The following is a 131,398-nucleotide window of genomic DNA, read 5'->3' on the forward strand; positions in this document are numbered from 1 at the left end:
AATGAGCGATCTAATCCTTAAGCTCCTTGTGGATGTTTGCTTTCGATCGATGTTACTGATAACCTTCAAAGTATGACGGCACTCAGCCACCTTGGTTTGATAGCCATGATTCGGCCGTCACTAATCGTGATCGTTGGGTTGTAGGGCGGAGATCAGACATAAGAAAATATAAACATGTTATGGTCTAACTGATGCGTGTTTTAGTCCTACCAAGTTGATCCATTTTTCTGAACTTCCCATCGTTTTTCTTAATAAGCTGAAGTGAAAGTTCAACATTCCCTGCTTATCTTCTGTATCAAGGTATTATTGAAGACGTATTAGCTGGAATATGACTCAGTGTTTTATCTGTATCTCTGCACCTCAAAACAAACAACATTCACTACCGAACACGCCTTGCACTGATAAAAGTCTGCAGAAAACAGACAAACCACATCGTCTGTGGTTTCCTTTAGTTTATCTAAACACCTATCGACTAGTTTCCGACCACATTAAGGAATTATATCGAGGATTTCTATGTTTACTGGTCATTACAATCTAGAGAAACTGAGATGGGTATCTAAAGAAATGTATGTGTAACTTAGATGCTTAACTCGCTAAAAATGTATGAACGGTATTTCAAGCTCATGATGCAGTCAAAACATTTCTTGAAGATGCACAAGTATATGATTGTACAGTTCAATATTCAACTCACCGAAAATCCTTTCATTGAATTTGGTTTTCCATGTTTTAACAAAAACCATACATTTATCTACGGAAACAATTAGTTCTTTATGTATTTTTTCGAAATACCCGCATTTCTAAGTTTAAGGCAAGCTGTACATTATAACGCACATATGAGCTTATTCTAAATCATCAGCAAACTATACTAGCTCAGGCAGCAAAACTCAGAAAGATCGTAGTTAACTTATCAGTTTTAAGCTTGATTGATGAGATCAATATTTGTAGTACACACGATGCCAAAGATACGATTAATATTTCATTAGAATCAGAGGATAATTATTGTCACCTAATTTGAGTCACGGGTAATAATCAAATGATCATAGAGTCATCCTGGGTAATTCATGCTTTCTATTGTATGTCGAACCCTTTAGCTTGCGTGACAGTCTTCTGGATCATACCTTACCGTGAATATAGTCAAAATGTACTGTTTTTGTTTAAATTCTCCAATAGCGTAAAATTGTCATAACATCTATGTGAATATATTCAAAAATGCCGTCCTCAAATCAGTTTCAAATTTCAACGATTCTTGCTGAATTAGGGTGGAATGAAGCCCACGCCATTCCCGTCGCAAATGAAGAAAACCAAAAGCTCATAACAAAGGTACGCGAACGTTGTTGTTTTTTCGTTCATCGGTGAATATTTATCCAACGATATACTAATTTTTTTGCCTTAAAATGCACTGCAGTGGTTTTGCTGAAATTTGCTTGGGAATTAATTAGAAAAAAACTGCGTGTATGATAAAGGTGATAACAAGACAAAGGAATGCTTGTTACCGATGTAGTGCTAGGACACTATCTAGCTAAACAAAACAAAACTTTTCTCACGACAAATAAAATTTATTCTGCTTTAATTACTTTTTCAACTGAGATGTAGATTTGTTATGAATAAGTGCTCTGCATCACCACTTTACATTAACTGGCATAAGGAAAACAGTAAATTAGGACTATCAGTTATTATACAAAGTAAACAACAAGACTAACAGGATGGAGAAGACTACTTTCATTTCAAGATCTCACATTAGCCTTAAAAAGCTTAGAACCACAGAAAGTAACGCAGCTGAAGGAGGTTTTACACATGTTAGTGAATTTCAGTTGTATGTTCGCATTCTCGCTAAAGTGAGAAACAATGATATAGTATAATTTCGTTTCACTCTCCAAATCTTGTTGTTCACAACCTGAGAGATGGTTATGTTTATATAATTTATGTTAATTAAATTTGAAAATCCTAGTCATCAGTCTTAAAACCCATCATCTTTGATTCTTTGTTAGCTAAGTTACTATGTTTGTAGTCCGTATTCCCTGATATTCTGAATAGTTAAATGCCGTAGTGTACATTATATACCTAAATTCTGCAAATAGGCATTTTGGCATTGTCATATTCTTATATTCTACTGCTCCCTGGGACCCAGTCGACATGCAACCAGTTTAGCAGTCTCTAAATTTTTGTAGATTATATCAAGCACTTTGTTGACGTGTAAAGGATTCTTCAAAAAGCATTTCGGTCTTCTTTATGGTTTGTGTTGTTTACCGCATAGGTTTAGGTAAAACGTTTGAGGGAAAATACAGCATGTAGATTAAAGAGTGCTGAAACAGACAGTTCAGGACAATATCTTCAGTATTATCACAATCGACTTTACGTTTAGTAACGTTATGCAGTATTGGAATGTAAAGTAACATGGTGGCGCCAAAATGGATGACAATTCTAATACTTAAAGGTGCAAATCGTGTATAACAGTGTGATATACCCTTAATTTCTTTTCAAGCTGTAATACAGTTTAAGGGTTATTGCAATGACGAGAAAGAAACAAGTACCATCTTTCCGAAAACCTTTAAAAATTTATGTTGACCCCATTTATCTCTCAAAAACGTTTGTCGTTTTCCCTGAGTCTATATCCGTTGGTTTTAACCATTGCATAATTGTGAGCCTCCTTATCGTGGTAAGGAATTCTGAATCTTTGTCTACTGTCCGAATACTGTCCAAGGCAAAAGTGTTTGTAAGTGACAGCAAGTTAAATATTTCGATATTACTAAATTCATTACATATTTTTTGAGTGAACCATAAAAATGTGGTACATATATAATATAAGTGTAGGTTGTTAAACACTCACAGAATATTTGGGAGAATTAGTCCCTTTAATAAACTTTGATAATGTAATGATAAGCCAAAGGTTATGAGAATTATGTAATATATGTGCGGTTATCACATTTTTTGTGTACTTTGTTTTTCTTTGTTACGACTTACCGCTAATCTGTGTAGTTGACCCTTTAGTTTTCATATGAAAATATCCCAACAAGTATATTACGTGTGATCAGTTTGTTCAAAATGTATTGCGCAAATACATCACATGATTCTAAGTGCCTTCTTCTTCTCATTGCATTATTGAAATCCACAAAAGAGTCGAAATTGCAGAATTTTCGTTATGATAATCAGAGATGATTAAACTTGGCCACTATATGTTTGACAAATAAAGTAAGTATTATAACTTGTGCCCTGTGTCCTCTTAATGTGTAACGTAATGATACCGCCAGTTAGAGAACAGTGAGTTACCGACCGGACCAATGACGCATGAAACCTATACCAGAAGTCTAGAGTCTTTATCGGTCCTGCTTCCCGACTAGCCCAGCCTGTTAAGTCCAGAACACCTTTTCTTAAACTTTACTTCAAACATACTGGGTTTATATACAAACCAAACGGACTACATCGTACCAATAAAATATGAAACAACATTTGTACAAGATTTAGCCAAAAGTGTCTGTGAATGTGGGAGATAGTAATTGATAGACTGGGTATAACTCAAGAATAGTAAATCGTATGATAATAGTTCATATGTCAAAACAAAGCTCATAATAAGAGGGACACAAATATGAATAGTTTAGTTACTTAACAATTATACGATAAAAGTGTACGTATCGTATTGGTTTATAAGTAGATTCCAACAGTTATCATTCATTATTCTCATAGGGATATAACAGCAGGATAATTATAAATATGGGGTGTACAAATATTTAGCTCTACCAAGTTTTAACAGGAATGTTTGCAAACTAATATGACGCTTGTGTGACACCTTCCTTTCATTAATCTAAATGTTTAGGTTTAAAATATTTAAGTCAAACAATCACTCCATTAGCCTTATTATGTCAAATATACATTATCATTTGAAATCTACTGAAATTTATCAATAGTGCTAATTGTCAAAGACTAAAATAAAAAAGGTACTTTCTAGTCCTTAGAGTTTTCATAGGCAATTACAAACACTTACTTTATAATCAAAAATTGATAGCGGCTAGCAGTAGAATCAAGTTTTACACACGTTTCATCCTATTTAAAACTCATCAGCTGGATGTACCTGTATCCTGGAGTGAACATCAACTCCATGCGTCCTGAATCTCACTGCTAGTCACTATCCATTTTTTTTGTACTTATAAAGCTTGTGACTTAATGCATTATCAAGGCAATCCATACAGGATGCACATATGCCATTACCAAGTGAATTTTTAGTTTCTGATAAATGTCTTGGACACTTATATCTTGTTGTTGTGTTGTGTTTTTCTCTTTTTTTTTGAATCACAGCTTGAAGAATTACAAAATCAATTGTTTCAACGAAATAATCAATTAGATATTGAACAATCCAAAGTTAAACAATTAAAAAATCATATGAAAAATGTCCAACAAGAAATAACCTATACGAATACATTATGTAATTTACGTGATAAAGAAATTAATGAAGAATTACATCAAATTAAATTAATTGAACGTGAATATGAACGCTTAATACAAGAGAATAAAAAAATTTCACAAATCAATAATGAGATTATTGAGAAGAAAAGTTTTTTAGAGGTTTGTCTTTTAATTTGTAATAAGTGATTATGTAATTGATGATTTCAATGCATGAGATTACTTAGTACTGAGTATCCATGATCCTTTGATTGGAATAACTATAGATTTTATGTGAATGTGTATATGAATGGTGCGAATTGTCCACCAGTGTGCTTGGTACCTGTGTGGTTGCACCACAAGATTGAGCTGTACTATTCAGGTTGTAGCGTCAAAACCTATACGGTGTCTAGTTTCCCTGCTAAACGGGTTCGAAATGTACTGCTCGGTTTATAAAATGTAAGTCTGGGTGGTGTCTGGCTCTCCTGTTAAACGGGGTTGAGCTGTACTATTTGAGTTGTCACATGAAAGTCTGGATGGTGTCTGGTTCTCCTGAAAACCAATGTAAAATTACTCTGGCCCACAAGGGTATATTATACAATTTATATCCATGATCTTGCTGGTGTAAGTTAAACATTAACATGCTGGCTTAGTGGTTTAAAGGTTAAGCGTTTGCGAGCGAGACTGAAATTCATGGTTTCGAGTCTCAAGTGTGAGGTTGTGGATACACACTGTTAAAGAGTCCTATACTAGGATGAAACGGCCATCCAGTGTTTCCAGGTTTTCCATGGTGGTCTAGATTTAATCAACTCATGCAATCAACTATTAAATTGCTACAATCTTCAGAAAAATCCTTTCTGATAACAATCATCATGTGCCCACTAGTGAGTGACTTCAAAAGGTATTTACTGGAGTTCTAATGAGAAGCCGTAACCAGTGGAGTCCAACCTTATCTGTTGTGAGGTGCTAACTCACTGAAGACAATGGGTAACGGTAGCGTAATGCTGAGGAGTCCCATTCTAGGACGAAGCAGCTGTCTAATGCCTTCACGTTTCCCATGGTAATCGAGCTTTATTCGACTCATAAATTCAACTATTACTAAAATCTCCACAAAACTCCCTATCTGTTAATTAGTTAGTTGATGTTTGCTATTAAAAAACATTAGTAACTTCTGAACTATTGATAAATAGAAAGTTAATGTTAGTTCTTACTTCAATTAATGTAAACTCATGGTAAACATTCTATTCAGCTTATCATTCTCTGAATTTCATCAGTGCAGATTGTGATAGAAATATGATTGATTTTAATTTATGAATGTTTATCAACCACACAAAATTATTGACTAAATTAGTGACACTTTGAAGCAATTCATTAGTGAACAAAGGATAACTAGTCTTAACTGACATCATCTGTACAACAGATTTCTAATCAAACATGTTGATTGATTTCAATAATTGAAATGATTAGTCAGTTGAAGCTAGAGCATCATGGAAAACGTGAAATCACTAGACGCCCGTTTCGTCCCAGTATGGGACTTCTCAGCACTGCACATCCACGATCTTACTGTTAATCAACACAAGATACCTCGGAACGACACTGGAGTCCGTAGCTAAGCAAAGAGTAGATTGATGTCTAAAGCTTAGGGTGCTGGATTCGATTTTTAACGGAATCACCAATACAGATGATGATACATTCAGCTAACCAGTCCTAAACGGGGCGAAGTGCTCATACAGGATTTCTGTACCGGCTAATATCCATCCTTGAAAATAATTTTTAAAGCTTTTCGTTAAAACATGGAATGAGTTCAGATTGACAACAATATCATAATGAGTCAAGGCAACATTGAGCCATTCCCATAATTGAAAAAAAACTTCAACTATGTAAATTGCAGAAGTTTTGACAAACTCAAACTGGTTATGCCTCAACTTTTATGATTTGAATATCCTGTTATCCTTAACTATAACACCATGAGAAGCAGTGAGCTTACCAAAAAATATATTACATAAGGTTTGTTAGCTTTTTTTTACAGAAATGCTTCCAATGAAACTGATATAAGTTAACAAGTAGTGTTCTGGCGTGGCAGCGTTGAATCGACCAGCTGCTGGGCGAACATCGAACTGAGATAGCCCGGTAGGTCGATGGAGCTATGAAGATCAGCTCTTTGCAAACTCGACATTTTCATAGAGAAAGTGACACAGACTGCGAAAAACAAGTAGCACAGCGAGCAGAATCACTGCAAGAATGACTGTTTAAAGCAGGAGATGAATGCAGTGTGTGCTACAGATATAAACAGTGGGCACCACCAATCAAAAGTTGAATGTCTAGCGGCAGAAGGTTGGGAAAATCGAAGTTGAGAGAATGAGAACAGTAAATGATTGGTACGGAAACGAAAAAATAACAAAGTCCTCGCCCCTGTTCTTGTTCACTACAATAGTAACTGTTATATATTTTCCAGTGCAAACTTGTAATTAGCATTTATGACTCAATAAAATATGATTTAAAGATCATATAAAGTGTCTAAATTAAAAACCAGCATTTAAGAAGAGTTAATCCAACCTTGATCATTTTCACTGTATTATTTGAGAGACCTTACATGACAATGTACTTTACCGTTAGATTAATAAGAACAGCTCATCTCATTCTTTACCTATTATAACTTCAAGTTAGTCATAAGTGTATATCTGTTAGGTCTATCGAAGCGTCTTAATCACTTGATGGAGATACGCGCAAAATCAAAGTTCACAAAGCAAACGATTTGTCGTAAATAGCATTTCTTTATTGAACAATATACAAACATTAGTTACATACCTCAACTTATGAGATGTCTGTGGTGTTTACCAGGTCATTATTGTCTGAAATAAAAAGGCTCCGACAGTGTAACATGACAGCTGTTGGTTGTATCTAAACTTGAGAACGGTTTTCTTAATAGACAAAAACCGAACTAAGAGCAAGCAATATGAAAACTATTGCATTTGATGTCCCAGAGTGAAAATCAACTCTGAAATTCAGGGAAATCCAGTTGACGAGTCCCAAATAGGACGAAACGCGCGTCCTGGATTCCGCTGCTAGCCACTATCCATCATTGTTTACAAAATGCTTGTGAATTAAGGCAATATCGATGCAATACGCACAGTATACACATATGCCAATAACAGACTGATCAATTTCAGTTTTAAAAGCTCAATGGGAAGATACAAGCAAAACTATATCAAGTGAATTTAAATAGTCGTATATTATGGGTTTGAATATCTATTTCTATTAAATTTGTTTATCTATTTAGACTTTATTTTATCAAAAAAGGAAAGAATTAGAAAATTCTTCAGTAAATATTGATTCTGATAAAACATCATTAGAAAATCTTATGAAAACGATTGGTGAACATGATGAAGATATGAAAATTATTGAAAAATATATCAAGCAAGATAATACGAAGATTAAAGTAAGTTGAAAGAAAAAAAAGATATACTGACACTAACAACTTCTCATGTAGATATGTTGATTATAGATCCTTAGTTATTTACTTACTTACGCCTGTTACCCTTCGTGGAGGAGCATAGGTCAACCATGAGCATTCTCTACCCAACTCTTTCCTCGGCAAGCATTTCCAGTTTCTAATCATCTTTTTCATGTCTGCTTACAATTACCGACGTAGTGTGTTATTTGTTCTTCCTTTTTTTTCGTTTCCATTCAGGATTCCAAGTTAGTGCTTGTCTCGTGATGCAGTTTGACGATTTTCTCAATGTATGTCTTATCCACTTCAAACGTCTTTTCTTAATTTCGCCTTCAGCTAGAAGTTGGTTTGTTCTCTCTCATAGTAGGTTGTTGCTGATGGTATCCGGCCGATGAATGTTGAGTATCTTGTGTAGACAGCTATTTATAAATACTTGTACCTTCTTGATGGTGGTTGTTGTAGTTCTCCACGTTTCAGCTCCGTATAGTAGAACTGTTCGTATTGATGATTATTACTTTGATATTGGTTGACAGTTGTTTTGAGTACCATATGTTCTTCAATTGTAAGAATAAGCAAGGACCATAGGCATTTGAATTATGTCTTGAACTTAGCCTGTTAACCATATCATTTAAATAAATGTTCACCATGAAATACGAACATCCCAACTTGATGAATAGTTTACACCAATGATCAGTTATATAATCAACAACAACAAAAACTGAGCATTAAGCGGCTAATACATCTACCCAACTCAATTCCTAACGTGTTATTGAACTGTTGATCTTTAGATCTTAAAATATTCAGCAAATTAATTGTATAATTGAGATCATCATTTGAAATTATTACTTACCCACTCATAAATTGGTTGATGTGACTGATCATAGCTACTGATCAATTATACTGTCCTAGTTCGAATTATTCATTTTCAGTGAACAACCACGCTGTCATATGTGATCGAGTCCAGAAACTTTAGGTTTCGTTCAAAATCTTTCCAATAATTGATTCAATATTCAACAGTCGTGGATAGATAAGTATTGGAAGGCACTGAGAGAAAATTAGTTTCTATGGTCTAATTGGTTGAATTACTGATTTGTATCTTCATTTCACATGTAATAACTATAGTTTATAGCCTGATATTTTAACGAGCTATGGTCATTTACTTTTAATAAACTTAGATTGCGATTAGTAGAGTAATTCAGGAGTTTTATTTAATCCTTTTTAAGGTACAACAACTAATGTACCTACATGTATGTTCATTTTCACACTGATATTCCAACCTAGAAACGTATTACATACTATAAATAACCGTAAAGTATAAACCCTTTCGTTTAAAACAATTTTACCCGTTTAATAAATATTAGAAAGAATGAAACAGCATTAAATAATCTTTCGTGGTACTTGGAAACACTTCAGTAATCGATTGAGGACCAAATCCTGGACCTCCACAAATCACTAACATAAACGATTAAAATGCTAAAATTAATAGCAGAATTACATTTTCGAATAAAAATGTACATTATCTTTGAAAAAAAACAATTTAAATTCAACCACTTCCACAACCCGAATAAACACAATAGTTCATATAGGATGAAAATAGTTACCAAGGCGAGCTAAGAAATGTACTTAAAATATTGTGTATTATCACTTTAACTACTCACAAGTAGTGTAATTTTAAATACGCATTTTTTTCCATTTAGATTTTATTTTTGCCATATTTAATTTGGCGCTATTTTTATAATTGGAACTTTTTGTTTATCTAAAATATCTTTCTTCACTTAGGAACTTGATTTAGAATTGGAAAAATTAACAAATAAACGAAATGAATTAAAATCTAAATTAGATACAACTTATACAAATAGATTAGTTGATCAAGTGAAATTTGATAGTTTAAGTAAAGAGATCAAAGAAGCATATGCTCAAAGAGATAGTTTAATAAAACAATGGGAAAATGTAATTAATCAAATGAGACAACGTGATATTCAATTAGATCAGTTTTCTCAGGTATGTTTTCAAGTTTACATTTATTTGTCATTGTAATAAATCCTATGATGTCCAAAGATGAAAACAAACTCTTTGTCATTTTATTCAGAATATATACCTGCGTAGTATTTTACTTGAGGATTACTGACTACTAAATCTTATATTCTAAGTTTTCGGTCTATGATAAGTTTTCTTATTGAACGCTAGATTCGGTTGCTAAGCTCTTCTAGTAACCCTCAGGTTAGATGTACATAGCATTTTGAACACGAGAGAAATGGAGCGAACTATGTAAGAAACTCTTTACTCTAGAGGTTCAGTTATGTACAGAAAATATACGATTTTTATAGTATTTTAGATGTCCTTGGGCTTCCTGAAAATTCCAGAACTCTATTAAACATTACAGCAGTATAGATAATCATCCAATCAGGAGCTCGACATGTGAATTCCAATTTTCTGAATGTTTCTGGCAAAAATTCTCATCTTTAGTGTATTATCTTCGAGGTAGTTCCTAAGGCTTCGTATATTAATCACCCTGATAATTATTATTGAATAACTCTAAACGGTGAATGTATTCAGAAGGCAACATGAAGCATCAACTACAATCTTTTTATTGGACAGCACGGATCATTAAGCCACAAGCATATCAAACAAAATCGAACAGGAATAATAATGTGAAAAAGCGAATAAAGAAGTAAATTAACAATCAAACGAATTGTTAAGATTCAAATACATATCTAATATGAAGTCAAATGTTTCATTGAGCAATTTAGGCACTTAACATTTAAGCTAAAAACAGAAATGTATACGTCAGCTGTAATATTTGATCAAGCACACATATTCATACAGATCTCACAACGACACCACGATGAAACGATCGAAGAAAACTGTGAACAACTGCTACAATACATGTTATAAGTATATGTAAACTTGCGTCACAACATACGTGTACAAATTTCTAGAAATAAAACTACTTACTGAATATTATTAAGTAGTATAAAATAATACAGAAAAAAGCTGAAAGCGAAGCGAATATGGACGGAGAACATTAAACAGACTTAACATTTATTTTATTATGGAATTATTCAAAAATCAATCTATTGCTGCTTATCACTAAATCATTTAAATTTAATTGTTATAATGAATGATTTGTCTAAAGTTGCCGTTGACATAATACAAAAAACAAGTATTTAGTTTAATAAGCAAAGATGGACAGTGGTGCGTGTTTCGTCCTATTTCGGACTCATCAGCTGGATGTGCCTGTATCACAGAGTTGATGTTCACTCCACGACTCGAAGTCAGTACCGTTCGCAGGTACATCCAGCTGATGAGTTCTAAATAGGATGAAATGCGCTTCTTGATTTCTATCCATCTTTGCTTATTACCCGAGGCAGTCATCACATTATGCACATATACTAACAAAAGTCTGTTCGATTGCAGTCCAAAACAACAAATAGGAAGATATAAGCAAACAATAACCAAATTAATTCAGTAAACAGCTTTCATTGACTACATTTTTATTTGTTCTTTTCAGCGCCTTAATCAAATTAAAGTTCAAGTTTATGAACAAAAACAATTAAATAAAGAGAAATTAAATTTTCTTCATTTACAAATAGAAAATAATTCCGATGTTCAACATCATTTAAATGAAATTATTAAGAATATAACACAATGTAAAGAAGATTTACAGAATACAGAAATGAAAAGACAAGATTTTCATAGTGAGGTATTTATTTATGTTTATTATTAAGCATTTTAAATTCTGTGCCAATGTGTAACCAATTCATGAATATGTATGTTTATATAGGTGAGTGGATAATACGATGGTGTTCGAATCGAACAATATTGGGTTCGAATCCTGTAGTATATTTTGACTGTGGTATCCTGGTACATCCAGCTGACGAGTCCTAAATAAGAAGAAATGCGCATCATGAATACCACTGCTAGCCACTACCGATATTTGCATATCAAGCCTTTGAATCGGGGCATTATTGTATCAATATACACAGGATATCCATATGCTAATAAGAGACTGATCATTTAAATCATTGAAGGGAAATTTGGTTTCTGCTCATTTTGTGGTCGTTCATAACTCTAAGTTATTTGAACGTTATCGTTGATATTGTTCCTCTTTTATAAACTGGGGGCGGGGGGTGGTAATTGTTTCGACTTTATAACTAGTTTTGCTGGTAAATGGTATATATCTAGACATATTGAAAACTGTTATTGTTTATAAGTGAAGTAAGCTCGAGAAACTGATTGTTAGTGACATTGTATGTATTGCATTTATCATAATTATTAGGTTTATACACTCAATGTACGGAATATAAACACTATCAAAATCTATAACCATACATGGAATAGGTTTATATGTCACATACAAGTTAGATATCCTTGTGTTTTATTAGTAAAATTCATATACCATACATTAAATAGTTGGGATAGATCCTAAATATCATGTTATTCAGTCATCAGGTCTAGATCAGGACCAAAAAATAGTAAATGAGGATCTATGATATCCTTTAAATCAACATCAAATGTAAGTAACTTCATGAATTTCATACCTCTCTCACTAAGTTTCTGGGATATTAATGAATGCTACTTAATAATTATAAGTAGTATGAGTTATATTCAATCATTTCTAGGTGGCAGTGACTCAAATTCCTAAGTTCATATCTCTTTTTTCGATATCTTTTCTGATTCATCTATCTATAATTTATTGATTTTCCTTCTCTTAGTTCGATTTGCTCTGTCATGCTTCTACCTGATACTCATGATATTTTGAGCGATTATCTTTATTACCGTAACACAAAGGCTTACTTACTTGATCGCATTGTAGAAAGTCGGTCCTTGCTTTGCTAATCCTCGCCTTCGTGTAGTATTTGAGGATCTTGCTTTTTCCTTTGTGTATATTGAGACCTACTGCTGCTTCACTAGTTTTTTCATCTGCATTTGTTAGTGTGTATGGGATAGAGGGGCCAGGTCATCTGTAAAGTACAAATCTTTTAATTGATTCAGAGCTATTCATCGCATTCCGTGCTTCGCTTGAGATGTGGAGGCCTTCATAATCCGTTCAATCACCAGAAGAAAGAGAACGGTGGAAAGTAAGCACCCTTGTCCAACATCGGTCCTCACTTGGAATGCGTCCAAAACATAGAACCTAACATTTTTTAGTCTAGTTTGATATTCTTACTTGAAACAATCGCCTCGTATTTTCCAAATTACTAGTGGTAACACACTCTTTAGACTTTCTTACCACCAACTTACAGTCAACTAGTTGTATAGAATGTAGTACAGATGTTTCTTACATTATTAAATGAACTGAACCATTGATGAGCGATATTCTTAAACGAGTGCGAATACTGTATAGATACAACAACCAGTTTGGTTTACTGATTCCAATCAAATGAATCATTAGAAATGCAATAAAACACTCTTATATTCAAATCTATATTATATTATTATTATTCAAACATATAAACACTGGTACAAGGACGCACCAAATACATATGCGCCACACAAGTCTCTTGATTTGTGTGAAGGCTGGGAAACTGCCCCAGTGATCAGACCGAAGCAGGTAAATTTCATAGGGGGCTACACCCCGAGCCTTTGACCTACAGGTCTAATCCAAAAGGCAATGGAGCAACGTCAGGAGATGAAATTGCATGTTAGTCGGTGACCAATAATTGGTTCATACACCATTTGTTCCTTCAGGATTCTGGAGCTCATATGCACCACTGGTTTTGAATAAGGGTTTTTCAACTCCCCTTAATGAATCCTCTATATCCACCAACTCGGTTAAACCGCCAGACATTTACTTTTCGTCCTCCCACCGATTACCACGACGTGCAATGCTAACCGGTGTTCAGGATGGTTGGAAGAAAGTTAGGGGCGGCCAAACCAAAACGTGGCATCAGTGCTTGAAGACACTAACTTCTGGTCTGAGCCATGTTGGTAGATGCACACTAGTTGGTTGGGGTCCGCGTGACTATCGTAACCAATGGTTGGAGACTCTTGGTGACATGGCTCAGAATCGATCACAATGGCGTCGGTGTATACACTCTCTGTCTTCCCTTAAACTAAGAGATTAAAATAACTTCATATCTTTCTTTCTACGAACCAATTCTTTCTTCTTGTACTATATCTCTATATGCAATCTTTCTCTTATATATTACCACCTTTGACCCAACCACTGCTATGAATCCGGTGTTCATCTTGTTGTGCTGATGCAGTATGGCAACCTGGACCGATGCACACATGTGCCTGGTCCTACGTTGTAGCTGACTGACTGACTGACTGACTGATTGACTGAATAATGCCACGATAAGGTAGCGAGTATGAATTCCCTGGTAGTAGTTGTATGCGCATGGCCTCTTCACCCTCTCCCTTGTATAGGACATTTTTTAAGCAATCTTCATCATTAATGGATGGAATTTCTTTTTCTTTTTATATGAATCGACGAATATTGAATTTGAACAGATTGTTTCTTTCTTTCTTTATTTATTTCTTATATTTAGTTAGAAGCATTAAAACGTACTGTGGATAAAGCTGTAATTGACTTAGAAGCCGCTAGAGCATTGAGTTCACAATTAAAAAAAGAAAAAGAAAAGAAATTACAAAAGTAAGTATGAATGTATAGATTTGCACAAGTAGGTGGCTATCAGGATTCAGTAGCTAGGTGGATAAAGTGATAGTATACATCCAACTGATGAGTTCATAATAAGACGAAACGCTTTTCTTAGATTCCACTGCTAGCCACCATTCATCTTTGCTTAGTTTATTTACAGGAATCATTTGATACAACTAGTTGTAATGAAAAATTTAATACTCAAAAGAATACAGTGAATAATATTCTATGGTTTAAGACTATTGTTAAATGTTTTCAATGGCTAGAATATAATTTATGGACGGCCTTTGAGCAACGCTAAAATGATCTTGGAATGTTCACTTAGTTACTAGGGTTAAATGATAGTTATGGATTAGTATTAGAATTGATGATTAGGGGTTAAGAATTAGATTTAGGGTTGACATTATGAACTGACATCCATTAAAATGTCAAAACACTATTTAACCAAATGAGTGAATGGATTTCGCACCAAAATCCAAGATCTATTATTTTAGGTGGGATTGAATCGTTCATCAATTATAATCTCACCGTCAAATTAGAAACCACTTGTGATGTGTATTACCGATGACTACAGATATAAGTAGTAGTATGTATCATCAATTGAAAGTGAAATGTCTGGAGGTAGAAAGTCAAGACGATTTAAGAAAAGAGAAAAAGAACAGAAATTGATCCATATGGATATGAAGGGACAGTGAAGTCTAAGACGATTGATTGACATTTTACAAGACATTCTGTAATTTTGTACTTGAATGCATTCGATTGTCCTTACTTGTGTTCTTGTTCACTACTCTATATCATCTTGCTCCTCTTAACTTAACTATAAGTGGTCATATTACCATATGCCTAACTTTAGGATTAAGAAGTTGTTGTTTCAACCATTTGTTAGCGATTTTATAAAGATACCGAGCACAAAAAATATTTGGAACATACTCTATCACAATGTATTGTTGAAACACTTCATTGATCATATTATCCAAATGTTTAATACCCAAACATTCTGTTGTGATGTAAAGTGTACAAAAATCTGAAGCTGACACACCGTATGCTACGCACTATTCCCCCCCCCACCCAAACTGACTACTTGAGCGAGAGTACAACAGTGAGTGAAAATGTGTTTTTGGACTACCGAATGAAATACACAAATACTCATTCATATAAATATACCACTATAATCCTTAGGAAATTAACCCATTGACCCTAATGAAATACACTTGACCTATGGGTCACTTCTCATTACCATCAACTGATCTTTTGTTACCTCCGAAAGACTCTTTATATCAGCTTCTCTTATTCAAAACCACTTAATTATATTTCCATAGCTGTAATCTATTACTTAATATTGCATTTATAAAAAGTACTTACTTACTTACACCTGTTACTCCCAATGGAGCATAGATCGCCGACCAACATTCTCCAATCCATTCTATCTTAGGCCTTTCTTTCTATTTCTATCTAATTGTTGTTCATTTATATTTGTTGGGATTTATCAAAAAGCGGTTATCTAGACGAGTGAAATACGGAGCATTAGAAGTCATTGCAAAGACACTTCATTACAATGTAACAATATGATAATATTTGCTTTGGTAAGACAAAGTGTACCCTCTTAATGTTATTTCCGTCACAGTGACTCTGATAGGAATAAAATGAGTAAAGCTCAGTTAATTAAGATTAGTAATCTAGAAGACAATTAAAATAAAAAAAACATGATTACGTAACTAATTAAAAGAAAGAGATGGACAAATTTTCATCATATAGTTGAAGAATATTTATCACCAAGGTAAAGAAAGATTAAAAATCGTCTCTTTTTGAACACCAAAAGCAATAGGTTCAGAAAACTTCAGAAGACTAGGGCTTGACTGTTTATTAACCACTTTGAAAGATTTCAAGATATCGATCTAATGTTCTGTATTCAAAGATTTTTAGTAATTACTTACTCATTCACTTACGTCTGTTACTCCTTATGGACTAAAGGTCATCGACTAACAGTCTCTAACCCACTCTAACTTCTGCCTTCCTTTCCAGTTCTATCCAATTGTTGTTTATTTTTCTCATATTTGTCTCCATTTCTCGGCGTAATATGTTCTTTGACCTTCCTCTTCTCCCCAAACCTTAAGGATTCCAATTAAGAGCTTACTTTGTGACATAGTTGAGTACTTTTCTCAATGTGTGTATCCTATTCACTTTCAGTGTTTCTTCTTGATTTCTTCCTCTTCTGGAATTTGATTTATTCTTCCCTACAGTAGGTTATTATTGATATATTTATTTTTGATTGAGATCATGAACCGATTGATATTAGACTACCACTGAAAACCTGGAAGCACTGGACGGCTGTTTCGTCCTAGTATGATGAACCTAGGGCCTTTGAATCTCGCAAGGGGGCGGTATCGTGGGTGCGCACTGCTGAGGAGTCCCACAATAGGACGAAACGGCCATCCAGTGCTTTCAGGTTCCTGATGGTGGTCTAACATCAATCGATTCTATTATATATATATATATATATCAATGATTCATTTCCATTTGTTTTAATAATAGTCTTGAAAAACTTAAAGAATCTATTGAGAATTCAATGAAACAATTATCTTATGTCACTGAATGTAAATTAACCGTTGAACAATATGCTAATGAAGCTGATAAACAATTATCATTACAAGAATTGAATCATGAATTATATTGTAAACAATTAAATAAATTACGGGATGATAAATTTAAAGTTAATCAGGTAAGATTATGTCATAGATTGAATAAGGAGGGGGGGGGGTTATATTATTCTGGTTTTATAACTATTAGATATCTTCCTTAGTGTATTATCTATCACTAAGTGGGTGACCAAGGTCACGCATGTCAAATGTTTCTTAGTGCAAAATTGAAATCTATCGACTTAGTTGTAATGGGATTACTTGTCTAGGTGATTCGATATTGTGTACACTATGTTGAGATAAGATGATGGTTGGTGGTGGTTGATAGGAAACGTTGGACAGTGGTTTCATGCTATTTGACACTTGTCAACAAGGTGTACTAGTAATGTTGAGGTGCTCGATACTTCTTGACGGATATGATCTGATTTCATCCAGTTTTACAATCAGAGATGTTACCACTGAGCTATCCGGGCTGGATAGGATATGCTTTACAAAAATCATCAGATTACATCATGAGGCAATGTTGAAGGGAAACGGAAAAGTGTAAGGCTGAAGAACACATTGCCTTGAGGATTTGAAGCAGACATGGAAAGGATGAATAGAAACCGGAAACAACTAGAAAGGATTGTCCAGGATAAAGTTGGGTGGCGAATGCTAGTGAATTGTTAATTAACAAAAATACATATATTCACGTTCCCCTTATTATAGGCTTTATTTTGACCTATAGACTATTATGATATGATTTACCTTTCGTGAGTTATGCTTGGTCTATTCATTACACTCTCCCACATTCACAGACACTTTGGGTCAGATCTTTTACAAATGTTGTTTCCTATTTTTTTTGGTCTGTTTGGTTTGTATATAAACCCAGTATGTTTGAAATACATGATTCTCATAATGGAAGTTGTAACTGGCGTTCTGGACTCAACAGGCAAAACTAGGCAGGGAAAAGGATTGGTAAAGACTTTAAACTGCCCAACTATCGACTGCCTCGACGAACGATGTTTCATGGTGTAGGAGTAGGTTGGAAGAAAGCACAAATCCATGAAGGTACTGACAAGTGGACTGAACCATGTTGGTAGGTGTAGACTACCTGTTTGGGATCCCTAAGATGATAGCAACTGATGGTTAGAGACCTTGAATGACACATGGCTCAAAATCGTTTGCAATGGCGCAGGTGATCTCCCAAATTCTAATCATCTGGATTCTTCATGTCCCTTTCTTTTTTCTTTTTCCCCATCCATTTCACTGGATTATACCCATTGAATAACAACTTCAAACCCTAATGTTTGCGATTACTCCTTATACTCTCACTATCTCTATCACTATGGGGTTTGAATCGACGATTGTATCTCTGTGCCATTGTGCCATAGCAACTCGAACTGATATATGTACATACGAAGTTCTATGTTGTTACTGACTTACTGACTGAGTAGTGGTCAGTATCACATATGTCAGCTCCTTCTTAGTGCAGATCGAATCCTATCGACTAATTTACAATGTAGCCACTAGCCTAGGTGATTCGACATTGCGTGTACTATGTTGAGATAAGATGTTGATTGGACGTAGTCAAGTTTTATGCTACTTGGTGCTTGTGAGCAAGGTAACGTCTTTAACTGTAACGCTGGATGAAACAGGATCGAATCTGCCAGGGAGTATCAGTTTCTTCATGGTTATCGATACACTTTGCTGACAAATACCAGGGTTTTCTGTACACTACTTCCAACCCCTATCTTCAAGAGAATTGAAAGTAAAGAAGTCTTGATTATAAATCTAAAGGAAGCAGTAGGTTGAACCAGAGATTATGAGAATATCCATTTGAACTATTTAAGTTTGGTTATATTCAAACTTGTTTCAACCTATCTCTTTACTAGCCATTATTACAAGACAAGAAGCATGTGTAATAAACTTCTTTATTATATTTTTAGTTATTTATAGAAAGATTCTACATCCTAGTAACTAATTATTTTAATTGATGAATTATTAAGTCAATTAAAGCTATACCTACCTGAAAGCTATTTCGTGGATTAATTGAAGTTAGACACTAACATTGTTGTATGCGGGCTCAGTGGTCTAGAGATTAGACTTTCGTACTCCAGACTACAAGTATGTTCGAGTCCTGCATGCAAGATCATGGATGCACACGGCTGAGAAATCCCACATTAGGACGAAATATCCGTCCAATACTTTCAAGTTTCCCATGATAGTCTAACTTCAATTGATTCATCAACTCATCTCCTACATTACTATCATTTCCTTAAAACCCTTCTCTGACTATAATTCATTTCTTTGATGTATATATTGATTTATACTACAATCTAATGCCTTCTTATTAGAAATATGAAGAACTTATTCATGAAGAGAAATTATTAAAACAATCCATATCAGGCAATGAAACAACGAAAAGAAATTTAATGATGAAAATTGAAATGTTAGATGCACAATTATTAAAACAACAAGAAGTTTTATATCGTCAGGTTAGCTACTTTATTTTGATTATAATTTCATTTCTATTGTTTGTATATAAGATCATGTCTAGTGGTTAAGTGCTCACGCGCGAAACCATTAGGTCCTGGGTTCGAATCTCGCAGGAGGGCGAGGTCGTGTATGCGCACTGCTGAGGAGTCCCACAATAGGACGAAACAGCCGTCCAGTGCTTCCAAGTTTTCCATGGTGGTCTAGCTCCGACTGATTCATGATCCTAACCATTGAAATAACTATAATATCCACAAAACCCATCTGACAAAGGTTATGTAAACAATAGACAACTTTTAGTATTATATATATGCCTCCCCCAAATGCTCTGGTACGGCTGAGAGTTGAATGAGTCGTCTCTCTCTCTATCTCTCTCGAAATGCTCTCACATGGCTACATGATACAATCACTGCTAGGGAAGTCCTACACACTGCCTTCTCCTAACAGGGGTGTTATTTACGGAATTGAGAAGAAGAAAAGCGAATGTCCGACGCTTTTATTCGGGTTGATGAACACGGAGAATCCACATAAGAGAGTTAGAAAACAATGATTCCAAACCAATGGTGCACATGAGCTTCAGGATTCTGAAGGTACAAATGGTATGTGAACTAATTATTGGTGACCATCTACTATGTGACTGTATCCCCTTATATTGCTCTACTGCCTTATGGATAATAATTGGTGATCACTCAATATGTTCTCGTCATGATCGATCAAGGAATAAGAAATGGGAAACTTGTTGAAATACTTTGTACTAGGAATTCTATATTGTAGCAAGACTATAATATTGAATAAAGCTAATAATAATGGTAGATCATTATCTTTCGTCAATCAATTGAAGTATCTCTTCTTATAACTTATTTCTCCTATCAATTTTGATGTATTGTTAAGCATTATTGTAATGCTGTTATATAGTTGTTCTTCTTGTATCCAATATCTACGTATAAAAGTATTCATATTTATCAGAAAGGGGGTTTTGCAAAGGTTGTATTGATTTAATAGTTGAATTCATGAGTCCATGTAAGATAAATCACCATGGAAAAAAATGGCAACAATCTCCACAAAACCTCTTTTCTGATACTAATCATCATATGTTCACTATTGAGTGCTTTCAAGAGGTATTTCCTGGAGTTCTAGAGAGAAGTCGTGATCCGTGGAGTCCAACTATGTCTGTTGTGATACAGTAAGTCATTGAAGACAATAGTGGACGGTGGTGCAATACCGTGTATTGGTTGATGCTATACATTAAAATTGTTGGATGCCGGTTCAGTGGTCTAGAGTTTAAGTGTCCGCATGCTAGACCTGGGTTCGGTTCCCGCAAGAGGGATGGTGGCTGCTCTCTACTGAGGAGTATATATTATTTGATACTACTAGCTATTAGTCAGTAGTTCAATTTTTATTCGGTCAGTTCAGTATTCTTGTGTGATAGCTAACAAATTTGAGTATGTGCTATTATGCCTTTATCAATATTCCAGTGCATTCTTCTAATTTCGAACATACTTGTTTTGCCAATCTTATGTACCTCCTCTAAGATGGTGACGGGAATATTTTGTTGAATTTTGCTCAACATGACACTAGGCATGTGGTCTGTTTTAACTTAAAGTATTTTTCATCAATAAGATTTCATCCTAATTCTTAATTTAATTGGGTGTACAAATCAATATATATATGAATGTATTTTTGACTGGGGTCGTTTTCGTGTTTTCAGGTTAGTAAATCCTAACGTGTACAAGTCTTGGTGTTCTTATTTTGCGTCGCGAGAATTTCAGTGGTTCTTGGTTTTACAACTTCTTATTTACTTACGCTTGTTACCTCCAGTGGTGCACAGGCCGCCGAGCAGTATTCTCAAACCCACTCTGTTCTGGGCCTCCCTTTCCAGTTCCATCCAATTGCTGTTCATTCTTCGCATATCTGTATTTCTTTCTTTGGTCTTCCTCTTCTCCTTTGAGTTTGTGGATATCGAGTGAAGGCTTGCCTTTTGACACAGTTGGGTGCTTTCCTCAATATGTGTCTTATTCACTTCCAATGCTTCTTCTTGATTTCCTCCTCCACTGGAATCTAGTTTGTTCTCTCCCACAGTAGGTTGTTGCTAATAGTGTCTGACTAACAGATCCGAAGTATTTTGCGTAGACAACTGTTAATAAACACTTTTATCTACCGGATGATGGCTTTCGTAGTTATAAGAATTTCTTAATAATAGTATACAACTTCATTCGTTTCTCATTATAATATGAAAGAATGATTTAACTGTAGTTTTTTTCTCTCAGCTGAATGGTTTGTTCATGTAAGGTGTATCATGTTTCTTCCTCTTTGCTTAACGATGTTCTATCTTATTGACCAGTTGGTTGGGGGTATATATATCTTAAACTTTTTGGTAGATATAGAGTTTTTCTCAAGTGGAAGCCTTCCTTTCGATAAAATTCTCTCATCTTCGAACAACGAGAAGCATGCTACACTCATATGTTCTTGAGATGGAGGAAAACTTCTACCTGATGTTTGAACTGATGATGTTATTTAAAAGAACAATAAAAGCTTCACAACCAAACCATCCACCCAAAAAAACGAAACTACACCTAAAGCATCTATCTGAGCTATATATCACCTCTACCATCTTGAGAAGATTATTTTATGAGTTGCTGAAAACCCGCTATACTACCGTAGTTAACGAGAACATAAGTAGGGACAACTCGATGTAATTCAACACAAAATTACGGAATATCTTAATGAAATCTGATAATCATACAGTAAATTCCTCATTTGCACAATGTCAATCAATCATCTTAGACTTGATTCTTCTTCGTATCTTTCTTTCTACGAGCTAATTCCTCCTTCCTGTACTATATCCTTATATGCTATCTTTCTTCTATATATTACCACCTCTGAATTAACTACTTTTATGAATCCGGTGTTCATCTTGTTGTGTTAATGAGGTATGGCAACTTAAACCGATGTATTTATGTGCCTGGTCCTACGTTGTAGCTGACTGACTGACTGATTGTTTTTTCATTACCACACCAATCATTCTCTGTTGTTGTTCTCTTTTCTTCGATCTTCTCAACGTTCTATCGCCAGGAATTCTACTTCCAACTGATGATACATTCTACTTATATCTGTCGACATCGGTATAACACATCACACTACTACAATTATATATCAAAATATTTTCGAATACTACTACTTATACTACTTATAATAATGTTAGTAATATCCTTTTTTGTACTTAAAAATAATTTAGGATTTCACCATACAAAGTTTAGAAAGACGTATTGGTAAAATGACCGGTGAACAAAATGTTGAGCAATGTGAATACATGGAAAATAAAATTAATGAATTAACAAAAGAATTAAATGAACGAAACAATACAGTGAATTTATTAACAAATCAGTTAAGAAATCTTAGTGTAAGTTTAATTTTACATTATGATCTTCTATGAGTAACTAATAACTATAGTAGATCAACATCAATCCTTATTTAAACTATTTGATTATATCAATATAGGGTTGCGGGTTTGAATCTCACCCGTATGGTCATGGATGCACACTGCTGAGAGGTCCTGCAATAGGAGGAAACGGCCTTCCAGTGCTTCCAGGTTTTCAATGGTGGTCTAATATCAATCGATTCATGATCTCAATCAATGCAACCCTATACTGATAATTACCATATGCTCACTAATGATTAGCTTTGTGAGGGATTTCTCGGAGTTCTAGTGAGAAATCGTAACCAGTGGAGCTAATTCGTGTCGAGTAGAGACAGGTATCTACCTCAGTACAATGGAAGATGGTCGCACAATTTCGTGGGTTGATTAAGGTAGGACATTGTTAGATGTCGGGCAGTTCAATGTTCTAGAAGTTAAGCGTTCGCGCGCGAGACTGAATGACCTGTGTTTGAATACCGCGAGCGGGATCGTGGATGCGCACTGCTGGGAAGTCTCACAATAAGATGAAACGGCCATCCAGGTCTTACAGGTTTTCAATGGTGGTTTAATATCAATCGATTAATGATCTCAATAAAAAAAATATTTGATTATATGTCACGATATAGCTATCCTTCACATTTCTGAGTATACAGTTTGCTAGCGGTTATCAGTATTAAATTGCGGGAAATACATTGTTAATCCTGAGTAGGAAGTCTCTAAACTCTTGAACATGTTGTGGATATCTTCACCAAGTTGGATATAAACAACATAAGGTTTAACAAAAATGTGAGAGTCTTGAAGTAACTTAAATGTTATTTATCCGTAGCGAAAAAAGATTAAAAGGAAATACATTCAAAGAATACAGAATTTAATATGAACAAATGGCCCCCAAATGTTCTGGTAGGGTCGAAAGTGTGAAGAGTTCGTTCCCCTTTTCTAAATTCTCTCATATGGTCACGTGCATACAACCACTACCATGGAAGTCCTACTCACTACCTTCTCACGGCATTACTGTTGTTTACGAAATTGAGAGGACGAAAAGCGATTGTCCGACGGTTTAACCGGGTTGGTGGTTTGGAGGATCCTTCTGGCTGAGTTAAAAAACCCCGATTCCAAACCAATGGTGTACATGGGCTCCAGGATCCTGAGGGAACAAATGGCGTATGAACTTATTGTTGATCACTGGCTACACTGCACCTCATGACGTTGCTCCACGACCTTTAAGTCGAATGCTTCGGGTGTGGCTCCCTAAAAAAACCACCTGTTTCGATTTGGGTGTCCTGGCAGTATCCCAACTTTCACACAAATCAAGTGACTTGTGTGGTGTATATGTTTTCGGTGCTCCTTTGTACCAATATTTACGTGTTCAAATAACAGTCACAAGAAGAAGGATGAAATTAGGCAATAAACAGTGAAAGATGATATTGATCTTTATGATTTAGGATATAAGAAAGAGTGTATACATTGGGACTATTGTAAGCTATTCTGATTATTACATTGATCATGCCTGTTAGTCTGGATCACCCGACATATTATTAGTACAACTTTCATTATGCTATCTCGACTAGCTAGTGAATGAATGGGTCAGAAAACGATGTAGCACAGAATTTTCGATTATTAGAACATAGGTTCTATGAATAGCGTATTTGGTTACCTTGAATAATAATCAAATAAGTCCTCAGTGAAACAATCATCTCCAATGATACTTGATAACATTGTATACCGTTTCAGTAATCTAGAGGTTAAGCATTCACACACGAGACTGATAGATGCTGGGTTCAAATCTCCCGAGGTGAGATCATAAATGCACACTGCTAAGGAATCCCATACTAGTCAGTCAGTCAGCTACAACGTAGGACCAGGCACATATATGCATCGGTCCAAGTTGCCATACTTCATTAACACAACAAGATGGACACCGAGTTCATACAAGAATGAAGGAAGGATTTGAATCTGCCCAACTTGCTCTCGTGTGCTGTTACGGGTATGAGGGATGACGTCACTTACTGGCTGTCCACATCATGGAGGGATATTTCTTGAGGAACCTGAAAAGAAAGTTGGATTAGTGTTAGTCTTAACGACCTAGGAGCATGACCGCAGAGCCCAAGGGACACCTGCTTGAGGCCGGCCACTCACGGCCTTTTTGTGGGAAGTTTTTAACGTGTTAGCTCTGTCCTTCAAAGGGTCTTACCGCCGAAGGTGGAAATCCGTGAGGTGAAGTGAGGTGTGACATTTTAGTGTCAACCTTTTTCTAACCACACCCTTCCTTATGAGAAGGCAGCATCGCTGCAGATGTTGGTTGTCTGAGGGCAACACCTTACTGCTGTAACACTACTCCACAATCAGCAGTACGACTTCGCCCTCAGACCTTGAGGTGCTGCTTTTAGACTTACCGTTCTTCAATCGACCTGCCTGGCATGGTAGAACCTACAGGGACATATGTTCCAGCCAATATAGTTCGGTTGGATCATCACGATAGACAAGCCCGACCACCACGTCAACGTAGCAGCTACGGTCAGCCATACACTGCTTTTGGTTTTTTTCATGGTTGTCTTACTTCAATTAATTCATAACTTCAACTATTAAATGACATGATAAACCAATGAAGTTCAAAATGTTCACCATACTAAAGTTAACATAGTGTCTTTATTAGTAACAAACTCATTGCAAAGATCTTCACACGTTAGATTCCATCTTTTGATGAATCCCAATTGAAATTCATCAATGACGTATATCCTCATAAACTGACTTTTATGTTTCCTTCTTCTTCTTCTTCTTTTTTTCTTTTTTCTTCTTTCTTTTCTTTTTTCTCTTTTTTTCTCCTCTTTTTTTTCTTTCTAGAGAGAACTACATCGAATTAAACGTGAACATGAATTATTATATAATAAAAATGATTTACTTCATAATCAATTAAATACAAATGAATTAGAAATGGATATTATGTTAAAAGAAAAAGAAAAAGAAATTTGTAATTTACAAAAACTTTTAATAGAAAAAAATCTTAAAAAATTACAAGTGAATAAATTAACAAAAATATATGAACAATATACAAATAAGGTAACGTTTTTTTAAAAAAAAATTTTTTTTTAATAAATTTCTTTTGTTACTACCTAGTTACTTCAATTGATTAGTAGTCATGGCAACTAAGCATAATAAAAGAAACGGTAATGTAGAATCTAAACCACGGTTTGAATGTTGAAGAATAATCGTCCAGGTACGTTAGACACGCGCTTTTGCTCGTCAAAATCAAAACAAGTAATCGGGTAAATAGCGATTCTATAATTCATCATAAATTTAAATGTAAATCGTTACGTAAACAAATATTACCACCCGGCTATTCAATTAATAATTGTTCAATCAATCAAATCTAAATTACAATAAATAAAGGAGTTGATAAAAGATGAGGGAAAATTACCAGTCACAACAAATGAACGTTATTCTATCCTGACTGGATAGAACACATGCACAAAAGGGGGAGCAAATCAATATGGCTACCGCCAAGAACAATTGTCAAGTAAAACAACACAGATACAGTTCGGTCGCGCAATTTCGTGAATTGGTTGATGTTAGACACTAACACCATTGGATGCCGGCTCAGTGGTCTAATGGTTAAGTGCTCAGGCACAAAGCCAGTAGGTCCTGGGTTCGAATCCCGCGGGGTGCGGGATCGTGAATGCGCACTGCTGAGGAGTCCCATACTAGGACGAAACGGCCGTCCAGTGCTTCCAGGTTTCCAACGGTGGTCTAACATCAATTGATTCATGATCTCAACCAGAAACTTAACAATCTCCACAACCCCCATACTGATAAAAAACACAAACTTAGTGAATGCGTAAGAAAAACAAAAACTATAATAAAAAAATACAAGTATTAACAATTCAAATGTAATGAAAAGACAACAATGTACAACTAAGGGGATCAATAGGAACAAAGCACAAGTATATACATGGAGGGATTTTCACCAACACACAAAACATTCAAAATGGATCTTACAGTAATATATTTATAGTGTTTTTATATGAGAAGATTGTAAATATTGACTAACGCTGATTGGTTAAGAATTAGCCAATCAGCGAACAGCATTATAATCGTTCATAGAATGTGCTTTTATTTGATCTATGTACTGCTAATAGGTTTAAATCTTATTTTCCTCTATCTATAGTATTTTGTGAAGTTTAGATAGAATTATTAAGCTTTCTAATGTTAGCATAACTCATTTAGATGATATCTAAATGAACCATGTTTTACACTTACCAACTTGAAGTGGTAGGGGTCTATTCGGCAGAAAGGAGCTTAGGTATATTTTTAAGTTTGTTAGTATATTCATCAGGAATTTGTGATTAATGTCATGAAAAAGTTACCTTTATGAGAGATGTTAGATTGTAGAAGAGATTGGACTTTCCTCTTCTGGATGATTAAGTTTGGGTTTTTATTTGGATCAATCATTGCTTTTGTCGTTGAAAGTACTTTGTATCCTGATTGATGATATCAGATTGCTTTTAACACAATGCAGTACAGAACATGTGTATACAGTGCTTATTTTTGTCGTCTATTTCTATCAGGATGACTAAGATTGGTATATTATAGAGCCACATTACTAGAGGTTCACTAACTGTTATAATTTTCTCATATTATGACCCAGCTATTCCTGTTGCTGAGTATTCTTTGGACAATAATTCATTTGAGAAGTCTTTAAATCACAATATGGTGGAATGGGAAAGAAATTATATTCTAAACAGTAAAGGTAGATGAAAGTAAAAAGCAAAATAGAAGAAACGGCAGTATATTTATAGTTTTTTTAGCATGACAAGGTTCTAGAGTGTTCTCCAAGGGTCAAATAACGGTGATTGAATAAGAAATAGCGAACGAGCAGTGCTTTAGGGACACCTATGATCGAATATTAGTTCCTGCAAATATCCTTTACGCTTACTGGCCATGTTTCACAGCCATAAAGTAGGACGGAACGAACGTATATCTCGTCTACGCCATAAATGATGCAAGTTGGCAAAAGCTAATCAAGCCTTCTGTATCCGTGCTGTCACACTCAGTGAAAGCCCAAAGTAAAAATCAATGATAAGAAGGAAAATCACATATTCAATACTCCATGTGCTGTTGCTATCGGTCTACGCTCAACGATCAATCACACTTTACTTTCCCTACCATACATCAAATACGTAAAATTTAATCACTCCATTACAGATTTCGCTACAGAGGAGGAGTAAATAGACCTACAAATGTTTGTCCTTTACATTCTATCTGATTCTTCCAATTCACAATTCCTTTCAATTTCCATTTCTATTTTCTTCAACTCAGTCTTCTTAGCTTTCTGCTTCTAGGTTTCCCACTTTTTATTGGTGTTACATACTACTCATATCTTTCGACATAAGTAGTATACACCACATTGGTACTTATATATGGTAAACATGATGTTAAATATTTTGCGAAACTATCTCGAACAAATGCCTAATCGATTCATATTGTCAATGCAGAGATAGATATTAACTTAACTAGTACCATACATTGAAGCAACCTGTTAGTAAACAATTCGGTTTTACTCTGTAGAGAGAATCATAAGTTAGTTTAACCTCTGTTGTTTAACTACTACTGATATAGTACTGATTCTTTATTACATTTGTATAAACTCTTTATCTCTTAAACTTGTTACAGTACAATTTCTATGTTTCTTATGGTTATAATCACTATAGAGATATGATTTACAAAAAGCTAATTGTGAGCTAAATTCAATGATTAAAGAACGTACAGAACAAATTAATTTACATCAAATAATGTTAAATAAACAAATTAAAATTAATACAACTGAAAATAGTCAATTAAATATTGAAATACAAGAACGTAAATCAAAAGTCGATAAATTAATTAAACGGTAATTTTGAGTATTTATTATTTTATTACTTTATTAATAATAAGTAGTTCATCGAAAACAACAACAAAAGTAAACGTTTTCATTGTTTAATAGTTGAATTCATGAGTTATTTAAAGCTAGATCACCATGGCAAAGCTGGAAGCACTAGACGGCTGTTTCGTCCTAGTATGTAACTACTCAGTAGTGGGCATCCACGATACCAATCGCGGGATTTGAACCCAGGACTTATCAGTCTCGCGCGCGAACGCTTAATCTGAGTGCACACTGTTGAAGAGTTGTTCCAGGTTTTCAATGGTGAGATGTAAAGATCACTTGTTTGTCTAGGAATATGATAGATTCAAGATCACTCCTTATTCGAGGTTGTTGTACACCACTACGATGAATTCATTTCATAATGTAATACAATGAATCATATATGGTACTCCTATGAAATGTCTGATTGAATTGTGAACATTATTGAATACATCATGAACTAACTTCAGATAAAAAAACTGTTGAAAACCAGGAGGAAATGAACTACTGTTTTACCGTAGTACATGACTTTTCAACAGTGTACACCAACAATTCTAACCAAGGATTGAAATCAGGACTTTCAAGTCTCTTGATCAGAGTTTATTTCTCAAGCTATTGAGTCGCTATCCAACAGTATAGATTACTAACTTTCATCACATCATGATAGTATGATACTAAAGTGAACTGCCGTTTGTTATATACACCTCATGCCAAACGTGGATGAACTTTAGTTCTTCCTGGTTTTCAATGTTATCCAATAACTAAAGTTGTTCCAATGTGTAAAACTGAAAATTTGTTATAACCCAACGAGAATAATGAATGGTAACTGTTGGGATCTATTTATAGACCAATATGATACATGTATTATTACTGTTATAATTGTTAGGTAGCTGAACTATGCATATTCATGCTCTTCATATTATAAGCTTTATTTTGACCTATCGACTATTGTTATACAGTTTACCGTTCTGGATTCATATCCAATCTATTGGTTGCAGTCTCCCACATTCACAGCTACTTTTCGATAGATCTTGTACAACTGTTGTCTTCTATTTTATGGCACGATGTGATGTTTTTGGTTTGTATGTAAACTCACTATGATTGAAGTACACGATTTTATATCGCCGAGGCTTAGATTGATGTTATTGACTCAACAGGCAGGGCTAGGCAGGAAGCAGGATCGATAAGGGCTCTAAACTGTCCGTACAAGTCGTTGGTTTTGTCGATAAATCATTGTTCTCTAATTGGCTCTATCATTAAGGTATATAATAATAGGGCATATGGCCACAAGTTATAACATCATTCAGTCGATTTGATTTGTTATTATAATTCTTCTACCATGTATTACTAATAAATATTAATTAACCATATATTTATGGTATCTATTACTTACTTATTTACTTACTTACACTTGTTACTCCTAATGGAGCATAAGCCGCTGACCAGCATTCTCCAACCCACTCTGTCCTGGACCTTCTTTTCTACTTCCATCCAATTCTTGTTCATTTTTCTCATGGTTATCTCCATTTCCCGGCGTAATGTGCTCTTTGGTCTTCCTCTCCTCCTTTGGCTTAGAGGATTCCATGTGAGGGCTTGTCTTGTGACGCAGTTGGGTGCTTTCCTTAATGTGTGTCCTATCCACTTCCAGCGCTTCTTCCTGATTTCTTCCTCCGCTGGGATCTGGTTTGTTCTCGCCCACAGTAGGTTGTTGTTAATAGTGCCCGGCCAACGGATCCAAAGTATTTTGCGTAGACAACTGTTAATAAACACCTGTATTTTCTGGATGATGACATTCGTAGTTCTCCAGGTTTTTGCCCCATACAGTAGAACTGTCTTGGTATCTATGGTATCAACTAAAGCATTTTATTTACGCCTGTTACCCTTCATTTAGGAGCATTCGACACCGACCAGCATCTTCCATCTAACTCCGTCCTCGATAATCCTTCCCAGTTCTTTCCAGTTAATATTGATCCTTTTGATACCTGCTTTCTATTCCCGATGTAATGTGTTCTTTAGCCTTCCTCATTTCCGTTTACCTTCATAATCCCAAGTTAGTGTTTGCCCTGTGATGCAGTTTGATGATTTCCATAATGCATATCCTATCCACTTCTACCGTCTTTTCTTAATTTACTCTTTAATTGAAAGTTGGTTTGTTCTTTCCCATATCAGGCTATTGTCTATGGTATCTGATCAACGGATGTTGAGTATCTTACGTAAACAATTGTTCATACATACTTGTTCATTCTTGATGATGGTTGTGGTAGTACTTCAAGTTTCAGCTCCATATAGTAGGACTATATTATTAATGATAATACTTACTTTATTCAATACTTTATATCAATTATAAAAAAGATAGAAGCAAACAACACCAAGTGAATTTAAAATTCACCCCTTTTGCACAAACAAGTAGCTATCAAGACTCAATAACTAATTGGATAACTCCATGAAGTTTGTAGAGAACGGTAATAGGTTCTAGTCTGAAAGTGAATATCAACTCTAAGATGCAAATGCATCCAATTGACGAGTCCCAAATAGGTCGAAACGCCTTTTGTCCTGGATTCTACTGCTAACCACTATCTATCTTTGCTTATAATTATTCGATTGAAAGAAATTTAAAATAGCGGAGCTTATCACAATAAGTGTACGTTTAAAGGAATATAGTGAAGAATTTTGGATAGATCTATATGCTTATAAGTCTCAGATTATAACGAATACATTTTCTATATTATTATTGTTATCATTATCTTAAACAGACGTAATTTTGATTATCAGAATGCATTTTGTAGTGATTCTAGTAATTTCAATAGTTGAAATCATGAGTCGATTAAAGCTAGATCACCATCGGATACCTGGAGGCACTGGGTTCGAGTCCCGCGGGGATGAGGGCGGGATATTGGATGAGCACTGCTGAGGAGTCTCATACTAGGACGAAACAGCCGTCCAGTTCTTTCAGGTTTTCCATATTGGTCTAGCTTCAATTGACTCATGATTTCAATTATTGAAATCATTTTGATTTTTCTTTACTCATTATAAAATTCTTAAATACAGTTATGAAATAATCACAGCATTAATGGCACCACCAGAAGGTGAAGAAACAAGAAATCAAGCATATTACATAATAAGAGTAAGTTGATAAGTTTTGTTATGTTTCATTTTGATTAAAGTTGAAAATCTCATCTATTGTCTTGAAATTATTGTTATCATTATGAACTGTAATTGGTTTGATATTCGACCTAAATAAGATTACGTATAGACTGAATACTAGTACTCACTTACTTACACCTGTTACTCCTCATAAAGGAGCATAAGCTGCCCACCAGCATTCTTCATCTAATCCTGTTTTGGGCAATCCTTTCTAGCTCTTTCCAGTTGATATTCATCCTTTTCATATCGGCTTCTGTTTCCCGAAGTAATGTATTCTTTGCCCTTCCTCATTTTCTCTACCCTTCACGATTCCAAGTTACGGCTTGACCTGCGATACAGTTTGATGATTTGCGTAATGTATGTCCTATCCATTTCCGTCGTCTTTTCCTAATTTCTTCTTCAGCTGGAAGTTGGTTTGTTCTCTCCCACAGAAGGCTGTTGCTGATGGTATCCGGCCAATGGATGTTGAGTATCTTGTGTAGACAGCTATTTATAAATACTTGTACCTTCTTGATGGTGGTTGTTGTATTTCTCCAAGTTTCAGCTCCATACAGTAGAACTGTCTTGACGTTAGTATTGAAGATCCTCACTTTGATATTGGTTGAAAGTTGTTTTGAGTTCGATATGTTGTTCAATTGTAGGAATGCGGCCCATGCTTTGCTAATCTTCACCTTTACGTTTGCATTGGATCTTCCTTGTTCACCGATGATGCTTCCCAGGTATGTGAAGCATTCTACATCTTCCAGAGTTCCGCCATCAAGAGTGATTGGACTGCTGTTCCCCGTTTTGAGTTTGAGGACCTTGGTTTTCCCCTTGTGTATGTTGATGCCTATTGATGCAGAGACTGCTGCTACACTTGCTGTCTTTATTTGCATTTATTCGTGTGTAATGGATAGGAGGGATATGTGATCTGCGAAGTCCAAATCGTCTAATTGGTTCTGAGCTGTCCATTGTATTCCGTGTTTTCCCTCAGATCTCGATGTTTGAATATTAGTAGTCTGTGAATATCACCTATTCTTAGTGTCGATGCCTGAGCGAATTGCTGTACAATATACTATTCTTTTGATTTGAAGTTGGAAAACTTGGTATTTTGCCTGCGCCTTCACTTACAAGAACTACATCGTTTGCGAATTCTAATTAGGCAAATGAGTTTCTTGGTAATGCATCAATCTATAAAAAGCTGAACTACAGTACTATCTCTAAAACAGTATTTATGATAAGACTAAACAAATATGTAAAAGAAGAAGCTTACGAACACCGCTTGTGATTACAGTGCTTATGACAGTTCGCTAGAAGCTTTAATTCGATTAGTAGTGTTCGAGTAGAGAACCTGTACAATGTTGATTTGTTTGTTTGGTACACCTTTCAGTGACAGATACAGCCATCAAACCTCTCGTTCAACACAGTCGAATGCTGTCTTGAAGTCAAAGAAAATAAATATGGTCAGAAGTTGAAAAATTTGTCTATGTTTCATAACATGACTAAGAGCTAACCTTCGGTTTGCATATCAAATTTTAGATCTGAGACCACTCTGGGTGTTACGATCGCTAGTTAAGTGTTAGATGTTCACTGAAGGTGATATTTCAGAAACTGTCGATTGATCTGAATTCTCTGTGGTCATCGTAAAAGAAATTTTGTCCTTTTGCATAAACTGGGTCGATCAGTGATCAAGATGAGTTAGATGGGATTACATTCATATCTAAAAGTTTAACTAGTATTTTACTCAGCTTATGTACTGTAGGTGTACCACTAAACTAAAATATTTATGCGGCTAGTCCATCAGGCTTCACCTTTTTCTCTCGCTTAATGATACATACTACTTATATCTGTCGACATCAGTAGTACACACAACAATGCTACTGATAAGTATTAATTTACGCAACTGTTAATATTTAACAGAGTTGTGTAACATTTCAGTTTGTTCTGTCATAAATGATAAACGGAACAGTATTGAAGATGGATATAGATATTTCTTTGTTAGAAACTTCTTAATCGTTAAATTATTCGAATTTTCTTCCAACCGCACCCAACACTAGTCAGCATCGCACGTCAAGGCAGTCGGTAGTTGGGCATACGTAACACGTGCCCCAGCCATCTCAAGTGATGAAGTCTCACTACTTCATCAATTACTTTGCCATCCTTACCTATTACCCGTTTCTTAACAACTGTGTTACTTACTCGAAGGTCCCAGGATATACGAGCAATGTTTCGAAGATACCTATGATCAAATACTAGTAACCTACGGATATCCTCTACTCTTACTGGCCATGTTTCACTGCTATAAAGTGGGACGGAACGAACTGCTGCGCAGTAAACACGTCCTTTGGTTGATAGACGGATATCTCGCCTACGCCATAAATGACGCAAGTCAGTAAAAGCTAGTCGAGCCTTCTGTATCCGTGCTGAGATTTCGTCACACACCAGACCACAAGGGCTGATGAGACTTCCAAGATAATTGAAGCGGTCGACACGCTCAACTAAATCATTCCATATCATTAGTTCGAGTGTCGATGCAACCCAATCCTGAAGTAACATTTTGCATTTCAAGGGAGAGAATCGCATCCCATAGTTTATAGTTTAAAGAATACAATCAAGTTAACAATTTCATTGTAAGATTCTTTTTTTACTTTACATACCATGCATCTTTCTTTTATACTAAGAAAGCTATATATGTCTATTTATTTGCTTTTCTCTTTGTATTTTCTTTATATAGGCTGCACAAGATAAAGAATTATTACAACGTAAAGGTGATACATTAGATAATGAGATACGTATATTAGAACAAGAGATTGTAGCACTTGAAAATACATTAGCCTTAATGAATGGTTGTAATACAGTTTATCGTATGAGTTATTCACAATTACCGAATGATGCAGAAGAGATAAAACAACAAACAGAATTAAATGAACAAATACGTGTATTGAATATTAAATCACGTTATAATCAGTCACGTTTAAAAGAACTACAAGATTTATATAATGTAAGCCAGTTTTCTTATGTAGATAATCTTAAATCCATATCCTTATGTATTCGCTAGGGAAATAGCTTAGAAGCTGCTGCCATCATCATCATCATCATCACCTCTCCCTGTGATCTTTGATGGATCGCATCAAGAAACTGCCAAACTTGTCACTAGGACATTAATGTTTAAGCGTTTAATATTTACATTCATATTCATAGACCGAAGCAGGTGGTTTTCTTAGGGAGCCATTTCCCGAGCCTTTAATCTAAAGGTCTGATCCATAAAGAAGTGGAACAACTCTAGGTGATGCAGTCGAATGGTAGCCGGTGACTAACAATAGGTTCATACACCTTTTGTTCCTTCAGAATCGTGAAGCCTATGTGCACCATTAGTTTGGAATCAGAGTTTTTCAACTCTCTTAGCTGGACCTACTAACACGGCTAAAGCACCGGACATCCATTTTTCGTCCTTTCAATTTTGTAAACAACAATAATGCCACGAGAAGGTAGTGAGTAAGACTTCTCTGACAGGTGTTGTATACGCATGGCCATGTAAGAGCATTTCGTGAAGGAGAGCTGACTCTCTCAACTATCGTTCATACCAGGACAGATAGGGGCTATCTTCACTTTCCTCAAACTGTCATCACTAAATCCTAAAATTATTATGAATTTAGTGTTGACTAAGTACTGAAAGTATTCAAAACATTTTGACCGAAAAAACGATCAACTTACATAGGTATAACACAAGATTATCTGCAATGAACTGATTTACCTTCTAACTTTTATAGCAACAGTGATATTATCATAAAGTTCATGATGATCTAGTTTTCAGTATGATATGATAAACTTTGTTCCAACTGTCTAGTGGATCTTGATCTTCAATGGTTATCCCGATGTTCTTTATCTACCTTTAAGCTTAGTTATTCTTTCGGATCATATTATAAACTTTGTTCCAACTGCCTAATGGTTCTTGATCTTCAATGGTTTTCTAGATGATCTTAATCTACTTTTAAGCTTAGTTATTTTGTTGATCATATTATAACCCATTTGTTTTATTCATTTTAGACAATGCAAGAATCATCAATTCGTTTAGATAATGATATAGAATTATATAAAGATCAAACAAAACGTTTAGAAATAGAAGTAGAACATAGAATGAATGAAATTGAAAAACAAAATATACGTTTAAAACGTGCTTATGAAAGAATGGAAAAAGCTAAACGTCTTGTTAAAAAAGATGATCAAGAGAATATAGGACCAGATATTGAAGTAAGTATATGTATTTATCCTTTTTATACTTTATCAATAATAATCTATTATGTTTGAAGCAGCTGGACGATTTAGACGTCGCAGATGATCTGGCCCTCCTATCGTAATCGCAACAACAAATGCAGGGGTAGACGACCAGTGTAGCAGCAGTCTCAGCAGAAGTAGCTCTCAATATACACAAAGGGAAAAGCAAGATTCTACGATAAAACACAACATGCACCAATCAAATAACACTTGATGGAGAAGATTTGAAAGATGTAAAATGCTTTACATATCTGGGCAGCATATTTGAATCTGATGCAGATGTGAAGGCACGGTTTGGCATAACAAGAACAACACATCTATAATTGAAGAACATCTGGAATTCAAAACAACGGTCTGCCAACCAACACCAAAATCAGAATTTTCAATACAAATGTCAAGACAGTTCTACCGTATGGTGCGGAAATTTAGAGAACTACAAAAGCCATCATCCAGAAGATACAAGTGTTTATTAACAGCTGCCTATGCAAAATACTTCGGATCTGTTGGTCGGACACTAACAGCAACAACTTACTATGGGAGGGAACAAACCAGATCCCAGCGGAGGAAGAAATCAGGAAGAAGCGCTGGAAGTGGATAGGACACACACTGAATAAAGCACAAGGAAAGTCCTCACCTAGAATCCTCTAAGCCAAAGGAGGAGAGGAAGACCAAAGAACATATTACGCCGAGAAATAGAGATAGACATGAGAAAATGAACAAAAATTGGATAGAACTGGAAAGGAAAGCCCAGAACAGAGTGAGTTGGAGAATTCTGGCCGGCGGCCTATACTCCATTGGGAGTAACAGGCGTAAGTAAGTATGTTTGAAGCGACTACAAGTTCAGCTAGTCTACAAATGGAACAAAGATTCTGTGACCAAAGATCAATAAACCAGCTATTTTGATACATCCAAGCCCCGGTTATCTAGAGAGAGAAGTCCAAGTTCGAAATGGGGAAACATATTCCGCAAGCAGTCAATAGCACGAAAGATAACAACAGGCATAAATATGTCCTTGGGAAGCGTTAAAAAATACTATACTAAAAGATACAACGACCTAATAGCGTTTAAGATTCTCTCAAGTGGGAAATATAACATGAAGGTGAAAGTGAGCACTTCTGGCACTCAAAATAAAATTACAAAAATAATTTATTTACCGAGTTCTAGGGATCTAACATCTCGAACATAATCATGTCTAGATTTATTTAATCACTGAATTCATCTATCATCTAATGAAAGTGATACTTCGATTCTGGACAATCAGTTTTAACAATGAATTGTATTCAATCATTAAATCAACTGCCACTAAACTTATAAATTAGTAATATGTCATAATTTAATCACTACATAATCATGCAGATTACCCTCATTCCATCTAACATAACATAATGAGAAAGTAATGGATCTATGCATAACTTTATTATCCTTACTTACTATCATCGTCTACAGTCATGTGTTCATAATCATCATTTCTTTCATCATTAAGTACTGGCATGTATGATGTAAAGTAAGTCTGAACTCTGTAAGCTATCCATTCTAACTACAACATCAATGACTCTTGGACTGAGCTATGTTGATTAGTCCAGACTACTTGATCAAGGTTCACAGGATTATTAAAACCAATGGTTGGAAATGTTGGGAAACATGGCTTAGAATTAGTTAAAATAAAACAGATACATTGATGCTTTTTATTTCATTAGATCTCGAATTTCTACATTACATAATACTTTGCATTTCAGATATTTTTCTGGCCACGAATCATATTATTATTAGTTTTATCTCTTTTGCTACCACGATTGTTACTGCTTCTTACTTACTTACTTACTTACTTACTTACTTACTTACTTACTTACTTACTTACTTACTTACTTACTTACTTACTTACTTACTTACTTACTTACTTACTTACTTACTTACTTACACACTTACTTACTTACTTACTTACTTACTTACTTACTTACTTACTTACTTACTTACTTACTTACTTACTTACTTACTTACTTACTTACTTAATTACGCCTGTTACTCCTAAAGGAGCATAGGCCGCTGACCAGTATTCTCCAACCCACTCTGTCCTGGGCCTTTTTTCTAGTTCCATCCAATTCTTGTCCATTTTTCTCATGTCTATCTCTATTTCTCGGCGTAATGTGTTCTTTGTGATTCCTCTTTTCCTTTGGCCTTGAGGGTTCCATATGAGGGCTTGTCAGTTACTGCTTCTACTCTGGCATTTGTTTTAATAAATTCATCTAATATGATGTAAATGATTGAAACAATTCATATATATGCCATGATTTATATTGCTTATGATTGACTGATTGAATAGAAGAAATTATAAAATCTAATTGAGATTATATCGACATATGGTTTCTAGCCAGTCGAATTTTTCAGCATTACTGTAACGTGCTACTTGTAATTTGTCAGTAGCTCAAAATTGAACTTAAAAAATATACTGAACTCCAATAACACTTCCGACATATCGTATAGAAGTCTGTATAGGATAATTGTATGTTGTTAACACTGATTAATATCACATGTTAAAGTCACCAACCAAATTATCCTTAATCCAATTCTTCTTCTGTAACCTAGTGGCTCTGAATCGACGAATCATATGCTTGACCAGCAGCACTGTTTACCTTAAACCAATCCAGCTACGTTCTTATCTGTTCGTTATTCACAAGCTTTCCTCTATCTCCCTGCCTTGAGTTCAGAAGGTCAGCAGGAGACTGCTATATATTATTATATTTTCAAGAAACATGATTTACATACAGAACTATCGAACCTCATCACATCATAAAATGAAAAATATCAATTACATATAAACGAGCCAAAAGTGGATGTGATCGGGACAAGTTGTAAATAATGAGTTGGCAACACATTAGAAACACTAAGTCACATGATAGTGGTAAATAAGTTAATCAAAATCATATGACAGACAAAATACGTAGATAAAGTGATCTAGTTACTTAGTGATTATGTTACTGAATCATAATTAATAATGATTTGAAAACCAGTTCCAACATTCACAATATCAGTCAGTCAGTCAGTAACAACGTAGAACTTCGTATGTACGTACATCAGTTCAAGTTGACATACCACATTAACACAGAGATGGAATTGTCGATTCAAATCCCATAGTGGTAGAAGTAGTAAAACTATAAGCAGTAATTGGAAAGATTAAGGCTTGAAGATGTTATTTGAAGAGCATAATTCAGTGAAATAAATTTAGGAAGATCAAAAAGAGACAAGGAGGAATCAGGAGATTAGAATTTGGGAGAACACAAAGAGTGTATGCACCTGCGCCATTGCAAACGATTTCGAGCCATGTCATTCAGGGTCTCTAACCATCAGGTAGTCTACACCTACCAACATGACTCAGACCACTTGTCAGTGACTTCATGGACTTGTGCCATGTTTTGGTCTGGCCGCCCCTAGCTTTCTCCCAACCTACTCCAATACCACTGAACATCGCACGCCGAGGCAGTCGGTGGTTGGGCATACTTAACACATATCCTAGCTATCTCAACTGATGAAGTTTCATCACTTCATCAATCGATTTGCCATCCTTACCTAGTACCCGTTTCTTAACAACTGCATTACTTACTCGATGGTCCCATGATATACGAGCAATGTTTCGAAGACATTTGCAATATCCATTCAGTTATAAAAATATTCATCGTTTAAACCTTATTGCATCCAGTCAGAAATAATGGAATATATTGTTCTGTTTTAAAGTGAACAAGTATTGTGTTTTTTCTTTGTTTTACAGGCTCGATTAACTAAAGAATTAGTTACTCATACAACTAATGAATTATTAAATCGTATTAAAGGTGATTTAACAATTTATGAACAAGCACGAGCAATGTTATCTACATCTGGTATACCTGTAAACAATTTAGCTATTAGTGGAATACAACAACGACGTATTAGTAACTTAAGTTCATCAACAAAATCATTAATAAGTAGTAGTAGTAATAGAACAACACCTACACCAATAGGTTCTAATCCAACATCTCCGGATAGTAGTACAAAGTGTTCATCGAAACTATGCTCACCACGAAGTGATTCAATTTGTGATAATGACAATGATGATGGTGGTGGTAATGATAAATGTGATAATGTACAGAATTCATCAAGAACAAGTGAAAGAAACTCATCAAATGATATGTGAGTTAATCAATTTAACTCCTGATTATAATCAGTCTATATAAGTTTATATTTTAGAAGAGATATTTGAAAGTTTCGTCAGTCAATCAGTCAGCTACAATGTAGGATTGAGCACATATATTTATCGGTCGAAGTTGCCACATCGTTGTTGCTACCTTGATGTAGTGGTCGGGCTTGCCTATTGTAATAAACAATCGTTCCTCAAGCTCCTACTATGTCAGACAGGTCGGTTGAAAAGCGGTAAGACTAAAGGCAGCAAACCTTAGGTCCAAGGGCGAAGTCGTACTACTGATTGTACAGAGGTGTGACAGCAGTAAGGTGTTTCTTTTCTACAACCAACATAACAGTGATGCTACCTTTCCGCCAGGAGGGGTGTGGTTATAAAAGATTGACCCTAAAATGCACATCTCACATTATCCCGCGGATATCCATCTCCGGCGGTAAGGTTCCAACAATTAGGGAGCTAACACGAAAATTACTCACAAAAATTTGTGTGTGAGTCAGTTGTCCTTTGGATACTGAGATCACGCTCTCAGGTCAGTAAGACCACCCCTAACCAAATTTTTTTCAGTTACCTCCAGAAGAACCCTTTCACGGTGTGGGCAACTGGTAAACGATAACCGCCCTCATACCTCTAATAGCACTTAAGGGTTTTTCTACTCCCCTAGGTGGACTCTCTGTGTCGACCAACCCGATTAAAGCACTGGATATTCGCTTTTCATCCTCTCAATTTCGTAAACAATAGTAATGCTACGAAATGGCAGTGAGTAGGAGTTTTCTGGCAGTGTTTGTATACGCGTAGCCGTGTGATTGCATTTGGTGAAGGAGAGCTAACTCTTCCTACCATCTACCGTACCTGGATATTTAGGGGCAGTCGATAGTTAAGAGTTAAGAATTAGATTTGAAGCTTTCATCACAAACTGTCATCAGCTAAAATCTTAAAACAACGCTATTTAACCAAATAAGATGAATGAATATCGCGCCAAAACCCAAGATCTATTACCTTAAATCTGATTGGTTTATCCATAAATTATAATCTTCCCAGTGTTATTATTGTATACACATAAATAGATCATAGATGATGAATTTATATTTCTAATCGTATTTTTACTTTTTATTTGGGTCTTAAGACGATTTACCGCTATACAATCAAGAAAATTATTGAGGTAGAACCATGTATTGTTGTCATTGAGGTGTTGTTGTTGTTGTCGCTGTTGTTGTTGTTGTTGTTATCACTATACACAGGAAAAGAATGCACAATAATCAGTTATAGTTTGTTTAATGTGATACAATATTATATATACTACTTGTGTACAATCTGATTTGAATTTTGGTTATTTCGACTGTTATCAAGTAGGGGGTTCTGTAGATATTTCAGTAATTTCAATAGTTGAGATCATGATTCAAGTAAAGTTAGATTACCATGGAAATCGTGAAAACAGTAGACGGCCGTTTGATTCTACTAAAGGACTTCTCAGTTATGTGTATCCATAATCCTCAACGTGAGATTCAAACCCAGAACCTTTGGTCCTACGCGCGAACGCTTAAACTCTAGACCACTCAGTTGGCATCCAACCATTTTAATGTATAACTTCAACCAATCCACAAAATTACTTCACCGTCTACTCCACTAGTCACGGTAGATGCTCACTACTGAGGATTTCCATACTATGACAAAACGACCGTCCAATGTTTCTGGGTTTTCCATGATGGTCTAGCTTTAATTGAATCATGAATTCAACTGTAAAATTACTACAATATTCACAAAACCCCCTTCTAACAAAAAATGTCAATCAATTGTCTCAAACTTCACTGCTCCTTCATTTCCACACTAATGATTATTTGTTCTCGTTCACTTTTCTTCAATCTTCTTAAACTTCTACAACCAGGTGTTTCACTTTCGTGTGACGATACATACTACTTATATCTGTCAACATCTTTGGCATACATCACAATCTCATTGTTTCAATGAATGATAAGTAATATATAATTAAATCAGGAGTTTTGTGGAGATTTTAGAACATTCAATAGTTGAGATCATGAGTCAGTTGAAGCTAGATCACCATGAAAAACCTGGAAGCACTGGACGGCCGTTTCGTCCTACTATGGAACTACTCAGCAGTACGCATCCTCAATCACCTCCGCTAGATTCGACTGGCTTCAAGAGGCATTTCCTGGAGTTCAATTGAGAAGCCGTGCCCATTGGAGTTCCACGAGGTCTTTTGTGAGATATCAGCTCATTGAAGACAATGGTGTACGGTGGCGCAACTTCATGGATTAGTTTAAGTTAGATGTTAACACCGTCGGATGCCGGCCGGCTCAATGGTTCAATGGTCAGGCGCTCGCATGCAAGACTGATAGTTACTGGGTTCGAACCTTGCGGGGGGGATCGTAGATGCGCACTTTTGAGGAGTCCCATATTGGGACGAAACGGTTGGTCAGTGCTTCCAGGTTTTCTATGGTGGTCTAGCTTCAATCGACTCATGATCCCAACAATTAAAATGTAACTAAATGCTTTAAATTTTATTTTCAGACCAGTTAGTACTACATCAATTGATTTAATACAACAAACACAATTACCTGATTCATCTACATCAAGATCATCTAGAAATTCTACTGATCAAGTATCAAAAACCAAACTATCATCTGGTATGTATTAATCAGTTTATTCATTGATAAGTGAGACTATAATTTATGAATGAACCAATCAGATATAAGATAGTAACCGATCTTGAATTTTTGCGCGTTCTTAGCATTCTCGCTGATGTCAGTTCGCAATGAAAACTCTAAATCTAACCACTTAACTTAATTATCAATTGTAAATCATTATTCTAGTTGCTCACACAGATTTATAACCCTCGCTTGGTCCTAGTTATTAGGTGGACACCCTCAGGGTCAGTCTAGTGTTGCTTAAAAGATTGTTCATAAATTATAGTCTTATCCATTGATATTATTATTATTATTATATTTAAATCAGAAGGGATTTTTTTATGAATATTGAAGCTGGACCACTATAGAAAACTTGGAGGTACTGGACGTTCACTTTGTTCTATTGTAAGACTCTTCAGCAGTGTACATCCACGATTCCGCCTTGCGAGACTCGAACCTAAGACCTATCAGTCACCTATATTCAATGTTTATTATTCATAATATCAGTCATCAACAATTAACTATAGACAATAGATAATCTAAGAATATTATGTAACAGTTCAATCTACTGTATTTCGTATTGACACATTGGATAGATGAAAATAAGTTGAACTACTGTCTATGTCTTTACTTAGCTACCTTCAAACACTTGAATTACCTACTCTTATACAAGCAAACAATGTATATTTGGATATATGTAATGGTCAGAGGTGCGTAATATATCCTTCGAACAATTAAGCGAATGAAATTGCATGAACTCAATAATCAATACTTACTTATATAGTTACGCTTGTTACTCCTCATGGAGGGACATATGCCACCTACCAGCATTCTCCATCCGACTTTGTTCTGGGTAGTCATTTCCACTTGATTCCAGCTGCTATTCATCCTTTGGATGTCTGTTTTTAATTCTCGACTCAGTGTGTTCTTTAGTCTTCGCATCTTTCGTTTCCCTTCAAGATTCCTAGTTAGCGCTTACCTCATGATTCAGTTTGATGATTTTAGTAATATGTATCCTATCCACATCCAACATCGTTTCCTAATTTCCTCCTCAGTTGGAAGTTGGTTTGTTCTCATTCACAGTAGGCTGTTGTTGTAGCATTAATCGATACTAAAAAACGGATATTATAAGGTGTAAGTTTATCAGTGATTGTGAAAACCATATTATTTGCCCTCAAGGCTGAGGGTGGAAGGAGTCAGTTCCCCCTCTCGAAATGCTCTTACATGGCCATAGATACACAGCCACTGCCAGAGGAGTCCTATTCAGTGCTTTCTTGCGGCATTACTGTTATTTCCGAAATTGAGAAGACGAAAAGTGAATTTTCAGCGCTTTAATCGGGCTGGTGGATATTGAACATCCACCTAGAGGAGTTGGAAAACCCTAATTTCAAACTAATGGTGCACATGCGCTCCAGTATCTTAAAGGAACAAATAGTGTATGAAACAATTATTGGCCATCGTTTTGTCCAAGAAAAAAAACTGAATAGAAAAGTTTCATATCTTGATCTAATAAATGACACTTAGCTTCCTTTAAATTCAAGGCAATATCTGATATATATAAATAGAGTGTTTGTTATTTTGATGGAGTTTTGTTCTCTGAACTGGATGGTCTGGTCGTGGAGCTTTCATCGTTCTTCTGAACGACATCATCAGCACAAACTTTAGATAGAAGTGTTCGAATTTCTGCATATGTGTTTCACAGCTTGTTCTGTACACCTCGACGATGAAAGCTCCACGGCCAAACCACCCAGCTCAGCGAACAAAACTCCATCAGAGTCAAAGATATTCCATCCAATCATATTTTTTGAAAGAATATTCCAGAATGTCCACGTGTAACTTCCCTATTGGTCAAATGCTAAAACAATTCCTGTATGAGTATTAGATGACCATAATGATGACTTCATTTATACTAAAAACTATAAATACTTGAGGATTCTGTACCATGTTTAACACTGTTTGTAACACTATTCCTTTTACTTGTCTTCTATCTTCTCATTTGTGACTTGGAGGATTCTAGTGTTCGAGTGTTCAAGTTATACGTGGTATATCAAAGAACCTAAGCTTTAGATATAACAGAAATTACAGAATACGTTCGTAAAATATGAAAACTATACATGGAATACATTATTTGCAGATTTTCTTTTAGTTACCCTATACATGCTTCATAATTCTTCCTGTTCTCTTCAATTCTTACTTCTTACCAGTACTATATACTACTTATATCAGTCGAAATAAGTAGCATAAACCATAGTGTCCAATTTTTGCATGTCTGGAAGAAAGGACGGCCAAACCAAAACGTGACATCAGTCCATAGAGTCACAAACTTCTAGTCTGAACCATGTTAATAGATGTAGACTACTTGGTTGGGGTCCGTGTGACTATCGTAACCAGTAGTGGTTTGACATTCTGTGTGACATGGCTTGGAATCCATCACAATGGCATAGGTGTATACACTCTCTGTCTTCCCTTAAACTAAGAGGATGAAATCGCTTCACATCTTTCTTTCTACGAACCGATGTATGCCTAGTCCTGCGTTATAGCTGACTAATTGACTAACTGACCGATCGACTTTTTATTGTTATCATTATTATTATCCTTATATTTGATCAATCAGTTTCTGAATAATCATATCGATGATTTCATTTTTAGAAAGAAGCCATAGTGGAAAGTAAATGAAACAAATGAAGAAAAAAATGTTGTTGCTATGGTTACTAAGACCAATGATATAATGTTTTTTTATTTATTTCTATGTAAAATAAATTGAAATAAATTATTCTAACAAATAGATTATATCAGAAGGGGTTTTATGGTAGATATTATTGGTAATTTCAGTGATTGAAATCATGAGTCAATTGAAGCTAGACCACCATAGAAAACCTGGAAGCACTGAACGGCCGTTTCGTTCTAGCATGGGACTCCTCAGAAATGCGTATCCACGATCCAGCTCCCCCCGCGAGGTTCGAACCCAGGACCTATCAGTCTCACTTAACCATTAGACCACTGGGCAGGCCAATCCAATATTATGGTAATTTTAAAAGTTGAAATCATGAGTCAATTGAAGCTAGATCATCATGGAAAACTTGAAAGTATTGGATGGCTGTTTCATTCTATTGTTCTGGGTTCGAATCTTGTGAGGTGAAGTCATGGATGCTCACAGCTGAGGAGCTTTGCAATAGGACGAAACGGACATTCAGTACTTCCAGATTTTCCATGGTGGTCTAGATTCAACTGACTTATGATCTAAACTATTGAAATAGATTGCACTTCAATTCTTTCTCATAATGAGTAGGATGTAAAAAATACCAAGTCGGATAATATTCAATCAAGAAAAATAAGATGAAAAACAAAACAAAACAAACGTAAATAGAGAAAAGGTAAGATTTTCAAATATAACATGGAGAACAATAACCCATTCATATTTGATAGAGAAACTGCGGATTTGGTGGAATCTTTCAAGTACCTGAGAGGAACATCATCGATGAACAAGGTGGATCGATTACAGATATGAAGACGAAGTTTGGTAAAACAAGGACAGCATTACTACAATTAAACAACATATGGAACTGAAACAACTATCAACTAATCTCAAAGTCATAATATTCAATACTAACGTCAAGTCAGTTCAAATCTACAGAGCTGAAACTTGGAGAACTACCACAAATACCACATCATCAAAAGGGTACAATTACTATTAAATTAATGTTTACGTATAATATTTAGTATCCGTTGAACGAATGCCATCGGTAGTCTACTATAAAAGAGAAAAAACGAGATTACATCAAAGTACAAACGTAGAAAAACACATTGCAAGTGGATAGAACAGAAACAGAGGAAAATATCACTAATCATAAAGAGCCAAGCGCTAAACAGCAATCCAGCAGGAAAAATCAAATACAAAAAAAACCCAACTAAGAAATGCGAAAAACAAATAGAAATATTCATCAGAAATGCAAACAGGTGCAACGCAAATGTAACGACATCAATCGATCGAGCAGTCACACACGTCACACCCTACCACTAATTCTCCATCTTCATATCCACATAGTCACATAGACAGATAGCCAGCTTGCCAGTCTCACAGCCACTCAAACATACATCTAACCCATCACGTTCAATCCGACAACGAATATCTGTACAGTGGGAGAACGTGATACTGTTGACTCTTTCTACACGTTAATGCTTTCCAGTATTAACTATCACGTCCCTCACACAATGCTTTCATTCAGTGTGTATATGCAAATCTACTGGATCGATGTGCTTCAATGACTCAGTGATCAGTAGGCGACGGTGGGAAACGTGGGAATCGTCAATGGGAAATATATTTACGGACGAAGCATACAGTAAGTGCGATGTTGAACGCCACCAATCGATGCTCCACTCACATCCCATAACACTCACCTTCTTCCAGTGTTCACTTCCACCGATTCCTCTCCCATTCCCCTCATTTCTCCTGCTTCGCTCAAACCTCTTCCATTCTATCCACTACCAATCACATGTGCACAACACACTCATTCTCGCACTCCGCAACCATTCACTCTACATTGCTACCACTCTCGTCGAGTAGTTCTCAGACCAGCGATTTCGTGCCAACCATAACCAACACAAACAACTCTTCTCTCCCACTCTTAACACCGATAATAGTGATCATACAATAAGTGCACAATACATCAACATCAACGCCAACACCAACAACAACACTGAAGCACGCAATCACTATTAGTGACCAGAAATTTAGTGATGATCAGCAGGAAAATGGCCGTCAGTGTCAAGGTGGTTGTCACCGTAATCCTCATCGTCATAATCATCAACATCACCATCATCATTAGAATAACCGGATCGATAGTCGGTGATCAAACTAGTCCCAATAATAATAATAATAATAATAATCTTATTATTATTGTTATTATTATTATGATTATGATTATTATTATTATTAACAGTAATAGCGATGACAATAATAATCGTAATGAAAGTAGTGGTAGTGAGAGTAATGTTTATGATAATAATAATAATAGGAGTAACGAAAATAGTGATATTGCATATTGGATTACAAATAAGGATGTTGATGTATAGTTGTTGTTCGGTGTTGGATGTCTTGAAGATTAAGAGCTCGCATGTGATTCGAACCGGGGACCACTCCTTCCCCATTCGATTATCATAGCCGTACACCCGCGAGCCGTATCTAGCCGACACCCTTTACACAATTATCCAACAACATAAACTATCTTCTCCACATTCATCAATCTCGCACAGTTTGTTTCAGCGAAACTTTTGACTGTATAGCACAGGCTTTAGCGTTTGTGTTATTGTGTATTGTTGATATAATTTGTTCTATTTCCTAAATTATAACGGTTTAAATTGAGCACATACTTTGTGTCTTGATATAATTGAATACTATTATTTCAGAAATGCTTCGTATGCTATACAGAAGAACGTAGTTTGTTTTTAATCGAATAAGTTTCAGTTCGTCAGTCCTGCGTTCAACAATCGAATATTGGCAGTTCGGTCGTTACATTGCCCCTGTCCGTGTTTCTGTTACACTTGCCCACAGACTAGAGAAAATACTCCATTGAAAGCGACCGTAACAATCACAACCAATGTTTCTAAATCGTCATACACAGTCTGAAACACACACTTGACTATGAGAGCAACAACTGGAGCTCGGATAGCAATGAAATTACTGGCTGCCGCTAATACTCGAATGTTTGTTGACGATAAGGAACAGTATGTGAGCTTTGCGAGATGGAATGGCCAAAACATAGCTCGCAAAAAGGCTAAAAGTGGGTAACGAATACATTAGACAAACTACTTGATTCTGTTAAATGTTCTAGTGTCGGAGAGTGGTTTGTTATAAAATAGGACAGCCTTTTATGAAAAACAGTGAGATAAATACTGTGCAATGTTAGGACAGGGTATCTTTTCAGCCAAGCCATGTCACCTGTATAATAGCCAAAATGTAGCAAAAGATAAACTCCCTCCGTTCAGGGAGAATTTGGATTCAGTATGCACTGCAGAAGAAATTATCCTGACATCCCAGAGACAGCCGGTCAAGAGGTCCTCTCATATCCGGGCTGAGCACAAGTCATGGGCTGTAAGAGATTCCTCTTGAAGGTCAGCAAACACTTAAGGACCAACCAGCACAGTGGCTCACAGAGTGCTCGAGCAAGTGGATGGTAATCAGAATGAAGCCCAAATACACGATATGCAACAACAGTTTTGTCTATTATGTAGCATAGACCTCCGTATCACCACTATAAATAGCGCGTCTAAAGTACCTCATCCGTTACACCTCATAGCCATTACGTTTCCGCGTTTGATGCCTGTGAATTTCAGAAACCGAGACAACTTAACTGAGGCCCATATTTCCTTTTGCAGCTAAATAAACGACCTCTCCAGTCACAGATGCCGCAAAAGCTGACTTTGATCGATAAGTTGACAGCAAAAAGCCCAGTAAAACACATTTTGTTGTCCGATAATCTTGGTCAACAACACACGGTACAAGACACAGTGACCACGGTCCCGCTAATACCCGTCAACCAAGCAAGAAACCTACAGAGGCTCACATACTTTAAACGACAATCTGCTTAAAACCCAAAAGACAGATGTTTCTATAGTGGGTCACCAGGTGGTGACGCAAACCATCATGTGCCTCAAAACCAGTGTGAGAGGACTAGAAGGGAAACTGGAAGAATTCAGAAAAGTGTGTTTTCAGTTGGACCTGAAGATTATAGTCCAAGGTGAAACGGCTATCTCCCGAAAACATGGATGAAGAAGTGAGCTTGCACAGCATGACGCTTTTCAGGTGAAAGTTACATAAAATGGGTGGAGTGATGATATAAGTTAACAGTCACTTGGAAGCCGTAAACCCCGCAATACAGGATTAAAAGAGGTGACAGAATCATGCTTGTGTTGCTTAGATGTGAACGACACAAAGCACTTGGTTGTGGAGATATTCCGCCTTCTCCCGCAGGTTCCAACATTCGAAACGATGAGATAATACAGTCGATGCTAACCCTATCATATCTGGGTTTGACTAGATGCTGCTGTCTGGAGGCTTTAACACTCCGTTCCTAAATCCCAGCAAGCAGGATACAACCCCTACAGAGTGCTTCCATAAACGGCTTACCACAGCGCTCAAAGTTCTAGACTGACTTCAAATCAGGGTGGTGATACGAAACTGGGAACCTTCGAGCTTAAATCATTAACTGACAACTGATAATCTTCTAGCTGCTGATGTCCATGTGCACTTACCAACATGAAGTAGTGACCATGGTACGGTCATGATTGGTGCGATCGCAAATGAGATATTTGAGAAGGTTGAGGAAGCACCCAATCTTAGTTGTGAGACTCATACTACAAGGCGATGAGGGAGCATCTTCAGCAAGCGCCATGGCCACGAGATTGGTGGAAGCAGTGAGACATAGTTCAGAGTGCGACCCAACACAACGTGTCACATGGTGAGCACACACTTGGAAAGCAAAAATCCTAGATTGAATGAGGCACGGAACGTTTTCTACAGGCCAAACGGGGAATCTTGGACAAGGGTAAAGTTTCCATAAGGTATTCGGTTCGTAAACCTTACTTGGTATTTAAAGATACATGCAACGCCGAAGTCAGCAGCAAAAGATTTTTCAGACCAAGCTAGTACTCCATATACAAGCTAACCTTAAATTTCCCTATAGACCCATGTATACGAAAAAGCCTAAATGCTAGGGTTTCTGTACTCTTAAAGACTCAAATGGCGAAGATCCCACTAAGTTAGAGATGGCGGAGATCTTGAGTGACAACCTCACAAATAAACTAAAAAGGAGCAGGTAGACTTGGAACACCTCACAACTCTAGTGACGGTTGAAGGTAAGAGAGATATTCAGCTAGCTCCCTGCTCCCGGAGAAATCACCAGGATGTAACAACACCTCATCTTTAGTTCTGAAACAGTGCAACGAAGTCATCAACATACCAGTGTATGGCCTGTTCAAGCATTCAGCAGATTTACGCCAATTCCCAAGGGAATGGAAGCAGGACATTTTCTCTCCAACCTTCAAGGAGGCGATTAAAAACACTCAGCTTGCTTCAGTTCAGTTACGTCACTCCCAATAATGTGGAAGGTAATTACAAGACTGATAAATGAACAAATGAGGGAATACTTAGACAAATTTCTCACTTCATGAAGCCCAACACAGATCCGAGAAAGGCAGGTCCTATGCCTCCTTTTCACCTGTAGTATGGGGAAACCGGACAATTTGCTGGGACCAAAAGATTCCGGTTCATGTAATATTCTTCGATTTCGCAAAACCCTTTGGCATAGTAGCTCATGTACTTTCCATAGCGAAGGTTGCAAAATTGAGTTTCACTGACTCACTCTTATTCTGGCTCTCAGACTACAGAATTAATAGGATGTTTCGTACCATTATAAGTAGAGCACAAGCTAAGTTGGAGTGTCTTAACACTGGGAGTCTCACAATGAACAACCGTAGGTTCATTCCTTTTCCTGGTCCTTACAAACGAGCTTTCGGATAATGTTAGCTTGGATGGTGCTGATCTGTGCAGATGATGAGAAGATTAAGATGTCTGCGAGAAGCAAAAAGGATTCACCTGAGCTTCATAGGGACCTTAAAACAATAGAGGAATGAACGACAGTTAGTAGGCTTAAACATAACCTGTGAAAATGTCATCTCATCAAAATTCTAACCCCAGTGATACAAATTTCTTATATCCTTCACGAAAATTCACCACTGATTGTCTTCGTGTAGCATGACCCCGGGCTTGTAACCACGAAGAACCTGAAAAAAAGCTTAAACCGAATGAAGGATGCAGCCAAGAAAAACTCGATTTTCCACTTTATGCGAAGAAAGCATGGTGCAATCACCTGAGTTATACCTAACACTGCCCAAAATAACGCACGGCCGAACATTGAAGTACACAATGTCGTTAGACTCCTTCTCTTCGAACAAGCAGAGACGAGCAACCAAACGGGTGATAGGTCTTAAACATAAATCTCACGAGGACAGACCCCAAAACTTGAGGTTATTCTCGCTGAGCTATAAGAGAACAGGAGGCGATGTGATAACGTCGTATAGAATGTTGAGTACGCCAAGCCACCTCAACATAAACACATTACCGGAACATCATCTCGACGTCCCTCGGGGAAAATCTTGATAGGCTATACATCAGCGGGTGAATATCTAGGAATGCTTTTTGTGGCCCGTTGATTTGACTCCGATTCGGATGAATGTATGAATATTCCATGAAAAAAGTCTTCGATTGAACTCAGTATTATTATACCTAAGAATAATCGAATTTGCCTGTCCGGAAGCTAGAACAACCCATCCGAGGTTGGCATGGTACTCAATACTACACTCTCTCACTTTTCACCATAAAGCTGTCTCGATTTAGAATACCCTACTAGTCTAGGTGACCACGGCAGTGAATAAGTTTAAGGAGAGATTTAACAACCAACTCCGCCTGTAGCTCTTCCAGAGTTATAACCGGTTCCAAAGCCGAGTAAAGGAGGAGGGTTGGGCATGGGGTTAGCGTCCCCATCCCGTAGAAAACCAACTCGCTAAAAAAACGCTTACCAGAAAAAAATATTCAAACCATTTAAACTCTACCCTGAGAGTTAGGTCTTCATTCAGAAGAATTATGACGCTTCATGGGGAAAGCCGAGTTCCTTCAGAAGCCACGAGGCCGATGCCCTTCTAACAACCAGAGCAAAAATTTTTGTAGGTACATGGAACGTCCGAACAATGTGGGAGACCGGGAAGACCAGTCAAATAGCAACGGAAATGAGGAGATACAACTTGGCAGTACTGGGAATCGGCAAAACCCATTGGACCCAAGCTGGACAGAAAAGGCTAGCTACGGGAGAGATGCTGCTATACTCCGGTCACGAAGAGGAAAATGCTCCACACAGTCAGGGAGTTGCTCTAACGCTGTCCAAAGTAGCACGAAATGCACTTGTAGGATGGGAATCTCACCGATCCAGAATCATCAAAACATCATTCAAAACAAAGAAGGAGGGGATCTTAATGAATATTATCCAATGTTATGCACCCACCAATGATAGCAACGACGACATTAAAGATCAATTCTACGAGCGGCTGCAGTCAATCATAGAGAAATGCCCAAGAAAGGACCTCACCATTCTAATGGGAGATCTAAATGCCAAAGTCGGAATAGACAACACCGGATATGAAGATATTATGGGACGATATGGACTGGGACAGAGAAAAGAAAATGGAGAAAGATTTGCAAATTTGTGTGCATTCAACAAATTGGTCATAGGGGGCACAATATTTCCACACAAACGTATCCACAAAGCTACATGAATCTCACCGGACCACACTACAGAGAACCAGATAGATCATATTTGCATCAACAAAAAATTCCGAAGGACAATGGAAGATGTGAGAACCAGGAGAGGTGCTGACATAGCTTCAGATCACCACCTAGTTGTAGCCAATTTAAAACTGTAGCTAAAGAAAAACTGGACAACTGGACAAACAGCACTATAAAGGTTCAATACAGCCTTCCTTCGAGATACTGACAAACTCGATGAATTCAAGATAGCTCTCAACAATAGGTTCCAAGCCTTACAAGATCTACTGAAGAAAAAAGAAACTACTATGGTGGACGACTGGAAAAGTATCAAAAAGGCATTAACTTCAACGTGTCAAGAGGTTCTGGGCCTAAAGAAACACCATCATAAGGAATGGATCTCTATAGAAACACTGGACAAGATCAAAGAAAGGAAGAAAAAGAAGACAGCAATTAACAACAGCCGAACACGAGCAGTGAAAGTTCAAGCACAAGCTGAATACATAGAAACAAACAGGCAAGTGAAGAAGAGCATTGGAGTCGACAAGAAGAAATACGTGGAAGAACTAGCAACGACGGCAGAAAAAGCTACTAGAGAAGGAAATATGAAACAGTCTTACGATACAGCGAAGAAACACTCAGGGAAATACAGTAAACCAGAGAGACCGGTCAAGGACAAAGAAATTCAACAACAACGGGACAGATGGGTAGAGTACTTCGAGGAACTCCAGAATAAGCCGGTTCCAATGAATCCCATGGACATCGAAGCAGAGCACATAGATCTTCCTATAGATGTCAATCCACCAACGACGGAAGAAATCAGAGTGGACATCAGACAAATCAATATCAGGAAAGCAGCAGGACCCGACAATATACCAGCTGAAGCACTGAAGTCAAACATCGAAGTAACTACAAACATGCTTCACCTTCTATTCAAAAAGATTTGGGAGGAGGAACAAGTGCTGATTGACTGGAAAGAAGGACACCTCATCAAGATTCCAAAGAAGGGAGATCTGAGCAAATGTGAAAACTTCAGAGGCAATACACTACTGTCAATACCAGGGAAAGTCTTTAACAGTGTTGCTGAACCGGATGAAAGATGTAGTAGACGCCCAACTTTGAAATCAACAAGCTGGAAGCATCATTGATGAATAAGGAGGTCCAGATGCAGACATAAAGGCGAGGATTGGCAAAGCAAGGACAGCATTCCTACAGTTGAAGAACATATGGAACTTAAAACAAGTTTCAACCAATATCAAAGTCACAATCTTCAATACCAACGTAAAGGCAGTTCTACTGTACGGAGCTGAAACTTGGAGAACTACAACAACCACCATCAAGAAGGTACAAGTATTTATAAATAGCTGTCTACTCAAGATGCTAAACATCCATTGGCTGGATACCATCAGCAACAGCATTTTGTGGGAGAAAACAAACCAGCTTCCAGCTGAAGAAAAAATTAGGAAAAGACGTTGGAAATGGATAGGACATACACTACGCAAATCGTCAAACTGCATCACGAGACAAGCCCCAACTTGGAATCCTGAAGGGAAGAGGAAAAGAGGAAGGCCAAAGAACACATTACGTCTGGAAACAGAAGCAGATATGAAAAGGATGAATAAGAAGTGGAAAGAGCTGGAAGGGATTGCTCAGGACAGAGTTGAATGGCGAATGCTGGTGAGCGGACTATGTTCCTTCACGAGGAGTAACAGGCGTAAGTAAGTAAGTAAGTAAGTAAGTAAGTAAGTAAGTAAGTAAGTAAGTAAGTAAGTAAGTAAGAGATTTATCAACCACGTATTCCCCAATGGACTTTCACCTCCCCTATGAACAAACTGTGCCTAGCACACGCCTCAAATTAATACAGTTATCACTAACACATATTACTTATTACTTCCTACACCTCTTAATTCAATCTCCATTTCCGTACATATTCTTTCAATTCTGTTGTCCTACACAGCAACAATCATTTATTTATTCTCGGGACAAGATCAGTGACATGAATAGTCTCTCTATACAAAAAATTATTACACAAAACAAGGCAGAGGACTAATATTAGCTCGCCAGTAGACGCTGGATATACCGTGAGTTGTTTTAGTGTGCCATCACTCAAGGTTACTTAGCGGTGATTGCAGATCGCTCAGTTGATTTTGGAAAGTTTTGACTGTGACTGCCGTTTCTGGCTGTTGTTCCCGATATGACATCGTCGGATAATCTTCCTCTTAATGAACTTGAAAAGGAATTGCTAGATCCGAATTCGGAATGCTATTTGGAAAACTTGTTGGATGTGGTTTCAGCATTGGTTAGTGATTGTGACTTTCCTTCCGCTAAAAATTCAAAAAGCGTTCAGTCTTTCCTTAAAAAGTATGTACAGTGTTTTTGTTGTACCCATTTTGAGTTCTACAAATGTCATGGTCTGACATCGCTTGCACTGATTCGTTTTTTGGGCATGTAGGCTGAGTAGACAATATACATTTGGATATATTTAAATGTAATGTAGTTCTAAGGAAGTTTTCACCCTGTTAATTTAGTTCGCACATCCTGTTCTCGTTCCCTTCAGGAAGACCTCTCAATCGTTTGGAATCGAAAAAGAGCCCAGTTTCAACTCACAACACTAAATGACTCGGTCATAACTAGTTTTTATCATTCTATCATCTTGAGCTAAGATAGACTCTTCGTGGCTTCCGTCAGTTTTTTAATCTAAGGAAAGAATTGATCCATAGTTTCATTTTTTCTTTCACTGCAAGCAACCATATTATGTAAAAGACTATGAAATAGCTGCCATACTAAGAAGCCCCAACTTCTTTATGTAAATAATTGTGACTTAGTGTTCTGTTTATCAGTTTACTGAGAAATAATTTACTTTTGGAGATCTAAAAATCTTTCAGTATCATCGTTATGTTGAAATTATGTGCAACTGTAGACTTTCTAGACACCAGTTGTACTGTTTTTTTAAAGTGTTTCATCCATCATTCTAGTAATGTATAGAAACGGTACATCGTGGTGTCTTTTTCGAGTATGGTTCCACTAAAGGCTGTCTTTTTAATACATCACATTGATGAATCTGAATAGCCGTTTGGTGTTTGATATAACTGCATAAATTTTGAGTTAGATATCTTCCATAACAAGGGAGATTGAATAGTCTATAATTCCACACCCATCCATCATTTATTTGTTACATGACTTATGTCTATTCTTGTGTCCAATATTCCGTACGTATCGTTTTGTTCAACGGTTTCGTCTTTGATCTCAAATCATTTGAGCTCTTTCACCATCACTTAGCCGCACTATATCATTGTATATCTTTTCTTGATCGGGATTCTATTCATCCATCTTAACAATTACAACCCTCATTCACTCAATAAATCCTATTTCGCAAAAATGTTACGTAACGTTGTTACATTTGTCTTAGCTACTTCGGCCTTGTTTCGGTACGGAAATCGTGTCCTGTTGTCAGTAAAATACTAACCCGTGTTGCTCTTGCCATGACATGTACTGAACGTAATACTGGTTGTTCTGAATTTAATCCAATTGAGGATCTGGCTTGAGTGTTAGAGGCTGGTCGAAAGATAATATAACGATATTTCAGAGCCATCCAACGGTGTGTATATAGTAAGAACAGAGGGATCCTTGAAAGATTATTCAATATCTTGGAAAAGTTATATTAACAAGACTACTCACAAAGCGTTTTCGTGATCTTGGAATAAAGATCAAATATATTGTGTTTAATGGGAACAAAAAAGGAATGGAATGAGGTTTATAATTTGCTGTTTTGGTTTTAGAGCAAACAGTCAGATGCCTACACCTTTGGATTAGTCCCACACTGACTCCATTCTCATCCGTATATTATTTATTGCTGTTGTATTTCTGCATGTCTGGATATTTTTAAATGATTTAAATTAGCCCCCAAATGCCTTGGTACGGCCGAGAGTGGGGAGTGTCAGCTCTCCCTCTCGAAATGTTCTCACATGGTCACATGATACAATCACTGTCTTCTCGCGGCGGGGGTGTTATTTGTAGAATTGAGATGACGAAAAGCGAATGTTCGGCACTCCAACTGGGTTAGTGGACACCTAGGGGGTTGGAAAACTGATTCCAAATCAACCGTGCACATGGGCTCCGGGATCCTGAAAGAACAAATGGCGTATGAACCAATCGTTGGTGACTGGTTGCCGTGGAACTGCATCTTCTCACGTTGCTCCATTGCCTTATGGATCAGACCTGGGTGTAGCTCCCTAAGAAACCACCCGCTTCGGTTTGGGCACCTGGACAGTATCCCGACCCTCACGAAAATTGGATGATTTATGTGGCACCCATCTACTGGGTGCCTCCTTGTACCGATGCTTGTGTTTAAATAAATAAATTTTTGAGGACAATATATAAAGCCGACAACACTGGTATATTCGTTAGACTCGTAGCTCCATGCTTTGGAAGCCTGCTCTGAGAGTCGGTCCCTCATAGGTTTCGGACAACCTGTGAAGTGTGACGGAGTCCACTATTTTGGATGCGATCGAAAATAAACTGATTTTCCGATCAACGGGAAGATTCAAACAAACAATATCGAGTGGGTTTAAACTTCACCCCATTACACAAGCAAGTAGCTATGTGGCTAACGCAGTGGCGTTTGAAATGAACGGTACTGAGTTCGAGCTCCAAAGTGAATATCAACTCTGAGGTGCAGGTACATCTAGCTGACTAGTCCCGAATAGGACGAACCGCGTTTTGTCCTGAATTCCACTGCTAGCCACTATCCATCTTTGCATATAATGCTTGTGAATTAAGGCTATATCGAGGCAATACGCACAGTATGCACATATGCCAATAAGATTGATCAATTACAGTCCTCAACATCAATGGGAAGATTCAAACAAACAATACCAAGCGGATTTATTTTCTGATAGTTTTGAATTGATGACGTAGGTCCTTTTTAAAAGTGGAAGCGACGATTACTTCTTTCCACGATATTGGAACATTACTTTCCAAAGTTGCGGATCGGCCAAGGATCGCCAGACTAAAGCTTGCCATTAAGCATTAGTGTCATTGTTTATTTTTATCTGCCAAACTACCAGTTACCTATTATTTCATCCTATTCCCCCTCAAACTCCTCTTATTACTTCATAACTATATCACTTATTTTTAGTTTAACATCAGTGTTACCATCTTCACTCCATTGATCAAAGTCGCTTGTGGCTTCGCGAAACGTCCCGCTTATAAGCACTGGGTTCCTACAGGCTCCTTACAACTCATTAAAGCCCGCCCGTTTACTCCGTGTGACTGCGAGTTTGACTATAAACGAAGGTTGTTACGTATTGAAACTGTGCAAAGCTTGCTTAAAGACTGAGAAGCCTGGTGATCGGAGCGCGCTGACAAGTCGCAAACAGCAGCTGCATCTGGAAACTACCATAAGCTCTTTCAACTCGTTTAAGTCACTGGTAGCAAGAAGTCTGATGTGAATGAAACAATCTATGAAGCTGATGGAATGCCAATCAACTACATGGTGGTCTTTTTTTTTTAACTTAAAAGCAGCATTTGACTCCATAGACTGCGAGATTGTGTGGCAGTGTTTGTCATTGAAAGGCGTACCTCAGAAGTACATAAACCTTGTGAAGGCTCTTTACTCGAACACTACTAGTCGAGTGAGAGCTTATGGCGAACTGTCATCTGCTTTTGCAACCTCAAGTGATGTCTGTCAAGGCTGTCCACTTTCTTCATTTTTGTTTAACTTCATCATAGACCTACTGATGGAAATAACATTCTCATCGACTGAATTCTCGGGTATTGATCTCCTACCAGGAGGTCCACTTATCGACTTAGAATACGCAGATGATATAGTCCTGTTTGGTCAAGACGCTGATAGAATGCAGTCTTTTGGTAGCACTAAGCAACAATGCCAGAATGTTTGGAATGCGCTTCTCTCCCTCTAAATGCAAGTTGTTGCTTCAGGACTGGTCTGCGTCAACACCTGAACTAAGGATAGGGAGTGAAGTAGTCGAACGCGTCGACAACTTCACTTATCTTGGAAGTCTGACCAGCCCTGATGGGTTAGTGTCTAACGAAATCTCAGCACGGATTCGAAAAGCTCGTTTGGCTTTTGCCAACTTACGTCACCTTTGGCGAAGGCGAGATATCCGTCTATCAATAAAAGGACGAGTATACTGCGTGGCAGTCCGTTCTGTTTTAATTTACGGCAGCGAAATATGGCGATTAAGAGTAGAAGACACCTGTAAGCTACTAGTATTTGACCACAGATGCCTTAGAAATATTGCCAGCATTTACTGGGATCACGGGGTAAGTAATAGTGAGGTTAAACTCAGGGTATTAGGAAATGATGGTAAATAAGTTGATGAGGTTGTAAATCTTGGCCGGTAGACAGAGTTTCTGGAGGAGTAGTCCAACTGATCTCTTGTCCCGGCAGCATTAATCAGACTGTCCTTCCCTCTATGGATGGTAAACCATCTAATGAGACAGAAGTTTTCTAGTTGAAGAATCACAAATCACCAGGCCCAGATGACTGACTTTCGGCCCTTTTTAAAGATGCTGGCGAACCTTTGGTCAAGAAGGAACTGACTGGATTGCTTGCAAATGTCTGGCATTTAGTGAGTGTTCCAACATAATGGAATGAGTCGATAGTTATTCCTAATCTTAAAAAGGGTTCACGTTGTTTCTGCAACAGCTATCGAGGGATAAGTCTACTTCTAATTGCATCCAAACTATTGTCTCCCGTCATACTTCGTAGATTGTTCAAGCCTGAGAAAGATTAACTCACGAGGAGCGGGTTGCTTTTCGTTCTGATCGAGGGTTTATTGATCATATTTTCACTCTCCATCAAATGTTAGAACACCGTCATACTTATCAAAGGCCAACAATCGTAGTGTTTCTTGACATTAGGGCTGCCTTCAATTCGTTGGACAGGACTGTTCTCTGGGATTGTCTTTTGAAGAAGAGTGTGCCTGACAAGTTTATTAATTTCTTAAAAGCCCTATATACAAACATCTCAGGCAGAGTGAGAGCATACAACCACCTCTCTCCATTGTTCCATTCAAGCAGTGGGGTTAGACAGGGTTGCACAATCTCACCATTCCTCTTCAACTTTGCTATCGACCACGTTCTGGAAACAGCTCTGATAGATGTAGGTAATGGCGGTGTGGATCTTTTGCCTGGAGAAAGACTTCTCGACCTTGAGTATGCGGATGTTATTATCTTGCTGTGCGATGATGCCCAAGCCATACAATTCGCACTTAATCATTTGGCAGTCGGTTTCCGTAGGTATGGTATGTGCTTTGCACTTAGAAAGTGCAAAACACTTTTATAAGACTGGCAGGCCCCTGAATCTGAACTCACTCTGAGCGGTAAGCAGGTAGAAGTAGTAGAAAAAATCATGTATCTGGATAGCTGTGTAAATGTCAGTGACGCCGTGGGTGATGAGATTGATTCACATTAAGCGAAAGCCAGAGCGGATTATGCCAATCTGAGTCATCATTGGCGTCTTCATGATGTTAGTCTGAGTGTGGAAGGTTGAATCGGTGAAAGCAGTTCTGCTCTATGCTTGTGAAACCTGACCTCTCCGAGTTGAGGATGTTAGACGACTCTCTGTGTTTGACCATCGTTGTCTCCGAAGGATTGCTGACATCCAGTGGTAACACCATGTTAGTAATGCAAAGGTTCTGCATCGTGTGTCCGGACACAGCGACGACAACCCAATTGGTATCACCATATTGAAACACCGACTTCAGTGGCTTGGACATGTCTTACGAATGTTGTCCTAGCGAATTCCACATCGTGCATTATTTGCCGACTCTGGGACCGGTTGGAAAAAGCGGAGGTGGTCAGTATATGACATGGTGTCGTGGTATGAAAAAAAGCTGTACAGGACTGGCTTCTGCTGATCCTTCACGACTCCGTTGTTGAGGTCATAGAAATGGTGCAACACAGTGGCTTGAGATGCTATCAGACACGGCCCAGAATAGAAGCCAGTGACAATCCTGTTGTAACTTTCTTTTACTTCATAAGATGACACAGAAAATGTTATCATGAATGTTAAGACCATCAAACAATAAGTATAGCTCGCTTCCAAGAACACTAATATTTAAAGTATTACTTTACCACACCACAGACTGAAAAACTAAGCCGCTGTTTTAATCAAAAGCTAACTCCACCAATATTTTGGCGTTTATTTATTTATAGCTCCAGGAAATGCGTCACATAATGGCTACGAAACATTTTATATAAAATAACGGTACCACTTTGCTGCTCAAACGTAGGCAGCCCCGGAGAACTCAGACTTGAGACCAAATGACTAGACGCTAGACCGTGTAATCTCTGAGATCATTGGTTCATTTAGTTATACATTAAATACCTCATGTATGTGTCAAGTCATTCATCGCAGAGTCATATCATGGAGTTGTTCTCAAACTAGCAGTATTTTTCACTACACCCTATTTTATCAAGTAACATTTTCTTTCATTTATCATCTCTTATAGATATAGTCAAGCTGCCAAAATTATTGAATCACGTCGCACAAAATATAATGATTTTGAATTAATTAAGGTGATCGGGCAAGGAGGATTTGGCCGAGTTGAATTAGCTAGACACAAGCGTACACGACGTGTTTATGCCATAAAATTAATGAGTAAACAACACTTATTAGACCATAGTCAATCTGGTTATTGGGAAGAACGTGATGTTATGGTGAAAGCATCAAGCGAATGGTTGGTTGCTTGTCATTATGCGTTTTTAGTAAGTTCAAATTATATGCTATAATGTTTTCACGTTTTCTACTTCAAAACTAATGTTGTTAATGGATACCCTTTAGCGATAACTTTTATGACTAAGGTTTTTGTTTATCATCCAAATCCGAAAATTACGTATATATCTTGCTAATGAATGACAGTGAATATAAAGCATGGACTAATCAAGACTTTGTTTTTCTCATTTCTAGCCATTCACTTGTTAATACACTACAGCATTCTGTTACTTATTCAGCTAACTAAAATGATCACATTACAAAATCTCGTCAACTGAGTTGTGTTAATTCTAAAGACTAACCAGGAAATTATTAATTACTATTCTGTGACTCAATTAGTCCAAATGTTCGTTTATTTTCACTTAAACAAAAGATAGGCAATTCAAGTTAATACTAATCGTTAGTTCTCAAATGCCCTGGTACGGCTGAGAGTGGAGAGAGTCAGCTCTCCCTCTCAAAATGCTCTCAAATGGTCACGCGTATACAGCCACTGCCAGGGAAGCTCTACTCACTGCTTTCTCGTGGCGGGGGTGTTGTTTATGAAATTAAGATGACGAAAAGCTAATGTCAGGTGCTTTAACCGGGTTAGTAGATATAAAGTGTTTATTTGTGAATCCATGATTATCTTAATCATACAAGATTATTTACTTAGTCGGTACAGATTTCTTATATCGACTAAATCCACCAAACAATCTTTATTTCATGTTAGCCCATTCAATGATTCAAGCATATGCAGAACGTACCAAACAGGTTGGTATTAAGCGAATACCCAGTCATACTTTTTCAGTGACCCTTTTTTCACAACCGTACATTGTAACGGAGTTCAGTGTTTGCAGTGTACTATCATTGCCTTATGGTCTAATGTCTTAAGTGCAATAAACTTTTGGAAACAGTCTAACACAGTTACCAAGAGCAGGGATATGTATTTAGCTTTGAGTTACATTGGTTGTGTGTTTGGGGCATTAATATTGTTTATCTACCAAAACTAAGGCAGATAGGACAAAGTTCAAACTAGTAATCTACTTATTGGAAGCCAATTATTTTAACCACTAAACTATCCACTTGATATAAGTTTCGAAACTGAAATTTCCTCTAAGCTTCAAGTCTGTCTGCTAATTCATTTGAATAGATGTATTCATTCGATACAATAATAACATGTTCTAGGCTAGATACCACTAGGCAATTAATCCTGTACCATATTCTTTTCTTCCCAGTTTATATAATCTAAAACTGTTTGTTATACTTGCTACAAAATTGTACTGGCTCACATTTATGTAGAACTATATTCATTTTATTAGTGAGCTCTCCAATGACCAGATTCGAGATATATTTCTCGGAACCTAAGTTAAAAGGGGTGTCTTTGGAGTCATATATATTGATTGTGGTGGTTACTCACTTTGTAATATATATTACGAAGTGACCGGAGTTAAAAACATATACAGGACTGTCATTTTGATTTAGAGGTAAAATGGTTTTGTTATCTTGACTGCTAAATTTAAAGGTTTTGTGTCTAATCCTTTGTTGCGTCATATAGTGTTCATTGCTGAGTTGTTTCAGGCTAGAAAACGAACATCTTTTACTGCTACTTGGTTTTCAATGGTTATCCAGTTATTAATTTAGGGGATTGGTAAACATTGTCCAATTTAATGGTTGACATCACGGACCGATTATCTTAAAGCAACCTTTGGAAGTCGAGAAGCACTGGGAAGCTGTTTCATCACAACATGTGACTCCTTAGCGGTAGGCACCCACAGCCTCATCAGGTTTATGACCCAAAACATTCAGGCTTCTTGGCTAGCACTTAACTTGTCGATCACCAAGTTCGTACCCATTACACCATATATTTTGACTTGAATCAATTCTAGACATTAGGTAACTATGACTTCAATTCTTTCACAATGTTTATTGTTTTATTCCCGACTTGGTTAATCATTAGAAAGTGTTGATTTTCTACCGGAAGTTTAGAAAATCTATTGTAAAATCATCTACTAGTGAACATAAGGCTATTGTTATTACTATTATGAATATTATTAAAATAGAATTTTTCGAAGAGATAACCCTCGAATTCCTCTCCGTTCAGTGCTGTTACGGGTATGAGGCCTGATGTCACTTCCCGGCTGCCCCACATCATGGAAGGATATCTCTTGAGGAACCTGAAAAGAAAGTTGGATTAGTGTTGGTCTTAACGACCTAGGAGCATGACCACAGAGCCCAAGGGACACCTGCTTGAGGCCGGTCACTCACGGCCTTTTTGTGGGGAGTTTTTAACGTGTTAGCTCCGTTCTTCAAAGCGTCTTACCGCCGGAGATGGAAATCTGTGAGGTGTGACATTTTAGTGTCAACCTTTTATAACTCCATCCTTCCTTATAAGAAGGTAGCATTGCTGCAGATGTTGATTGTCCGAAGGAAACACCTTACTGCTATAACACCCCTCTACAGTCAGCAGTATGACTTCGCCCTCAGACCTTGTATTGCTGCCTTTAATCTTATCATTCTCCAATTGACCTGCATGGTATAGTAGAACCTACAAGAACATATGTTCCAGCCAATATAACTCGGTTGGGTCATCACGATAGGCAAGCCCCATCACCACGTCAAGGTAGCAGCTACGGTCGAGCTCTGTTTAGGTAAGGGATCTGCATTAGAGAAATAGTAGGATTTAGCCGCCATATTGTAATAGAGGGGAAAGTAATTCCAAATAATCGTTTCATCTCTCCTCCTAAAGGTCCTATTATGAGTGTGATATATCTACACTTGATTTCTCAAATCAATAATAAAAAGATTGTAGTCTTTGTTATTGTTTAGTAGTTTACATGTATATATATGGACATTTCAACACATGTCTTAATGACGTATCTTATATGCATTATGTACTATTTCAATATGTATCATGAAACTCTCTCTTCTCTCTCTCTCTCTCTCTCTCTCTCTCTCTATATATATATATATATATATATATATATATATATATATATATAGTTTATTATTAGTACATTATTCTCTTAAATTTATGAATCAATTCATATGTAAAATTGACATTAAAAACAATGGACTTTTTTGGTTTATTCCGATGTTGTCTACTTAACAAAATCACAAGACCAATACTCTATATATATATCCAAATTAAATCAGAAAGTTTGACTTTCCATTTCTTCCCAGGTCATATTCTTGTCCATCAACTCTATCTGAAGCTCAAAAGGCTATAGTTAATCTTGAAACGAGAGAGAGCAGCTGGTCCAGATGGATTGGCTTCAGAGGTCTTTAAGGATGGTGGTCCAATTTTAGCGATTAGGTTGACTAATATTTTAGCTAAAATCTGAGAGTTGGACGTAATCCCACCAGACTGGTTGTAATCAATTATTGTTCCGATATATAAGAAGGGGTCGAAATCATCCTTTGATAACCATAGAGGGATTAGTTGGACTAATATAGCATCTAAAATAATAGTCTCAATAGTTGTCGGGCGCCTTACTAAGACTCGTGAACTGCAAACACGAGAGAATCAAGCTGGCTTCAGACCTGGTCGTGGCTGCATCGACCACATATTCACCATTCGTCAGGTTCTAGAACACAGGCATGCTTATCGGCGTCCGACATTGGTTATCTTTCTTGACTTAAAAGTAGCATTTAACTCTGTAGACCGCGAGATTCTGTGGCAGTGTCTGTCATTGAAAAGTGTACATCTGAAGTACATAAACCTTGTGAACGCCCTCTACTCGAACACTACCAGTCGAGTGAGAGCTTGTGGCGAACCGTCAACTCTGAATCTTCACCGACTGAGATGATTGGGCCACGTGTTACGTATGCCTGAACACCGATTACCACGACGCGCAATTCTGACTAGTGTTGGGGATGGTTGGATAAAATTTAGGGGCGGCTAAACCAAAACGTGGCATCAGTGCTTGAAGTCACTAACCTGTGGTGTGAGCCATGTTGGTAGATGCAGACTACTTGTTTGGGGTCCGCATGGCTATCGTAACGAATGGTTGGAGACTGTGTGTGATATGGCTCAGAATCGATCACAATGACGTAGCTGTATACACTCTTTGTCTTTCCCTAGACTATGAGATTAAAATCGCTTGACATCTTTATTTCTACGAATTATTTCTTTCTTTCTATACTATGCAATCTTTCTTTTATATGTTACTATCATTGAAGTGACTACTTGTATGAATCCGGTGTTTATGTTGTTGTGCTATTGATTCAAGTATATCAATTTGAACTGATGCATATATATGTGTGGTCCTATGTTGTAGCTGACTGACATATTCTTGTCACCGTTTATTTACCCTAACCTGATGTGATACCCCCCTGGTTAACACAGTGGATAAGTGAGATTTGTTCGTATTTGAAATTTTCTCATGTAAATATCACTAAATTATCATATACTAGTAGATAAATCATAATTCACCACAAAGCAGTGACCTAATAATCAAAGAACTTGACCTTTAACCATTGAGTTTTAGGTTCTCAAAACCCATCGCACATAAGCGATTGCACTCATTGCTCTGTATCACTTTATGGATATGACACATGGAGTAAGGCTGGGAGTTTGCTATCCTAAGACGTGCGGTTAGTTCATTAAGTCATTTATTATGTGGGTTGGTGTAGAATACTTGGTTGAAGTCCGTGTTTTTATCGTAACCAGTGGTTAGAGACTTCGGGCGATATGACTTAGAATCAGCTTCAATGGCGCAGATGCAAATACTATTATCCTTTAGATCTTTAGTTCCGATATTCCTTCATACATACCTAATATTCTGTCTTTTTGAGCTGTACTGTCAATGGTTAGTCTTTCCCATTACAAAGGCTACTGCATTATTTCAACTCCACCGGTGTTCATGTTGCTAATTCCATCTGGTTGTGCTAAACCTGTATGGGAGCCTGTGCCGACGCACACTTGTGGCAAGGCTGTATGTTAATTATAACTAACCGACTAATGTGTTGAGGTACTACTGACCGTCACGCATAAAATTCTGATCAAAGGCGAGTTGAAAAACCGTTTTTGATAAATGCGTAACATTAAGAAAATTAGATCGCTATAGTTTTGTATCTACTTATTTCCAAGAATGGAATTGAAGTTGAAGATGGATGCATCTGCTCCAACTGCAATATATAGTATTATATATATAGTATTATACTCACTTCTCAAGTATCATGTGCAGTAGCTTAAGAACTCCTAACTAGGAAGTCTGGTGTAAATTATTTATCAAGTATAGGCTTATGAACTCAGATTCTAGTCACACTGTTTATTTATTTCAACACATAGATATTGGTACAAAGAGGCACCAAATACATATGCGCCACACAAATCTCATTCGATATGTGTGAGGGCTGTGATACTGCCCGGCTGCCCAAACCGAAGCAGGTGGTTTTCTTAGGGGGCCACACCCCGAGCCTTCGACCTGAAGGTCTGATCCACAAGGCAGTGGAGCATCGTAAGGAGATGCAGTCCCATGGAAGCCGGTGACCAACAATTGGTTCATACGCCATTTGTTCCCTCAGGATACTGGAGCCCATGTGCACCATTGGTTTGGAATCCGGTTAAAGCGCCGGACATTCGCTTTTCGTCCTCTCATTTTCGTAAACAACACCCCCACCACGAGAAGGCAGTGAGTAGGACTTCTCTGGCAGAGTCTGTATACGCGTGGCCGTGTGAGAGTATTTCGAGAGGGAGAGCGGACTCTCCCCACTCTCGGCCGTACCAGGGCATTTGGGGGCCAAGTCACACTGTAATAACTGGTAACAATGTCTGCGGCTGTTCAAATCAACGGACGCAAAATGTGTGTTGAATATGCGTTTTCCTGGTTCAGAACTAAATGATTTAAACGCTACCCTAACCCTCACACTTCCTAAATTTATTATTTATTTATTTGAACACATAAATATTGGTACAAAGGGGCACCGAATACATATACACCACACAAGTCACTTGATTTGTGTGTGTGGCCTGTGATGCTGCTCGGGTGCCCAGAAAGAAGCAGGTGGTTTTCTTTGGGGACCACACACGGAGCCTTCGATCTAAAGCTTTAACCCGCAAAGCAGTGGAACAACGTCGGAAGATGCAGTTCCATGGTAGCCAGTGACCAACAATAGGTTCATACACCATTTGTTCCTTCAGGATTCTGGAGCCCATGTACACCATTGGTCTGGAATCAGGATTTTCCAACTTCTCTAGGTGGATCCTCCATATCCACCAAATCGGTTAAAGCGCCGGACATTCGCCTTTCGTCCTCTCAATTTGTTAATGAACAGTAATGCCACGAGAAGGCAATGAGTGGGACTTCCCTGCCAGTGGTTGTATACACGTGGTCATGCAAGAGCATTTCGATTGAGAGAGATGACTCTCCCCACCATCGGCTGTACCAGTGCATTTGAGGGCACACTTCCTATAGCTATCAAATAATTAGGTTCGGTCAGAGATGAGAAATATCCTCTCCCTTTCGAAATGTTCGTGTGGCTTTGAGTTTATAGAGTCTATCATGGAGGTTTTACTCAGTGTCCACACGCTGTGAGGATGCTTTTTACGAAATGAGAGAGTGAAAAACTAATACTTAGCGCCCAAATCGGGTTGATGGGTACGAAGAGTCCATTTAAGGGAAGTTTGCAATATATTAATCATGATGTTAACTTTCTGAAGTGTTCCATTTATCTTCAGCAATCAATTGATCAGGTTAATGGTAATGATTTTGTGTTATGTCAGTCAGCTACCTTTGTCACTGATTTTTTTTGTTGATTTTGTAACCTGGTCCGTTCACTTTTCGAAAATGTCCTAAACATGCTTTTTGTAAAAGATCTTTTCGTGAGACTATAATTTATGGACGATTTTTGAGCAACGCTAAAGTCGCATTGAGAATGTCCACCTACTAACTAGGGCTAAATGAGGATTTTAAACCTTTGCGGAGGATAAGGATTGTAATTTACAGTTGATGTTGAGGGATATGAATTAGATTTACAGTTTTTCATCACGAACTGACATCGACTAAAATGCCAAGACCCTATTTAGCGAAATAAGGAATTGAAGAGGGACGTTGATTATGAATACAGTGGTCTTGATTGCTGTTAGAGGTATGAGGGTGGTTGTCACTTCCTGGTTGCCCACACCATGGAGGCACCTGAAAAGGAAACTGGATTAGAGGTGGTGGTCTTAGTGACCTGAGAGCGTGACCGCAGTGCCCAAGGGACAACTGCTTGAGGTCGGTCACACACGACCTTTTGTGGGTAATTTTCGTGTTGGCTCCGTACTTGTTGAGACCTTACCGCTGGAGACAGATATCGTGCGATAAGGCGAAGTGTGCATTTTTAGGGTCGACATTTTCTAACATCACTCCTCCTAGTGGGAAGGCAGCATCACTGTTATGCTGGTTGTCTGAAGGAAATACCTTACTGCCATCATACGTCTGTACAGTTAGCAGTACGACTTCGCCTTCGGAACTTGGGTTTTCTGCTTTTAGTGTCACCGCTCTTCGATCGACCTGTCTGACATGGTAGGACCTTGAGGAACGATTGTTCCAGCCAGTATATCTCGATTGGTTCATTACGACAGACAAGCCCGACCACTATGTTAAGGTAGCAGCAACGGTGTGCTAATGAGGTATGGCAACTTGGACCGATACATAGATGTACCTCGTCTTACACTGTAGCTGACTGATTTAGCCAAATGGATAAAGAATTTCTCACCGAAATCCAATACCTATTTTCTTAAATCTGATTGTTTCATCCATAACTTATAGTTTCACCGATCTTTTTAATTTGGTTGACTATACTATAATAAGCCTAAAAATAGTATAACTATATATAGTTGTTTATTGTTTATCTCGTTGATTTCCTCTTATCATTATGGTTTGAATTATGGTAACTTCAACGAATATATGTCAACTTTCTTTTTTCAAAAATCATGTCAAGGTCACAGATTTTTTAAAATGCATAATTCATTATCATTATAAGTGAAATGACCATCTAATAGAAGATAGTTAGATGTATTCCTCAATAGTCCTTTCTCATTATATATCTCTATATATATATACAGCTCTTATAGTTAATTGTTATACTTTTCCCTAGGCGATTGAACTTAAAACAATAGTAGATATTCATGTAAAGAATCAAGCATAAAAGTAGTTATATTTTACAAAATAAAGAAAATCGAAGAAAGCAGGATTTCAATAACTTGATCTTCATCGGCTGAGATGATTGGGCCACGTGTTACGTATGCCTGAACACCGATTACCACGACGCGCAATTCTGACTAGTGTTGGGGATGGTTGGATAAAATTTAGGGGCGGCTAAACCAAAACGTGGCATCAGTGCTTGAAGTCACTAACCTGTGGTGTGAGCCATGTTGGTAGATGCAGACTACTTGTTTGGGGTCCGCATGGCTATCGTAACGAATGGTTGGAGACTGTGTGTGATATGGCTCAGAATCGATCACAATGACGTAGCTGTATACACTCTTTGTCTTCCCCTAGACTATGAGATTAAAATTGCTTGATATCTTTATTTCTACGAACTAATTCTTTCGACCTGTACTATACAATCTTTCCTTTATATATTACCACCAGTGAATCAACTACTTCTATGAATCGGGTGTCCATGTTGTTGCGCTATTCAGTAAAGTGTAGCAACTTAGACCGATTCATATATGTGCCTGGTCCTGTGTTGTAACTGACTGACTGTTTATTTAGTTGTGCTACACTATTCTGCAGCAATTTTGATGACTCTCCCAGTCTCCCAAATTGTACGAGTATTTCATGTATCTAAATGAATGGTTACTCTGGTTGTCAGGAGAAGCATCAGCCTCGTGACTTCCAAAGGAACTCAGTTTTCACCATAAGGCATCATAACTCTTTTAAATAAGAACTTTCTTACCCCTAGAGCTATGCTATAGTATGTAATTATTTCGTATTACAATGATTGCACTTATAGGATTTTGATAACTATTTGTGTATATCATCTTAATTGTGATTCATCCATTTATTTCGGTAAACTTAAGGATCTATATATAGATTTCAGTAATTTGATCGTTGATCTTAGACACTATTATTATTATTATCTTTGTCTAAATGTTTGAATATTTTCTAAAAAATCTAACTTTACCCAACAGCCTATGTTAAGCGGACAGTGATTTATTATATTCAATACAAATGATTCAGTATTTCACATTATGAATGTTCATAGCCCAATCAATCCATTCGTGCTTTCGCATTTAATCTTAACATTATCCATATCACTAATTCATTGTTGTACCCTAGTAGGATTGGCTTTAAATTCCTCATTTTTTATCTCACTAAAGTAATATGTATTCAGTGCTATCAGAATAAATGTAAACTATTTCAAAGGGATACACTGATCATACTAGCAAAGGTAATAGATACTGTAATTGTGTGAATGAAATGTGTTTGAAATCCACCACAGACTCTCTCTTTGAAGTAGTTGTCCAAACCATAAACTGATAACATGTTTATTGGTTGGGATATTTTAGTATAAGGATAAAAGAATTAATTTACCATCATATTCTTGCTAAAATGACCTTATTTCAGTTGTATGTCTCATTAATCAGTAGTACTACTATGCATTAGTCTTAGCTAGCACATATTCATCCTCTACTGATTATGTCACTATTTTTTTTATAGAATTGATGAAATATAGCTAGCAGTAGAATCCAGGACGGGCATTTCGTCTTATTTGCGACTCGACAACTGAGTGTACTTACATTTCAGAATTAATATTCGTTCCGGAATTCAAACCCCAGTATCTTTTACTTCAAACATTTAACACGTTATCCGCATACCTATTGAATTCAGAAATCCACTCACTCGTGTTACAGATATGAATTTCAATTCAATGTGTTTTTTTTTCCTTGAATTATTGTGTTATGGATGAAACTCTCGTTTTAGATCCCATTACTAACCAGCCACATTTCATTCATTATTATATAGATGTTTTAAAACGAACTTTATGTAGATCGTTATTATCCTCTTACACTAACAAAGAGTAATTACTTAAATAAGGTAAAATGAAGATGATAACAAACAAATGCCCTGGTACGGCCGAGATGATCTCATATACATACAACCACTACCAGGGAAGTCCTTCTGACTACATTCTCATGGCATCGCTGTTGTTTACGAAATTGAGGGGACGAAAAGTAAATGTCCGGTACTTTAACCAGGTTGGTGGGTATGGAATATCCACCTAGGGGAACTGGGAAACCCTGGCGTACTAACCAATCGTTGGTTACCGGCTCCATTGGTTTGTGGATCAGACCTTCAGGTAGAATGTTCCTATTTCGGTCCCCTACGAAAACCACCTTCGGTTTGGGCACCCGGGAAGTACCACAAGCCACACACAAATCAAGTGACTTGTGTGGCGCATATGTGTTCGGTGTCCCTTTTTACCAATATTTATGTGTTCAAATAAATAAATTCATAAGCATAATAAAAACTACATAGTAACATGGATGTATATTTTTAGCACGTGTGATAGGTTGAATCTTTAAAGAAACAACATTATTAAAACTGTAATCATCGGAAATTACTTAATCTTAAGTGTGTGAATAATCAAATACGAGAAGAGTGACAAAAACCAACTGAAGGGATAAAAAAAAATAATTAAGACCATTTACCATGACTTCCCTGACTAAAGTTGAGACATCAATCCATTCCTTATTTATTATGATTAATTGTTTAGTATCAGAAGGAGTTTTGTGGATATTATAGTAATTTTAATAGTTAAGATCATGAGTCAATTGAAGCTAGACTACCATGGAAAACCTGAAAGCACTGAATGGCCGTTTCCTCCTATTGTGAGACGACTCCTCAGTAGTACGCATCCACGATCCCGCTTCGGTGCAGGATTATTTTGTCACTAACTTATAGATTGTATCGGTGTTATGACCTTGCGTCTCCCAATTATTTTGTTTTTGCCAAAATCCCCGTCGCCAATTGTTATGACCTTGGATGTCTGACTTTTCGATCACACGACTTATCTACCAATCCGAATACGACTTATACGAATCTTCGCACTAGGCCAACCAATGACGTTCAACCGGTGTGGGCAGTTTAGTGTCCTTATTGGTCCTATGTCCTACGAGCCCTTCCGCTTGAGTCCAGAACAAGATACCAGCTTCCGAATCAGAGCAGATCGTTTATTTCAGGCATACTTAGTTTATATATCAATCACACAGACCTCAACGTACCATAAAATAGGAAATAATATTTGTACACAAATAAGCCCAAAAAGTGGCTGTGAATGAGGGAGGCAGTAGTTAATAAACTGAACATAACTTAAGAACCGTAAATCGTACAATAATAAATTATAGGTCAAAACAAAGCTTATCATAAAAGGAATATAAATATCCATAGTGTAATTGTTGAGTAGTTATACAATAAGAATATTTATAGAATATTAGTCCATGAATAGTCCTCGGAAGTTACCTGTAATTTAATCTCCACTCGGACATAACACCTCCCCTTTTTTTTTTGAAAATTCCAGCTTTAGATTCTGATTAAAAAAAGAATTATATGTGACTTTAAATTCCTCAACATTCTCCTCCTCCTCGAAATAATGTTGGGTCCTTATGGCTCCAAAATACAACTAGTAGGACTTTATTTAAACCATGTTTCTCGTATTGACTGGAGAATCCACTAAAAATGACTAGATGGTGATGAACGACCTTTGATCTGAGTTCATTATTTTCAAATTCATTATGAATCTCGTTAGCAGATAACGAGTCATTAAGAAAGTCAACGTCTAACAGAATTAAATTAGATTTTTGGCCATCATTCGACTCAGCTGACATATTTCCCTCATTGTTATAAGAAGTTTCATCAAAATCATATGCATTATTCTGAGAATCAATATCTGGCACACTGTCATTAGAAATGGGATAAGTTGACTCAATATAAAATTCTGTCTTCCGATGATTTTGAGTAACATCTGGTACAATTTGGTTCATCGTGTTGCTCCAGTTATTTTCTGAATACGAGTCACCATAGCTTTCTCGACTAATAGCACGTGGACCACAATTTTGTTCGAGCTGACGTTTATTTTCGCAGCTAGACAGTACCAGTAGTGTTTCATTTGATTCTGGACTCTGGGCATCATCTACAGGATCTGGCTCCTGATCATCTGGTATTGTCACAACTTCATGTGCATTTAGCACAATATTTTCCTGCTCTGAGCTGGACACGTTACCAATATTACGTTTCCCTTCTGGTATAGAGGGATTTGAATCCTGCACAGGATATGCTTCTGAAATGTCCATTACTGCACCATTATCTGCATGATACATAGATTTCTTATTTTCTGCTTGAATGCAAAGTCTGCCCAAAACTGTTATAAATAGCTCTTGTTGCAAGGCAAACATCTTCTGCTGGTGCTGTAATATTAACCGCAACTGTTCGAAAGAAATCGACATTTTTTTTTTGTCAATAATATTAGCTCCAAAAATCACCGGCAATTATACAGCTAATTTATTTCCAAAATCTGAGTCACCACTTGTATTATTATTATTTCTTTGTTGCCAAAATCCCCGTCGCCAATTGTTATGACCTTGGATGTCTGACTTTTCGATCACACGACTTATCTACCAATCCGAATACGACTTATACGAATCTTCGCACTAGGCCAACCAATGACGTTCAACCGGTGTGGGCAGTTTAGTGTCCTTATTGGTCCTATGTCCTACGAGCCCTTCCACTTGAGTCCAGAACAAGATACCAGCTTCCGAATCAGAGCAGATCGTTTATTTCAGGCATACTTAGTTTATATATCAATCACACAGACCTCAACGTACCATAAAATAGGAAATAACATTTGTACACAAATAAGCCCAAAAAGTGGCTGTGAATGAGGGAGGCAGTAGTTAATAAACTGAACATAACTTAAGAACCGTAAATCGTACAATAATAAATTATAGGTCAAAATAAAGCTTATCATAAAAGGAATATAAATATCCATAGTGTAATTGTTGAGTAGTTATACAATAAGAATATTTATAGAATATTAGTCCATGAATAGTCCTCGGAAGTTACCTGTAATTTAATCTCCACTCGGACATAACAATCGGCTGGTGGTTTTTAATTTTTTTTCGTATGTGTGCATAAATATAATTTTACATCAGAAGAAAGCGTAAATAGAATTCAATTAAAAAGAGTAGTTTTACTTGTATGCATGTTCGAAGTCACACAAATGGAATTTCCATTATACTCGCATTGTAAACTTTTAACAAACACTATCTACTGAGCGTTTTACCTAAAGGCATAATCCTCAAAACTGTAAGGGAGCATCCTGTTTGGGATGCTAGATCCCCAGAAATCGCTTGGTTAACTTCTTGTTTTTGTAATTTTATTTTAAAAATGTGAATTTCTCATTTTCGTGCGAAAAGTGCCCACTTTTACCTTCAGTTTGTATTTCCCACTTCCAAAGATCTTAAATTTCATTAGTTTGCTTCCTCTTTTAGCACTCTATTTTATAACGTTTTCTCAAGGACATTTTTGTATTATGTTGTGTGCTTATGGAATGTACATCCCCCCCGGCTGAATCCGGTCTTCTCACTCTAGTTAGCAGTGGAATAGCTTAGTCTATCATGTTGTTCTGTTACTGACCTTTGTTCCCTTTGCCAGTTTAGGTAATATTTTTGATTGAGATCATGAATCAATTGATGTTAGACCACCGTTGGAAACCTGGAAGCACTGGACGGCCGTTTCGTCCTAGTATGGGACTCTTCAACAGTGCGCATCCACGATCCCGCTCCCTGCGAGATTCGAACCCAGGACCTATCGGTTTCGCGCCAGGCGCTTAACCAACTAGACCACTGAGCCGGCATACAATGGTGTTAGTGTCTAACATCAACCAATCCACGAAATTGCGCGACCAACTTCCATTGTACTGAGGTAGATACCTGTCTCTACCCGACACGGATTAGCTCCACTGGTCACGGCTTCTCACTAAAACTCCGAGAATTCCCTCATCTATCTGAACGTAGCAGATCCACAGATGTATTCCATGATATTTACCAACTAAATAAGCTTTTTTATAGCGTTTTATCCTTCCAGGATTCTGGATACCTTATGAATAATTTATTTTAGAGCCGAGGTATTCCAACTCGGTATTCATCAATCCGGTTTAAGCGCTGAATATTCAATTTGGACGTTACATTTTTGAGTAAATTACTTGATCCTGTGATAAATCTCTGTTCAGTACTGACTATATACTAGAACATCTGAAAATCTTGTAGGTTAAAACGTTTCTACAAAATCATTATCAATATTTTTCTGTCCACTGTATACTCTGAGCTATTTTGATAAAATCTGTATACATTTTCTCTAAATAAATCTTTTACATCTGGTAGTTAGGCGAATAACAATAACAACTTTCTATACTGATTAATTATCAGACTCTTAAAAGTGACTAACTTTGAGAGGTAATTCCCTGAGTTCTGGCAAGAAATCTTGACCAGTGGAGTCTTAGATAAGACAAATATCATCGGTGATAACAGATAATGGTCACTCAATATTACGAGTTGACTAAAGTTAGAAATATAAACTATTGGATCTCGTCTAGACGATCTGAAGGTTAAACTCACATTTTGAGACCGGCAGGGCCCTAGGATCTATCCCTTACAGTGTCGTGAATGTATATTTTTGTGAAATCTCATACTACAATGAAATACGTAACAAGCACTGTTTGATTTTCACTAGTTTCCTAAATATAGTATCAATCTGTGATATAAAATCACCAAATAAACGTCAACATAACTGGTCATATCGGCGAGACTATAATTTATGGACAAACCAATCACGTATAAGATAACATGTCTCGAAATTTGGCGCGAAATTCACCGATCTATTTGTCTAACTAGAGTTTTGGCATTATAGCTAATGTCAGTTTATGATGAAAACCCTAAATCTTATTTCTAACCTTAATTATCAACTGTAAATCATAATTGTCGGGTGAAGTTAGGTATCTACCTCAGTACAATGGAAGATGGTCGCTCAGTTTCGTGGATTGCTTGAGATTAGACACTAACACCATTGAATGCCGACTCAATTGTTTAGAGGTTAAGCGTTCACGCGCCAGATTGAAGGCCCTGGGTCGGAATCCCGCGAGCGGGGTCGTGGATGCACACTGCTGAAGAGTTCCACAATAAGACAAAATGGCCGTCTAGTGCTTCTAGGTTTTCAATGATGGTCTAACATCAATCTGTTCATGATCTCAACCCTATACTGATAATTCTAATTCCTTACATAGGTTTATAACCCTCATTTGGTATTGGTTATTAGGTGAACACACTGTCAAGGTTAGTCTAGCATCACTTAAAGATCATCCAGATATTATAGTCTCATCGCTTTATCCAATATTTACATTTATCCTACTACTTAAAATGAATCTTTAGAAAAGCGACCAACATTCAAAGATAAAGATCATCATACATTAGTTTTGATTTTTATTTTTGTCATTAAAACAAAATCCAATTTATTTCATTTTACATAAGTTAGTTTTACTTGCATGGTTAATTTGAATGTCAAGGTTACACATGGCTTTTCTCTCTCCCCCCTCTCTCTCTTTGTGTGTGTGTGTGCGCACGCACGTCTACATGTAGATATTTGTATCTCCAGAAATATTTAGTTAACTCTTAATATCGATCAATAAATGGTGCGATAGTAACAACAGAAGGTTACACAGAATGACACCACCACCACCAACAACAACAAAAAAAAAACAATAATCGTAGTCATAATAGTGAAAATATTCAAATGGACATACATTGAAAGTGAGAAAAAAAATGTGAATATTTTGAAGAAAACATTATTTACTTTTTTTTCTATTCTCTTAGTAACTATCTCTTTGAAATTGTCGTCTTCTGCTTTCATATACAATATGAATTATTTTTTTAAAAAAATATTTTTATTTGCATTTTCTCGTTTACATCATAAAGTATGGACTATAGTTGTTATTATTATAATAGATTAGAAATTAAAGGATGTATTGAACAACTGTTTTCATTCTCTATATAGCTCTTGATACCGCCTCTTTTAAGAATTAGAAAAAGGAGAAGAAAGAAGAGAATATTGTTAATCAGTTGTTTTAAATAACATTCCAATTGTGATACACTTCATTATTTGTCAAATGATTAATTGTTTTATATACTTTTACATTTATGATCTTTACTATAGTTGTTAAATAAACATTCTTGTGGTGTGTTTGTGTTAGATATAATTTCTAAAAATGTTTTACAGTTTATCTTCAGTATTAGTATTATTTTGAAATGGTTAGATTGTATTTGGTACTAGGTTGTTATTTATATAAACATTTGTACGAGGAAGGGGGAGTCACTCCCCCAACCTTTCACCTAAATATCTGATCCACGAGGTAGTGGAGCAACGTCAATATGCACCATTGGTTTTGAATAAGGGCATTCCAAATCTTCTAGGTGGACCGTCCGTGTCCACCAATCCGGTGAAAGCTCCTAACGGATATTCACTTTTTGTGCTCTCAATTTCGTAAACAACAGTAATGTCACGAGAATGCAGTGAAGTAGAATTTCCCTAGTAGTGTCTGTATACGCGTGGCCATATCAGAAAGTTTCGAGAAGGAGAACTGACTCTCCCCACTCTCGACTGTACCAGGGCATTTGGGGGCACTAAAATTCGAAGTGACTGTTTAAGTGTATTTTGTGATCGTCGGTTGGATGGATTGAGCTTCCAGTATTGAGATTCAAATATTGTATCACTACCAATATATTATCCGCTAAACTTGTTCAACACGTGTGAAGTTATGTACATGTAAAAGCGTTTAAGTTTTACCGTTGTGTTAATATTAATGTGACAGCATTTTGATCAGTCTGAGCCATGTTGGGAGATGTAGTCTACTTGGTTGGGGTCCGCGTGACTATCGTAACCAATGGTTGAAGACTGTGCGTGACATGGTTGAGAATCGATCAGAATGGTGTAGGTGTATACACTTTCTGTCTTCCATTAAACTAAGAGATTAAAATCGCTTCTTTCTTCCTATACTATATCCTTATATGCAATCTTTCTTTTATATATTACCACCTCTGAATTAACTACTTTTATGAGTCGGGTGTCCATCTTGTTGTGTTAATGAGGTGTGGCAACTTAGACCGATGCATATATGTGCCTGGTCCTACATTATAGCTGATTGACTCTAGCTGGAACAAAATGCATATCCTAAATTCAATTGCTAACCTCAATACAATTTCACTAAAACTTATGCTTAAAGACAACGTCGGGATAATTCGGTCACGATGCTTGTTATACCGATAGAAGCTCATCAAAATACAATAATAATCATAATAATGAATGTCCATTTCATGTGTTGTATTTAACTTCATCCTTTTCATAGTTTTATTGAAAGAAATCTGTTTTTTTTTCTTGTTTTTGTTGTTGACAGGATAAAGACAATGTTTACTTATGTATGGAATATATGCCTGGTGGAGATTTATATTATTGGTTAGAGAAATATGATACATTTGATGAAACTATTGCACGATTTTATCTTGCAGAAACTGTACTTGCTCTTGAAGCATTACATGAATTAGGTTTTATTCATCGTGATTTAAAACCAGATAATATGTTATTAGATGCTGGTGGACATTTAAAATTAGCCGATTTTGGTTCTTGTGTACGTGTTGGTGAAGATGGTTATTATTATTGTACATCACCTATTGGTACACCAGATTATATTAGTCCGGAAATGTTAAGTTGTCAAGCAAAAGCTGGTAAAATTGGACCTGCTTGTGATTGGTGGGCTTTAGGTGTTATTGCATATGAAATGTTTTTTGGTGAACCAGCATTTTATGGACAATCATTAGTTGAAACATATAGTCGTATATTAGGTCATGAAAAATCATTACGTATACCAACTGATGCTGATCCAATTTCATCAGATACTGAATTATTTATTAAAGATTTATTAAAATCATCTACAACTCGTTTAGGTTCATTTGATTTATTAACAGATATTGAAATTAAATTAGCAAAAAATAATCGTGCTGTTGCTGCTGCTCAACAAGTTAAATCACATGCTTTCTTTAAATCAATACATTGGGAACAATTAAGATCAGAGAATGCACCAATTCAACCAGTTGTTAATTCAGAAACAGATACATCAAATATTAATTTTGATGAAAGAGATTTAAGTTCAGATAGTAGTAGCGGTGGTGGTATGAAATTACCTCATAGTGGTGGAGCATTTGCACCAGCACGTCCACAACCTCCAGCTTATTTTACTGGTAGTAATTTATCATTTGCTGGTTTTACATTTAATCGTTATCATCGTTATTTAGAAATGTTCTCACGTAATTTAAATAATCATAATACAACAGATCTAAAAACTAATAATCATCAACAAACTTTATTAAATGAAACATTAGAATGTCAAAAATTCACTGAACAAACATTAAATGAATTAAAACAATCTTATCAACATTTAGAATGTCAATCTATTAAAGATCAAATTACTTTAAAAGATCTAAATAGACGTTATATTGAATCACAAAATGAAATAGAACAATTAAAGAATATTAAAGTTGATTTAGATCATCAATTAAATGATGTTTATACACAATTAAGTAATATACAATATGAACGTGAATCTATACAAAATGAATTGAAAGAATTAGATCAACGTTATCAATCTATTAATATAAATTTAGATAATGAACGTCGTGATAATTCTATATTAAAAACTGAAAAAGAACAATTAGAATATCGTATTCATCAATTAGAACGTGAATTAAAACAAAAATCTATTGAATTAGATCAAATTAAATCAAAATTAATAATCACATCTCAATCGATCAATGATCCATCTACTACTACTAATACTACTACTCCTAGTAGTATACACCAAGATAAGCATGATCAAGATGGTATTATTACACAACAGAATGAAATGATTTATAATTTAAAAAATCAAAATATTAATTTACTTAAAGAGAATGAAGAAGTTCAAGAGAAATGTACAACATTAATGAATCTTGTTACAGAATTACGTTATAATTTAGAAGGACAAATTAAAGAATTAACTGAACAATTACATAATATACAAGAATTAAATAATAATCATTTAAATAAATATAAAGAAACTTATGAATTATTAGAACAATCTAAATTATCCGAAGAGAATATACGTCGTGATTTAATAGTAACTAAAGAAAATCTTGAAGTAACCATGACAACAAAACGTTCTATGGAAGAACAATTAATACAAAAAGAAGTGGAATTATCTATGACACGAATACGTTTACGTAATTTAGATACAAATCTAAATACATTACGTAATAGCTCGAATAATGAGATTTTACGTTTAAATAATTTATTAGATCGAAATATGAATGAAATAAATAGTTTATCAAAACAATTAGATGAAATGCGTAATCATTGTAGTACTATAGAAACAACAAATAATACACTTACTGAACGTATACAACAATTACAAAAAGATAAAGATATACAACAACGTAATTTAGATACATTAGTTGAAAAATTTTATAGTGAAATGAAATCTCGTACATTACAACCATCGGCAAAATCTAAACTCAATAATCCTCGTCATAATGATGATGAATATAAACAATTAGAAAAAAAATATAAAAATTTACAATCAACAAGTCATAAAGATATTCATAATTTACATAATACAATAGATCAATATAAAAAAGATTTAGCTGAACGTAATCAACATATAACACAATTAACTGAACAATATCAATTAATTTATAAAGAATTAATACAACAAAAACAATTAGAAAGAAATTTACGTACACGTTTAAATTATTATGTACAAATACAATCAATACCATCAATGATGAAACAATCTATGGATGATGATAATGATAAGGATCTAGATCATCATGATGATGATCCTAATACTCCTACTACTACTAGTACTAGTACTACTACAATGGATCAATCAATACAATCTCAGAATCCAACATTGATATTACCTAATAATAATAATAATATGACAATGGGTCCAATGTGTGGAATGAATACAAATATATTAAATATAATCTTAGAAGATATAGTTGATATTGATAGTAAAGGTCGGGGTAAAAATAAATTAATATGGTTACCGAAATATGTTGTATTAAAACGTTTCTCATTATTATTTTATACATCAAAAAGTGAATATGAATCAAATCCTTCATTAGCTGAAGAAATTCCATTATATCAGGTAAGTATGTTTCTCTTTTTTTTGTAAATTGTTTTACACAATTTGTTTATTTATGATGAGTAGTTTGCATGGTGACTAAATGCTCTTATATGGTCATGTTTATACAACCACTGCCGGGGGAAATGCTACACAATACCTCTTCTTATGGCGGAAGTGTTGTTTACGACATGGACAGGATGAAAAGCGAATGTCTAAAGCTTTAACCAAGTTGATGGATATGGAGGATCCATGTAGGGGAGTTGAAAAACCCTGATTCCTGAAAAGTCACTAACTTCTAGTCTGACCCATGTTAGTAGATGCAAACTAATTGGTTGGAATCCGTGTGACTATCGTAGCCAATGGCTGAAGAATCGATCAGAATGACGTAGGTGTATACACTATTTGTCTTCCTTTAAACTATGGGATTGAAATCACTAGATTTCTTTCTTTCTACGAACTAATTCTTTCTTCCTGTACTATATCCTTATTCCAATATTTCTTTTATATATTACCACCCCTGAATGAACTACTTTTATGAATCCGGTGTCCATCTTGTTGTGTTAATGAGGTATGGCAACTTGGACCGATGCATATATGTGCCTGGTCCTACGTTGTAGCTGACTGACTGACTATATCACAAATTATGTAACTCAAATATTATTATAAACTATATATAGGGTAAAGAATTTCAGATACTATGATTAGTATTAAGTTGCATATTTCAGTATAACCAATTAGCATAAGCATGCGAAATATATTTATATGTAACTACTACAATGACATTTAATGATAATCTATTTTTACTAACTGTTTATTAGTTTTCTTCGTATTATTACTACTATTTTCCATTATGAGACGATAAAGAATGGTAAGCACGCTTAGTCGAATGAATATTTAGTTATATGAAAGTCAATACAAAAAACAAAACAAAAATAGGCAATAAACAGATGTATTGTGAAGTTAATAACTCAATTGAATCCGGACAGATAGTATCTTGTCTCAATTCTAAATTGAAATGAGAAATCCAAGTCAGTCAGTCAGTCAGTTACAACGTAGTACCAGGCACATACATGCATAGGTCTAAGTTGCCATACCACATTAGCACAGCAAGACGAACACCGGATTCATAGAAGCAGTTAATTCAGTGGTGGTAATATATAAAGGAAAGATTGCATATAGGGACTGCCTCGACGTGCCATGTTCAGTAGTATAGGAGTAGGTTGGGAGAAAGCTAGGGGCGGCCAGACCAAAACATGGCACAAGTCCATGAAGTCACTGACAAGTGGTCTGAGTCATGTCGGTAGGTGTAGACTACCCGGTTGGGAACCGCGAGATGATAGCAACCGATGGTTAGAGACCCTGAATGACATGGCTCAAAATGGTTTGCAATGGCGCAGGTGCATCTACTCTTTGTGTTCTCCCAAATTTTGATCTCCTTATTCCTCCTTGTCTCTTTTTTCTCCTCTCAAATTTATTTCACTGTATTATACTCTTTAAGTAACATCTCCAAACGCTAATCTTCCCGATTACTGCTTATACTCTTATTACCTCTACTACTACGGGATTTGAATCGACCACTGCATCTCTATGCTAATGTGGTATGGCAACTCGAACTGATGTACGTACGTACGAAGTTCTACGTTGTTACTGACTGACTGACTGATATAGGGACATAGTACAGGAAGAAAGAATTAGTTTAAGCGATTTTAATCTCATTGTTTAAGGGAAGACAGAGAGTGTACACACATACATCATTCTGATCGATTCTCAACCATGTCACACACAGTCTCCAACCATTCGTTACCTGCTTCGGTTTGGGCACCCGGGCAGTATCACAGCCTGTGCCATTGCAAACGATTTTGAGACATGTCATTCAAGGTCTCTATCTATCGGTCGCTATCGTCTTAGGGATTACAAACAAGTAGTCTACACCTACCAACATGGCTCAGTCCACTTATCAATGACGCCATGGATTTGTGCCATGTTTTGGTCTGGCCGTCCCTAGCTCTCTTCTAACCTACTCCTACACTATAAAACATCGCTCGTCGAGGCAGTCGGTCGTTGGGAATACGTAACACGTGTCCCAGCCATCTCAACTGATGAAGTTTCACTACTTCATCAATTCACTTGCCATTGTTACCCAGTGCCCGTTTCCTAACAACTGCATTACTTACTCGATGGTCCCAGGATATATGAGCAATGCTTTGAAGACACCTATGATCGAACAGTAGTAACCTACGCATATCCTCTACTCTTACAGGCCATGTTTCACGGCCATAAAGTAGGACGGAACGAACTGCTGCACAGTAAACTCGTCCTTTGTTTGGTAGACGAGTATTGTAGTGTCAGTCATTATTTTAAACCCATATACCTTATTCTAGTTTTTGGACAAACCAATCTATTCATTCTACTTGAGTCATATTTTGACCTTGTTATTTATTCGCTTATCAGTCTTGACTGTTTTTATATGAGCGTATATGTGTGTGCCCTTCTTATCCCATTAATCACATGTCTGTAGCTTTATTTTGTCTGACTATAAATATTAAGTAACGCTTGACTAAAATGGAGTTGGCATCCCAGCCATCTTCCCTGCGTGTCATTTTGCTTTGCTATGTTTCATTCGCTTCATATTCAAAAATATATGTATTCACAAATCAATTCTCGTTATTCGACTTATTTAATTCCGTTATTGGATAACGTGATTTAAGTCGACGATTATATACGAGAATAGGCGATGACAAACATTTATACGATCTAAATAGGAGTCAGATCCACGGGTCACTAAAGTATCTCGCACACGCCATAAATAACGCAAGTTGGTAAAAGCTAGTCGAGCCTTCTGTATCCGTGCTGAGATTTCGTCACACATCAGACCACAAGAGCTGATGAGGCTCCCAAGATAAGTGATGCGGTCGACACGCTCACCTACTTCACTCCCTCTTAATAGTTTAGGGGTCGATGCAACCCAATCCTTAAGCAAAATTTTGCATTTCGAGTGGGAAAATCGCATGCCGGACATGCTTGCATTATCAGCGTCTTCACCAAATAGAACTATTTCATCGGCATACTCCAAGTCAGCAAGTGAATCTTCCGGTAACGTCAGGAGATGCAGTCCCATGGTAGCCGGTTACCAACGATTTGTTCATACACCATTTTTTCCTTCAGGATTCTGGAACCCATGTAGACCATTGGTTTGGAATCAGGGTTTTACAATTCATCTAGGTAGACTCTCCGTAAACACCAACCCGGTTAAAGCGTCGGACATCCGCTTTTTTTCCTCTCAATTTCTTAAAGAACAGTAATGCCACGAGAATGCGGTGAGTAGGATTTCCCTGATAGTGGTTGTATGCACGGTCCATGTGAGAGCATTTGGAGAGGGAGAGCTGACTCTCCCTACCCTCGGCAGTACCAGGGCATTTGATAATATGTTAATAAGACTAGTCATGTTATATCAAAACCAATAAAGAATCAGTTTAACACTAGTAAATTCTTTATTCAATACAAGTACAAGCAGTCACACAGTGAATGTCCATAATAAAAGACAATGATAAGAAGGAAAATCACATATTTAATTGTCCTTAGGCTGTGGTCACACTCAATGACCAATCATACTTTACTTTCACTACCACACATCATCTTTCCCTTTAAGTTTGTGATTAGTTTTTTAGTCCCATTTTATTTAGAAATGTCGATCAGCATCATAACTCCACATCTCTCGCCCCACCACCACAAAGCAATTCAGGGTCCTTGTGTCGCGATGTCATGACCAATTTGACGTTCCCAACTTGCATTATCTTCTCATATCTCACATTTCGATTATTATTTGGGGATACACAGTGACATAATTTGAGGTATTTTATCATGTAACTCGGTCTCGCATAAAAAATATGATACATTTTCTTTTTGCCTTTCACGTTAGAATACACAAAGTCATTGTTCCAGTTATCAGATATGTGAGTTTAACACATACGATTCATCTAGGCTTGATTCACTTGCAAGACAATCAAATGAGAAATATGCATCTACCTCATACTCATTAAGATAATCTTGGACTCTATTAAGATTTTCTGCTCATGCATACTTCATATCCGCGGAAACTGGTTCTCTGACTGCTTCGGGAAAACTTGCAATTCTCTCTGATTTATCATACCACTGACTAGGGATTCTACTTGACACACATTAGTTGTGAGAATATCCAACATCGGATACAATAACATCAGAAATGTGACTAGAATTCGACTCATTCGGAACATATTAGTCACATTCATTGAGAATACCATTAGAGATAAATCCATTGTAAGAACAAATAACATCTAATGCGACACCACAAGGACTGTAATAAGATTTTAACTCATGTAGAACTGGTTCGTCACATCTAATTAAGATTTTACTAGAAATCAATGAGTCATTAGAACAAACCACATCTGTTAAAATAATATCAGAGTTCTGATCATGATTTCATTAGAAATAATTGAGATGTTATGACCTTGGATGTCTTGTTTTGCTACCACGCGACCTATCGACCAATCCGGATACGAATTATACGAATCTTCGCACTAGGCCAACCAATGACGTTTAACCGGTGTGGGCAGTTTAGTGTCCTTATTGGTCCTATGTCCTACGAGCCCTTCCACTTGAGTCCAGAACAAGATACCAGCTTCCGAATCAGAGCAGATCGTTTATTTCAGGCATACTTCGTTTATATATCAATCACACAGACCTCAACGTACCATAAAATAGGAAATAATATTTGTACACAAATAAGCCCAAAAAGTGGCTGTGGATGTGGGAGGCAGTAGTTAATAAGCTGAACATAACTTAAGAACCGTAAATCGTACAATAATAAGTTATAGGTCAAAATAAAGCTTATAATAAGAGGAATATAAATATATGTAATGTAATTGTTGAATAATTATACAATAAGAATATTTATAGAATATTAGTCCATTAATAGTCCTCGGGAGTTACCTGTAATTTAATCTCCACTCGGACATAACACCTCCCCTTTTTTTTTTTTTTGAAAAACCCAACTTTAGATTCTGATTTAAAAAAAAGAATCATATGTGACTTTAAATTCCTCAACATTCTCCTCCTCCTCGAAATAATGTTGGGTCCTTATGGCTCCAAAATACAACTAGTAGGACTTTATTTAAACCATGTTTCTCGTATTGACTGGAGAAGCCACTAAAAATGACTAGATGATGATGAACGGCCTCTGATCTGAGTTCATTATTTTCAAATTCATTATGAATCTCGTTAGCAGATAACGAGTCATTAAGAAAGTCAACGTCTAACAGAATTAAATTAGATTTTTGGCCATCATTCGACTCAGCTGACATATTTCCCTCATTGTTATAAGAAGTTTCATCAAAATCATATGCATTATCCTGAGAATCAATATCTGGCACACTGTCATTAGAAATGGGATAAGTTGACTCAATATAAAATTCTGTCTTCCGGTGATTTTGAGTAACATCTGGTACAATTTTGTTCATCGTGTTGCTCCAGTTATTTTCTGAATACGAGTCACCATAGCTTTCTCGACTAGTAGCACGTGGACCACAATTTTGTTCGAGCTGACGTTTATTTTCGCAGCTAGACAGTACCAGTAGTGTTTCATTTGATTCTGGACTCTGGGCATCATCTACAGGATCTGGCTTCTGATCATCTGGTATTGTCACAACTTCATGTGCATTTAACACAATATTTTCTTGCTCTGAGCTGGACACGTTACCAATATTACGTTTCCCTTCTGGTATAGAGGGATTTGAATCCTGCACAGGATATGCTTCTGAAATGTCCATTACTGCACCATTATCTGCATGATATATAGATTTCTTATTTTCTGCTTGAATGCAAAGTCTGCCCAAAACTGTTATAAATAGCTCTTGTTGCAAGGCAAACATCTTCTGCTGGTGCTGTAATATTAACCGCAACTGTTCGAAAGAAATCGACATTTTTTTTTTTTCCAATAATATTAGCTCCAAAAATCACCGGCAATTATACAGCTAATTTATTTCCAAAATCTGAGTCACCACTTGTATTATTATTATTTCTTTGTCGCCAAAATCCCCGTCGCCAATTGTTATGACCTTGAAGTTGAGGGTTCAAAACTTTTCTCCACCCCGTCGCCAATTGTTATGACCTTGCGTCTCCCAATTATTTTGTTTTTGCCAAAATCCCTGTCGCCAATTGTTATGACCTTGGATGTCTTGTTTTGCTACCACGCGACCTATCGACCAATCCGGATACGAATTATACGAATCTTCGCACTAGGCCAACCAATGACGTTTAACCGGTGTGGGCAGTTTAGTGTCCTTATTGGTCCTATGTCCTACGAGCCCTTCCACTTGAGTCCAGAACAAGATACCAGCTTCCGAATCAGAGCAGATCGTTTATTTCAGGCATACTTCGTTTATATATCAATCACACAGACCTCAACGTACCATAAAATAGGAAATAATATTTGTACACAAATAAGCCCAAAAAGTGGCTGTGGATGTGGGAGGCAGTAGTTAATAAGCTGAACATAACTTAAGAACCGTAAATCGTACAATAATAAGTTATAGGTCAAAATAAAGCTTATAATAAGAGGAATATAAATATATGTAATGTAATTGTTGAATAATTATACAATAAGAATATTTATAGAATATTAGTCCATTAATAGTCCTCGGGAGTTACCTGTAATTTAATCTCCACTCGGACATAACATGAGACATTATTCTCACAACAATTGATGTATTTAAATCATTAGACTAGTCGGAATCTGTTATATCTAGAACTTAGATTCTTAATATACCACGTATAACTTGACCATTTAAACGCTAGAACCCTCCCAAGTCAGAAATGAGAAGATAGAAGACAAGTGAAAGGAATGTTGTTCCAAACAGTGTCAATTATGGCACACAACGGTAATGTATTTATAGTTTTTAGTAAAAACGAAATCATCATTACAGTTATCAAATCCGCACACAAGGGGTTATTAGCATTCGTCCAATAGGAAGCTACACGTAGGGATTCTGGAATGTTCTTCCAAGAAAGATAATTGAATGGGATATCTGCCATCCTTTCTGAGCTTCTTAGAGATTCCTCGAGTTCACTCGTGGACCGTCCTCATAGAATCAAGCGTCGAATTATTTGAATCTTGCCCAATGTCAACATTATTAAGCACAGTTTTCTCCAGGATACCGATAATTTTCATTTGGGTTTGCACAAATGGATCTAGTATTACTTTCAAAGTATCTATTTCTGATTGATAAAATGTATCTAATTACAAAATACAATAAGGTGCGTAGGTTCGTTTAAAAACTGCCTCGTCTCCAATTAGAAATACCGACTTATACGCTCAGACCAATGACGCATAAACTTGTACGAGTAGCCTAGAGTTCGTATTGGTCCCTTGAGATATTAGCTTCTCGTCTAATCCAGCCGGTTCAGTCCAGAACGCAAATATTAGCTTCCGTTATATGAATCATATATTTCAGACATACTGGGTTTATATACAAACAAACCAAACCGCATCATACCATAAAATAGAAAATAACGGTTATACAAGATCAAACCAAAGGGGTGTTGTCTGGTATAGGTGCAAGAATGCTAGGTATAGTCAAACAAAGATATGACATCAGTTCATAAGATCATCGCCAATTGGATTGAAGCATATAGATAGGTGCAGACGTTACCTGGTTCCTATACTCAGGATTATCATAACCGGTGCTTGGAAACGTTAGACATCATGACTCAAAATCGTTTACAATAACACAGATGAGTTGACTCTTAATCTTATTCCTTTTATTCTGGGAATCCATTCCCCTGGAATCATGTTAATTAATTAAAAACTCAAGATCTGAGGAGTATGCTGAACAGTACTGAAGTCTGCAAGAAAAGACCGTTCTCTTCTCAACGGTTTTCCTCCAGCTGATCAGTTTGTTGCAATATTTATGTGACAAAATACCATTTCGTCTATACCTTATCTATTGTATGTATTAAATAACATAACCATCTGTGTATGTTTTAGTAATTGAGTTCATGAGTCAATTGAAGCTAGATCACTATGAAAAATCTGGAAGCACTGGACGGCCGATTCTTCCTAGTGTGAGACTCCTCAGCAGTGCGCGTCCATGACCCTACCCTGCGGGATTCGAACCCAGGGCCTATCGGTTTCGCGCGCAAACGCTTAACCTTTAGACCACTGTGTATATGTCTTAATGGTAGAATATAAGTACTTCTTACTGGGTTGAAATCTTATGGTGTGCACAAATTTTTCTTTTCTTGATAGTTTTGGCAAATGTTATATTTCTAACCTACTCTCAGGATACTGGAGCCCATGTGCACAACTGGTTTGGAATGAGGGTTTTCCAACTCCTCTAGATGGAATCTCCGTATCCACCAACCCCGTTAATGCGCCAGACATTCGCTTTTCGTCCTCTCAATTTCGTAAATATCACCTCTACCACGAGAATGCAGTGAGTAGGACTTTGCTGGCAGTGGGTGTATACGCGTGACCATGTGAGAGCATTTAGAGAGAGAGAGAGAGAGTTGACTCTCCCCACTCTCGGCCGCACCAGGACATTTGGGAGCTATCTAATTTTCATAGAAAACTAATCTTCGACACATTGAAGATCCTAATTTAAATTCGTTTACATCACTTACACAAATAAAACTCACTAACTCTTATACAGAGATGTAACCAGAAGCCAAGTATACAATCATTTATTTGGTATACTTGAATGGTATTTATAAATTAATACTAAACTGTTTTCTAGTTCACTCTTAACCTAACTATTTAATTGCAACTATTTCACGTCATAATAACTGATGATGACTTATATTTCAGTAATCATTCAACTATACTTTTTGAGACTCAAATGCAGATTAATAAATATCCACTAACTATCCCATGTGTAAATACTTTGTAGTTCTTAAACTCCACTTCAAAAAGTTCATTGTTTAATATCCAGTTCTAGTTTAATTGAATGTCCATTCAATAAAAAAATATAACATTAGCCTATAAGTTGAAAGGCTCTCAAATGCCGTGAGTGGGGAGAGTCAACTCTCTAAATGCTCTCACATGGTCACGCGTATACACCCACTGCCAGCAAAGTCCTACTCACTGCATTCTCGTGGTAGAGGTGATATTTACGAAATTGAGAGGACGAAAAGCGAATGTCTGGCGCTTTAACGGGGTTGGTGGATACGGAGATTCCATCTAGAGGGGTTGGAAAACGCTGATTCCAAACCAATGGTACACATGGGCTGGCTCCAGTATCCTGAAGGAACAAACGGAGTATAAACCAATTATTGGTGACTGGTTACCATGAGACTGCATCTCCTAACGTTTCTCTACTGCCTTGTGGATGAGACCTTCAGGTCGAAGGCTCCGGGTATGGCTCTCTAAGAAACCACCTACTTCGGTCTAGGCACCGGGCCAAGTACCACAGCCCACACACAAATCAAGCGACTTATGTGGCGCATATGTATTCGGTGCCCCTTTTTACCAATATTTATGTGTTTAAATAATAATAAGTTGAAAACATCTATGAGAAAAACTTCAATCTTTGCAATGAACTAATTGCAAGTTAATGATTAAAATAAAAGGCGAAGAATTTTAGCTCAGATGGATGGTTTGGTCCCTCTATTGTATTATCTGACCTTGATCAATTAAATTTTCAACTATTCTTTGTTAACCTGAACAACATTACCAACGCTTATTTCACATGTGAGACCTTTGGAAAAATGATAAAGGAATGTAATTCTAGGAAAACAGTTGAACGTGATAAAACTTAGTAATATGAAATGGAACCTGGAAAGTGGACAGATTAATAATTGTATAGCTAAAAAGTAAAGATTCTTTCATAAATCTATTGCTCGTTTATCCTGGGACCATCGAGTAAGTAATGCAGTTGTTAGGAAACGGGCACTGGGTAACAATGGCAAGTGAATTGATGAAGTAGTGAAACTTCATCAGATGAGATGGCTGGGACACGTGTTACGTATTCCCAACGACCGACTGCCTCGACGAGCGATGTTTTATAGTGTAGGAGTAGGTTAGAAGAGAGCTAGGGACGGCCAGACCAAAACATGGCACAAATCCATGGCGTCATTGATAAGTGGACTGAGCCATGTTGGTAGGTGTAGACTACTTGTTTGTAATCCCTAAGACGATAGCGACCGATAGATAGAGACCTTGAATGACATGTCTCAAAATCGTTTGCAATGGCACAGGTACATCTACTCTTTGTATTCTCCCAAATTCTAATCTTCTGAATTATTCACGTCCGGTTTTTCGTCTTTCCATATTTATTTCACTGGGTTATACTCCTTGGATAACATCTTCAAACCCTAATGTTTCCGATTACTGCTTATACTTTTATTACTTGTACGATTGTGGGATTTGGATTGACAATTGTATCTGTATGCTGATGTGGTGTGGCAACTTGAACTGATGTACGTAGATACGAAGTTCTACGTTGTTGCTAACTTACTTACGGCGATAACATTGTTAACCCATCAAACCGAAAGCTAATAGTTTACAGTAATACCTGCTACGGTTTTTGATTCATTCATAATCATTCTCCTAACCAAAAGAAGATGGTCATGACTTTGAAACGCCAAATTATCAAAGTATAATGTTAATTTTAACAGCTTTTGAATAGTTTTAGTTTTCTGGGCTAACTACATCAAGTCGGCTGTGACATTGGTTTGATGAATAGGTAACTTACTCACTCATAGTCCATCCACACTTATGTGCCTTAGGTTTCCTTGACTCTGGTTGGTACATTAGTACACTTTCAATTCACAACAATGGGACTACCATCTAATTGGAATAGTTTGTCATTTGATTCCATTGTCATCACAGGTAGACTTCTGACATTTGTTTGAAAAGTCTCTAATACTTCTTGATATCTAGTGATTTTATGGGTGAATGGCACTGTGACTCAAATGTTTTGGTCTGTATCATGATTTTTCACAGATGGAATCACGAATTGATCTCAGTTAAACCACCGTTGAAAATCTCGAAGCACTAGACGGCCGTTTCGTTCTGTTATGGAGTTCGACAGTGCACATCCACGACCTTGCACCCTGGAATCGAACCTCAAACCCTCGGTTGGGTCTCTGTTCTGTGGTCTAAAGGTTAAACATTTGTGTGTGAGATCGATGGTCCTGGGTTTGATTCTCGTCTGCATGGTTGTGGATACATACAACTTAGAAGTCCCATTGTAGGACACAACGACTATCCAGTGCTTCCAGGTTTTCATTTGTGGTCTAGCTAAGGTCATTTCGTGATTTCAATTGTGAAATGACTACTAACTCCAGAAATTCTCCATATTAGTGCATTAGAATATTGTCCTGTCTATTTCACTTTCTACAACTAAGTCATATCATGTTTACACTGTCGATATGGCCCTACAGGAGGTCGGTCGCGGCTTGGATAGTTCAGTGGTAACATCTCTGACTGTGAAGCTGTGTGACACGAGATCGGATCCGCCAGAGAACACCAGTTCCCTCAAGATTACAGGTACACCTTGCTGACAAGTGCCAAGTAGCACGAAACCCGTGTCCAAGGTTTCTTGTCGACTACCTCTAACCACCATCTAATCTCAATATAGCCCAATGTTTAGTGTAAAATTTCATACTCGTGTTTATTGTTCCAAATCATCCTACCATTGTTTATCTTTTCTTATAACCTTTTGATTGTTTAACTGTCTGGTATTAAAGCATATTTTTTTGTATATGTGTAAATGTAAATCGATGATCTAATTCTGGTATTTTTATATTCAGATTTGTGTCCTTTGTGTTAGGTTAACACAGATACCAATTTATTTTTTGTCTGGTCCTTTGTCATTTTGAAACAATGAACAATTCATAGGAGTTTAATGTATACACAACTACAGTAACGTATGTGCATACGTTATCATCGATTTTAAGCGTGTATACTGATTATTATTCACACAAAATTAACAGCTTCTATGTAGGTATATTTATGAGTAATATGTAAGAAAGTATTGTCGTGACCATTTCTTTTTGTAATCCTTGTTTAGTCTCTTCCTTTTACCCCCCTCTCTCTCTCTCCATCTCTTGAAGCGCGTTTTTTGCCCACTCCCCTAATCAAATAAATAAAAGAAACAAAATATTAATATTTATCATCTTCTCCACCACCTCCCCCTCACTATACTGACAACTGATTTTATTCAGAATCATAAACCTGAAATTTTGTTTTTTTTTCTAGTTTCGTTATTACGTTAGTTTACTTGTTTGTTTTTGTGTGTAATGTGTGTGTGTGTGTGTTGTTTTAGCTTGATTATTCCTGTTCTCAGTATTCTTATTCTGTCCTGTTCAATAGGAATAATAAACATAGTAACTGATATCTCTCTCCTAGACACATGTTTTTTTTGTAACTTAAGTACAGTTCTGGAAAGCCGGGAATAACACTGTGAAATTGAATTGTTAGTAAATGTTTCGCGTTTTGGGGGTAGGGTATGAATTCATAGGCGAAAACTTGATGGTAAAGACTGAAGTATTAGAAAATGAAAAATAATTGTTATAATGAACAAAATGGTTTGTTACATTGCTAGAGGTATGTGGTTGATTGTCAACTTTCGACCACATATAACGTTGAAAGTATTTTTATCGGGTACCTGAGACATAAATTGTAAAGAACAGTAATGCCACGAGAAGGCAGTGAGTATGACTTCCCTGTCAGTGGTTGTATGCAAGTGGCCATGTGAGAGCGTTTCGAGAGGGAGAGATAACTCTCCCCACTCTTGGTCGTACCAGGGTACTAAATATCTTAAAAAGTCTATCAGCCAGTCAGTTACAACGTAGGACCAGGCACATATTTGCATCGACCCAAGTTGCCATACCACATTAGCACAACAAGATGGACTCCAAATTCATAGAAGTATTTAATCCAATAGTAGTAAGATATAAAGGAAAGATTGCATACAAGGACATAGTACAGGGAGGAAGAATTAGTTCGTAGAAAGAAAGATATCAAGCGATTTTAATCTCATGCTTTGATGGAAGTCAAAGAGTGTATACACCTACGTCGTTGTGATCGATTCTAAATCATATCACACACAGTCTCCAACCATTGCCTCAAAATTCTATATCAGTAACTGTAAGGTAGTTACACTGTCGTTTAAGCTATAGAGTACTTACTTACTTGCGCCTGTTACTCCCAATGGAGCATAGGCCACTGACCAGCATTCTCCAACCCATTCTATCCTGGGTCTTCCTTTCCAGTTCTGTCTAATTGTTGTTCATTTTTCTCATATCTGTCTCCATTTCTCGGCATAATGTGTTCTTTGCGATTCCTCTTATCCTTTGGCCTTGAGGATTCCATGTGAGAGCTTGCCTTGTGACGCAATTGGGTGCTTTCCTCAATGTGTCTCCACCTAGAGCTCCTCTTGAGCTACTACCGGTTGGAAGCCCGGATAAAGGAGGAGGGTTAGGCATGGAGTTAGCGACCCCATCCTGTAGAAAACTAAGTCGCTAAAAAAACGCTAACCAGAAAACAAATTATTCAAGCTATAAAGTATATTAAATATTATTTAACTAACAATAAATTCACAAGTATTCCGTGTAAGCAATCTGTTCCGATTATCATTTATCTTACCTATCTAGTTTATGTTTGTATCTTCCATTGAGGTTTAAGACTGCAATTGATCAGTCTTAAACCTGATCAATTGCAGTCTTAAACCTCAATGGGAAGATACAAGCCAAACAATACCAAATGAATTTAAATTCACCCCATTACACAAGCAAGTGGCTATCAGGAATCAGTAGCTGAGTGGATAACGCGATGGCGTTTGCAAGCGAATGGTACTTTGTTCGAGTCCCAGAGTGAACATCAACTCTGAGATGCAGGCACATCCAGCTGACGAGTCCCAAATAGGACGAACCGCGCCTTGTCCTGAATTCCACTGCTAACTACCACTCATCTTTGCTTACAAAAAGCTAGTTTATGCTTGTTTGTTTCTTCGATATCATTATCATTCTTTACCCGCATACATAGAAAATACAATTAAAAGTTAAAGTAAAACAAACAAACAAAATGATACTTAAACATTGGACCTTTTTCACAAATAAGCAATACAATTCACTTCAACTTTATTTTCATAGAATGTTTAGTTTATTGATTATAGATATGATTCTAAAAAGCTAAAAAAAAAACGTTGCCATACAGAAGCAAACAAAAAGAAAACACAATAACAACGAAACATCCACAATTGGGTTCAATAAATACAACTTCATTAGTTATAATGTATATGTATGTACATACTTTAATAATTGGAATTCAATAAATGTATTATTCAAATTTTACTGTCTAGGTTTTATTCCACATTTCATGAATTGGTTATCTATTTTACATTGTTCAATTTCTATCATACCTACTTACTTACGCCTGTCACCCCCCCATGGAACATAGGCTGCCGATCAGCATTCTCCAACCCACTTTGTCTTAGGTTTCTCTTTCTAGTTCTATTCAATTGTTGTTCATTCTTTTTATATCTGTGTCGATTTCTCGACATACTGTGTTCCAAGTGAGGGCTTGCATTGTGATTCAATTGTGTGCTTTCCTCAATGTGTGTTCTATTCACTCCCGTTGGTATCTGGTTTGTTCTATCCCTATCATAAGTTAATAAGAATCAAAGATTATGGGGTTTTGATCAGTTTTTTTTATTATTCCCTAACTAGAAACTTGTAAACAAAATTGTGTAATCATACTTCCATGTTCAACTATCAAAGAAACCTTAGTTGGAGTGGATCTGTGGAGATTGATTCAGTTTATAGGTAATTTTCGTTATAGACCAATTTCAATTGGAATACCTTTGAAAATCAGAGAGCACTTCATAACTGTTTCGTCACAATATGGAACTTTTCAGCAGTGGCCACTTAATGGACTCTAGATTCAATCTATGATATGGTCATGGGTGCCTACTGTTAAAAAATTCCATACTGTGACGAAACAATTATCCAGTACTCTTTAGTTTTCAAATGCATTCCAATTGAAATCAATCCAACCAATGCTACCTATAAATCAATAAAAAAAATTGAGCAAGTAATGATCTATTTATCTGTTACAATTGGATTGACTGTTACATGTTGCATAGAAGATGCATTTTATGGTGCACATGGGCTCCAGTATCCTGAGAGAACAAATGGGGTATGAACCTATTATTGGTGACCGGTTACCATGTGACTGCATCTCCTAACGTTGCTACACTGCCTTTAGATCAGACTTCTAGGTCAATGGCTCCGGGTGTGGCCCCCTAAGAAAAACCACCTACTTCAGTTTCGGCACCCGGCCAGTATCCCAACCCTCACATAAATCGAATGATTTTTGTGGCGCATATCTATTTGTATCAATGTTCATGTGTTTAAATTATTGGATAGCCGAAAACAGAAGTTTCAGGAAGCCAAAAGTATAGCGAGTTCGAAATGCTTGTGAAATGTTGCATGGCAATTCGAACTGATGTACGTGCGTACGAAGTTCTACGTTGTTACTGTATACTTGTGAAACCAGAAGAGAAGCTATAGAACATAATCTAATACCAGATTGGTTTGCAGAACACAATAGATACAAATGGAAGGTTGAGTACTAGGTATATATAAATTTTTATAAACTTACCTTCCTCGTACAATACAAATAGATAAATCACACTACATTTCAAGGTATTTTGGTGATTCAACTGAAAGTTTGTGCAGGCTAATGTAATTAAGTGAATTATTCACGTAACTAAAGTCATCTACCATATGTTGTCATTTGGTAACTTATCAATATACGTGATCTTATGGTTCATTTTTATTGATAAATCAACTTCTTCTCCTCTTCCTCTATATCCGTTGAGTTAACTAGGCATTATGAACTTGTATATGTCATTGAATTGCATTATCGATCATAATAACTATTGAATCCCTACATATACATTAGAATTTAACACATAAATCTTCAATTCTCAATTGTTTATAGTCAACTCTCACAGTTATATAATATACACTTGTGGGTCAGGGTAATTTTACATTGGTTTTCAGGAGAACCAGACACCACCCAGACTTTTACTTGACAACCCAAACAGTACAGCTCAATCCCGCTTAACAGGAGAGCCCAGACACCATATAGGCTTTAACACTACAATCTGAATAGTACAACTCAATCCTGTGGCTCAACCACACAGGTACCAAGCACCCTGGTAGACCATTCACATTCACATCACATATATAATTATTCCTATCAATTTTGCACATCACTAACAGGCCAAAGTTGATCTATTCCGCTTACACGACAGTCAAACACATTAATGTTAGCCTTACAATTTCCCAATGATAATAACCCTTGAGAACACTGAGAAGCAACTACCTGTCAACTCTGAGTTTTATTTTTTGTTTTGTTTTGTAAAATCGATTCCATAAATAACTTCTCTACAGTAAGTACACATAACTCTGCTAATTCTTGTAATAGTGAAAACCGAATGAAGACTTTGATTATCTGTTTCGCTCATGATCTAATGCTCATGAAGTGATTATCATATAAAATCAAATAGCTTATTGAGTTGAATACTCTAGTTATTTGAAAGGTTACATCATCATCATCATCCCTTGATACATTAGTCACTGACACAATCACCAATGTGACCCCCATCATATGTGATGTTTATGAAATAGTTGATTGTTTATTCAAACAATGAGTAAATTCTATATAACCGTAGGAGATATATTTAAAATAAAACTCTACAAACTACATATCTAAATTACATTTTTGTTAAAAATTATTATAGTGTTTGATTGATCGATTACTACTTCCACAGTATGGGAAATCGGGAAGTGTTAACTTCTTTCATACCTCTAACAGCACTGAAGATCACTGACCAATCACTAAATAGTAATCAGTATAATAGTTATCTAGTCCTTTAATGCTGATCACATTCTTCTGAAATTGCATAGTATATATAGTGAGGAAATCTATTTGATCTAGCTTTCCTGTTATTTGGCACTCGTCAGTGCTTACATTTCTCACAGCTCAATGATCATATCTCAGACTATTAAGTTAAGTAACTGGAATTGAAATCTTACTGAGATGATTAATTTCTACAAGATTGCAGATATATATAGGCTCAGACCGACTATCAATAAACTTGTAACCTCTGTATAGATTTTCCTACCAATTACCATCAAACCACTTTAACATATCATATCATTCACAATTAATTGGTGATCAGTGTCATGTTTGTTAGGTTCTTCTTAGTGCAGATCGAATGCTATCGATCAAGTTGCAATGTGGTCACTAGTCTAGATGACTGGACATTGTGTGCACTATTTTGAGATAAGATAGTGGTTGGAGATAGTCAACATCAAACCCTAGACCTAGGTTCTGTGCTATTTGGCACTCGTCAGCAAATTGTATCTGTAGTCTTCAGGGGACCGATATTCCTTGACGGATTCGGTCCCATGCCACCCAACTTCACAGTTACAGACACGTTGCCAGTGAGCTATTCAGACCGTGACTGACCTCCTATAGAACTGTGATGTATTTAGAATCTATTAATCGCTGGGTGGTAATATGATATATATCTGGTTGCCTTCATCAGATGAGATGGCTGGGACACATGTTACGTATACCCAACCACCGACTACCTCGACGAGCAATGTTTTATGGTGTAGGAGTAGGTTAGAAGAGAGCTAGGGACAGTCAGACCAAAACATGGAACAAATCCACGAAGTTACTGACAAGTGGACTGAGTCATGTTGGTGGGTGTAGACTACTTGGTTGTAATCCGCAAAACGATAGCAAGCGATGGTTCGAGACCTTGAATGACACATGGCTCAAAATCGTTCACAATGGCGCAGGTGCATCCACTCTTTTTGTTCTCCCAAATTCTAATCTTCTGAATTCTTCATGTCCTTTTCTTTTTTTTCCTTTTCAAATTTACTACACTGCATTATACTCCTTGAATAACAACTTCAAACCCTAATGTTTCCGATTACTGCTTATACTTTTACTATTTCTACCACTTTTGGATTTGGATTGACAATTGTATCTGTGTGTTAATGTGGTATGGCAACTTGAACTGATGTATGTACGTACGTACGTGCGAAGTTCTACGTTGTTACTGACTGATTGACTGACTGCTGAGACTTCTGACATTTGTCTCAAAATTAATACTTTTTGATTTCTAGTGATTTTGTAAGTGAATGGCACTGTGTCTCAAATGTTTTGGTCTTTACTATAAATTTTTACAGAAGTGACGTCAGCTAAACCACCGCTGGTAATCTGGAGGCACTAGACAGCCATTTCATCCTATTATGAAGCTCAACAATGCGTACCCACGACCTTGCGTCCGGGAGTCGAACTGAAAACCCTTGGTTAGGTCTCTGTTCTATGACCTAGAGATTAGGAATTTGTGTATGAGATCAAAGGTTCTTGGTTTGATTCCCGTGTTCATGATTGTGGATATACACAACTAAAGAGTCCCACAATAGGACGAAACTGCTATCTAGTGCTTCCAGGTTTTCAATTTTATTTATTTATTTTAACACATAGATATTGGTACAAGGAGGCACGAAATACGTATGCGCCACACAAATCTCATTCGATATGTGTGAGGGCTGTGATACTGCCCGGGTGCTCAAACCGAATCAGGTGGTTTTCTTAAGGGGCCACACTCAGAGCCTTCGAACCAAAGGTCCGATCCACATGGCAGTGGAGAAAGGCTAAGAGATGCAGTCCCATGGAAGCCGGTGACCAACGATTGGTTCATACACCATTTGTTCCTTTAAGATACTGGAGCCCATGTACACCATTGGTTTGGAATCAGCGTTTTCCAACTCCCCTATATGGACCCTCCATGTCCACCGTCCCTGTTAAAGCGCCAGACATTCGCTTTTTGTCCTCTCAATTTCGTAAACAACACCCCCACCTCTCCTCTCAAATTTATTTCACTGTATTATACTCTTTAAGTAACATCTCCAAACACTAATCTTCCCGACTACTGCTTATACTCTTATTACCTCTACCACTACGGGATTTGAATCGGCCACTGCATCTCTGTACTAATGTGGTATGGTAACTCGAACTGATGTACGTACGTACGAAGTTCTACGTTGTTACTGACTGACTGACTGACCCCCACCACGAGAATGCAGTGAGTAGGACTTCCCTGGCAGAGGATAGGTTTTCTATAGTGGTCTAACATCAATCGGTTTATTCTGTAATTTTCATTCATTCTTTTTTTTCTTGTTACATATTATATTTAGATTATGCATGTACGTGAAGCAACTGAATTAGATTTAATTCATGCAAAAAAAGAAGATTTAAATAGAACTATTCAATTATTTTATCAAAATCCAACAAAAATTCAACATCATATCTATGAAGCTAATATTATAAATAGTGATGATAATGATAATATTGATTTATATGATACAAGTATTACATCATCAATAGCACTACCACTACCACCACCATCACAACAACAACAACAACAACCACAGCAACAACAACAACACCATCAATCTTTATTGAAATTATCAAGTAAATCCAATCAAGATATTACTACTCTTAGTAGTAGTAATACTACTAATAGTACTACTAATAACAATAATAGTAATACAATACAATGGATGAATCATAATTTTCAATTAATGCGTTTTCATTTAGGTAATGTATTATGTGATATATGTCATAAAAATTGTTCCGATTTATTAAATCCACCAAAAGCATTAGAATGTTTACAATGTCGTATGCGTATACATATTGATCATATTGATAAACATGAAAAATTTGTCTCATGTCATAATGCTACAAATGTACGTTATATAAGAATGTCTAATTCAGCTATATGTAAATTATGGATTGAACAATTAATGTATTTACGTCAATATTTAAAAGAATTACAACAAACTAATGAACAAACAAATATAATAGATAATCATAATACTACTATTAATCATAATCATAATATTGTACATATGAATTCAATGAAATCATTATATCGTAGTATACGTGCTGGTTCATTAGGTCCTACTTCTTTATCTGGTACTACTACAACAACATCGATGACGACAACGCCGATGTCAACATCAGGTACTTTAACAATTACTAATCAAAAATCCGATTTTCAATCTTCATTTCGTAAGAAATTAATTGGACCAATAGTGAATGTTACCAATAATATTACAACATCTAATGTAAGTCATTTATTATCACCAAAATATAATAAATCACCACGTTCATTATCACCATCAATGAATAATTATCAAAAATAAATCATTTTATTCAATATCCTTATTGTGTATACTATTTTCTTTATAATCAATTAGTTGCTAAGTATCATCTGGTCTTCTGTATTGTTACTATGTCGTTTATATTTAAAAGGAAATGAAAAATTTTCTCTTTTTTTTTACTTCTTACTTTTTTTTTTGCATTACATCATACTATTTCTGTACATTTTTGTTAAAAAGAAATTGTACAATCAATCATGTCTTCTTTCTTTTTTTTCCCTCTCCACTCCCTCCCCCCCCGAATTGTTTTACATTCATACATATATACATATATATGTAAAGATGCGTGTAGATAATATATGAAACCTTTATTCTGTGATCCCCTACTTTTTATAGACCGTACATTTATATATATATATATTTATGAGAATGAGATAGAAATTAATCTATTCACTTGTTGATTACCCATCCCAGTTATCATTATTGACAATATATATATATATCCCTTGAAATTATCTCTGTTTCTCCCCCTCCCCTTTTGTGTGTGTGTGTGTGCATGTACGTGAATGGGAAAACACAAATATATATACATATATTTGATTCATAATTTGACAGCGGATTGATAATTGATTTTTTTCACCTCCCTCCTATCCCATCACCTCCCCTCTCTTTCTCTCTTTATGACACCTCATTCCTTTCATTTTTTTCATTATTTGTACGAAAAAGAAAAGAGAAAAAAATAAACAATCACTAGTATAGTTTATCGTTATTATTTCTTTTTTTAAAAAATTCTTTTCTTTCTGCTTTTCTTCTCTCTTCTTTTTATTCTTTACACATTGAATATAATGATCATTTGTAATCTATAACATGTTTTGTATGTATTGTGAATAAATAGTTTACTGTTTGTTATTATTTCATTCATAATTTCTTTCATGTTAATACATTGTGTATATGATTGAATAATGTAAAAGAAAAAAAATTATTAATCACTATGCTGTTTTTGTGTGTGTGTGTTGATTTTTGTGGCTACTATTTGATTGGTTAATTGATTGGTTGAGTTGGGGGAACCAATGGAAGGATAAACATCCCCCTTATACACACTAATTGTACATACATATATATCAATAGAAACTATATATATACATTGATATTATAAAAGTTTATACGTTATATTGCTCTTTGGTAAATATTTTTGCAGAGTAACAATTAAATTTTTGTTTTGTTTTAATTATTATTGATTTCTTTGTTGTTATTCTTGTTATATAACGGTTGGGATTCTTTGTCTGTACGAATAGAATGTTAATAGATGAATATCTACATTAGATATTTTATTTGGTATCTATGCTATAGGACTTTAATGTAACTTAAATCAAGAATATGTGATAAGACTTACTTACTTACTTAAGCCTGTTACTACTTGTGGAGGAGCATAAGCCGCCGCACACAAGCATTCTCCATCCAACCCTGTCCTGGGTAATCTTTTCCAGTTATTATTCATCTTTTTCATATCTACTTTTATTTCCGACGTAACGTGTCCTTTGGCCTTCCTCTTTTCTGCTTCCATTCAGGATTCCTAGTTAGGGCTTGCCTGGTGATGCAGTTTGATGATTACCGTAATGTATATCCTATTTACTTCCAATGTCTTTTCCTAATTTCCTCTTCAGCTAGAAGCTGGTTTGCTCTCTCTCACAGTGGGCTGTTGCTGATAGTATCCGGCCAATGGATGTTGATTATCTTGCGTAGACAACTATTTATAAATACTTGTAACTTCTTGATGATGATCCTGACCGTTGTTGCTACCTTGACGTGGTGGTCGGGCTTACCTATCGTGATGAAGCAACCGAGCTATACTGGCTGGAACAACCGTTCCTCAAGGTCCTACTATGTCAGACAGGTCGGTTGAAGAGCGGTAAGACTAAAAGCAACAAACTCAAGGTCCGAAGGCGAAGTCGTACTGCTGACTGTACAGAGGTGTGACAGCAGTAAGGTGTTTCCTTCAGACAACCAGCATGACAGCGATGCTGCCTTCCCACAAGGAGGGGTGGGGTTAGAAAAGGTCGACCCTAAAAATGCACACCTCGCCTAATCCCACGGATATCCGTCTCCGGCGGTAAGGTCTCAATAAGTACGGAGCTAACACAAAAATTACCCATAAAAAAGTCGTGTGTGACCGACCTCAAGCAGTTGTCCCTTGGGCACTGCGGTCACGCTCTCAGGTCACTGAGACCGCCTCTAATCCAATTTCCTTTTCAGGTACCTCCAGAAGAACCCTTCCACGGTGTGGGCAGCCGGGAAGTGATAACCGCCCTCATACCTCTAACAGTACTCAAGACCACTGTATTCATAATCAACCTCCGTCTTCACTTCCTGTTATTGCTCCTAAATCTACTTTCAACTCTAAACTTCCTCTTTCGGCTTCCCCCTCAAGTGTCACCATAGCCAACGATTCTAGTGCGCAAAACACTGTCCGAGGTCTACTGAAACCTCGCTCCAAACTACACATTGGAGCCTTCAACGTACGCACCCTATGTCAAATCGGCCAGCAGGCTTCCTTGGCTGTGTCTCTGGAACACGCATACAGGATCCCAGTGTGGTCATTCACTTGACCTCACCTCGGCAAAACGGAGAGCCAACGAGATACACCCTACGTGTATCTGGTGACCCGATGGCCAGTTCTCGTGGACTGGCAGGTGTAGGCATAGCACTAAGCATGAGGGCGGAACAAGCACTGCTAGAGTGGATCCCCGTCAACAGTCGTTTATGTGCTGTTCGGCTAAACGGCTCCGCAAGAACTCAGAAGGATAGGGACACACGTCGTTGCCTTCTTACCGTTTCTGCTCACACTCCCACTGACTGCAGCTCGGATGAAGTGAAAGATGAATTTTACAGAAAGCTTTCTGAACTTCTTCAGAAAGCTAAACGTTCAGACATAGTGCTCATAGCAGGTGACTTTAATGCCCAGATAGGTAGTTTAAACCAAACAGAAAGGCATTTAGGTGGGTATTTTAGTATTCCGACACAACGAACAGATAATGGTGATCGTCTGCTGCAACTGTGCTCAGACAATCGTTTATTTTTAGCAAACACAGATTTTAAGCATAAGGAGAGACATCGTCTAACATGGCGACCCCCTACACCAAACCAACGATGAAGTAGGTCCCCCAATTCTAGCAGAAGTTCGAAAGGTTATAGTTAATCTGAAACGAGGAAGGGCAGCTGGTCCAGATGGATTGGCTCCAGTAGTCTTTAAGGATGGTGGTCCAATTTTAGCGATTAGGTTGACTAATATTTTAGCTAAGATCTGGGAGTTAGACGTTATTCCATCTGACTGGTTGCAATCAATTATCGTCCCAATATATAAGAGAGGGTCAAAATCATCCTGTGACAACCACAGAGGCATTAGTTTAACAAATATAGTATCTAAAATACTAGCCTGGATAATTATCAGACGCCTAACTAAGACTCGTGAACTGCAAACACGAGAGAACCAAGCTGGCTTTAGACCTGGTCGTGGCTGCATCGACCACATATTCACCATTCGTCAGGTTCTAGAACATAGGCATACTTATCGGCGCCCAACAATAGTGGTCTTTCTTGACTTAAAAGCAGCATTTGACTCTGTAGACCGCGAGATTCTGTGGCAGTGTCTGTCATTGAAAGGCGTACCTCAAGTACATAAACCTTGTGAAGGCTCTTTACTCGAACACTACCAGTCGAGTTAGAGCTTATGGCGAACTGTCATCTACTTTTGCAACCTCAAGTGATGTCCGTCAAGGCTATCCACTTTCTTCATTTTTGTTTAACTTCATCATAGACCTACTGATGGAAATAACATTCTCATCGACTGAATTCTCGGGTATTGATCTCCTTCCAGGAGGTCCACTTATCGACTTAGAATATGCAGATGATATAGTCCTCTTTGGTGAAGACGCTGACAAAATGCAGAGTTTTCTGGTAGCACTAAGCAACAATGCCAGAATGTTCGGAATGCGCTTCTCTCCCTCTAAATGCAAGATGTTGCTTCAGGACTGGTTTGCGTCTACACCTGAACTAAGGATAGGGAGTGAAGTAGTCGAACGCGTCGACAACTTCACTTATCTTGGAAGTCTGATCAGCCCTGATGGGTTAGTGTCTAACGAAATCTCAGCACGGATTCGAAAAGCTCGTTTGGCTTTTGCCAACTTACGTCACCTATGGCGAAGGCGAGATATCCGTTTATCAATAAAAGGACGAGTATACTGCGCGGCAGTCCGTTCTGTTTTAATTTACGGCAGCGAAACATGGCGATTAAGAGTAGAAGATACTCGTAGGCTACTAGTATTTGACCACAGATGCCTTAGGAATATTGCTGGCGTCTGCTGGGATCACGGGGTAAGTAATAGTGAGGTTAGACTCAGGGTATTAGGTAATGATGGTAAATCAGTTGATGAGGTTGTAAATCTTGATCGACTGAGATGGTTAGACCACGTGTTACGGTACTGGGTTCTAGTCCCAGAGTGAACATCAACTCTGTGATGCTGGTACATCTAGCTGATGAGTCCTAAATAGGACGAAACGCGCATCAAACTGGATTCCACTGCTAGCCACTATCCATCATTTTCAACAATTGTTTATTCATAATCTCAGTCAATAATAAGTAATCAACATACAGGGTATCCTAACTTTAGATCTATTGTGTTACTTTAGCTATAACCATATTAATTATGATAACATGAAAATAATATGTTAGCATGTTGTTGGGAACGTTAGATCACCAAAACTCATATTTTATAATTTTATCTTTGTGGAGCTTGTATGCAGATGTATACTTGGGCATTTCTTACCACCCATGCACATCGTCGATTGACGAGCTTATCGATTAAATGTTTGAAAAATTCCATGGCAATATCGATTATATATGTTTTGTATAAATACGCTTGATTTGTGTGCTTGAGGGACCTGGTATTTCTGGTTGTCTGTAGAATACACTTTCTACATCTTACCAAGAATACTGCATCGAGTTAGCTGAGTCAGGGACAACGAACCAGTATAGCCTATCGAGTCTCTGAATCCTTGATTCTTCGTTCCGTTCCGAGTAAGACGAATCAGTAGTAGCATTCAAGTTTAACGAACATAATACATGTGATAATAAAAGGGATTATATTTTGAAAAATCCGAGTAAAATTCTATGTATGAACAAATACTGGAACTCATAATGATTTAGATTTATTTGTTTGAATACATGAACATTGGTACAAAGGAGCACCAAATAGATATGCGCTATATAAATCATTTGATTTGTGTGATGGCTAGGATACTGCCTTGGTGTCTAAACCGAAGCAGGTTGTTTTCTTAGAGGGCCACACCCGGGGCCTTTGACCTAAAGGTCTGGTCCACAAGCAATGTCAGGTGTAATCCCATGTTAGCCGGTGACCAACATTAGGTTCATATGCCATTTGTTCCTTCAGGGTCCTGGAGCCCATGTACACCATTGGTTTGGAATCGGGGGTTTCCAACTCCTCTAGGTAGATTCTCCGTGTCCACTAACCCGGTTAAAGCGCTGGACAATCCACTTTTTGTACTCTCGATTTCGTAAAGAACAGTAATGCCACGAGTAGGCAATGAGTAGGTTTTCGCTGGTAGTGGTTGTCTGCACGTGGTCATGCAAGAGCATTTGGAGAGGGAGAGCTAACTGTCTCCACTTTCAGCCTTATCAGGGTATTTGAGGGCATTCTTCGATAAGTTGTGTTATTACATTAGATTGTGAATAACCTAGTTTCCTCTATGAAATATAGATGGTATAACTTACTTCTAAAGAGAGATCTGTGGAATGACACCACGTTTTCCTTCAAAAACGTCAGTAATCACAAACCAACTGTTTTGCTTAAAGTTTTATACTAAATAGAATACAACTTGATAAGATTATCGGTTGGTGAACTTGGACAGAAAATGGTCTAAGCATCAATAGCTATTATATATTGTAATAAAAACAAGACTTAATGTGGCGTTTGGACATTACTCCAAAAAGAATTGTCGACTGAAACCAATTATGGACGAGACTATAATTTATGGACGAATCGATCGGGTAACAGATTTCGGCGCGAAATTCACTTACTAGGCATCTTAACTGATGTCAGTTCGTGACAAAAACCATAAATCTAGTTCCTAATGTTGAGTCGGCTTTCGGAGAACTGCAACGGAGCCTCCAGAGGCCCTAAAGGAGCCGAAGAGTCCTAGCCAATCAGAACATGATGGAGCTTCTAGAATATCAATGTGGCGTGCTACTATTGGTCAGTAGCATAATATGTCTTAGCGGACTGCCCAAAATCAGATGTTGATTTAACAAATGTTAAAATCTGTAAATACCCGTGTTTTTCTGTACAAAAATGAACCATTGGAGTAAAGTGTTTTTCGCTTATTTTGCGCCTTTTCTCTCGAGTTCAGGTTGCTGCGTAGTTCTAGCTTGCGGGTTACCAGAATAGCTTATGAACCGAATAAAGCGTCCAAATTAACAAGACTTATCACCTAACCCCAAACTATCAACTGTAAATCATGATTCTAATCCCTTACACACTGGTTTATAACCTTCATTTAGTCCTAATTAGTAGGTGTCCACACTTAATGTCACTCAAAGGTTGCCATAAATTATACTCTCATCCAATTATAAATAAATACCTGTTTATAAAGTAATGTACAAGTCAGATAACGTTTGCACTAAGTCATCGTACAAATGAAATTCGGATATTATGATACATACTTCTATAGTTCATATTCAGTAGTAGGTTCTACTCTAAATCGTTTCAAAATTGAGTAGAGTAGGTAAACTCTGTTAAGGATAATTTGTAGACAACTCAACAGAATAAGATTAGATCATGAGATTGATCATACAACAACCTGTGAATTTTTATTCAGGAGTATCTGAAAAATCAAACATTTTGTAGGTAGTGTGAAACTTAAAAGATGCTAGTTAATTTGATTACTTATAGGGATACATACGGATAGGGAAACAGATTTATGACACTTTCAATATAGAGCCTTTGGATTGTGTTTTTTTCTTTGTACTGTCTAGTAAATACAAAATGACAACTTGGTTGATAGGATTCAATCTGTGCTATGAAGGACAAGGCATTGATCATCACCCAGTGATCGATCAATTGTAGATATAGGAGGTCAGTCACAGCCCGGTTAGCTAAATGGTAACGTCTTTGACTGTGAAACGGGATCGAATCCGTCAGATAGCATCAGTTACTACAAGATTACATGTACACCTTGCTGACGAGTGCCAAAATAGCACGAAACTCAAGTTCATGGTTTCCTGTTGGCTATCTCCCACCACCATCTTATCTCAACATAGTGCACACAGTGTTGAGTCACCTAGACTAGTGACCACATTGCAACTTGGTTGATAGCGTTCGATCTGAACTAAGGAGGACCTTACATACATGACATTAATTACCACCCAGTGATCAGCCAATTGTAGACATCCAGTTTCATTAAGCCAAATGTCAAAATCTCTCACCGTAAAATGGACCACATTATCAGTTATTAGCATGATAAGCATTCATTCATGACTAAATATCTTTCTTACTACTTTTCGAATACACTTCCTATTAGGAATTTCTGTATGTACCATCTGGAATATGAGTCAATAATAACATGAACATATTAGTTTAAAAATGGACCAACGTAATCAGCATGAATACTTTGCTATGATTCATACAATTCAGTTGATGGATTCGATTTAGGCCTAATGTACAGTGGCCTATTTAAGTAAACAAGATGATAATTTTTTGGATTTTTGACACCAACGTATCTTCGAAACAAGTGATTTCATTTTATCAGGATGAGGGCTTGTGGAGATTATAATAACTTGAACAGTTGAACTCATGAGTCTATCTACCACTATTGAAAACCTGGAAACACTGGATGACCATTTCGTCCTAGTATGGGACAATCATCACAAATCCCCATTCCAATAATAATAATAATAATGTGATCACTAGTGAATAGCTTAGAGATAAATCTCTTGGAGTTCTATTGAGAAGTCGTAACCAGTAAAGTCCGATCCTTGTTTGATGGAGACAGTTATTCACTTCAGATAATCGATGAAGAGTTGTATCAGATGATGAATCGATTGAAGTTGTTAGACATTAACATCGTTGGATGCCTACTTCGTGGTCTAGAGATTGGGCGTTTGCATGCGAAACCGAAGATTCAGAGTCCGAGTCCCACGAGCGTGATCGTAGATGTTTACTGTGGAGGAGTCCCATACGAGAACGAAATGGCCATCCAGTACTTCTAGGTTTTCTATGATGGTCTAGCTTTAATTGAACCATCAATTCAACTATTAATTTACCTTTTCTTATTTAAAATTGCAATTCATGTGATTACATTGCTTAAAATACAAACTCAACAAACATTACGTAACTCAATAATATAGGGCATATCATCATAAAGCGTTTTCTAATGGTAAATCATTTGGTAGAATACTACTCAAAAAGGATCAAATAGAATCCCATTAAAAAGGATAAAGACCCATGAATAGGACTCAAACGAAGTATTTACAATAAGACTCAAATCATAGACTCAATCATAGTCTATTACAATCAATATAAATGGATAGACTCATGGCACCAAACAATGTTCCTTATCTAATGCGAATCATTCAACACAAGAATAACTAAAGGAAAAGTGATTCCAAACTACATTCTTCGCAATCTGATTCATTCAGATGGAATGAAACAATTGATCAGTCACTTATCACTTCCAAACATCTACCAACTTCAGTTGTCCACTATGTGATGGAAACCTATCATCAAATATCTCACTAATCTCCACTGAACCACTTGAATATACCATCATCATCATTATCATCATCTTGATGTATTCATCAATTTTAGAACCAATTTCCTGATATATAATATGTGAGAAGTAATGACCTGTAGAATGGACAAGCTGTATATGACAACATCGTTATCTCGAACTGACTGTTATCGATTTTCAGAGATTCCAGTGGAGTCGCACATAGAAAAATTAGTGTACACTGGTTCAGTGAGTTTCAAACAAACAAAGAAACAATCATTCAATCATCCATAGTTCTATGCTCAATGGTTTGGTGGTTAACCTTCATCCACAATGTAACAAATGATTCGTTCTTCATTCAATTTGATGAATATTCGAAATGTATTCAATTCAGTGAATGATGGAACGCAACGCAATCCAATAGAAAATTGATACGATTTTGTTAGAAACTATCCATGTCAATATTCATTTCACATCAATCAAACAGACATTCATACAAATAGATTGTCATAAGCAAGATGGAATGAGGTCAAGACTAAACAATCAGTTCAATATTGTATGAGGTTAATCACTTTCTTCTACACACAGACACACACACACACGTGTCTAAGACTACAGAGAGAGTGTGTGAGAGAGAGAGGCAGAGAGAAATCGATTTCATATTGTCCGATAACGTTTGAATGTCATAGATACAAATCAATTTGAAGTTGCATGTCGATTAATTAGTTGATATTGTATTGTATTGGTGATCGATTCAGTGTGTTGTGTGTCTTGTGTGTTTGAAGGATATGAAACTTCATCACGTATAACACATTATTGACACTTTCAGATTTTCTCCATATCAAACATGTATACAACGGTTAGTTCAGTTCAATTCAGTTCACCACCATCTGATCGTGATACGACCGATTGCATTGAACACTTAATTGATCAGGAAGGGATTTTCTCGGATATTGTAGTAATTTCAATGGTTGAGACCATAAGTCAATTGAAACTAGACCACCATGGAAAACCGGAAGGTAGTGGACGGCTGTTTCGTTCTATTGTTGAATTCCTCGACAATTATAAGAACATAAGTGAATGTGTGCGTTTAAACAATTTGATTACACAATAAATGATACTTGTGATGACTAATTTTTGAACAGCAAATATTTGACGTTTCAGCAATGTACTTTCCTTTCACTGAATGAAATATTTGGAGGCAAAGATGGATAGTGCCTAAGAGTGGAATCCAACACAAGGTGCTTTCGTCCCATTCGGGACATGTCAGCCCATTGCACAAGAAGGTGGCTATCAGGATTCAGTAGGTTGGTGGATAACGCGATGGCATTTGAAGCGAACGGTACTGGGTTCGGGTGCCAGAGTGAAAATCAACTCTACGATGTGTGTGCATCCAGTTGGTGAATCATAAATAGGATGAAACGCGCTTTGTCCTGGATTCCACTGCTAGTCACTATCCTTCTTTGCTTATCATGTTTGTGACTTATAGCAATATCGAGGCAATCCGCACAAGATGCACATATTTCAATAAGAGACTGATCAATTGCAGTCGTGATGACATCAATGGGAAGGTACAAGTAAAACAACACCAAGTGAATTGAAATATTTGGACGACTAACACACACACATTTCAATACACCAGAATTTTATATTTCGCATCTGATTAAATGCTGTTTTAACTTTACTTGTAATCAGTTTTACGCTTCATGAAATGTGAAGAACTGTCAATGAACAGTGGAGAAATATGAAGAAGGATTGAATAGGATTTGGGTAAGTTTTTATAGAATGGAACACTGGTGGGTGTGTCGAGTCATACATGGTAGCGAACCCGAAACGTTTGAGATAGGGGTGTTAACATGAGTCAGTTGTGTTAGATGATTGTAGGTATTGAGGACAAAATTGTTGATCTGTCTTTCGTGTTACGTCTCATTCTTCAATAAGTGATATCATTAATACTGAGGGAAGTGTTGAAGTCATGTGGTGATGAACACGGATAAATCAGTCACTCGTTCCGTGATGTTATCACCATTTTGGAACCATTATACAACCGAACAAATCAGAAGGTAGTATAAATAACTAATGTTCCATTCCAATTGATGTTTTTGTGTTTATCAATGTTTGGGTAAAGGTGGTCTCTGATTTCTAGAGTTGAACAGAATAGATTTCAAGATAAATGATACCTTCATGATTTTATCAGTCAATTGCCTGTCACCTCTCTTGGAGGAGCTAAGACCGCTCATCAACACTCTCCATCCAACTCTGTCATCAATAATCCTCCACACCTAATTCTAATTGCTATTCATCCTTTTTCACGTCTGCTTACAATCACCGACTTAGTGTGTTCTTCGACCTCCCTCGTTTCCGTTTCCCTTCAGAATTCCGAGTTAACACTTGTCTCGTGATTCACTTTGATAATTTCCATAATGTGTGTCCTATCCACTTCCAACACTTCATTCCAATTTCCTCTTCAGATGGAAGTTGATTTGTTCTCTCTCACAGTAGGCTGTTGATAATGGTATTCATCGAACGGATATTGAGCATCTTACGTAGACAACTGTTCATAAATACTTGCGAATTTTTTATGTAGGTTGTAGTAGTTCTTGTTATGCCCCGATAAGAATAATGAATGGTAACTTTTGGGAGTCATTTGTGGACTAATACTATACGTATATTTTTATCATATAATTGTTAATCAACTAAACTATTCATATTCATGTCTCTCTTATCATAAGCTTAATGTTGACCCATGAACTACTATTATACGATTTTCCATTCTTGAATTATTCCCTGTATATTTGTCACTGCCTCCCTCATTCACAGCCACATCTGGCTAATTCTTGTACAAATGTTGTTTCATATTTTATTGGTACATTGTGGTCTGTTTGATTAGTATATAAACCTAGTATGTTTGAAATATAATGATTCATATCACAGAGGCTGAGATTGGTGTTCTGGACTTAACCGGCTGGGCTAGTCGGAAAGTAGGACCAATCAAGACTCTAGACTGCTCGCACATGTTTTACGCGTCATTGATCCAATCGATAAGTCATTGCTCTCTAATCGGCAGTCACAAGATATAACAGTTCTCCACGTTTCAGCTTCGTATAGCAAAACGGTCTCGACGTTCGTATTGAAAATTGTGACTTTGATGTTGGTTAAAAGCTGTTTGGAGTTCCATATGTTGTTTAAGTGTAGGAATGAGGCCCTTGCTTTGCCAATCCCTCATCTTTACATCCTCCTTGTTGATCGATGATGCTTCCCAGGTATGTGAAGGATTTTAGAGTTTCTCCATCAAATGTGATTGGATTGGTATTCTCCGTGTTGTATTCGAGGACCTTGGTTTTCCTCTTTGTTTATGACGTGACCTATTGATACATAGACTGTTGCTACACTCATTGTTTCCAAGTCATTTACAAGATCCAAATCTTCTAATTAATTCAAAGTTGTCATGTTTTAAACAAGAACATCCATTGTACTTTTACAACTAGTTTAAAGTATATACAGTAACTTATATGACTATTGAATAGTTAAACATTGTTCTCTGATACATTTTTATTGTTGCTATCTAACTTACCAACTAACTAACAGTTTTTATGTTTTGGTGAATAACATAGTGATTAACATCATACATATAAATGTAAATGAAATGAGATCAAATTATTCCACCCACAAATGTTTGTTTATTCACTTAATTGATCAATCCAACAAAACAAATTTATGTCATATGATTATTGTACAAAACAATAGAATCAACTTAGAAATCAATTTTGAATTCATTAATTATTTCATTAGTTGAGATCATCAATCGATTGGTGTTAGACCATTATAGAGAACCTGAAATCACTGTTTGACGGTGGTTTCGTCCTAGTATAAGACTCCTCAGCAGTGTGTATCTTAGATCTTATTGAGTCGGCTTTCGGAGAACTTCAACGGAGCCTCCAGATGCCCAAAAGGAGCCGAAGAGTTCTAGCCAATCACAGCACGATGGAGCATTCTAGAATTCCAACGTGGCGTGCTACTATTTTGTGATTGTTGATAGTGTTGGTGATTTGGTCAACTGGCATGTGGGTGGGTACACGTGTGGGTGGTCGCGCGCGTGCGACATATGTGTGAATGAAGCAGAACTGGGACGGACATGTATGTATGTAGTGTGTGCGTGTTGTGAGATTGTGGACGAGATAGTTCGGAGCGTTGTTGATGTGATTGTTGTTGTTCGGTGTTGGATGTCTTGAAAAGTTAGGGCTCGTCCGGGCTCTGGCCAATCACAGCACGATGGAGCATTCTAGAATTCCAACGTGGCGTGCTACTATTGGTCAGTAGCATAATATGTCGTTAACGAATTGGCCGAAATATGATGTTGATTAAACAAACGCTAACATCTATAAATACCCATGTTTTTCTGTACAAAAACGAACCTTAGAGTAAAGTGTCTCTCTCATACTTTGCGTCTTCTTTCTGGTGTTCAGGTCGCTGTATAGTTCTAGTGTGCGGGTTATCAGAATAATTTAGGAACGAATATAACGTCCAATCGACAAGACTTATCAGATCTTGTCTCGTGAGATTCGAATCTAGAACATATTGGTCTCATGCGCGCGAATGGTTAACATCTAGACCACTGAACTGGCCGATATCCAACAGTGTTCATGTCTAACTTCAACCAATCCACGGAATTGCGACACCATACATCATTGTCTTTAGTGAGCTGATATCTCACAACAGACCTGGTTGATCTTCATTGGTAACGGCTTCTCCGCAGAACTCTAGGAAATGTCTCTTGAAGTCAGTCACTAGTGAGCAGATAATTATTATTAGAAGGGGTTTTGTGGAGATTTGAGTAATGTCAATAGTTGAAATCATGAGTCAATTGAAGCTAGACCACCATGAAAAACCTGGAAGCACTGGACGGCCGCCTCGTCCTAGTATGGAGCTCCCCAGTAGTGCGCATCCATGATCTTGCCTCGCAAGATTCGAGGCGTTTTCTATAATAGCCTAGCTTCAATTGACTCATGATCTCAACTATTGAAATTACTATAATATCCACAAAAACCCCTTCTGATATTTCATATTAGTTATGTAATAAAGTTGAATTATTTATCAGTAATAGGGTTATGAAGATTGCTAAGTTTAGATGAATATCATGAATAGATTAATGTTAGACTACCATTAAAAACCTGGAAGCACTGGATGGTCATTTCGTTGAAGTAAGACATTAATACCGTTGGATAACGGCTCAATAGTTCAGAGGTTAGGCGTTCGCGTGTCAGAACGAAGGTCCTGGTGTGGTGTGTGCCACTGATGTCGATAGATATAAGTAGTATGTACCATCAATAGAAATGTGAAATACCTGGCAGAAGAAGGTTAGGAATATCTAAAGAACGAGAATGAGGACAGAGAATGATTAATGTGGAAATGAAGGTACACTGAAGTCTGAAATGATTGATTGACATTTCTCAAATGAAGTGTTTACTGTATGGTTCTCAAATTTTACTAAAATGTTCTGCAATTTCGTGTTCAAGTACATTTGGTTGTTCCCACTGGTGTTCTGTTCACTGCATACCTACATCATGATATTGATGTTCACATTGAGGCTCAAGCACATCGCCTTTCACTACAAACGCATACTAAGCTAATAAACCCAGATACTCACTCCCCTGTTCAATAAGTATGATATTCATAACATTATCCTGTTGGATCCCATATTATCCATATAGCCATATATCTTGTAAAATTAAACGTTTTGTCAAGAGTTGTATTTGAATATCCATATGTAAGGTCCTTCTTAGTGCAGATCAATTGCTATCGATCAAGATGTAATGTAGCCAACAGTCTAGGTGACTCGACATTGCATGCACTATGTTAAGATAAATGTGGTAGGTAGTCAACAAGCAATCCTGAACTTAGGTTTCGTGCAATTTGGCAGTAAGAAAGACCTGACATATATGACTTTAATCACCACTCAGTGATCAATCAATTGTAGATACATCCGAGTCATACAGGTGGTCATTCGTGGCCCGAATACCTCAGAGGTAACGTCTCTGACTGGGAAACTGGGTGAAACGGGATTGAATCCGACAAGGAGCATCAGTTCCTTCACGATTACAGGTACACATTGCTGACGAGTGCCAAAATAGCACGAAACTTAAGTCCAAGGTTTCCTATTGACTACCTCCGACTATCATATAATCACAACGGACTGTATAGCGAAACAAATAAATATATAAAATAGAGAGTTTCATAAGTTTTGGTGATTTAGAGGTCGACAAAATTCCATAGTGGACATATAAAGATTGCTCAGCTTTTACTCACCTGACCATTTATGGTCTAAAGTAAATAGCTGTTTCCTCAATAAAAGGCTACCATATTGTAAAGTATTCGCACTGTTCTAATATATTGATGTGAAACCTTATCAACTAAGGGAGATGCCATAATCAGGTTCCCAGTATTTGATCTTAGATTCTCTTAGGATATTACTTACTGATGGTAGGATTACTGTATGAGTAATCTTGAGGTTAGACACAAGGAAGTAGGTATAAATGACATATTAGTTGATATAGTAGCTAACATTCACCAAGTGAGCTGTTTAGAGCACGTGTTATGCACTTTCTAACACAATGTGCTACGTTAGTTACAATAGCTTAAATTATACTAAATGATCGGATGTAGTTTACAAGAAACTCTGAGACTAAGTTTCGTGTAATTTGGGACTCGTTAGAAAGATGCACCAGTAATTGGATCCTTCAACATTACAGGTATACTTGAATGGCAAGTGTGAAACATATTGAAATCTCATGGAATCCTAATAAGATTAATTTAGTACTTCGTTTTAAATTGATGAGAAGTTACAGAATGGAATAAGATATATCTACATTATCAGTATGGAGTTGTGGAGATTATCAAGTTCTTGATTAAGATCATGAATCGATTGATGTTAAACCACCATTGAAAACCTGAAAGCACTGGATGGCCGTTTCGTCCTATTATGGGACTCCTCAACGGTGCACACACAAAATTCCACTAGCAAGATTCGAACACAGGGTTTTCAGTCTCACATGTGAACGCTTAACCTCTAAACCACTAAACCGGTATTCAACGCTGTTAATATCTAATCTCAACCAATCCGCGAAATTACGCGACCATCTTCCATTGTACTGAGGTAGATACCTATCTCTACTCGATACGGATTAGCTCCACTAGTCACGGCTTCTCATTAGAACTCTGGGAATTCCTTCACGAAGCTAGTCACTATAGAGCAAATGGTAATTATCAATAGTTCTCCTACTGTCCCATTAATATGTGATGATGAATTATTAGAAATCCTAACTTTTTATTCGTATATGATGCATAGAAATAAAAAACAGGTAGTTGAATGGAAGTTAAGTTAAACTTGTACGCATAATCATAATAAGTTCATAGATTATTTAGGCTAAAAATATAACATTCACTTGATATTGCTTAATTGAATCTTCCCATTGATGTCATCAGGAGTGTAATTGTTCAGTCTCTTATTGGTATATGTTCATCCTGTGTGGATTGCCTTGATCTTGCTATAAGTCACAAACATTATAAGCAAAGATGGATAGTAGCCAGCAATGGAATCCAGGACGAAGTGTGTTTCATCCTATTTGGGATTTGTCAGCTGAATGTATCTGCATCTCAAAGCTGATATTCACTCTGGAACTCGAACCCAGTAACTAAATGGATAATGCAAGGACATTTGAATCGAACGATATTAGGTTCGATTCCTGGTTAGAATGAACATCAACTCTAAGATATAGACAGATACATCTAGCTGACGAGTCTATTTCGTCCATGATCTTATCTCCCAAGATTCAGGTACATCCAGTTGATGAATTCCAAAAACAGAACGAAACTCACTTTGTCTTAGATTTTATTACTAGACACTATTCATCTTTACTTTAAACAAAAATATAACCTTTTCATCTTTAATCTTGCTATATCTATACATATATTGTCCAATAATCATGATTTCAATCAATGTCTACTAAATAGGTAATAACAATGTTTGATCAACATGATGAGTAATTATACCATGATTAGTTATGTACCACATAGAATTAGACATATACAATTTATGTATACCATTTAATAGACTATAATGGATATATCTGAACATTGTGTTGTTGTTGTTTGTTTGCTTGTTTTAGTTGCCGATTGAACAATCAGACAATCAAAACAAATACAAAGAAATTAGATTAGTCAGTGATTAATTCTTATGAAAAATCAGTGTATAGTGTAATTTTTGTTGATTGTTTAGAGTTATAAGATGGATAATGACTAGGAGAGAGTCACAATTGATTGATCACTAGGTGGTGATCAATTTCATGCGTGTCTAGTCCTTATTAGTGCAGATCGAATGCTATCAACCAAGTTGCAATGTGGCCACCAGTCTAGGTGACTCGACACTGCGGGCACTATATATTGAGATTTAGATGGTTGTTTGAGGTAGTCAACAGGAAACCCTGGACCCGGGTTTCGTGCTACTTGGCACTCGTCAGCAAGGTGTACCTGTAATTTTGAGGGAACTGATGCTCCCTGGCGGATTCGATCCCATGTCACCTAGCTTCACAGTCAGAGACGTTACCACTGAGCTATCCGAGCCGCGACCGACCTCCTGTAGGACTGAGATGTAATCACAATTGATTGATCACTGGGTAGCGATCAATGTCATGCGTTTCTAGTCCTTATTAGTGCACCTTGCTGACAAGTGCCAAGTAGCACGAAACGCGGGTCTAGGGTTTCCTGTCGACTACCTCCAACCACCGTCTAATCTCACTAGGAGAGAGTGTTTTATCCTATATTGGGACTTATCAACTGGATGTACTTTTATCTTAGAGATAATGTTCACTTCGAGACTCGAACCTATTATTGTTCATTTCAAATGTCATCGAGTTATTCATTTAGTCACTGAATACGGTGGGAACCGGGAAAGTAAACACAACATTCTTACAGTTGAAGAACATATGAAATTCAAAACAACTTTCAACCAATATTAAAGTCACAATATTCAATGTGAACGTCATGACAGTCCTACTGTATGGAAATGAAACTTGGAGAACTATTATAATCAACATGAAAAAGGGTACATGTAGTTATAAGCAATTGTAGGATACTCAATGTCCTATGACCAGTTACCATTAGCAACATGTTGAATCCTTAATTTAACTGAGAAGTGTCATCGATGAAAAAGGAGGATGTGATGCAGACGTAAAGGCGAGAATCGGCAAAGCAGGTGGATGATTTTAGTGTAAATGTCGAACGTCTACTTAGTCATTTATTTCAAGGAGTTATTGACCAGTTCATGTTTTTTTTTTAAATCATGGCAATGTAACTGTAGCAAAACAAGGGCCCTATTTCTACAATTGAAGAACATATGGAACTCAAAACGATTGTCTAACACAATATGAAAGTCACAATCATCAATACGAACGTCAAGACAGTTAGTTCTATAATACAGAACTGAAATGTGAAGAACTACTACAACCAACATCAAAAATGCACAAGTATTTATGAATAGTTGTCTACGTAAGATACTCAACATCCATTGACCGGATACAATCAGCAACAGCTTACTATGGGAGAGAACAAATCAGCTTCCATCTGAAGAGGAAATTAGGAAAAGACGTTGAAAGTGGATAGAACATACGTTATGGAAATCATCAAACTGCATTACGAGACAAGTGTTAACTTGGAATCCTGAAGAGAAGCGGAAAAGAGGAAGGCTAAAAAACACATTACGTCGGAAAAGAGAATCAGATATGAAAAGGATGAATAACAACTGGAAAGAGCTAGAAAAGATTGCCCAAGACAGGGTTGGATAAAGAATGCTGATGGGCGGCTTATGCTCTTCCACGAGGAGTAAGCAAGTAATGGATTCGGTAGATCATTATAGACTACCGAAAACTTTTGAACAGTAGTTTTACCTGATACTATTTGTTTTAGTTAATTCATTAAACTAATGGATTAACTATTGAATATTGACAAGCTGTTTTTATTTTATTTTGATACTTTACATTGGTAGTGTATATCGGTGGCTTCACACGGAATCGAACCTAGAACCTTCCGGTTTTGACCTGATTCCTCACTAGATAATAGGCTTAAACAGGCATATAACAACTATCCCACTAGTCGATTTTTAGAGAATAGATGAATTACGGCTAGCAGTAGGATTCAAGCTACGCGTTTCATCTTGTTTGGGACCTTTTAGTGGGATCTACTTACACTTCATTGGTCATATTCATATTGCGAATGGAATCTAGTACTTTACACTTCAAATAATTGTTATGGATTACACTGATGGTAATAATCTATATTTTCCATAAAACTTGTAATAAACAGTCTATGACAAGGCAGTTCTTACAGAATATACACATACCAACTAAAAATCGTCAAATCCAGTCTTGGTGTTGTTTGCATGTATCTTCCCATTGTTGTTTAAGACTGTCATTGGTCAGTCTCTTGTTGGCATAGGTGCATCCTGTGCGAACTACCTCGATATTGTTCTAAGTCACAGGCTTTATAAGCAAAGATGGATAGTGGTTCATATATGAAGGAGAAGCGATGAAATATCAGAATGGCATACTGTCAATAACATGTACATTGTGAATATAGTAGACTGTTGGATGATGTGGTCATATGTAGATTTCAGCACTCTTTATTACTTGTTAGTTGTTCTGTTTTTACATCGAACTTTAAGAATAATCAGTGATCATTTTCTTTCTCATGCTTATTACAACTAATACACTGATTAATTACTTACGCCTGTTAACCATGATGTAGGAACATTCTCCATTCAACTCTATCATTGACAATCCATTTCAGTACTTTCCAGTTGTTGTTCATCCTCTTCATGTCCGTTTCCAATTATCGACATAGTGTGTTCTTCGGACTTCCGTTTTTCCGTTTTCCTTCGGGATTCCGAGTCAGGGCTTGACTCATAATGCACTTAGATGATTTTCTCAATGTATGTCCTATCCACTTCCAACATCTTTTCTTAATTTCTTCTTCGGATGAAGGCTGGTTTTTTCTCTCGCACAGTAGATTGTCGCCGATGGTATCCGGTCAACGGATATTGAGTATCATGTGTAGACAATATATTGATAGGAATAAATATATGTATATATGATTGATAATTATGTTTGTATGCTTGAATTCATGATTCCATGTAAGCTATACAACCATAGAAAACCTGAAAGCACAAGACTTTGTTGCATGAGAATTTACGAGGACACTCCAAAAAAGTTCATAAGCCGAGAACAAATTACTTGTCAGCTGACTATCGACTTTCCCATCGAATCATCAACGAGTGGAATTCACTACCTCAGCACGTGGTTGGGGCTCCAGCCGTCGACTATTTCAAAAGGAAGTTAGATCAACTGAGAGACCACCATTGCCAGGACTAACATAGGCCATCGAGCCTCCTGTCCTTCCCAAACTGAAACTGAAACTGACGGCCGTTTCGTCCTAGTATGGGACTCTTCAACAGTGCGCATCCATGATTTGTCCAGTACTCCTAAGTTTCCTGGGTGTTCTCTAAATAAAATCACTTCATGAAGAAAAAGCTAAAATATGATCATCAATACTATAGAAGAACGAAACGATTAATCTATAACTTTATTGAAGTATGTTAGTTATTTGAATAAATCTGTAAGATCTGAGACATGATAATGAAAGTGAATAGTCAAGTATTCAATCTGATACTATCATTTATGGATGACCTTTGAGAGACGTGGAAGTGACCTTGAGAATGGTTACCTACTAATTAGTATTAACTGAGGGTTATAAACCAGTTAAAATTATGATTTACAGTTGATGGTTAGGGGTTAGGAATCAGATTTAGAGTTTTCATCACCAAATGATATCAGCTTTAATGCCAAGTATCACTACCAGAACTCACCTCATGACATTAACACTGTTGGATGCCGGCTCATTGGTTTAGAGTCTAAGTGTTCTCGCGCGCGACCGAAGGTCTTCGGTCCGAATCCCGCGAGTAAGATCATGGATTCGCACTGCTGAGGAATCTCATACTAGAATGGAGTGGTCATCCAGTTCTTCCAGGTTTTCCATGGTGATCTAGGTTCAATTGACTCAAGGGGAACTTGTGGAGATTATTAGAGTTTTCATAGATTACATATCGCGGATTTATTGCAGTTGGACACCTTCGTCGTTAGATACCATCTCAGTGGCTATAGGTTAGGCGCTCTTCACGAGGTCTGATGGTCATGGGTTCAGCCTCTGATGTAATCATGCATGTTCAACGCTAACGAGTCACATATTACAAAGTAACAGTTATCCACTGCTTTCTGGTTTTCGATAGTTGCTCATTATATAACATTTGGAAACTCTGTAGTCTCCATAGACCCTCCTATACTGACATTAGTAATCATTCAGATGATTGTGATTAGTGACGATTCTTCTACTGGATAATCAACGGAATTTATCATTCCTGATCAGAGATTTAAGGATATTAGATTCACCTCCATGTGGAACTATTGATGTGCATAATTAAAGAGTTTTAGACTAGAAGAGAACGATTATTCAAGGCATAACTAGCTATTATCATTCAAAGATGTAATCACTGTATTGAAGTAATTTGCTCCGAGCGTACAAAAATAGGAGGTGGAATCCTAGTCACACATTTTCGTCGTGCTTTCTGGATTGTAGGATTTGTTCCATGAACTAACGTGAATGGTAAACTGGGTGATAGAGATCCAATTAATAGTCCAATCGATCGATACCCATAATAAATTATACCGCCGACTTATATAACTACTTATTATGTACAAAAAAAGGAATAATCAAATGATGATTCATTTAAACAAAGAAACATTTAGACAGCAATTTGTAATTCGAATAGTCGTTGTGTAAATCATTCTGAATAAGTTAGATTATTTTATATACTACTTAAATGATTTATTATGTAATAAGATATGATTTAATTTACAGTGATATACTTCACTTTCATTATACTACTGATATAATAAATGAATTGGTTAAGTGAAGAAAACATGTTATGGTTTTTTGTGATAAAAGTGGTGAGGTTTAATATTATCCCGTTGTTGATATTACTTACTTAATTACTTACACCTGTTACCCCTCGTGGAGTAGCTTAGGCCGACCACTAGCATTTTCCATCTAAATTTGTCCTAAGCAATCCTTTCCTGTTGCTATTCATCTTTTTCATATCTGATCCCCCATTCTCAACGAAGTATATTCTTTAACCTTCCTATTTTTCTGTTTTCATTTAGGATTCTAAGTTAAGGCTTGACTCGTGATTCAGTTTGATGATTTCAGGAATATATGTCCTATCCACTTCTAACATCTTTTCTTAATTTCCCCTCCAGCTGGAAGCTGATTTTTCCTCTCTCTCTCTCTCTCTCACACACACACACATAGTAGGCTGTTGACGATGGTATCCGGCCAATGGATATAGAGTATCTTACGTATAGCACCCAGTTTACCGCTCACATTAGTTCATGGGACAAATCCTACAATCCAGAAATCCCGAAAAGAACATCTGAGTAGGATTTCACCTCCTATTTTTGTACACTCTGAACAAATTGCTTCAATACAGTGAATACGTATAAGTGTGTTGATGTATTAAGTATGTGAACAGCAATGAAATCCAAAACATGTGTTTAATTCAAATTTCGAATCCATCAACCGAGTCAATCTCTATCTTAATGTTCATTTGACCACTTACAATACTGTATTCAGTATATTACTCAGTTCAGTTAGCTAATAACTTAAACAAATATGAAAGTTTACTGTCCTGAATGTTTATAACAGGGAATTATAAGTTTCAATAGGAACTTACGAACTAAGATTGAGATAAATTGACTAATTTGTACATAATGTGTATTTATTTAAGTAGACGGCATAATTTGATTAGCGCTCCATGAAATAATCTATAATTTCAAGTGTACTTTTTTCTACCTACTAGATAGATTAAATTCACTTGATAATGTTTACTTGAATCTTACCATTAAGGTTTAGGTCTACAATTGATCAGTCTCTTATTGGCATATGTACATCCTGTACAGATTGCCTCGATATTGTCTTAATTCACAAACATTATAAGCTTGGATAAATGGTGGCTGACTGTGACATCCAGGACACGCGTTTCGTCCTATTTAGGGCTCATCAACTGGATATACCTGTATTCCACCGTTGATTTTCACTCTGGGAATCGAATCCAGTATCATTCGTACGTCCTGAATTCTACTGTTATCCACTATCTATCTTTACCAGATAAATTTTTGAAAATAGCTTTGTACATATATGATAATATGAAAAAATTACACCTATTTGATACACTACTGAAGAATCTTACAATAGGACGAAACGGCCATCCAGTACTTCCACGTTTTTCATAATGTATCTACCTTCAATTGATTCATGATCTCAACTATTCTTCTAGTTAAACACATTTCTAATATGAATTCAGGTTAAATAGAAGTGATTTATATAAATCTCATTCATCATTACATCCAAAGGAAATCTAGAAAGGAACAATAGACAACCCAGAATAAACCCTTTTTTTTAGTCATTAGATGATACAAGTTGAAATAAACTTAAAATGAATGAATGAATCACTATAATCAACTTCATTCAACATTCAACATTGAATAGATGACAACAACATTTCAAGATGATTAATTAAAACATATTGGGGTCTGACCTTATAAACCAATCAAAATATACAACTAGTAGATAAGAAAATTTTTATAATTAACTAATAATTTATTAAATAATGAATTATTATCATTGTCTAGGTCAGTTTGAAAAGTATGAACTAAGCAATGATAAGGCAAATCATCTATATAATGCTAAGGGTAAGTAAACAATGATGATAATCAATGATGGTTTAAGTTATATGTTAGTTCGTTTATTATTGTTCCTGGAAGTGGATAGAATAAAGATTGAAGAAAACAGCTTATTTCATTACAAGACAAGCTGACACTTGAAATTCTCAAGATAAAAGTTGAAGAAGAAAAAGAAGATCAAAGAACACATTACTCTGAGAAATCAAGACAGATATGAGAAGAATGAACAACAGTTGGATAGAACTAGAAACGAAGGCCTAAGAGAGAGTGCGTTGAAGAATTCTGTGAGTAAGAGGCGTAAGTAAGTAAGTAAGTAAGTAAGTAAGTAAGTAAGTAAGTAAGTAGAGTAAGTAAGTAAGTAAGTAGTAAAGTAGTAAGTAGTAAGTAAGTAGTAAGAGTAGTAGGAGTGAGTGAGTAGTGAGTGAGTGAGTGAGTGAGTGAGTAGTGAGTGAGTGGTGAGTGGTGAGTGAGTGAGTGAGTGAGTGAGTGAGTGGAGTGAGTGAGTGAGTGAGTGAGTGAGTGAGTGAGTGAGTGAGTGAGTGAGTGAGTGAGTGAGTGAGTGAGTGAGTGAGTGAGTGAGTGAGTGAGTGAGTGAGTGAGTGAGTGAGTGAAGTGAGTGAGTGAGTGAGTAGTGAGTGAGTGAGTGAGTGAGTGGTGTAGGTGAGTGAGTGAGTGAGTGAGTGGTGAGTGGTGAGTGAGTGAGTGGTGGTGAGTGAGTGGTGAGTGAGTGAGTGGTGAGTGGAGTGAGTGAGGTGGTGAGTGAGTGAGTGAGTGAGTGAGTGAGTGAGTGAGTGAGTGAGTGAGTGAGTGAGTGAGTGTGAGTAGGAGTAGTGAGAGTGAGTGAGTGAGTGAGTGGTGAGTGAGTGAGTGAGTGGTAGTGGTGAGTGAGGTGAGTGAGTGAGTGAGTGAGTGAGTGAGTGAGTGAGTGAGTGAGGTGAGTGAGTGGTGTGAGTGAGTGGTGAGTGAGTGGTGAGTGGTGAGTGGTGAGTGAGTGAGTGAGTGGTAAGTGAGTGAGTGAGTGAGTGAGTGAGTGAGTGAGTAGGTGAGTGAGTGAGTGAGTGAGTGAGAGTGAGTGAGTGAGTGGTGGTGGTGAGTGAGTGAGTGAGTAGTGAGTGAGTGGTGGTGAGTGAGTGAGTGAGTAGGTAGTGAGTGAGTGAGTGAGTAGTGTGGTGAAGTGGTGAGTGAGTGAGTGAGTGAGTGGTGAGTGAGTGAGTGAGTGAGTGAGTGAGTGAGTGAGTGAGTGAGTGAGTGAGTGAGTGAGTGAGTGAGTGGTGAGTAGGGAGTGAGTGAGTGAGTAGTGAGTGAGTGAGTGAGTGAGTGAGTGAGTGGTGAGTGAGTGGTGAGTGAGGTGAGTGGTGAGTAGTAGTGAGTAAGTAGTGAGTGAGTGAGTGAGTGAGTGAGTGGTGAGTGAGTGAGTGAAGTGAGTGTGAGGTGAGTGAGTGGTGAGTGAGTGAGTGGTGAGTGAGTAGTGAGTGAGTGAGTGAGTGAGTGAGTGAGTGAGTGAGTGAGTGAAGTGAGAGTGTAGTGGTGAGTGAGTAGTAGTGAGTGAGTAAGTAGTAAGTGGTAGTAGTAGTGAGTAGTAGTAAGTAGTAGTAAGTAGTAGTAAGTAAGTAAGTAGAAGTAAGTAAGTAAGTAAGTAAGTAAGTAAGTAAGTAAGTAAGTAAGTAAGTAAGTAAGTACTTTATTTCTTCTGATGATCGAAATAAGCTCAAATTATGTAATCACATGGGACAAAATTTTTAACAAATACGAAGTAAATAGTGTCATATGTTGTTTATCTTCACCGATCTTATTACCATTATATGGTTGTAGGTAAGTTATGTAATTTAGTTTCGATGTTTTGGTGTAAAAGATTAAAGATTTTTATGCAAAACGGCATGAAACTTGGGTGAATCCTGTCTCCTTCAACAAGCCATCAATCTACCACTTTTGACAGGGTATAAGAATATTAAACTGATGAATACGGAATAAGACAAAATCTGTATCATGGATTTCATATCTAATTAGCGTCTAACGATCAAAATGTGAATGCAAACAATACCCAATGGCATATTTCTCAATGAAGACTGATCAGTTAGGACTTGAAAATCGTCATTCTTATAGGATGTCAGTTATATACCACACAGTTCAGTGGTAACATTCGGGAATGATAGACTAGTTTATTTGAGTTCGACACCAAATTACTTTAACACTTCCCTCAATATTAATGATATCACTTGTTGAACAATGAGACGTAACACGAAAGACACGTCCACAATTTTGTTCTCAATACCTACAATCATCTAACACAACTGACTCATGTTAACACCCCTATCTCAAACGTTTCGGGTTCGCTACCATGTATGACTCGACACACCCACCAGTGTTCCATTCTATAAAAACTTACCCAAATCCTATTCAATCCTTCTTCATATTTCTCCACTGTTCATTGACAGTTCTTCACATTTCATGAAGCGTAAAACTGATTACAAGTAAAGTTAAAACAGCATTTAATCAGATGCGAAATATAAAATTCTGGTGTATTGAAATGTGTGTGTGTTAGTCGTCCAAATATTTCAATTCACTTGGTGTTGTTTTACTTGTACCTTCCCATTGATGTCATCACGACTGCAATTGATCAGTCTCTTATTGAAATATGTGCATCTTGTGCGGATTGCCTCGATATTGCTATAAGTCACAAACATGATAAGCAAAGAAGGATAGTGACTAGCAGTGGAATCCAGGACAAAGCGCGTTTCATCCTATTTATGATTCACCAACTGGATGCACACACATCGTAGAGTTGATTTTCACTCTGGCACCCGAACCCAGTACCGTTCGCTTCAAATGCCATCGCGTTATCCACCAACCTACTGAATCCTGATAGCCACCTTCTTGTGCAATGGGCTGACATGTCCCGAATGGGACGAAAGCACCTTGTGTTGGATTCCACTCTTAGGCACTATCCATCTTTGCCTCCAAATATTTCATTCAGTGAAAGGAAAGTACATTGCTGAAACGTCAAATATTTGCTGTTCAAAAATTAGTCATCACAAGTACCATTTATTGTGTAATCAAATTGTTTAAACGCACACATTCACTTATGTTCTTATAATTGTCGAGGAATTCAACAATAGAACGAAACAGCCGTCCACTGCCTTCCGGTTTTCCATGGTGGTCTAGTTTCAATTGACTTATGGTCTCAACCATTGAAATTACTACAATATCCGAGAAAATCCCTTCCTGATCAATTAAGTGTTCAATGCAATCGGTCGTATCACGATCAGATGGTGGTGAACTGAATTGAACTGAACTAACCGTTGTATACATGTTTGATATGGAGAAAATCTGAAAGTGTCAATAATGTGTTATACGTGATGAAGTTTCATATCCTTCAAACACACAAGACACACAACACACTGAATCGATCACCAATACAATACAATATCAACTAATTAATCGACATGCAACTTCAAATTGATTTGTATCTATGACATTCAAACGTTATCGGACAATATGAAATCGATTTCTCTCTGCCTCTCTCTCTCACACACTCTCTCTGTAGTCTTAGAACGTGTGTGTGTGTGTCTGTGTGTAGAAGAAAGTGATTAACCTCATACAATATTGAACTGATTGTTTAGTCTTGACCTCATTCCATCTTGCTTATGACAATCTATTTGTATGAATGTCTGTTTGATTGATGTGAAATGAATATTGACATGGGTAGTTTCTAACAAAATCGTATCAATTTTCTATTGGATTGCGTTGCGTTCCATCATTCACTGAATTGAATACATTTCGAATATTCATCAAATTGAATGAAGAACGAATCATTTGTTACATTGTGGATGAAGGTTAACCACCAAACCATTGAGCATAGAACTATGGATGATTGAATGATTGTTTCTTTGTTTGTTTGAAACTCACTGAACCAGTGTACACTAATTTTTCTATGTGCGACTCCACTGGAATCTCTGAAAATCGATAACAGTCAGTTCGAGATAACGATGTTGTCATATACAGCTTGTCCATTCTACAGGTCATTACTTCTCACATATTATATATCAGGAAATTGGTTCTAAAATTGATGAATACATCAAGATGATGATAATGATGATGATGGTATATTCAAGTGGTTCAGTGGAGATTAGTGAGATATTTGATGATAGGTTTCCATCACATAGTGGACAACTGAAGTTGGTAGATGTTTGGAAGTGATAAGTGACTGATCAATTGTTTCATTCCATCTGAATGAATCAGATTGCGAAGAATGTAGTTTGGAATCACTTTTCCTTTAGTTATTCTTGTGTTGAATGATTCGCATTAGATAAGGAACATTGTTTGGTGCCATGAGTCTATCCATTTATATTGATTGTAATAGACTATGATTGAGTCTATGATTTGAGTCTTATTGTAAATACTTCGTTTGAGTCCTATTCATGGGTCTTTATCCTTTTTAATGGGATTCTATTTGATCCTTTTTGAGTAGTATTCTACCAAATGATTTACCATTAGAAAACGCTTTATGATGATATGCCCTATATTATTGAGTTACGTAATGTTTGTTGAGTTTGTATTTTAAGCAATGTAATCACATGAATTGCAATTTTAAATAAGAAAAGGTAAATTAATAGTTGAATTGATGGTTCAATTAAAGCTAGACCATCATAGAAAACCTAGAAGTACTGGATGGCCATTTCGTTCTCGTATGGGACTCCTCCACAGTAAACATCTACGATCACGCTCGTGGGACTCGGACTCTGAATCTTCGGTTTCGCATGCAAACGCCCAATCTCTAGACCACGAAGTAGGCATCCAACGATGTTAATGTCTAACAACTTCAATCGATTCATCATCTGATACAACTCTTCATCGATTATCTGAAGTGAATAACTGTCTCCATTAAACAAGGATCGGACTTCACTGGTTACGACTTCTCAATAGAACTCCAAGAGATTTATCTCTAAGCTATTCACTAGTGATCACATTATTATTATTATTATTATTATTATTATTATTATTATTATTATTATTATTATTATTGGAATGGGGATTTGTGATGATTGTCCCATACTAGGACGAAATGGTCATCCAGTGTTTCCAGGTTTTCAATAGTGGTAGATAGACTCATGAGTTCAACTGTTCAAGTTATTATAATCTCCACAAGCCCTCATCCTGATAAAATGAAATCACTTGTTTCGAAGATACGTTGGTGTCAAAAATCCAAAAAATTATCATCTTGTTTACTTAAATAGGCCACTGTACATTAGGCCTAAA

At 36.8% G+C, this 131,398-nt stretch overlaps 3 protein-coding genes across 4 annotated transcripts; 2 read left to right on the forward strand and 1 right to left on the reverse strand.

The window, feature by feature from the left end:
* Positions 1–1,209: 1,209 nt before the first annotated feature.
* Positions 1,210–45,731, forward strand: CCDC39_2 (Coiled-coil domain-containing protein 39; the record flags this gene model as incomplete). Its single annotated transcript, XM_051219256.1, has 18 exons — positions 1,210–1,320; positions 4,291–4,557; positions 7,655–7,813; positions 9,605–9,826; positions 11,337–11,528; positions 14,320–14,423; positions 16,962–17,148; positions 19,402–19,542; positions 22,776–22,940; positions 25,797–26,012; positions 28,661–28,839; positions 31,900–31,975; positions 34,709–34,975; positions 36,022–36,225; positions 40,013–40,410; positions 41,541–41,576; positions 42,944–43,059; positions 45,709–45,731. 18 exons carry the CDS (start codon positions 1,210–1,212, stop codon positions 45,729–45,731), a joined length of 3,063 nt encoding a protein of 1,020 aa, XP_051068525.1.
* Positions 45,732–55,489: 9,758 nt separating this feature from the next.
* Positions 55,490–104,461, forward strand: ROCK1_2 (CDC42 binding protein kinase). Of its 2 annotated transcripts, XM_051215315.1 has the most exons (4): positions 55,490–55,735; positions 61,852–62,107; positions 79,527–82,313; positions 101,553–104,461. In XM_051215315.1, the coding sequence occupies exons 1-4, from the start codon at positions 55,569–55,571 to the stop codon at positions 102,561–102,563; spliced, it is 4,221 nt and encodes a 1,406-aa protein (XP_051068526.1). In that variant the 5' UTR covers positions 55,490–55,568; the 3' UTR covers positions 102,564–104,461. The 2 variants fall into 2 exon arrangements, with proteins under 2 accessions (XP_051068526.1, XP_051068527.1); XM_051215316.1 differs by lacking the exons at positions 79,527–82,313; positions 101,553–104,461 and adding an exon at positions 77,716–78,344 and having other exon boundaries at positions 55,518–55,735.
* On the reverse strand, positions 86,953–88,685 carry MS3_00007060 (uncharacterized protein). The gene has a single exon (XM_051215317.1). The coding sequence runs from the start codon at positions 88,247–88,249 to the stop codon at positions 87,371–87,373; it is 879 nt and encodes a 292-aa protein (XP_051068528.1). The 5' UTR covers positions 88,250–88,685; the 3' UTR covers positions 86,953–87,370.
* Positions 104,462–131,398: the final 26,937 nt, after the last annotated feature.

This window comes from Schistosoma haematobium, chromosome 2 (genome assembly GCF_000699445.3).
Source record: "Schistosoma haematobium chromosome 2, whole genome shotgun sequence".
Taxonomy (NCBI): Eukaryota; Metazoa; Platyhelminthes; class Trematoda; order Strigeidida; family Schistosomatidae; genus Schistosoma; species Schistosoma haematobium.

Bases quoted from the DNA above. Each gene is read 5' to 3' on its own strand.
- MS3_00007060 (XM_051215317.1), bottom strand. From the start codon at position 88,249: ATGTCGATTTCTTTCGAACAGTTGCGGTTAATATTACAGCACCAGCAG.
- ROCK1_2 (XM_051215315.1), top strand. From the start codon at position 55,569: ATGACATCGTCGGATAATCTTCCTCTTAATGAACTTGAAAAGGAATTG. The intron at 62,108-79,526 runs GTAAGTTCAAAT...TGTTGTTGACAG, and splicing joins CTTGTCATTATGCGTTTTTA to GATAAAGACAATGTTTACTT. The intron at 82,314-101,552 runs GTAAGTATGTTT...TATTATATTTAG, and splicing joins AAGAAATTCCATTATATCAG to ATTATGCATGTACGTGAAGC.